General features: G+C 45.0%; 2 protein-coding genes across 3 annotated transcripts; one reads left to right on the top strand and one right to left on the bottom strand.

Moving 5' to 3' along the window:
• The first annotated feature begins 25,821 nt into the window (after positions 1–25,821).
• SLC5A4 (solute carrier family 5 member 4) lies at positions 25,822–64,134 on the top strand. Of its 2 annotated transcripts, none has more exons than XM_045534570.1 (15): positions 25,822–25,972; positions 27,264–27,335; positions 29,292–29,396; positions 31,467–31,526; positions 33,351–33,455; positions 40,627–40,732; positions 42,266–42,346; positions 45,737–45,957; positions 49,776–49,911; positions 51,521–51,628; positions 52,816–52,966; positions 56,217–56,385; positions 58,191–58,406; positions 61,195–61,297; positions 63,803–64,134. In XM_045534570.1, exons 1-15 carry the CDS (start codon positions 25,838–25,840, stop codon positions 64,015–64,017), a joined length of 1,983 nt encoding a protein of 660 aa, XP_045390526.1. In that variant the 5' UTR covers positions 25,822–25,837; the 3' UTR covers positions 64,018–64,134. The 2 variants fall into 2 exon arrangements, with proteins under 2 accessions (XP_045390526.1, XP_045390527.1); XM_045534571.1 differs by having other exon boundaries at positions 25,940–25,972; positions 61,195–61,285; positions 63,803–64,017.
• Positions 64,135–69,352: 5,218 nt separating this feature from the next.
• On the bottom strand, positions 69,353–121,975 carry SLC5A1 (solute carrier family 5 member 1). The gene is made up of 15 exons (XM_045534569.1): positions 121,708–121,975; positions 116,186–116,257; positions 98,838–98,942; positions 98,141–98,200; positions 96,465–96,569; positions 86,111–86,216; positions 84,954–85,034; positions 83,461–83,681; positions 83,085–83,220; positions 82,432–82,539; positions 78,483–78,633; positions 76,246–76,414; positions 74,271–74,486; positions 72,319–72,424; positions 69,353–70,906 (listed from the first exon to the last, which is right to left on the bottom strand). The coding sequence occupies exons 1-15, from the start codon at positions 121,831–121,833 to the stop codon at positions 70,689–70,691; spliced, it is 1,980 nt and encodes a 659-aa protein (XP_045390525.1). The 5' UTR covers positions 121,834–121,975; the 3' UTR covers positions 69,353–70,688.
• Positions 121,976–144,179: the final 22,204 nt, after the last annotated feature.

The raw sequence follows: 144,179 nt of genomic DNA, 5'->3' as shown, positions 1-144,179 counted from the left end.
TTAAAGCAACTAACTTGATAGAAGAATCAACACTATAAATTGAGAAATAAGACGAAACTCCATCACACATCGTAAATCTGTACACAAAGTAGAGTAAGGGAAGTGAAAATAAATAACTGGCCCGTTTGAAGAAAGGACAATCAGACGGTCAATGTCAGCACACCTGTCCAACAGGAATTCATGTTTCCCATATTGAAGGACTCTGGACCAATGAACAAAGGAAAGATCAGTAGGACTGCCGTGAAGTATCAACTTCTCAGCTGAGACTAACAGTTGAGATGTCAGGTGGATATACATCATCACATTACCATGGCGACAGGTCATCACAGAACTTCCAGAGTGAACAAAGGCCACCCAATGGGGTCCAACTTCTGCTATCTAACGAGTGTATTTTTACATGTACGAGGGTATCATTTAAGAGTATGTGGGGTTTTTTGTCAAAAACTCAATCTCAGACTTACACATTATTATCCCCTGTTTATGAAAACATGTGAGCAAAAGTGACCAGCCCTCCCCCAAATAAAGGTGATAGTGAAGATTTCAGGGGGAAGAAGGACAAAGCTAACATGTTAAAAATAGAAATAAGTTCCATTCTTGATTGAAAATACCATCCCCATCCATTGATAGCATTTCTGACTCACCAGACATTTCGCAATCTAGTAATTTAAAAATTGTGCCAGTAGATAAAAAAACAGATTTTAAAAATTCACTGTGCCTCTCTAAGACACATTAGTTGTCGAATGATATAAATCCTTCCCTTATCACCTGTGTATATTTCCTTTGCTCTGTGCAACTAAGACTATGTACTCGCAGTTAACAAGCTCTGTGAGCTCGTTGAGCAATTTCTTTGTCATTGTTTACGGCAAAGACTGGCTGACCACTGAGTAATTTTTTTAAAAAAGGATTGTCATACATTCACGCTTTGGTTGGTGGAAAATATATAATTAATAATTTTCTAAATGGAGAGTTTTGGATAACCTCAAGCTCTGGGACTGAACACGTGTTTGGGCTCATAAGTCAACCACCGGTCACACCCGTTCTTAGGATTTGGTCATGAATATTGGGTACAGGAAAGGAATGGAAAAGCCCCCAAACCAATGAACAAGTGAAATTATTAAGATAAAAATGAAACAGTTGCCTTGTTCCAAACAAAGGTGTTGCCTTCAACATAAGAGACTCTACAATACAAACCTCCATCACTGCCGGTTCTTTCCAAGTTTCTAGAACTAATAAATCAAATAAGACATTGATGAGGTGTAAAAACTGCATTAATATAGATGTTGCCTGATGTTCTCCAGGGATTATCCAGTTGAGGGGATGGTTCAGAGGGTGTGGGAAGGAACAGGTAGTGTTACATTGCTCTAAACGGAGGGCTTTTAATGGTCCCCAGCTGGATAGAAAAATGTGTGTATATGTGCGAGAGTTTGACATATACATATATATACATACATGCACACACATAACAAGGGTGTTTGTGTAGATAGATAGGTAAATAGATATTATGTATAAGAGAGAGATCTTGGAAGGCCAGATTGAGAGAGAAAATGAAAAAGAATTAGGGAACATATTAATAAATGAGGAACCATCTGATCAGAGTAACAGCATGTGAAAGGCAGAAACCAAGAGCAGTTCAGACTCCTATTCATAGACAACTGGTAGACTGAGCAAGGGACTTTCCTTCCTGCTGCCTCCTGAGTGTCCACAATAGATGAACAATAAATGAGTAAATGTAGCCAAAGCCCTTAGAAAGCTTCACGGCAGTGCCAGCGCTATGTAATTACTCATTTAATACATCTGGGAGGATGTGCAGACACTTTCACAGCTGTTACTTCCAGAGGCAGAACCCGGTAGGCTGCACAAGAGGGAAGGGGGAAAACCCAGATTTAATGCTCATGTTTTTGTACCCTTTGAATTTCCTGCAAGTGTGTTATTCTTGTGCTCTCGCTGTGAAATTCTCTTTAAAAGATGAATGCCCCTCAAAAATACAGTGGCTTCAAACAACCATTTTATCTTGCTTATGGTTCTCAGGGAGAGGGACTCAGACCATGTGCAGTGGAGATGGCTCTTTCCCGCTAGCTGACGTGTCTGGGAGCTGCAGAGACGCCTTGCTGGCCGGGGTTGCATCTACAGCAAGGGGTTGAACTCATCTGGAGGTGACGTCACTCACAGGTCTGCACTGGAATTTGGGTTTGGCTGGGGGACCTAGAGGTGGCCTCCCCATGTGGCCTGAGCTTCCTGGCAGCAGAGAAGTCCCAGGGCACTCAGAGCTCTGATTTGGTGGCCAACAGCTTCCTAGGTGAGAGACCTGAGAGAGTCAGGCAGACGTCCTTGGCCTTTTCAAACATAACCTTGAGAGACACACAGTGTCACTTTCTGCCTAGATTTAAATCCTGGCTTGGACATTTGCTAGCGAGCAATCTAACTTTCCTGTGACTCACTTTCCTCATCTGTAAGATGGGGATATAACAGCACCTACTTCCTGGGGCTTTTATGAAGACTAAGTTAGTTAATGGACCTGAGATACTTAAAACAAGACCTGGCAGTAGCGGGCACTCGCCGCAGGCTACTATTGGCATCAACCCTTTTGCACAGATGAGGACACTGAGGTTCAAAGGGTGACTGCCCTGATTAATTTCACGTAGCTCAGTCAGTGGTGGAGCCAGGCCAGTGGGGAGCCCTGGTCTGACAGAGTCTGAGTCACAACCCCCACGCTCCTGGGAGTTCCAGACTGTCCATCACACGGGGCTCTGCCTCTGGGACCAGAGTTCCTGTCTCAGGGTCAAATGAGGACTTGCTCTTTCAGTCCAGGCCACACACATGGATCACAGCCTGATTGCTGAGAAATCGCATCCAGGCCTCCAAAGCTATGCAAAGACTCTGCTCCAGCATTTATCACATCATGTGTCTTTTCTCGTCATCTTCTCAACTAATAAAACAGCTCACATATGTCACCGGTCTGCCGTGCCCGACCATCCTCATGTTGCCCCATTTAATCTGGACAATGACCCCACAAGGACATTGATTAGAACTATTCTATAAATCAAGAAACAGAAGCTCGGAGTACTGAAATCTTTTGTCATCCTGCATCTCTTGTGGGTCAGGAGTTGGGGGTCAGCTCACCTGTCTGGTCCTGGCTTGGGATGTGTGGTGAGGTTGCCGTCAGATGAAGGCTTGAATGATCCTCCACTCCCACCTCCAAGGCAGTTCACACACGTGGCTGACAAGCTGGTCCTGGCTGTTGACGGGAGTCCTCAGTGCCTCATCTGATGGGGTCTCTGGCTGAGTGTCCTCATGATGTGGCGGCTGGCTTCACCCAGACTGAGAGACTCAGGAGACCAAGGGACAAGCTGCAGTGCCTTTCATGATGTAGCCTTGAAACTCACACACTGTCACTTCCGCCATATTCTGTTGTCCACTCAGGTCAGTTCTTACTCATTTGGAAGGTGATCACATAGGACATGGATATTTGTAGGCATGGATCCCTGGGGGTCATCTGAGAGACAGGCTGCCATTTCTGAGGACACCTACTGTGTTCAGGGACCATGGTAGGCTCTGGCCACGAGCATCTCTCACGGAATCGCTGGAGCCCATCCTCACTGGTCTCCTTCTCTGAAAAACACCTTCCACCCAGAGCCCTCAGAGATCCCCAGCACAGCGCTGTGATTAGAAGCTTTTGTAATGATGGGAACGCTCATTACATGTGCTGTCCAGTAGGGGAGCCACGGGCAGCTACTGAACACTTGAAACATGGCACATCCCACTAAGGAACTGAATTTTTTATTTAGTTTTATTTAAATTAATTTAAATCAACCACATGGCTAGCAGCTACCATATTGGACAGTGCGGCTCTAGAGGAAAAAGCTGACCACATCTCTCCATAGTTTGCAACCCTCATGGGTCCCCTGTGGCTTCTGAATCAAGTCCAGACTCCTGACAATGACCTACAAGGCTCTGCATGGTCCGTGCCCTGCCCACTGCCCTGCCCGGCTGTCCGTCTGTCACACTGTTCACTTAGAATTTGCTGAGCCCAGAGCACCTCAGGGCCTTTGCACCAGCTCTTCGCTCTGCCTGGAACACAGTCTCCCACTTCTCACAACACTCACAACTCCCCAATCCCGGGTCCCCATTGGCCTTCTGTGAGGGGGCCTCCTCCATTCTGTTGGGAAACTTTGGGTCATGGTGTTGGGCTGTGACAGTGACACAAGGTCCACATCGGCTGCCCCACCCACCAGAGATGTTCCCCAGTGATTCCCAAGGGTAATGCACAAAGGTGGGCTCAGAGAGCTGAGGGACAGTGACCAACATAAAGAGGAAGGACCCTGCCATTCCCTCTGAGAATTCAGCCTTTTTTGTATTGAAGGAAACGATCTGAGGAGGCAGCATTTTTAGTGGAAAAAACACAGGGGTTTGAATTCAGACAGGCCTGAGGGGAGGTCCCATTTCTGCACCCCATCCACTCCTGACCTCAGTTTTCATATCAGTAAAATGGGGATAAGGGCACCTGTCTGGGCTGGGGAGGGGGTGTAACTGCGGGAGTTAGACCTTGGAACCCAGAAGGAGCTCTGCACCTGCAGCTTGTAGGACGGAGGAGGCGGGTTTTGTGGACCAGGCACTGGGGTTACAGCCCCACAGCTGCAGCCTCCTCCCACAGAAATGAAGTCCGAGTTTTAGGGCTGGAAGATCAAAGTCCAGCTACTCACGGCAGAGTTAAGGACATGGAGAGTCAGAGAGGACGAGAAGTTTGTGGGAAGTCACAGGGTGAGCAGGCAGCAACAGTGAGAATTCAAGTCCACAAATGTCCCCCTGGGAAAACTGCTCCTGAATCTGTAGATCCAGTGGAGGGGAGGGAGCCCCCCAAAGGTGCTCGCCTTTTTGGGTGGGGAGCTCTGCCATCTGCTCCCCAGACCTTGGGACTGGTCTGTCCTGGCCAGTGGAATCGGAGGCAAGGTGGCTCCTGGTGTCCCCTGGGGGGCGCACAGGAGCCAGTGGGCCTGGGGACCCTCAGGGACCCTCCTACAGGAGGCAGAAATGCTCCGGGAGGAGCAGGCAGTGCGGGACCTCCTCTGTGCTGGGACGAGACTGTCCCCTGTGTGACGGGCTGCCAAAGCTCCAGGCCAGGGCGGGGCGCCTGTGGCAGTCCTGGGAAGGCCCAGGGGGGACCTAGTTGCACGGAGAGGAGGGTGGCCCAGCGGGTCCCCTGGGGACAGGCTTACAGGGGTGTGGGTGCAGGGAGGCAGTGCAGACCCAACCAATCCGAGGGGGCAACAGATGCCCCCACAGCCCGTGTGCTGGCCCTGGGGTCTGAGCACAGGAAGGGAAGGGTTCTGCCCACGGGCGGCGGGGGTGGGGAGGGGTGAGATTAGGGTGACAGGGCTTCCCCTTTCTGGCTCTTTGGGAGATTCTAAAGACCCAGAAACCCAGAATATGCCCGTATTGTGGCCCCTCTCCATTGCAGTGTTCAGGGAGGCAGACTGAACCCCCCCAAACCCAAACTCGCTGTGGCCCCTGGACTGTCTACTGTCTCTTCATCCAGCAGACAGATCTGAGGCTGGGTGAAGACCCTCCCTCCCACCATGCTGTGCTCTGAGCTAGTGGCTTCAGCCCTCTGAGCCTCCGTCCCCTGGTGTGGAAAATGGAGGTGACAACGAGACTGCGTTCACAGTGTTTTCAGGATTCAGTGAGAAACCCAGTGGGCCCTCAGCAAAGGGGGCTGTTTCTGCTGAAGCTCATCTACCTCTACCCATCCCACCCGCTAAGCCCGGGGAGACCCCTGCCTGGTCTACCCGGAACCCAGCCCTGCTGGCTGTTTGGGGTTGAGCAGGGAGAAAGCCTAGGGCCTCTGCTGAAACCAGCAAGATACAGGCCTGTGACCTTGCACTAGCCACTGCCCTCTCTGGGCCTCAGTTTCCCCATCTGTGGAAGACAGGAGCTATCCTGCAACACCTCTGAGGGGTAACGATCACGGGCACACTCATGAAGCACTTGCTGTATGCTCCAAGCTTCACCCACTTTCCAGCGACCCCCGGGGCCACCGGCCTTAGCAACGGCACCATAGTACAGGAGGCCAGGCTCAGAGGGTGGAGTGACGTGTCCACAGTCGCACGGCCAGAAGCAGTGCTGGTAAGCTGGACTCCGGCTCTCCTCTCTGGGCAGCTTGGTCCCCTGGGAGCCCTGGGCTGACTTTGGGAGGGGCTTCCGCTGAGCCGGCCTTGACCCCAACCGGCCTCTCTTGCCTTCCTCCGAAGTCTTCGTCAAGAGGTTTTATGTCTCGGTAAGGCATGTCTTCCTCTGAAAACATGAACAAAGTATTCGTCCTCTAAAAGTTGGGCTGAAAAAGTGTGTGACATTATCAGATCTCCTGGGCCAAAGACAGGCAGGTGCTGGCTGAAGATTTGACAGCAGAATTTCGTCCCCTGAGATAGACTTCGTCAGTGCCACCAGCACAGTGACTGCACCAGGCCAAGAGGGTAGAAGGAGTTTTTGGTCTCACTTCCTCATGGGGCCGGAGCGCTGTGTAAGCATTAGTGCTACCGTGCCGCGTCACGCAATAGCAGTCAGCCTCGTCCTCTGCTGCAGCCCAGCGACATGCAGAATCCCTGCATTGCCCGAGGCGTCTTTGGATCCAGAGAAGCGGCTGGGGACCCCGGAGCCCTGGTGCTTATCTGAGTCTGAGTAGTAGCTCAGGAGTTCTGGGGAGGGCTCCCTGGCTTTCGTGGATGCCAGCGTATCCTGCTCAGGGTGCAGGTGAGTCTGGCCGATCCCCCCCGGGGCTGCAGGGAGGGAGGGCAGCTGGGTCAGCCCAGGCTGGGACAGGGACCCTGCAAACACAGACACTCACGAATGATGGCGCAGGGGCCAGAGTTAGGCTGCTTGAGGGTCTGAGCCAGGTGAACTAACTCAGCCTGGGGGACTGTTCGGGGTCTCAGAGGACGTGGCCTCACCGGTGCAGTGAGAGAGGAGCACGAGGAGGCGGGCGGGGTCCAGGCCCCGGTGGGCACTGCCCTGCTGTCACCCCAGGCTGAGCTCTGTCATGCAGGGCTGCTTTTATCTTCTTGACCGACAGAGGAGGGGCCTTTCCCACGAATTCAGCTCCTCTCCTGGCTGCCTTTGCACAACCCTGAGTACAAGCTACAGTTTGAGGGTTTTCATTATTGAAACCAATGAGGCTGGTGGGTGAGACTCAGAGTGGGCTCCGTGGGAGGGCCGGGGAGGAAGCCTCTGCTGGGACCTTCCACGGACCTCTGAGCAGGAGACTCTGCCCAGCCAGGGGAGGTCGCAGCTGCTGAGTCCCCATCAGCAAACACTGCACCAAAGCCCCAGCCCCGAGGAGCCCTGGGTGCCCCCTGCACAGACCCTGGGAGGACACACAGGGCTCCCTGCTGTCCACTGGTCGGTCAAATTTCCGAGTCTCTCTGGGGATCATGTCGGGGCATAGGTCTGGGAGCCTGGGGACCGTCAGCCTACAGCATCCGTGGGCCACATCCCTGCTCCGCTCCAAAGTAGGCTGTATTCATAAGCAGCCTTTGCCACTGAGGGAATTCAAAGACTGCTAGAAGATAAAGTGGAAAATGTGACAACCTCATCATGTGAGGAGGCTGCAGGGAGAGGAAGATGCAGAGGGCTCTGGGAGCAAAGGCCTGAGCAGCTCCGTCCACAGGGGCCAGGGAAGGAGGCGACTGTCACCTGGGTGTGACAGGAGAGCAGCTGTCCTTGCTGATGCACACCATGTTCCTAGAGGAAGAGGAATGTTCACGGCGGCTGCGTGTGCAATCACAGAGACATCAAAGCCCAGGCTGCTGAGGCGACAGCCAAGCTTACGGAGCCACTTCAGTGGTCGGATGGCATAGAGGTGGCTCTGTGGGGAGGGCAGTTGGTGCCAGAGAGTAGGAACTTGCTCTGTGATAGTGACAAGATTGGAATATACTCATGGCACTTTTCCTGAGGCACAGGTGACTTACAATCGACTGCACTTACTAAAGTGGTCAAGTTGGTAAGTTCTGACATATGTGCACCCCCGTGAAACCAATGCCACTATCAAGACAATAAACATCTCCATAACCCCCATGTTCCCTTGTTAGAAAATGGAATCCTGACAAGATAATAAAATCAGGCTCAGGAGTAATGCAATGTGAGGTGTAAGGGCTCTTTGTAACACAGTTTCTCCACTTGCCCCTGAAATGATCTGCAGGACGCTGGGGAAGGAATCCCAGCACGGAAGGACACTGGAGCTGTTGCCATGAACCATCATGTACAAGTCTAAGGTGCACAAGAGGACAAGGCAGTCCCCGGTGCCTTGGTCCAGGCCACTTCAGAGTGAAAGTACCCAGGGTGAGTTGTCTCATGGCTTTGGGGGTTGTGGCACGGTGGCTGTGCAGCTGCTGTCACTGCACAGCAGGCAATGGTCAGGCATGGCCTGGGGCCTGCTGGGCAGGTGGCAGAATGAAGCTACCAGGAATGTGCAGTCAGGAGACTGTGACCTCATCCCAGGGGCTTCCCATCAGGGGGCCAAAGAAAGAAGGAGAGACACAGAGAGAAGGGGGTCCCCAACCATGGCCCAGCACCTTGGAGTAATCGGGAGCAGGATTACTCAGACCACCAGGGGTCCTCACAGGATGCCCTGGGAGCCTCGGCCTGGCAGAGGGAGCAGGGTCTGGGGCAGGCACAGGCAGGCTTGGGGCACCAGATGCCCTCATCTTGACGCTTGCATTCGCCAAGCTGGAGTTCTCCCTGCAGCTGTCCTCCCCAAGGCGGCACCTGTGACCCATCCATGACTCCCAGCCATGCCTGGGCTCCCACCCAAGATGGAGGCCGCTGAGGATGGCTGGGTTTCACCATGAGACAGGACGGTGAGTGGGAAGGGGCAGCTCAGCTCTGGAGCAAACTCACCGGTCGCAGCACCCTCTGATGGACGCTGGACGCACACCCCCACCGCCCGTGCCACACACATACTCCTGCCAGGTGCTGACCCTCAGGGCCCCAGCCCAACCCCATGGACCCTCCCACCTCCTGTCCGACCCCAGTCACAGCCCACAGAGCTCTTTCCAGCCCCCTCCATCACTTCTCCTCTAGCTGGGAAGTTGCCAGGGACTTGCGGGCAGTTGGGTTCCTTAGAGCCCCTGGGAAAGGAGCAGTGTTTGGAAGGAAATGGAATGGTCCACCTGCCCTCGCCCGCGGGACCCAGGGCACTTTGAGAATGAGCCTTGGAGCCCTGGTATAGACGCTGGGAGACATCCCACGGCCAGGGGCGTATTTGTCAAAGCCACTGGACAATACTGTGAGAGGATGGCCTCCTTGCCTCCGGGCAACAGCAGCCGCTCGTGAGTTGTTATTAAAGACTGCGTGGACCCTCAGTCCTGCCACCCTGTCACCAGCCAAAGAGAAAGAATGAGCCTTTGCAGCGTGCCTGTTTAGCAGTTCTGGAGGCTGTCTATCCTAGCAGGATGATCTGTCCAGTTGTGGCTACCACAGCAAATTAAGACCTTTTCACCGATGGGAGCAGCTTATGGACGACAAAGGGCTGGATACGCGGCGGTCATGGAATCCACTGCCGCCTGGGACTGCAGCCCAGGAAGCTGAGCTGCACCTAACCCGGGGCAAAAGGTAAACATTTGTACAGACTCTCAATGTGCTTTTATGATTGTGCATACTCATGCTGTCATTTGCAAGGAGAAGGGACTCCTGACGGTGGGACATAAGGATATTAAGTATGCCGCTGAAATAATGGCCCAGATACCGGCTGTGGCTAAGTGCAAGCGGGTGGCCAGCGTGGCCAAAAGAAACCAGGCCACTGGTAGAGCTGCTAAGGAGGTCACTGGAAGTGATCTGTTCCTCGGGGCCTGGACACCCCAACTAGATTTATATCCCCTTTAAAACTAAAGGCTGGGGCTCTGACACTGGGGATGGCAGAGCTAAATGGAGACAGAATTCTCTTGGACTCGTTCTCCCGCCCAAAGCCTCCTCCTGGTTCAGCCTCTTGTGGAGTGCCTGTATGAGGGTGCACACTGAGAGTGTGATGTCTTGATGGGTTTGCTGGGACTTCATTTGGGAGGACCCCATTTGCGACAAACTGTTTATATGATCGGGGCAGTCCAAGGACAGAAAGGCGACCCACTGCACAGGGAGCCCAACATGCGGGGGCCCACTCATTTGATGATTGGCAGTTTCACTCAGATGCCTGAACTTGTATTAGTAGATACCTTTTCAGGCTGAGTAGAGGCTTATACTGCCCCAATGGAAGGACAGGACCTTCGCCGAGTTCCTGCTCATTGTACGCCAGTGCAGAGCAGGAACAAGCCTCAGAGGATGATGGGATGACAGGCATCAAGGGTCCAGCAAAAGAGGCCAAGCAGATAGAGAATGGATGCTGGTGACGGACACCACAGACAGGCAGGAGACAGCTCAACAGCTCCTCCTCCTACAGCGAGGACATCAGCAGGCACCACAACAGCACGGCCGAGCTGCAGAAAGCCGAGACCAAGAAGGTAGAGACCTGGCAGTCTCTGGACCGGTGGCCCCATTGTGGATAGGACCCAGGAACACACTCCACGGAGCCCTGGGAATTCTGCAAGAGTGATAAGGGACTCTCCTATTTGCATTGGAGGTAACCCAACAAATAAGCAAAGCCCTGCATCTAGAACGGAAATTGCGTGCATCTTGGAACTGGTGGAGGGAAGTAGGCTAGGGTGTACTGCTTGCTCCCCGCCCAGAGAAGGGGACGCTTAGAAGCAAGCTTAAGTTAAGCCCCTGATAAAATAGTTAATAGGAGACCCTTTCTAGCACCCTGAGGTAAATACGGTAATATAAGCCTGTGTAAAGAAAGCAGAGTAAAGCAATATGTCAAATGAGCGGGTCAGGTGCTAACCACTATGCATGAGTTTGCCTTTTTCAGGTCCCTGCCCTGGTTGGAAGCAGAGAAGCAAAAGGGACCTATGAAGTGCCTCTAACAATGTATACACCTCATTAAAATTGTCAGGAGTAAAAACCCTGGGCCCGTCGTTCCAGAGGAAAGAGGTGTTCCATGGAAGAAGAGGACCCAACCCCCAGCGGAGGAGCCAGCCTTTAGGTGATCTAAAGTATCTGTTTAAGGGAAAGGCAAAAATGAAAAAGTTGGTATTTTTGCGAACCTTCCTTTGATTATTTGTTCTGTCTACAGGATGGAGAGACCCCTCCTTAGTGAGGATTTCCCCAGGCTATCACGTCTTCTGTGGATCTGTCTTGCGACTGGGTTTGTCATCCTAACCCTTGTTATGATTTCTGAATTTGCAGAAGCTAGTCTCTCGGATCACCTATAGGGTGCAACTAATACCTCTACACTTAGAGGTCCCGTGATTCTCTTCTCACCCAGCCCTGTATTGGACATCGTGTGCAAGGTGACAGTCCGTTTCACCTTGTCAGTCCTCACGGTTGTAATTGTTGCGTATGTCCTTTTTTACCTGGTAATCTACACCTACCATCTAAAACTTTGCCCCAGTTCAGCAGGAAGTAGTTCGATGACTGTGTCACCCCTCCTCCCATAGATGAGGAAGGGTAAAATTGACAGTGGGGAATATGTAACTGAGAGAATGGCCTGAAAAAAGGGGCAAAAATGTTTTCTGCCTCTTTAGAACTTCCCCCACTCCTTCGGAGAATTAAAACCTGCATCCCTTCCTCAGGCGAGTGTTTGGGGTGGGGCAGGGGAGTATCCTTTGTTCTTTGTGCTACAGGAGATGGCTCAGCAGAACCGCCTGGGTGAGGTTGGGAGGTCCCGGAGGGCGGAGGTCTGGGCGGAGATTGTCTTTGCAGGAGATGGGACAGATCCGAATACCCTAAGCCCGAAAGCCCTCCCTTTAAAAGCTCTTTATTTCTCCTACGATTAGGATGATGGCATTTTAAGATAGGAGTCTCCATCCTCCTCATTTGCTGGCATATTAATAAACTCCTCTTTCCTTTTCCTCACCCACTTGTCCTCATTCCTCTGATGCAGCCTCAGGGACAAGTGCTGAGCTTTCAGTAGCAATGGCAGGATCACCGATGCTGGTCTCCTCTTCTGGAAAGCTGCATCAAAGAGAACCCAGGAACCAGATTGCTGGAAAAATGGTAAGAGTTTCTTACCAGCTGGGCTCCTGGTCTCTCTCTGTGCAATCTGGTTAAGCACATGTTAAAGATCACTGTTTGTCTCCTTTACAAGGTTTTGATTAATGGGAGAAAGAGGATTTGCAGAGACTCTGGTGTACTTCTGAGACTTTGTGGTATAATTTCATATTGTTTGATTCCTTTCCTCCCAGAAAGAGCCATCTCCTTTGTCTTAGTCTTTTTTTCTGTGTTGCTCATGAAGAGGGATATCAGATTGTAAGGCTGGTGGCGGGCACCCCTCCCCTCCCTAATGGAAAAAAGAAAAAGGCCCACGAGACCTGCCAAGAACAATGCCTGCTAGGCCCAGCTGAGTTAAAAGAATAACCACACCTGATGGTTACCATGACAAGGGTCTCCTGGAGTCCGTCACGGTTCCTGGAGTCCACCCATACCACCAGCCCCTCCTATTTCTCCACACCTGCCCTAAAACTGCAACAGAAAGTTCCTTGCTCTCCCCGCCATAAATCTTCCCACCAAAGAAACCCCCACCCCTAGCCCTAAAAAAACATATATAAACCCACTCAAACTTCTGGGTGACGTGACTTCTCAGGTCTCTCTCTCTCTCTCTCTCCCCCCGCCCCCCGGGACCTGGGAACCTCGCCCAGGTCCCTCTCTTGGGCCCTCTCTTGGGACTCGTTACCCCCACCCGGGAGCGCTCCAATAAAGCCTCTTTACTTATCCCTTTTAACTCTGTTTGTCTTTCTTTCTCTGGCGCCGCCCAATCCAGAAAACCTCACACAGATAAAGTTCCCTCTCGTCTTGCCTTACGTCCTTGAGAAGTCGTGACCATACGGGAGTGCTCTCTTGGTCTCCACCATTTGGTGGATGCAATTTTCAGGTTGCATCTGGTGGCCAGCATGAAAATGACTGGGAACCCAGGATTGTTTGTTTGTTTGTTTGTTTCAAACATGTTAAACTCTGGGGAACGTTTGTCACAAGAAGTTCCATTCACAAGGGGCTTTTGTCATCTCAACCTTTGTTGCCGTCTTAGCTTATTTCTGGGAGGGTGAAGGGAGTCTTTGGGATTGCTTCTTCTCTGAAAAGCTATTGGATTAAGTTGCTTTGGAACAAATACATCATTGGAAATGAATGGCAAAAAACAAATGGATCCTTTAAGTAAGAAAGACTCCTCAATTTAAAAAAAAATAGATTTTAGAGATCCTTATTCTAAACAGTTGCTTTATTGGTATTGATAGAAGAATTAAAAGAAAGACACATAATGAGGTCATGACCAGCCTTAAAAACTATCTTGACAAAGTTAAAGAGCAAAAATCTGACCTAAAACAAAGATGAAATCCTTTGTGTGCTGCCCCTATGGGAAGAGGTGCTGCTGTAGGAATAGTGACAAAGGCCGGTTCATCTTGTGGCCAAGTGGTTGAAATTCTATTCCTTTACCCCAACAACCTGAGTTCAATTCCCAGTCAGGGAGTGAGTCTCTTTTGGTTTGGTATCGTGTAACTTTTGAGTTTTTGAGGTACTCATTTATTATTGATCCTTTTTCTTTCCTTGGACAGCTTTAATTTCCTGTTTTTTTCTGCCCGTGGGAGGCACGCAAGGCTTTTGAGCTTTTGTGTGTAGACAGTCAGCTGAGACGCTAGACCCTGGAGACCACGTTACAGCCCAACCAGGTTCACTGCCCGCTGCTCAAGAGGAAGCCAATAAGCTGAGACAGCAGGGGTCACAGCAGAGAAAGGGTTTAAGAACACAGGTGCCGTTTGAGGAGGTGGGAGGAAGTTCTCAAATCCATCTCCCTGAAAATTTGGGAGAAAGGGTTTTTCAAGATAGTTTTGCAGGCAAAGGGCTAGGGAATTGGGTCAGCTAGTTGGCTGGGTTCAGAGTAGAACCATAGGGGTGCAGAATTTGTCTTTGCTGAGTCGGTTCTTGGGTGGGGGTCGCAAGAGCGGTTGAGTCAGTTTCTTGGATGGGCCAGTGGTCCGGGTGGGTCAGCTGTTCCACTGGAACGCAGGGCCTGGAAGAATGCGAACACTGGCCTTGGGTTTCACAAGGTGCTGTCATCAATGAGGAAAGAACCTTTATGACCATCAGCTGTGTGACTCCTGAGTAGCAATTATGGGAAAGCAAACTAGGGGACAGGGTCTGGTCATTATCGTTTACTTTTAGCTATGCCTGGGCCTTTGCAAAGTTTAGGCCCTTGCCACAATTCTCATCTTGCACCTCTTTATTAATCTGTAAAGGGCGGTTTCAGTGAGGGCAGGACAGAAATGTGGGCTGTACCCCGTCTGCAGCTAGCAAAACTTTCCCTTCTTAGTGCTATTTTTCTGGTGTTTCTGGATCCTGTGAAAACTGCTTTCCACCACTTGGCAAACACCTCCTATGTCCTTGGTGAAGTCACAACCTTGGTTAAGCTTAACTTAAAAGGTATCTTTGGTTAAAAAAATTCAAAAGCCAGAAATAGCAGCTGTTTGTCCCGGCTAAAATCTGCTCCCATTTACTTTTACTGGTCCCTGTTCCTGCCTCTTAACCATCTTTAGTACCATATTTTTTTTAAAAAAAAAAAACCTACAGGGGACAATTAGGGTGTGAGCTGGTGAATTTGGGTTTTGCTAGAAAAAAGAAAAAGTTTGTTTTACTTTTTCCAGACAGAAAAAGGGCCAGCACAGAAGTGAAAGAAGGAGAAAGTACTGGCCTAGAAAACCGGCTACTCAGACTTTTTGTTAGGGGTGTAAGGGGGTGAAGATTTACGGCTGTATCCCAGTTAGCAGGGCACAGCCATGAAACTGCGATGTATACACACATCCCCTCCTCCCCCCTCCCATCCACCCGACGCCCACCCAATAAATGTTATTCCTATATGTGCACTTAGGTGTTGATCAGTGAAACCAATTTTAAAACACATCTTACGTTAATGTGCTCATTTGTTACAGTGACTGAACCAACATTGATGTATTATTAACTACAGTCCAGAATTTGCATCTGGGTTGCACAGTGGATTTTGATGCGCTCATGCCATTCATTAATATTACAAAATAGTGTCGTCCCCCCAACGTCACGTGTGCTGCATCTGTTCACCCCTCCTCCCCTCTCACTAGAACCCCTGGCAACCAAAAAATCTCTGCTCTATCTCTAGAGTTTTTCTCTTCCAGAATTTTATATGGTTGGAATCATAGTGTGTGCAGCTATCTCAGAGTGATTTCTTTCACTTAGCAATATGCACATAAGGTTTTCTTCATATCTTTTTGTAGCTCAATAGCTCAATGATTCTTACAACTCATTAACAGGCCCCTGGATTGACGTCACAAAGTTTGTTGGCACATTTGCCTCTTGAGGAACATCTTGGCTGCTTCCAGTTCTGGTGAATAAAGCTACCGTGCATGAACATTCCTGCGCAGTTTGGTTATTGCATGTGTGTGTGGACATGATTTTTTAATTTACTTGGGTGAATACTTGGGATTATGGTCACTGGCTTGTATGGTAAGACTATGATCTCCTTTGTAAGAATATGGTAGAATTCAACAGTGAAACCGTCAGGACCTGGTGTGGGTTTTTTATTGTTGGTTTTTTTTTTTTGATAAGGTATTGATTATTCATTTAATTTCTGAAATAAATACAGATCTATTCAGATTATCTATTTCTCCTTACATGAGTTTTGGTAGTTTCTTCCTTTGAAGGAATTGATCAATTTCATCTAAGATACTGTATTTGTGGCCATAGATTTATTCAAAGTATTCCTTCATTATCTTTTTAATGTCTGTGTGATCAGTACTAATGACTCCTCTTTCTGCATCTTTTTTTTTTTATACTTCCTGTTTATTAATCACAATCTCCTCTGGGTGCCCCCTCCCCAGTCCCTCTTTCCCTCCGTTCATGATCCTCACCCTGAAGGTCCTGGGTCCTTGGGCCTTCACTGTCTGTAAGTCTCTCTCCAGCCTCCTCCCCTCTTTCTCGGCATCGCCCTGGTTGCTGCCCCGCAGGCTGCAGCTGGGACCCAAGCTGAGCATCCTGGAATATTCCAGGCAGGGGTCTGGGCTGGGGTCCGGGGAGGTGGACCCACCCTGCTGGAGGGGCCCCCAGTGAGTGTGGGTCTGCTCTGGGCCCCTTCCCCTGACAGGGCTGTTCCTGCACTGGGGGGCTCTGGATGTACATAGCTGTTCTCCTCCTTCAAGATGCCAAGAATTTCTTTAGTCCTGCATCCAGGAGAAGAGATGGAGGCTATAAAAGATGGAGCAGATCAGGAAAAGGAAATGTGAGTGTGGAGTAGGCAGCGTGAAGAGGGGAAGGAAAACAAGTGTACGTGTTTCCCATTGATTCCCGGACTTCCCTGTTGGCCCAGCAGGAAAACCTGCATGACTGAGGGGAGCACTGGTCTTGGGTGTAATTGCAAATATGCTTATCAAAGGATGCTAAAAATTCATGCAGGCAAGTGAAGGATGAAAACATCCTCCCAGGGAATAGATACCCGCTCTATAGAAGCCCCTAAGGATGCTCAGCTAAGCCCCCCATGGGCTGCTTTAATCTGGGGAGAGGCTGTGGGTGCTGTCAGGGCCAGAAAACAGGCCTCAGTACCCCGTGGACCTGCCCCTGGGAATGTCAGGGCCCAAGATCCCCTTCCTGGGCCTGAGGAGCTCGCTGGGTCCTGCACGCCCACCCCAGTGAGCCTCTCCTCCCTCTCTGCCTCCCCAGGGCCCCTGCACGCCTGTCTCTGTTGCTCATTCCCATGGCGATATCTGGGAAGGCCGTGATATGCAGATCTCACTCTGGCCCACAGGGGACCTGGACCTTGACAAGTTTGGGGAAGATTAAATCAGACAGGAGTCTCCTGTCCCCCATATTAGCTAATTTAGTGACAGGATCTGTCCCCAGGCCATCAGACACCTGCCCTTGCTCTCCGTCACGTTGGCTTTGCTGCCTTTCTCTATTGTCTCCTCTCAATAGTTATGTCCCCTCACAATCAGCCCATTGGGTGTGTTAAGTGCACACCACACGGCAGGGTCCCTCTTCCTAAGCCCAGCTTTGACTCAGGTGGCTCCCCTAGGCAGCTGGGGAACCGAAGTGTGACCTGGGGAAAGATTATTAACACTTTCCTGTGGTCTTCTGCCAATAAGATGTCAGTAGTTATATCTATTTTGAATGTATTTTCCAGGACCGTGGCTCAGGTATACAATAAGGAAAGGTCATGAAAGGTTAAAATACAGGATACATCAGAAAGTGATCTGTGGTCAAGGAAATCTACTGCCCTTCCCCAGAAGTGTGTTGAAATCCCCTTCTGGCCACACAACAGGGTACAGCCACAAATGTCATCCCCTGCCAGCACTCCATGGAAGGTGCCACGGAAATGAAGCCTTTAAGTAGGTTCCAGAGTGAGGATTGCAGTTTATACAGCAGGGACTGAGTTTTGGTGAGGAAGGAGGTGGGCAGGAAGGTGACACTCAGAGCTGGTGCAGCCACTGCCCCTTCTCAGCCAGGCCTGGGTTCAGGCTGCCCTGACAGTTGGCAGAACTGGAGTCAGAGGGACACTGGGAGCTTCGTGGCTTTATTCATTGGCCACCTAAGCACCAGCCCAACAGGCCAGTTTTTCAGTTAAATGGTCGTAACTGCTCATCTTCCCAGTTTGGCCAGTTGAAGGCACAGCTTGGGTTTTGTGCAACTGTCACGTGGGCAGTTGGTTCGGAATGTCCTGGGTTCTGCGTCAGTTGGGAGTGGAGGAGACACGAGTCAATCAGGGAGGTCACCTTATCACAGGGAAGTCTCACCACAAGGCAGCTTCCAGGGTCAAGTGCTGGGGAGATGGACGCAAAATTGGGTGCTCCTGGTCCCTCAGGAGGGCCGCATTTGGGGGAAAGCAGTGCATTTGGGGACAGGGATTGAAATGTCAAGCCAGGAGTTGAGACAAGATTTGGGCCATTCTCTTGGGCCAGGCACCTCTCCCAGGGCATCACCTGTCTCCCTGCAGCATCCCTGGGGGAAGGAGGATTTGGGAAAGGGACTGAGGAGGGTTCTAGATTCCATGTCCAGGGAGTGACCTGGTGGGCTCAGGAGTTCAGGGATCTCCAGGGAATCAGCTATACTCTCTGCCTTAGACTCATCAGTCATCAGTGTCGTGACTCTGAGAAAGTCACTTAACCTCTGTAAACATCAGTGCCCTGAACCAAAAATGGTAGTCACAGCCCCTACTCTGCCCACCCTACATCACATGAGATAGATTTTTTCCATGATCTATAAAGAGTCAGACCCTGCCCACGTGGAAGAGTGAGGCTCCGTCCTCCCCTGACCTGTCACCTTCCATGTTCCCTCTCTGGAGGTCACCAGTGCTACGTGTCTTGCTTATTCTTCGAGAAATATAAAAATTGAACACTTATGTAGGTAATGCTTATAGAGTACAAGTCGTTTTTCTCCAGGTTTTGTCTGTATTTACTGATTTTGAACCTTCTAACATCATAGTAATAAGCAAGCCCTATTCACATTTCCAGGTCCCAGAACAGGAGACTGAGGACAGACGGGTTAAGGGACATTCCCAGGGACACGTGGCCTTGATCTCAGGTCATCAGGCACCAGCACCCACACTCTCAGTCACTGTGTTTTGCTGACTTTCTACAATGTCTCATCTAAATAAAGTGATTATTCCCACACGATCAGTCTTACGGGATATTTTAAGTGGACACTCAAACAGCAAGATCTTCCTAAGCCCTACTTTGATTCAGGTAGCTTCTCTGAATGTATTTTCAGTACCTTGCTGCAGGAATGCAAAAAAAGAAAAGAAAAAGATAATAATGAATGGATTCAAACAAACTTGCACAGAAGGATTAATCCTCAGTGAAGAAAATGTGCTGCCTGTCCCCAGGAGTCAGTCAGCACCAGCAAAATGGGCAAAGGGCCAAAAAACAGGGTTGAGCCTCAACTCTGACCCCACACAACCCACTCTATTGACGTCACCGTGGGAATTCAATCCCTTAAGTTGATTCAAGAGTCAGCTTTTTGGCCAGGCGCGGTGGCTCACGCCTGTAATCCCAGCACTCTGGGAGGCCGAGGCGGGTGGATGGCTCAAGGTCAGGAGTTCGAGACCAGCCTGAGCAAGAGCGAGACCCAGTCTCTACTAAAAATAGAAAGAAATTATCTGGCCAACTGAAAATATATATAGAAAAAATTAGCCGGGCATGGTGGCGCATGCCTGTAGTTCCAGCTGCTCGGGAGGCTGAGGCAGGAGGATCACTTAAGCCCAGGAGTCTGAGGTTGCTGTGAGCTAGGCTGACGCCACGACACTCACTCTAGCCTGGGCGACAGAGCGAGACTCTGTCTCAAAAAAAAGAAAGAAAAAGCCCCAATCACACTGGCCTCCCATGCCCTCCTCCTCAAACTTTCCTTATCACCTCCTGCTTCCAACCGTATGCTGCTCTCTGTGCAGGAAACATTCCACCTACCCCCAGCAGCCATCCCCCAGGCTCCAGCCCACTCACTCTGTAGGCATTCTGCAGATGGGGGCTCAGTCAGCACCTCCTCCAGAAAGCCTCTGCGATCTCCCTGCTGATGACTATGCACAAAATGTTTCCTGGATCTCACATTAGGTGATTTTTTTTCTTGTGTGGCTATTTTATGTGTATCTTCCCAATAATAATTAATACCCATGGAGGCAGAGGATGTAAAATTCTCACTTTCCTGTGCACGCTGCACGTTCCTCCAGGTACGTGTTAAGCAGACAGGACCGAGGCTTTCAGAATACAGAGAACTGAGGACAATCGTGTACAGAGGAGGGTACAGAATCTGAGTCGATATGGCCTGCTCAATGCCCAGCTCTACCACCGAAGCCATGCCACCTGAGGCAGGATCAAGGTCTCTGAGTCAATGTCCTCATCTCTGAAAGAGGAGTGATGGTATTGGACCACCATCCTCAAAGGGGGATTTTTGAGGATAGATAGTGTTATTCATGTAAGCTACTTGGGACACGCCTGTCATGCTACTATAAAAGAAAGCAAAAATCTCAGTATCACCTCCCCCCAACTCCTGTGCAAAGGAGAAGGAGGCACCTGTGAAGGACTTGGCCCCACAGGTCATTCAGCAAGGAAATTCCTTGCTGGCCTCCCACAAGCAAGGACATGCAAATTGTACCTTTAGATCGTTGCATGCTACTCCAGCTCCCAGAACTAAAGTCTGTTCAATTCCACACTAATATTGAATTACAAATTAATCTTCCCAGATGTAGAACAGAGACAAGACAGGATCAAACATCCTTCCACCTACTCAAGGACATCTACATAATTGATGCTTCCTTCACTCCCTTTGTCCTCTTCCACCGTTCACCTTATCTTATGTAAAATGCAGATTTTCCTGAGTCTCACAAGAATGTAACCATTTGTCTCACTACCCACCCACCCCTCACTCTTTTTTTCCTTTCTGTATGCTCTGTTCCCCTTAAACAGTGAAATTTCCAAATTCCCCTTGAGAAAAACAGCTACAGATTTGTCTGTGGTTTGTATTTTTTGTGGGCATGTCCTCAACTTTGGCTTAATAAACCACCATTGATTGAGATTTTGGCTGCGGCCACTTATTTTGAGTTGTCACTGCCATTCATTAAATGTTTTTTGGTGGCCTGGACCCACATATCACTAAGTCATGTCTTCTGGGCAGACTATGACCACTCAGCAGGTGAGACCCCTGCACAGCTCCGAGGTGCTCCTTGGGGAAGGTCCCATCACAGCTGTCTTTCCCCATGGTCACAGTCAGGACCTCTTTCATGCGCATTATTCTCACAATTCTGCATGATGCGCCTGAAATTATTTCTTAAAATGCGGGTGCCTAAAGCTGGAGGTTTCTACTGAAGTCTAGGGCAGGTGGCATTAATAGCAGCTCTGTGGTGGCACTGCCCTCCTTCCCAGGGTGACTGTACCATCTCTCAGGTTTCTCCCAAAGACCTGATTCAGGCTCGTGTACCCAACGTGCAGCCAGAACAAACACTCTGACACCAGTGCTTGGAGACAGAGAAAGTTCTATTCAGTTTGGCCAAAGTGAGAAGACAGGAGAGACAATCTCTCAGATCTGGCTTGTCACAGGCATGAGGTGGAGAGGTTTCATGTGGTGACTAAGGAGGAGGGGGTCACCTGTGAGTAAGGAGGAGGGGGTCCCAGGTGACTGAAGGTGACGTCTGTGCTTCTTCAGTCTCAGGTAGCACGCTGAGCAGCCAGACTTCTAAGGATCGGCAGCTAATCTCTTCAAAGGCATTCATTCCTTCTGCCAAACAAACTCATAAAATTTTCTTGTGACTCTGGAGTTATCTCATACTGCTTGGCCAAAAAAAAAAAAAAAAAAAAAAACCAGTACCCCAGTACCCCAGCAGGTAATGATTACTGAGAGAACAAAGGGTTCTGGGCAGGAAGCAAGAGGTTAACATGTATAAACAACCAAAGGCCTAGTCCAATTTTACATTATTTCAGTCATTGAAAATGCCAGGTTACTAAAATCTCAACGGACCCAGCTGTACCCTCACCCAGGTTCCTGCACACGTCCCAAGCTCTAACTGACGTTTGTTCAGTTAGTCCAAACATAAATCTGCAGAGGGGCTGAGTTCCTTCTCCAAATGTAGGCCAAAAAGCATGACTAATCCTATACCCATTGAAGACATGGAATGAGTAATTAGAATGATTTCCCAAGGACTACAACTCACACCCATATCCGTAGAGATAAATTCTACTATATATGCAATGAACACGTAATTCCAAATAAACACAACATTATCTACTAAATATAAGAGTGTATGCACCACAACTAATTTCAGTGGCATGCAAAACCATGATAAAAAATGAGATAAGACATAAATATAAACAACATGTAAGTTTTATTGACCATACAGATTTTAAAAAATAGAAAACGGAATTCTGTGACATATAAATACTATGGGTTCTGACCAATAAGGTTTTCCCTCTAAAATGCAGTGATGGGTTAAGATTGGGAATTCAATAGATATTTCTTATGTATATATATTCAATAAATATAATTCATCTGTTTTAGAGATTAAAAGAGAAATCAAGATCATCCCAATAAATCAATAAATACAATTTAGAAAAGAATGAGATAACACTAGACATAAATTTATAAGACAACTACTCATAGCATCTTTAAACAACTTAGAGTAGACATTGTAGTTAATATTGCTTTAAGGGATAATTCTGCTTCTGGTCAAAAGCAAGACAAGAATATGCACAACACCAATTTATTTTTCATATCTATATTGAGATATGGTCATGCCATAAGATTAATCAATTGTAAATTGTGTAAAATTCAATAATTTTAGTAAACATAGAGACCATCATTACAATCCAGTTTAAAAACATTTCCATCACCCAACAACTTCCTTCATGGAATTTTACTTCTTTAACTGAATATAATGTTTTTGAACTTCATCCATATTGTACCATGTATCTGTGGGGTTTTTCTTCCTTTTTATTACTGAGTAGGACTCCATTGCAGGGATACACCATTTCATTTATCCACTCACCAGTTGACAAACACCTGTGTTGTTTCCATCTTTGTCTATGATGAATAATACTGCTGAGAACATTCATGTCTTTTTGAGAACATACATTTTCATTTCTTCTGGGCAAATTCCTAGGGGCAGAATTGTTAGGTCAAATGGCAATTTATGTTAACTTCTTAAAAAGCTGAAAAACTCTTTCCAAATTGGCTACACCACTTTACATTCCCACCAGATGAACACCACCAACTCTATACAACAGTGGTCTGCAAGTTACAGCCAGCGAGAAAAAAAAATATATATGAGGACTGGGAAGCAAGAAATAAGATTCTTGCAAGTCCCAAGCACAAAAGGATCTAAGAAATAATTGTTAGAATTAATAAAGGTTTGACAAGGTGGCTGAAATTAGAACATCATATAATAGTCAGTTACATGTTTTTTATCCCCAATAACCAGAAATTTTATTTGGAAAAATAACATTTTTAATAACAACAAAATGTTAAGAATTCTAAGAATAAACAAAACATTTTTCAAGCCACTCTTGACCATTTAGATGTCTGTGCAGGACATTATAGGCAAAAGGAGAGTCAGTTAATAAAGCATTTTAAGCAGGGGAGTGCCTAGACTCAGTCTGAGTTTGTTTTTGTTTGTTTGGTTTTGGTTTTTTGTTTTTCTTTTTTTTTTTTTTTTATTTCAGCTTATCATGGGGGTACAAAAGTTCAAGTTATATATATTGCCCATGTCCCGCCCATCCCCCTGAGTCAGAGCTTTAAGCGTGTCCATTCCCCAGACAGTGTGCCTGGCACTCACCATGTAGTTATACCTCCATCTCCTCCTCCCATCCCCCACCTCCCCGAGTCAGCACCTTGGCACAAGCTTTCACTCTGTCTCCCAGGGTGGAGTGCAGTGGCACAATCATAGCTCACTACAGCTTCGAACTCCCAGGATCAAGGGATTATCCTGCCTTAGCCTCCCTCGTAGGTAGGACTACAGGTGTGTGCCACTACACCAGCTAATTTTTTTATTTTTTTTTAGAGGCAGGGTCTTGCTATGTTGCCCCGGCTGGTCTGGAACTCCTGGCCTCAAATGATCCTCCCACCTGGTCCTCCCAAAGTGCTGGGATTACAAGTATGAGCCACCTTGCCCAGCCACCAATCTGAGTTTTCAAAAGATCTCTGGGCTTACCAGGTGTAACTTCATTGCAGGGACACAAACCCCATGTAAGGACGATCCTTAGATATATACGGAGATGTTGAAGTTGTGGCAGCTTCCCTCGGGTAATAGCAGGTGATGGATCCCATCTTGAGAAGACACAATCCTGGTGTGACCTGGAAATGCACAGAGGCAGAAGTTACTGCAGGTGAGGGCACTGGTGGTGCCCAGGGGCAGGGGAAGGACCCGGGCAGCTGTGTCCTGTGCAGGGTCTTCAGGGAGGAAAGGAGGTGGTGCTGGGAGGGCAGGAGAGAGAGTCCTTGGCCCTGTGGATTTGGGCTGGGGGCTTCGCCCTCATCCTCTTCCTCTTCCCCACTCATTTGCCCCCCAATGCAGGCTGCTTTTTTCTTAGTCTTCACAGCTGTCTTCAGGGTGGGAATCAGTCCTGGCCAAATCCCAAGGGTCAATGAGGGCGTTTGGTAAGCCCTGTCTCCACGTGGGGCAGCTTAAATTTTTTTTATAAATACATACATGCATATATAAAGATCATGCAGACATAAAAATCAGGATTGTTGTCATTTTGGTTTGTAACTCCACTTTTCATTTTCTACAGGATTTTAAAAGACAAATGCATTAAAAATAATTATAAATCTATGTGAGTGGGTACACAACAGACAAAGATGCAATTTGTGATATCAATCACATAAAGTGGGCATGCAGTGTTTGTTTTTCGGTTTCCTATATACTTCGTTTAAATTTTTAAGTGTGCAATATGGTGCTGTCAATTATGGGTGCAATGTTCTCCAGCAGATGGTAGAACTTATTCATTTTGCTTAACTGTAATTTTATGCCTGTTGATCAGCAACTCCCCATTTCCTCCTGCCCTCCGCTGCTGCTGGAAAACTGCCATTTCCTTCATTGATTCTGTGTATTTGACCGTTTTAGATACCTCATGTAAGTGGAATTATGCATTATTTGTCCTTCTGTGACTGGCTTATTTCACTTAGCATAATGTCCCCAAGATCCATCCATGTTGTCACATATTGCAGAATTTCCTGCTTTCTAAAGGAAAAATAATACTTCATTGTAGGTGTATACCACATTTGCTTTATCCACGCATCCACTGATTGACATTAGGTTGTTTCTGTATCGTAGCTACTGTGAATATTACTTATGAACATGGGAGTGCATACATCTCCTGGAGATGCTAATGTCAATTCTTTTGGATAAATATCCAGAAATGCAATTGCTATTAGATCATTTGGTGTTAATAGTTTTATTCTTAACTTTTTGAGGAAGCTCCATACTGCTCTACACAGCAGCTGCAACATTTTGCATTCTCAACAACAGCCTATAAGGGTTCCAGTTTCTCCACAGCCTTGCTAATTCTTGTAGTCCTTTGTTTGTTAATGGCCATCCTGCCAGGTATGAGGCGTATTTCATAGTGGCTGTGATTTGCATTTTCCCTGATGATTAGTGATGTTGAACCTTTTTTCATATACCTGTTGGCCATTTGTATGTCTTTTCTGGAGAAATGTCTGCTCAAGTCTTTAGCCCATATTTAATTATTAGGGGGGATTTTGCTAATGAGTAGTAGGAGTTTCTTATATATTTTTAGAAATTAACCCACTGCCTCTATTCAATGTAGTATTGGAAGTCCTAGCCAGAGTAATTAGGTAATAAATAGAAATAATTAAATGGCATCCTGATTGGAAAAGAAGAAGGAAAATTATCGAGAAATCGGCACTCTTGGGCATCGTGGTGGGAATGTAAAATGGAGCAGCTGCCGTGGAAAACAGTTCGACAGTTCGTGAAAAAGTTAAACACATGTCACCCTTCGTCTCGCCCTAATCCTCTCTCCACCCGGTCAAATCTCCTTAAAGACCCTGTCTTTGCAGTCAGCGAGCATCCCCCCCTCCACCTCCACTTCTTACCCCATTTCTGGCCCCTCACCCCTCATTCTCACACTCTACCTAGGCCAGCACTGTCCCCTGCAGGGCTGGGGTATCAGAGCTTCGGAGGGGAGGTTTAAAGGTCCTCTAGCAAAGGAGCTGGCTCTGATATCTCTCTCCACCTGCCTAAGGCTGATGATTAACCCAGAGCTTATATAAAGACGGGGTCATCTCCGGGATGGGGAAAGCGCCACCTGCAGCCATGGCCAGCACGCTACGCCCCAGCACCGTGGCTGGGACCCCAGAGCCACCTGCACTGTCACAGCGCCTCCAAAACGCTGCAGACATCTCTGTCATTGTCATCTATTTTGTGGCGGTGATGGCTGTCGGGCTGTGGGTATGTGGGAAACCAGTGGGCTTTCAGGGTGGGCACGAGATTAAGGGGGAGAAGGCGTATTAGGGAGGGAAAGGTGTGGTGTGACAAAGCTGAGACGAGATTAAGAGATTTCACTAATGTCACTCTCTTTCTATCAGAATCATTTTCTTGTGTGTGACATAAATAACGCTTCCACTGAGTTATTCTAACAACCCCGTTGTGTGAACAGGGCCAGGACTGGGACCTTCAGACTTAGCTCTGTTCGGTGTCCCCAGCATCCTGGCGTAATGAATAAAGACTTTATTTTTATTATCTCATTTCTTTTACTTTCTTTTGCCATTTGCTCACTATCTAACTTAGGAGGTAGGACATTTAATCTGTTCTTTAGTTCTAGGAATGCGTTCGAGGCTGCAAATTGTCTTCCAAGCACAGGTCTAGCTCCCTCTCGCATTGAGTCGATGAAAATAAGCAAAGCAGTTAGCACAGAAGTTGAGGAATGTGATTTCTCAAGTTCATTCTAACTTAGATTTTATGAAACTATGATTTTTAAACTCCTTTTTTAATTTCAAAATATTAAGGGGGTACACATGTCTTAGGTTACATGGATGACTTTTGTAATGCTTGGGTCCCAGCTAAAGGTGTGCCCATCACCCAAATAGTGTTCATAGTAACTGTTAGGTAGGTTTTTGCCGCTCCCCGCTGGTTGATTTCCACTCAGTTTACTTCCCTCTGTGCACAGGTGTGCTCACTGGTTAGTTTCAATTTAACAGGGAGTACATGTGGCGTGTGTTTTTCCGTTCTTGAGACACTTCACTTAGGAGAATGGTCTCCAGTTCCATCCAGATTGTTGCAAAAGGTATTAATTCATCTTTTTTATGGCCGAGTAGTACTCCATGGTATACATATACCACATTTTGTTAATCCACTCATGAATTGATGAGCAGTTGGGTTGATTCCACAGCTTTGCAATTGTGAATTGTGCTGCAATAAACATTGGAGTGCAGGTGTCTTTTTGGTGAAAAGTCTTTTTTTTTTTTTTTCCTTTCCTTTTGGTAAATACCCAATAGTGGGATTGCTAGATTGAATGGTAGGTCTACTTTTAGTTCTTTGAGGAATCTCCATACTGTTTTCCATAGAGGTTGTACTAATTTGCAGTCCCACAAGGATGCCGTATCACAGAATACAGGAAAACCTTTCTGTCTGTAGGAGGGCTGGGAAAGTCGGCACCAGTCAGCACCCTGGCCAGAGCATCGCGGCTGTCTTGGGTGCATCTGCTGTGGTTTGACCCTCACCTGTTTTCCCTTCTGCTCAGGCGATGCTGAAGAGCAACCGGAGCTCGGTGGGAGGCTTCTTCCTGGCTGGCAGAGATGTGACTTGGTGGCCGGTAAGTGGACCAAAGTTTTCTGGAGAAAAATTTCCTGGGTGTAGTATGTTTAAGAGTGAATATAGAAAACATTAGGGATGTGGTCGTTTCTGATGTACCTTGGTTACCACTTACTGGTGCATCTTTTTCTAAACCCCTGACCTCATGGCTCTGTGCTGTGATTCCAGTAAATGAATTACAGTGTGTCACTAGTTATGAGAGCAGGATTAGTCTGGCAATTAAGAACATCCTCAGTTGAACTCCATCTCCTGCTCCTCATCAAGAACTCTCTCCCTGGCTTCTCCCTAGCCCCACACATTCCTCCTTGGTTCCCAGCCCTGAGCTGAGCCTGCCTCTCTGATTTGGATTGTCCCCCGTCACCGCTCTCCTCCTTCAATGCCTGGCTCAAGTCCTTCCTCATTTGGGGAGTCTCTCAGCTCACTCCAGCCCACTCTGGGTGTCTAGTCCTTCTGCCCTATGCAATTAGCGGTAGTGGGTAGTGTTCCCTGTGATGGTGCTGGTGTTTATGTCCCTCTGACTCTTGCCTAGTGGGTGTTCTCCCTGCCGGGTTTAGATGTGTGGCCCCCTCAGCCAAAGTCTCACTACAGCAGAGGCAGCCTCTTCCTCTCTGAACCTGGAATGTGTCAGCAGTGGGTTGGATACACAGTGGGTGCTCAGTAAATGTTTCCTTCATAGATCTGCTGACTCATTTTCTAAATAATAGAAAGGGAAGAGGGGACTGTCTGGGATGATTGAAGCAGAACAACTGCAAGCTTGAAATGCAGTTTTATTTGGGGCACCCAATCAAACATTGCCCTCTTAGGACTGTTTTGTGAAACATTTAAGGCTCAACCAATCCCAAAGCCACAAACCACCTCAATCGCATCCTTTGTCCCCAAATATATGAATAGAAAAAGCTGGTTTTACAGAAAGGTCGAAGAAGTGGGAACAGGAGCAGCGCTGCAGGGTTCCACACCCCAGTTCTGTCCTGCCGGGACTGGTGTTCATCCACGCACACTCAAGAGGTCTCTCTTGACCTTTGAGTCATAAGAACAGCAGGCAGGCCCGGCGTGGTGGCTCACGCCTGTAATCCTAGCACTCTGGGAGGCCAAGGCAAGAGGATCACTTGAGGCCAGGAGTTCCAGACCAACCAGAGCAAGAGCAAGACCTTCTCTACAAAAAATAGAAAAATTAGCTGGGCACGGTGGCATGTGCCTGTAGTCCCAGCTACTCAGGAGGCTGAGGCAGGAGGATCGCTTGAGCCCAGAGTTGGAGGTTGCAGTGAACTATGATGACGCCACTGCACTCTAGCCCGGGCAACAGAGCAGGACTCTGTCTTCAGAAAAAAAAAAAAAAAAAGATCAGCAGGGAATGTGCTGGAAAGGGAGATGAATGAGGAGAGGGTCCTATGGCTGGAAGGACAGAGAGGAACTCTCTCTTACTCAGCCTCAGGGTCTTTGAAGCTGATTAAAAGGGCAAGAACTAATGGGGGGTCTGGCAGTACTTGGTTGAAGACAGGCTCAAATCAAAGCATTTAGGTAGATAGAACAATGTTTCCCTAAGGCAGAGGTCAACGAGCTTTTCTTTAAAAGACAAAGTTGTAATTATTTTAGGGATTATGGTCCATATGGTCTACTGCGACCACACAACCCTGCCATTGTAGGACAAAAGCTGCCGTAGTCAATATGTACACACTGAAATTTGATTCATGTAATTTCACAATTTCACATTTCACAAAATATTATTCTTATTTAGACTTTTAACCATTTTTTAATCCTTCAGAAATGTTAAAAAAAAAAATTCTTGGCTTATGGGCCTTACAAAAATTGGTGACGGGCCGGATTTAGCCCATGGGTGCTCGTTTGCTGACTCCTGTTCTAAAGAGTAGAGATTGAAACATCTCAACATCTATCTGTTTTCAAGAAGTTTGATTTGGATCTTTCAACTGTAATCCTGGTACACTCTCTTGCATGGCAGATGGGCGCCTCTCTCTTCGCCAGTAACATCGGCAGTGGCCACTTCGTGGGGCTGGCTGGGACAGGAGCATCTTCGGGAATCGCCACTGTGACATTTGAATGGCATGTAAGTGACATCGTAGGTTTTTCCCTTTCAATCAAACCATATCCTTTCAACTGAACCCATAGTCTTTAGTACGTTTTATGCTGCTTTACCTGAAGATCACAGACTGGGTATTTTACAAAGAACAGAGATTTATTTCTTATAGCTCTGGAGGCTGGGAAGTCCAAGGTTGAGGGGCCTGCATCTGGCAAGAGCCTTCTTGCTGTGTTCTCCCATGGGGGAGGGGGAAGGGGAATAGAGCACGAGAGAGAGACAGAGAGAGAGAAGAGGGTTGAACTCACCCTTTTATCAGCAACCCACTCCAGCATTAACTAACCCACTCCCTTGATAATGGCTTTAATCCGTTCATGAAGGCAGAGCCATCATGACCTTAACACCTCTTAAATGTCCCACCTCTCAACACTGAGGATTAAGCTACCAACCTGTGAACTTTGGGGGACACATTCAAACCCTAGCATCCATGTATTTTAATCAAACTTATATCCCAGGTTTTTCTGGGAGTCCCTGCCGGATGCACCCCCCCCTTCGGTTTGATTCCCAGTTTTCCTTCTCCTAGTCCCTTCCCATCTGAGCTTCGACACCTGTGTGGCCCCATTCTGCCTGGGCCATTCCAGCCACGTCATTACTCACCTCTAAGCGTTGTCCCAAGCAGATATTCTCCCCAGGAACACCATTTCTATATGCTTCAATCCCTACTTTTGTTAGATCTTCTTGACCATCTTAATTCTCACTTTTATCTCTCTTCCCTGAGCTATGACACGGTGTGTCCAGCCCTGAAGTGGATGCGAGAAATTTTAAAATGTTAAAGCAATGGTTCCTTCTCTGGGGGAGCTTCCGTTCCAGTGGGAGAGACAGACGCGCGTTCACCGCGGTGTAGAAAGCGCAGGCGGGCAGCACACACAGCACTGACGAAGCTCACTGGAGGGACATACACCGTAGGTGGCGTGTGGGCTCGGCACGTGTCAGGGAGCTCCCTGGTGCTGACGCCAGAGGAGGAGGAGAAATTGTCCAAGTGGGGCCTGACCACGGCAGTGACAGTGGAGTAAGGGGTGAATGATGGGGGAGACAGTAGGTAGAATCTACAGGAGTTTGCAATCGAGTTGAACAGGACATCGATACTTCTTGAGTTGGCTGAGTTTGTTGTGCTCTTTTACTTGCTCTAGTGCTTTCACGAGCCTGTGTGTGCATATCGGTCAGAGAAGGATGCTTGTGTGGAAGGAAGTTGGATCACAGTAAAAGGTTAAACAGATCATCCCTGGATGGGCTCAGAAAGTGACCTCGAGTCATCACGAATGCCTGTGCCCCTCCCTCCCTTGCTGAAGATTTTGCCCCTTCTTTTACTTTAGTAGCATCAGGGACTCCAGAATGGACCCAGCCTCCAGATATGTCCCATGGCCAGAGTTTAGTCCTGAAAGTGCCGTGCACACCGGAATGAAGCCAGCCTTCAGAGGCATGGACAGAATGACCTATGGCCCACGTGGGTGAGGTTACCCGGCTGCAGGGAACACAGCTACTGCTCTTTTAACCTGCGACCTTGGGCTTCCTTAATCTCTGTGAGGCTCGGGCGCCCCCCTGGTGAGGTAAGAATAACCGTGCTTATCTTATCTGCCTCCCCTGGTTGTCGTGAGAGCAGCACCAATAATATATGTGCAGACTCTGTAGGCATTGCATATTCGTGCTAGATTATGTTGTTATCATTATTATTAATGTATGTTCAAGATTTGGGGGGCGCTGGGGTATTCTTCCAGCACCAAATTTTTTTTTCATTGCTTTGTTACTAGGCTTAATATTCCTGCCACTCAAGAAAAATTCCTTTTCACAAAGATTGTATGATGTTCCGGTGGTCCAGCTGGGCTCAGATCTCTTATCTTCTGTCCGCTTTTCACCAGACATCTTTTGCCTCTGATCCACAGAAACAGAAGAAAGGAGCACACAGTTGTCTAGGGATTATAGGTGTTTGAGTGGGACAGTATCTAAGCAAAGTTTTTTTTTTTAGACTCAGAGGTCATAAAATGACAAGGTCCGCAAGCCAAGCCTCTTTAACGTCATGCTCATTTTTGTGTTCTCTTGCAGTCTTCAGTGCTGCTGGTGGTTCTCGGGTGGGTCTTTGTCCCCATCTACATCAGGGCAGGGGTGAGTATCCTCAGGTGTTCCAGGGCAATGTGTCAGCCCTTCATTTATTCACGCATTCTTTCTGTTCCATCTTGAAACCTGGGTGCCCGGCCTTCCCCTGGCCTATTGCTAGAAATATGCAGGAGACAAAGATCAAGTTCCTTGCCTAGAGGGGCTCCCAGTGTAGAATGTGGCTGTGGCCAGGCGAGGAATCAGTGGTGGCCCTGCACAGTGACCACGGTCATAGAGTCAGCCTGGTGCAGGATCACCGATGCCAGGCCACCCCTGTGCTTCACAAAAAGCTTCTCAGAGGTGACCTGACTTCAGCTTTGAGGGACAAGAGTCATCTCCATAGGTAGAAAAGTTGGATCACAGATGATTAGGGAAAACAACATAAGGAACCTGAAAAATCATGAAAGGACATGGAGTATTTGGGGGACAGGTAAAATTACAGTTAAAATCAAGAGTGTCCAGAGCCCCTCAATCTTGGCACTATCAACATCTTGGGCCAGAGAGTTCTTTGTTGTGGGGTGCTGGTCTGCGCGTCAGGGATGCTGGGCGGGACCCCTGGGCTCTACCCACTCGATACCAGGAGCACCAGCTATTTTCAGATGTCCCCTGTTGGGGGTTAAAATCTTAAAATCGCCATCTTTTAGAAACCACTGCCCTAATATCGCTTGTCCCCAGATGTCTGGGCTTGCATTTACATAAATCCACCAAGTGCTGCCACATTGCTCTTCAGCGTGGCTGCAGACAGCTGTCGACTTGCTGATCACTATCAGTGTGAGGGGTCTCACCCGTGGCATTTTCCTTCATTCTAATTTTTGCCATTTTGACAGTTGTCATTTCTTTGCTCAATTAGGGATAGGATGTACGACAGCCAGGGTGACGCCCCTCAACCCAGGTGTTGCCAACCAATGGGGGCACTGCCCTGCCTCTCTGAGCCTGGGTCATTCCTTCTCCTGCTGGTGCTTAGACCACAGGGGGCTATATCCCAAGGCAATCCTGCCTAGTGCCTTGCAGGCCCCCATATATTCACCCTTTGCTCACCCAGGGTCCCTTCTAGTTCCAGACTTGAACAAGCTCTGCTGAAAAATACTGTCTTTGGTACAAAGACACAGAACTCATGGGTGTGTTCTTAAATGTGGCTTACCGTCTTTCAGGGCTTCCTCCCAGTTTCTGGTCCACCAAGAGTTCCCCTTCTTGTTTTTGATAATATAATATAAATATTTATTCGCCCTCCTTTCGTACTGAGGAAGACTAAATCATGGCTTCATCTGCTATGGAGATCTCATATTTCGCTGATGATAACCACGGGTTTTTCTCTAAGTAAAGGTTTAATGCGATTCTCTTTCTTTCGATAAAGATAATTAAATAAATATATACCCAAATGTATATTATCAACTCGTTCAATTATCAATTTATTGTGTCATTATAATTGTGGTTCATTATTTATAATAGTATTTTCACCAGACTGCAACATTATTGGTGAAAACAATAAAAATTATTTGTAGAGTGTCTACTAGGTATTTGATGTTGTAGGTACTTTATCTGTACCTTCACATTAAACCCCCATTTTACAGATGAGAAAACAGAGATTTAGAGACACTGTCGTTTGCTAAAGGTCACACATCTAGGAAACACTGGAACTGGGAAGAGATCCCAAGGTCATCTGACTCCTACACCTGTGTTCATTCCAGCATTGCCACCCTCCCGGGGACCATGCCTTCCTCACCTCTGCATTCCAGGTGCCACTCACAGTGATTACCTGCTCATAGTAAATATTGAGCAATCTGAACGTGCGGGGCTCCGAAGGTGAATCCCTGTCAATGTCTGTCCCTGCAGGTGATGACCATGCCGGAATATCTCAAGAAGAGGTTTGGTGGGAAGCGACTCCAAATCTACCTTTCCAGCCTCTCCCTCTTCATCTGTGTGGCTTTGAGAATCTCAGTGAGTTCAGTGTCTCCTGGCATTTTAGCTTCAAGAAGTTGCCTGATGGGGCCAGAGTGCTAAGATGAGAGAGCTGGGTGTGTAGACCATCAACAGCCTTTAAGGGATTGAGCCACAGGGATATCTTAAACTCCCTGGGATCTCTTTAGCAAGTCTTAATGGGGGAAAAAGGAGCTTCAAGACCCTGAGTTCATAGAGTAGTAGGCTTTCAAGTCACAAGAGGCTGCAGAGTGTAAATCTACCCTCGCATCAAGGCTATGAAAACAGGGAGGTACGGAAAGAACAAAATGTCTCATTCAGGTCACACAGCTACTTAGTGGTGAAGAGGAGGGCTTCTCTGGTCTCCTACCTTTTCCACTGCACAATCCCCTTTTTATTCTTTCTCAGAGCCAACCCAGGCTTATATTTTCATTTTTAGTTTGATTATCTGTCACATGAACCACAAGTACTTTGTATTTTTTTTTTATTTTTTTATTGTATCAGAATATTACAGGGCTACAAATGCTTTGGGCACATAAATTGCCTTTGCACCACCCAAGTAAAAGCTACAAGCATGCCCATCCCCCAGACATTGTGTACCACACCCATTAGGTGTGAATTTACTCATCCCCTCCTCCCCCTCCCACCTGCCCAATCCCCAGTGAATGTTACTTCCGTATGTGCACATAAATGTTGATCAATTAATACCAATTTGATGGTGAGTACATGTGGTATTTGCCTTTTCATTCTTGTGATAATTCACCTAGAAGAATGGGCTCCAGCTCCATCCAGGGTAATACAAGAGGTATTAGTTCACCTTTTCATGGCTGAGTAGTACTCCATGGTGTACATATGCCACGTTATTAATCCACTCATGTACTGATCAGAACTTGGATTGTTTCCACATCTTTGCAATTGTGAATTGTGCTGCTATAAACATTCGAGTGCAAGTATCTTTTTTATTGAATGTCTTTTTTTCCTTTGGGTAAATACCCAGCAGTGGCATTGCTGGATCAAAATGGTAGCTCTACTTTTAGTTCTTTGAGGTATCTCCATACTACTTTCCTTAATATTATTATTCTGACTTTTCTTAAACTTAACCTATTTTGTCTAAGACCACCCCTGTCAAACAGATGTCACAAGTAAGTGTTAAAAAAAAAACTTAAAAGCTTTTAAAAAGTTACATTCTTTGGAGATAATCAGAGAGGAAACAAAGGAATTTGGAGATTCAGCAGCACTTGTAGAAAACGAGGATTGCAGCTTTTTGGAGTGGAGGGTTCCTGGTGGTGGGCTAGGGATGGGATGTTGGTGAGCTGGGTGGGGGCACAGGGAGGCCGGGAGTGTGACCGTGCAGGGTGTGTGGTCACCTGGAAAGATTTCCCAGCAGGACTCCATTCTCACGTGCAAGGTTACACTTTAAATGGTATTAATAATAGTTAATATTAGACATGACCTTTTGTGTACTTTTACACTCTGATAACAGATTCTGTCCTGGTTACTTATTAGACAGATCATTATAAAGAGTTAGGGCAGGACAGTTCTCATAGTCCTCTGCCCAGATTTGAAAAAGATCATCTTGCTTGCCGATATTCCACCTCTGATAACATATATAGAGAGAATCAGTTATAGTCACAATGACCCTTTATCCCTTAATACTTCAGTTTGTATTTCCTAAAAACATTGATATTCTTTTAGAAAACCACCTTGCAAATTTTAAAATCAGGAAGTTAACTTTGCTATGAACTATTATCTAATCTAGAGTTCTTCCTCAGGTATTGACCATGGTTCCAATACAATCCTTTGTAGCAAAAGAAAATCCTGGATCATCATAATTCCTCTTTATTATGAGAAATACTTTATAATCATTGCGAGTATAAATAATGCCACTGAATTGTACACTTAAAATGGTTTAAAATGGCAAATTTTATGTCATCTATGTTATACAACAATAAAAAGTCATTGATAATATGTAAGCTACTTACATATAATTTCCAAACCATCAACATACTGCCTTAATGGTACAATATAATGCCTTAATGGCACTATGTAATAGAAACAAAGGTCAAGGAATTCATAATAAGATAAAAGTGTGTTTTAATATGTAAATGATCAGATAGGACTATACAAGAAATCAAAATGCCGTGGTTCAATAATCGCCCCTCTATGTAGATCGGTATAAATGAGACGGCTATAAATGCAGATGAAGCAGATATGTGTGAGTGGACCCCCACAGGAAATGCTCTCTTTCTGAAACGGTGAACAGGTTTTTTTGTAAATATCCAATTTTTTTAAAGTACAATCTTCCCTCAATTTATATTTTAATTGTATTCCTGAAAAATGCCAGTGTGAATTAGGTTGCAGAAAGTACTTCGTATTTGTACAACTGAGTTGGGTTCTAGGCTCAGAAAATCAAGAACGGATTTTTCACCAACACAGCTGTCTGGTGGGATGATAAAATGGCAGGCCTTTTTTCAAATCTTAGAGAAAAAAAATAACACAACCATCTCCTTCCTGCTATACCCCTTCTCAGCCTCAAGATCTACAAAGAAACCTAGCCCTAAGTCTTCTATGATTCTTTTGGAATTGGCTTCTGTGTTTCTAACTAACATGCTTCATATGCTATTTCTTAATTTTTAAATTGTTTTGTATAGGTTCTAGAAGGATCTGATTCAAAGGAGGCAGACCCAAGTGGGACCAGCACAAGTCTGTGCTGAGAAAAGACCCGGGAAGCTGGGAAGCACACATTGAGGACCCAGGGGTCCAGGCAGAGCGGGGTGGACTTGATCTTGCACGTGGGGGTCCCTCTATTGGACCCCACACCTTCTCCCTGGGTGTCTCACCTGCCAGGCTCTACACTTCAATCAATAATCCTTTTATGTGTTTCTTATGATTTTACGCTGGCTCTCCCAGTGACCATTTTAAACTGTCCACAGTTTTTTTTAGCTCCTGGACCCCTGCTTCTTAGCAGAAAGCTTCACCTTCTACTTTCTCTAGAAAAGTTAATCCTGAATCATTCATTTCCCTTCACCCAAATAATCTACATTTGCTCCATCCTTTCCTTCTTCCCACCACTCTGAAGATGAGCCATCTTCCTTTTTGTCAAAGGCAAGCCCTTATCCTGTGCCTGCCCTGATCCTGTCTTCTCAATGTCTCAGGCCACAGGCTTTGTAACTACCTCCATCGACTCTTACCTTTTCTTTCTACAAACTGCCCCCCCCATCACCAACATGCTCAAGTGTCTTCCATCCTAACAGTAACCATTGCTTTACTCTGTGCACCCTGTACCTGTTATTCTATTTTTCATCATTACTTTTCTGCCAACAATTATGAAAGAGTAATCTACACAATCCATAGTGTAGACATATCTCATGTCCCATTCATTCACTCACTCACATTCCTCTGTATGGTCAGTCCAATAATTGATCCTCTGAAGATGAGATCTGGCTTCCAAGGCGTTCCTGGTTGGATTGCAGAGATGACATGTGTGGCTACAGTAACATTAGTCGGAAGTCAACATTGAAGAGCTAACTGATGCTTTGCAGACAAAATACTGGGGAGAATTCGGACAGGAACCGCCTCACATACACCCTAAATGGTCTACAGCCGGAGAAGTTCTTGGACACAGGCTCAGTCAGATGTAGAGCTGGGGTGGAGGGTGGGGCAATATAGGTGTGGAAACCACACAGACAAAGACCAAGAGTTAGAACCGAGCATGGCTTTTTGAAAAGAATTGGGTCAAAGTGTCATGTGTTGCAAGTGTTGCAAGGTTGCAAGTGTTGGTGTTGTTCTCCAGGGATTTTACCTGTAGATGCTTTCTCTGTTCACAAATATTTGAGACTCAGAATAAGGTAGAAAGCCAGGATCCCAGGCAGCAGTTCATACTTTACCCAGGCTTACCCCTGCATGACTGTATAGAGGGACGCTAAAGTGGATTTGCCCCAAATCCTTCATTTTATAGCTGCTCAGGCTGGAATCCAGTTAGCAGAAATCACTTGCCTGAGTTTACGTTGTGAATAAGTTTCAAAGCCAGCACAGAGCCCAGTTTTCCTGTCTATCAGTATAGAATTCTTTATTTTATGTATGTATGGTAGTATACACACCATAAAAGTGCCAAAACGTAAAGGAACATGTCCATCAATTATCAAAAAATGAACACCCACATAATTAAGAAGACCCTCATGGCTCCTACAAACATTTCTCCCTCAAAGATAGTTACCCCCAAAGATAACTATCACCTTAATTTCTAACACTTTAATTTAGTTTTGCCTCTTGAATTTTATATAAATGTAACCAAACAGTATACATTCTTCTGTTTCTTGTCTCTTTTTGATCATTATTGTATTTGTAAGATTCATCCATATTATTGATGCAGTTGCTCATTTTCATTGCTATAGAGTATTGACATTGTATAACTATACCAAATTTGTTTATTTGTCCCACTGTTAATGAACAAGTATATGGTTTCTTCCTTTTGGCTATTATGAATAACATATAGACATTTTGTCTATATGTCTCTTAGTATTCTTGAGCATGCATTTATGTACATTCAAGGAGTTTAATTGCTGGGCCATATGGTACACAGTCATGCACTGCATATGACGTGTCAGTCAATGACAGACCACATATACGAGGGTGGTCTGAAACATAACAGGGCTGAAAAATCTCTATCACCTAGCGACATCGTCCTAAGGAATTGACTAATGAGTAGGTGTTCAAACTGGAACAGGAACACATAGCTGAAGGAAAAGCAAGAGAAAAGGAAACTACAGGAAAAGAAATAACAAACCCCTGGGGAAAATTCACAGTGAAGGATTTAGCAAAAGCTTTTGCATACCTCAAGCTCCTTAAAAAGTGTGAAAACATGGATTCCCAATACCAAATGGCTTTTATTAATAGATGTGCATGGTACAGTATCTACTTATAAGCAAATCTATGTTTGAAAGAAAGAAAAGGAAAGAAAGGAGGAAGGAGGGAGGGAGGGGGAGAGAGAAGAAGAAAGAAAGAAAAGAAAGGAAACAAAGAAGAGAAAGAAAGAAAATGAGAGAGGGAAGGAAGGAAGGAAAGGAGGGAGGGAGGGAAGGAGGGAGGAAGAAACCAAGCAAACCTCTATGGATATATTTCTGAAAAGAATGACACCTCCTCAAAAAGAGCTTCAGACGGGTCCTTCAGGAGGTATTCCAGAACAAGGCACTGTTATCATAGGAGATAATAACTCCATCGTTTCTCTTTGGATGAACAGAAGTCCCTAATTTTGATGCTGTCAAATCTATCAATCTTTTCTCTAATGGTTGGTTCTTTTCATGGAAGAAATCTTTCCCTATCCCAAGGACAAGAGGAAATTCTACTATTGTAACTTCTCTTTTTTCTTTTCCCTTCTTTCCTCCTCTCCTCAACTCTTCTCTCTCCTCCCCTCCCCTCTCTTTCTCTTTCTCCTCCTCCTCATTGTTCTCTCTCTCTCTTTCTCTCTCTCCTTCTCTCTTTCCATCTCTCTCTCAGGTTTTTAACCAGCTGAAATTCTTACATATATCATTGCCCTTTAACCCCAAAGAATTCAATGTAAATTTCCACCTAGATTTAACATTCATTGATGATTCTACCTGATCCAATGATTTTTACCTGATCCAATCTTTACTATGGCAGTTGCAAAACCATGGTTTTCTGAATCAAGCACTCCCTTTATAATCCTATTCCTAGGAACAGGGGCAACTTCTTGCAAAACCACAATAGCACTATCAAGTTTGGTAAATGTAACACTGATGCAATAATTTTATCTAATCTACTATTTAAATGCCACTTTTGCCAATTGACCCAGCAATATCCTTTTTTGCATCTGTTCGTGTCCAGTACAGGATGCAGTCTAGTGTCAGGTATTACATTTAGTTATCATATGTCTTTAGACTCTTTTCATCTAGAACATTTCCACACCCTGTTTTTGTCTTTGATGACATTAACATTTTTGAAGAATAGCGCCCCACCCCACTCTCCTTAATATAACAATCTTCATTTTGGATTTGTCTGATATTTCCTCATGTCTGGGCTCAGATTATGCATTCTTGGGTGGAATACTACATCAGCAATATTGTATCCTAATGAAAAGTATCCTATCTAGAGGCACCTCAATGGTGATGTTAATTTTGATCCTCTGGTCAAGGTTTTGCCCAGTTTCTTCACTGTATATTTACTGTTTTATTTTCCGCCTGTAACAAATAAGCAGTCTGTGATGAGATACTCAGAATCATTTAAATATCCTGTCCCTCTTCAAAATGTCCCACTAGATTTAGCATTTGTAGATGTGCCTGATCCAGTCTTTACTATAATGGTTGCCAAATGACAATTTTCCAACTCTTGCACTCTCTCCACAGTTGCCAGTCAGCATTCAGCATGCTGCTAAGGGCAAAAGCCCTCCCTTCTTCTCTACCTATCTACCTATCTGTCATTGATGTGGACTCATAAATTCCTACTCATTATTGGTTTACAAACGATTATTATATGTCATTATTTTGATGCTCATATTATACCAGATTTGGCCAGTGGGAACTCCTCAAACTGGCTCCCGTGTAAAGAATGTGAAATGCTCTCATCCTCTTGTTGAGCAATTACTTAAATTCTGGCATAACAAAATGTTCTAGACTCATCTTGCACCAACCTTGTTCTGGGCTTGAAATCACTCATTTTTCTAGGAGCACCCTGGCTCCTTTAAGTGTAGAAGGGTACTAGGGACCCAAGTCTGGAGGCTAAGTGTGCTCATTGGATTGTCTTTGTTTCTTGGCTTTTTCAACAGAGAAAATTAGGAAATATATGCACATATACACACGTATAAATATACATATGTATATATACACATCCATACGTATACATATAGATACACACATCCATACATATACATTATGGTGCAGCTATACACCTACGTACACATATTTTAGAAATTATGAGTTCACGCTAGTACCTCCAATTACAGTCCATTTTTATGGGGTATTTTATTGCCTATAGGATATAGAAGAGAGAATGAAAATCATCGTTGAGGCTTTATGTAAGATATTGCCGTAGGGACATCCAAGTTGTGTCTTAAAGGACAAGTAGGAGTCTACCAGGAAAAGAAGGGGTGGGAGGAGAGGGGAGAGTGGACACTGGGGAAGAGAAACCAGCAGCCTGAAATCCATTATTTTTCCCACCTGGACTGTTCCCTTTTTAGGCAGACATATTTTCTGGAGCCATATTCATCCAGGTGGCCTTGGGATTGGACCTTTACCTGGCAATTTTCATCCTCTTGGCTGTTACTGCTCTTTATTCCATCACCGGTGAGTCTTTTGCATATTTTGCCCAATTGTTGCTGCCTTCTGCTCATCTTATCCCCACCTGCAGTTATCAACCTCAGTGTTAGCCTTGTCATTGCCGAGGGAAGGATCCATTTCATTCCCACTGTGAGAGTCAGGCACAACACAAGAAACACAACTAGAGCAAATAAAACAGAATCCTCCTTATCAGATATGAGCACCTTGATGGAGGAAAATAATGTGGTGGCTGGGATGGGGAATGGGTGATTTGGTTCAACTCTGTGTTTGGTGCCCAGATTGGCATTTAGAATTCAGCATATCATCTACATGGAAGGCTGGATGAAATAGCAGCTCAGACATGAGACTGGCAAATGCAAGGTAAAGTTCAAATGAAGACAAGGTGCCATGGAGTGGCCTTGGGCTATGAATGGTGCAGTCGGGGGAGGAGTACTGGAGCGGTGGGTTGGTGGTGGGGAGAAAGTGTGTGGCAATAGTCCAAGCAGGCTCTGATGAACTAAGTGTGTCCGTGCAGTGTCTCATGCACACTAACTTATGAAAATTAAACTATACCAGCTGAGTTGGGAAACATAAAGAATAATAGCTAGAAAAATCAAGACAGTTCTGGAACCATTTTCATACATCAAACAGTAAACCTAAAATAAATGACAGAGAGACTGACTCTAAAACTAAGAGTTGATTCAGAAACAGCAAGGGGGTGCAATCTAGGATAAGCATGCTATGGTGGACCATAGGCACATCCAAAGGGGTTGGGGCAAGAAGAAACTTTTAAAGACAAAGAGGGAGAGTCCACATAAGCTGTTTTGAAACAAAGATCATTGGTTACAGGGGCTTACTACAGTTAGTGGCACTTGTTCATTGGTGGTACTGGCTGTTGATAGGAGAAGGTCTACATGGAAGTGGCTTAACTGGAAAGTTCCAGTTGGAATAATTCTTTGTAACAGGCATAGGTGCATGACAGTCCTGTTTTCAACATCAGCCTTATTTCCTCAAGACACTCTCATAAAGGAAATATCTTGTCAACTGAGTGTCTAGTAAGTCTAGGATTGAAAGAGAAGTTGGGGGTTTCTTTGTACAATATTGCAGCAGAACACAAATCAATTACTAGACCTCATATTTAGTTAATGAAACAATGATATGTCCCAACACTAAAGTGGAAATAGTTTTGCTAGTTTTTTTAGAGCAGGGATATTGTTCTAAATGGGAGTGACTTGAGAGATTGTTAAGGAAACTTTAATAGTATTAAATTTTTGCCTTTTTGCTACCTAATATTCAAAAACTCACATAATGATGGAATTCTGCTATAATTCATAGAAACTTTGAATCAGGGAAAGGCAAGAGAAATAGGAGAACCAATGAAAGACACAAATACTAAGGAGATTATGATGCCAAAACAAATTTGTAGCTCAGCCCAGAGTTTTTCATGTTTTCTGTTGAGTCATTTCCAGCATTTGGGTGGAAGGGAACCCAAAGATGAAGGCAAACGCATGAGTACACATGGATAAAATGCCCTGGTTCTTTTTTTCCCTCTCTCAACAGGGGGCTTGGCCTCAGTGATTTACACAGACACCCTCCAGACCATCATCATGCTGATTGGGTCTTTTATTCTCATGGGTTTTGGTAAGTGAAGACAGCATGTGCAGGGCCCAAGGGTCGGAAATCATGGGACTTGTTCCTGTTCAATCTGTCTACTCTTTACTGCTGCCTCCCAGGTCTACATGGCCACACTATCCACACATTTCTATAATTCCCATCATTGAAATGTCTACCTGACTTCTTCCTTGCTATATTATTTCAGCATGAGGAAATGGGGGAACAACTTTACTTCATTCCTCAAGGCCACATATGGCCCTCCAGATCCCTTGACCGAATCCAAACTTCAAACCACTTTACTAAAAGGATTTGTTCTGTAACATTTGGTTTCAGTCAAAAGGCTGCACTCAAGGATCCAGAAGGCCACATGTGGCCCCAAGGCTGCAGGTTCCCCACCCCGATGAAAATGTCCAGAAGAATTTTCCCCAGGTTTTCTTCTAGTTGTTTTATAGTTTCAGGTTTTACATTCAAGTCCTCAAACCATCTGGCATTGATTTTTTTATATGGTGAGAAATAGGGGTCCAGTTTCATTTTTCTGCATATGGCAATTCAATTTTACCAGCACCATTCACTGAAAGGGGTGTCCTTTCCCCAGTGTATATATTCTTGTTGACTTCATCAAAGATCAGTGGGCCATAAGTATGTGGCTTCATTTCTGGGTTCTCTATTATGTTCCATTGATCTATGTGTCTATTTTTATGCCTGTGTCATGCTGTTTTGGTTACTATAGCCTTGTAGTACTATATAATTTGAAGTCAGGCAATGTGGTACCTCCAGTTTTGTTCTTTTTGCTCAAGATTGCTATGGCTATTCAGGCTCTTTTTTGGTTTCACGTGAACTTTATAATTGTTTTTTTCTAATTCTGTTAAAAAATGATGTTGTTATTTTGATAGAGATTGCATTGAACCTGTAAATTGCTTTAGGCAGTATGGTAATTTTAACAATATTAATTCTTGTTAATTAGGGGTATTTTTCCATTTGTTTGTGTCACCCAAAATTTCTTTCATCATTGTTTTGTAGTTTTCTTTGTAGAGCTCTTTCACTTCCTTGGTTAAATATATTCCTAAGTTGTTTTGGGTTTTGGGCGGGGGGGTTGTTTTTGTTTTTGCAACTATTTTAAATGGGATTTGTTTCTCAGCAAGACCATTATTGGTATAGGAATGCTACTGATTTCTGTACATTGATTTTGTATCCTGAAACTTTACTGAATTAATTTATCAAATCAAAGAGTTTCTGGTGGAGTCTTTAGAGTTTTCCAGATATAAGATCATATCTCCTCGTTAGGAGGAGAGGGTTGTGTGTGTCTGATTTCAGGCCCTGCTGCAGCTTACAGTGGCACCAGTGTTAGTGGGTCCTGGAGGGCCAATTCTTGGACCTGCAGGTGGCTTATGCAGAAGCTAATATTGGGAGAAGTGGTCCTGGTGTGTGGGCAGGTTATCAGGCCCCTGGGCAGCTGGTGTGATGTGATGGTGACAGCAGCAGCAGTGATGGAGCAACCCACTGAGACCCAAAGGGTCCCTGTTGGTGTTGCTGCTGGCTGTGATGGGTGGACAGGATACTCTCCAGTCCCACAGCAGCCTGCTGCAGGATGGTGAGTATTGTCCCAGGTATGCCTAGGAGAGCCTAGTTTCCCTGTGCCTCCTCAGCCAGGTAATGGCTTCAGCTGTGTCAACCCAAACTTGGCCCAAGGGCAGGGTGTAGCCCAGCATGAAACTCTCAAAATGGTGCCTTGAGCCCAGGACTAGAGAGGGTAGGGCCCCTTGCCGGCAAGCAGTGTGGGCAAGAAGCTGTGGGGAGTGCAATCCACTCACATCTCAGTCTCACAACCAGCCCACAGCACAGGGGTGGGGACCTTTCTAGAGTTGCATGGGAGTCCCCAGTCTCTGTTCTCCTTCCTCAGAACAGCACAGCAGCAGTAGCCATGTCTGTAGATCCCCAGTATCTGGGCACCCAGCGGCAGGTGCTCTAGGCATGGATGCTGTGGTATTGCACTTGGGTTCCCTTTCTGGAGCATCGTCTACGTCCAATCTCTAGGCAGCTGCCTATGTTGGGCCCAATGCCCACGGGAGTTGAGGGATTTGCCCATAGCCAAGACTGTAAGAGCCTGTTTCATAGTGTGAAGACCTGGGGGTTTCTCTCTTACTGCTTTCCCACATCCAGGAGCTTCTCCCAGCTCCCAGCCAGCATGCCTAAACCCTCTCCTCACATGCTTTTGGTACTTCCCCTTCTTCTGGTTATACCTAGCTTTCTCTCCGAAACAATCCATTCAAAATGTGAGTATCTCCTTCCTATTCTGGTTCCTCTTTGTAGAGGAGGCACATACTACATGTGTCTAGTCAGCCATCTACTTTCTGTTTATTTATCCAGACTGTCCACACTATTCTTGCTCATGGTTCATTAGTTTCTGGCCTCAGTGATGCATTCATTCCCTGGCATCAGTGTCTCCAAGCCTCACTTCTCCCACGCTCAGGTTGAGGAAAGGGGATTCTCTTATCTCTTAGGGTCCCCTGTGTATTTTCCTTACAAACCATGTTTATCTAATCAAAGCAATTTCCTTGTATTGTCTGTATCCACCACCAGGCTGAGTTCCTGCCTTGCACATTCATTTTTCACATGATCCCAGCACAATGTTTGGCATATAATAGGTCCTCAATTAAATAATGAAGAAGTAAATCAATGTCAACTCAACTCTACAACTGTAGGATACTCAGATGAATTTTGCACCGTTTAAATCCGTACTGTGACCACAGATGCCTGGGCTCATCTTTCTAAGATCAACTGTAATTTTTTCCTGCACCTGACCAACCTGTCCAGACCCATAGTGGGTTGAGTCTCACCATTTTTCCTCCTAACAGCTAACCTATTGCCTCCAATTTCTGCTCCTTCTCTTTCTCGTTTTTTGTTGAAACGTAGGCAGAATGGTGTTGCACCAGGAAACCAGATCGCAAGCGAGATCAGAATAGCCCAGCTCTGAGTCAGGGGGAGAGGCTGTTGCTTCCCGTTGCTTTCAGAGGAGTTGGGGCTGTCTGATGACTGATGGCCAATTCCACCGGGCTCGCTCTGTTATCCCACCTTCAGGTGTGTTTCTGCGCTGGATGGTTGTGAGATACCAATCCCAGTCTGTTGGGTTACGGTTTCATTTTTACCTTAAAGCAAGGCTTGAACCGCAAACTTTAAAGAGCACTATAAGAAGACAAGTTAGAGTTATTTGCTTTACGCACTTTGTGGGAGTCGTTCTGGTACCGTGCTCGATGCCAGTGGGGGTACCAGGAGGACACGTACGCTGGGAGAAGGTCACTGCGGGTTTCACCAGGCCGATGGGAGGTGCTTGGGCACCTCCACCACAAAGCAGTGAGCACGCACACCGGGCGTGTTCGATTTCAGTCGGACATTTCATCTTGTCTGGTGCCTTTTCAGCCTTTGCCGAAGTTGGAGGCTACGAGAGTTTTACAGAGAAGTACATGAACGCCATCCCGTCCGTAGTCGAAGGGGACAACCTAACCATCGACGCCACGTGCTACACTCCTCAGGGGGACTCCTTCCACCTTTTCCGAGATCCTGTCTCTGGGGACATTCCATGGCCAGGAATGATATTGGGAATATTCATTACGTCTCTGTGGTACTGGTGCACAGATCAGGTGAAGAGAGTGTGTGTGTGTGTGTGTGTCTGTGTGTGTGTGTGTGTGTGTGTCTGTGTGTGTGTGTGTGTGTGTCTGTGTGTGTGTGTGTCTGTGTGTGTGTGTGTGTTTGCGAGCGCACGCATTTATGTTGCTCTTTCTCGTCTCATAGAAAAGAATTCAGTTTCTATTTTGTACACACACATCAGTTAAAGAGTCAAACACTTCTGTGAGGCTTGTTATAAAAATAGCTGCCCGGTGCCCCACTTCTCTATCCTATTCGCTGTCCCTGGGAGGCAAACACTTTCAGCTCTTTCAGTGAAGTATTTGCTATTTATTTCTATTCTCTAAATCCCGGTGCTCGGTGTGTGGTCTGGGACCCATCACCAAGGGCATGGCCTTGGGGCTCACCAGGAATGAGCACCCTCAGACACTATGACCCTGTCCAGACCCACTGAACCACAGTTTGCTCATTAACTCGATCCCCAAGTGATTCCAATAAACGCTTGTGTTGCTCCTTCTTGGATTTCCAGTTTTAGGATTTCTCTGTTGGCTTCTCTTTCAACCTCCCCATTCTCAGTCCCACACAAGCACACCTCCCGTTCCCCTCATCCTCCCAGTAGCTCTACATCACAATTTTAGAGACTGGCGTTCAGTTCTACCATTTTTTGAGACTTCTTGAATATAATTCACAGCTGAGCCGCACTGACATCTTCTGACTGATTTTTCTTTAGCTTTTTATTTTCCATGGAATTTATCAGTCTTAATTTTTTTATTTTAAATTTTCTTGGTAATTATCCCTCGTGAAGCACCAAACCCTCTGCAGATTGCCAAAATCTCCTCTCAGTGTTTGCAAACACATCAAGTATTCCCAGTCTGGCCAGGTTCCCTCTAGGTTTGGTGCCCAACCTTATCCAAGGCCCCTTTCTCTTTGGAATTCCTTTTTGCCTAACTCGGGTTTTATCTCCTTTTGCCAGTATCCTGTGTCAGTTTCTTCTTAGATTATTCCTTATTTCAGGGCAATCAAAACCTCCATCCAGTAGCTTCCTGAGATGGGCCCCATAGGAGGTAAATTTATTGTGAATTTGCATATTTGAAAATGTCTTTGTTCTAACCTTTCCTTATTGATAGTCTGGTCATGTGCACACTTCTAGGTTGGAAAGAATTTTCCCGAAGACATAGATTCATTGTCCTCTGAATTCCACCATTACGGTTGAGAAGATGGAAGACATTCTTGATCCTTTGGCTGGCTGCCTTTTTCTCTCTAGAAGCTTGTCTTTCCTTTGTCCTCGGAATTCTGAAATTTCACCACCATGTGCCACTGTGTGGATGTTTTTGTCCCTTGCACTGAGCAACTGTGAGCCTGTTTAACCTGGTAATTGATGTCTTGGGTAATTTGGGCAGATCCTTTCCTTGATTTCTCCCATTTTGTTTTCCTGTTGGGACCTTCCACTTGGCGCTGGTCTTCCGCAGCTGTGCTCTGGTGTCCGTATCTTTTCTCCCCGTCGTCCGTCTCGTGGTCTTTTTTGCTCTGCTTTCTCGGAGACTTCCTCGACTTTATCCTGCAGCTTTTCTGCCTTTGTTTTTATAATTTCAAAGAGCTTATTTTTTTATTTCTGAATATTCCTTTTTTACAAGCATCTATGTTTCTTTTCATTTTTGTCTTTTAAAGATTTTTTTTTCTCTGAAGTGTCTCTGTCAATTTCAAAGGTATAATTTCACAATTTTTAGCCTGTCTTGAATCAATGGTCACAGTTTCACTTTTCTCTATGTAACGAATTGGTTTTCCCCAAAACATCTACCAAAGGATGCATCATTTCACCATTGATTTGTGGAACCATCTTTATTATTATATTTCATCCGTGGCCACCTGACTTGCCTCCTATAAGTGGCCACACGTTCACCTTAGATCTGATGACCGGCTCTGCTTGCTGCTGACAGGGCTCCCCTCCTCACCTGTCGTTGGTGCTGTACCTCCACCTGTCTGCTTCCAGCCCTCGGTCTACAAATGCTGTCTGCCCACCCCCCACTCTGAATGATACCACTGCCATCCCTAATGGATTGCTTCTCCAAAGAGGATTAAGCAGAAAAAGGCATCTCTATTTTCTGACATTCCTTGAGAAGAAAAATAGCAGGAAGTCATGGCATTATGGGTAGAAACCCTCCATTGCTGCAAAATTCTTAGTTTAGAGATCGCATAATTTAAGTAGGAATTACGATATTCTATGCATTCTTTTTCCAACCATGACATCATTTCCAAGCACTATCATATTTGATTTATCACCAGATGAAGTTTTTGGAATATTCTGAAGAATCTAGAAACCAATGTCTCGGTGATCTATTCTGATGGCTGCCTGAGCATGCCATTTCCATGGCAATTGGCTTGACTTCTCGAGGAGGCCATTGCCCCATAACTATAGGGACATACTGATGATGTCTACAATATTAAAGACATAACTGAAACACACAACTTGTGGTGGCATCAGTAGTGACAACTTTGCACCTAGCAGGGGACACTACTATTGTTGCATTACAGCCTGGGAGCTGTGAACATATTTTAATAGTAGCTAATGTGTATTGACTTCTATGTACCAAGGGTCTTACATACATTATACCAAATATTCAGAAAGCCTTGCATGGGCCGGGCACGGTGGCTCACGCCTGTAATCCTAGCACTCTGGGAGGCCGAGGCCGACAGATTGCTTGAGCTCAGGAGTTTGAGACCAGCCTGAGCAATAGCGAGACCCCATCTCTACTAAAAATAGAAAGAAATCATATGGACAGCTAAAAATATATATAGAAAAAATTAGCCAGCCATGGTGGCACATGCCTCTAGTCCCAGCTACTTGGGAGGCTGAGACAGGAGGATTGCTTGAGCCCAGGAGTTTGAGGTTACTGTGAGCTAGGCTGACGCCATGGCACTCTAGCCTGGGCAACAGAGTGAGACTCTGTCTCAAAAAAAAAAAAAAAAGAAAGCCTTGCAACAGATAACCATATTTTAGAGATGAGAAACCTGAGATTCACAGAGGTCAAATACTGTGTAAAATAAATAGGAATTCAAATCCTGTTCACACTCGAAAGCCCATTATTTTCCACCAATCATGACATCATTTCTTTTTATATATATATGTAAAATAGTTGTACCTATTTTGGGGGTACCTGAGATATTTTGATACATGTATACAATGAGTAATGATCAAATCAGGGCAATTGGGATACCCATCATCTCAAGCATTTATCTTTTCTTTGTGTTGAGAATATTACAATTCTTCTCTTCTAGCTATTTTGAAATATACAATAAGTTATTAACAATAATTTCCCTACTGTCCTATTGAATCCTAGAATGTATTCCTTCTACCCAACTGTAGTTTTGCACCCCTTACCCAACTTATCTTCAACCCCTCCCTCTTCTTCCCTTCCCAGCCTCTGGCAACCACCATTCTACTCTCTACCTCCATGAGATCCACTTTTTTAGGTCCCAGATATGAGTTAGAACATGTGATATTTGTCCTTCGGTGCCTGGCTTATTGCACTTAGCATAACGACCTCCAGTTTCATCCATGTGGCTGCAAATGACAGGATTTTATTCTTTTTTATGGCTGAATGGTTTTCCATTGTGTACACACACCATATTTTCTTTATCCCTGCATTCCCTGGGGGACACTTAGGTTGATTCCGTACTTTGGCTATTATGATAGTGCTGCAATAAACATGGAAGTGCAGAAATCTCTTGTATATGGATCAACATCATTTTGTGTTGTAACATTAAACCCTGAAAAGAAATGCTTTTTGAAATCATCCCCAGGTTGTTTCATGAGTACGTCGTGTTCTCCCGGCAGGTCATTGTGCAGCGCTGCCTCTGCGGCAGGGACATGTCTCACGTGAAGGCTGCCTGCATCGTGTGCGCTTACCTGAAGCTGCTGCCCATGTTCCTCATGATAATGCCGGGAATGATCAGCCGCATCCTGTACACAGGTGAGCCCCAAATCCACATGGCCTCTCTTTTTTATGCTTGAATTCTGAGAAGTATTTTTAAGATGCTGTAAAATCTTAACAAACTATAAAATAAATTCTGGATGGAAGTAAAAGCAGAATTCCAAGTGGAGGGAACAGCTTGCACAGAGGGTCAGAGGCAAGAAAATTTGGCATATTTGACATTCCGTTCCCTTATCTTTTTTATACTACATGCCTGTCTCATTGTAGACATTTGAGTCTGTGAGTCCTGTTTTCATGAGTGGCTTGGATTTAAGGAAGTCTACAGAATATGGCAGAAGGGCACTTGGAGGATGGAGTAGAACTGGGCTCATTTTGAGTTAGGTGAGCAGTAATGGCTGAATTTGGTGACATCTCTGACTAAGATGGTATTTGGAGATGCCCTGTCCCGTCTCGGTCCCTCTGAGACAGCTGGAGAACGGAATCGATTTTCACTGCTTTGGAACCAGGTTTGTTTGGGGCACATTAATTTCTAAGTCAGCTGAGAGTATCTGCTAGTGTTGAAATTTCTCCTTAAAAATAAAATTTCTGTCTTTATTATGAAAAGTAAAGGAAATATAACTGAATCTTACTTGGCTAATTAAAGACTCGTTTTTATTGAGGCAATCCATCAGATAACACTGAATGTACTTCATGTTTTCTCAACTGGGTATCAGTTTATTTCAGTGAAATCTGGTTAAAATGAGCACCAAGTGGGTGACATCACTTCTTATTGCAGCATCACAGTGTCATTTTTAACGGTAAAGAATGTATAGGTATCCAACAAATGAGGAATGGCCAAAGAAATCATTGCATACCTCCCTTTGTGGAAAATTGCACACAAGAGACCGAAGATGATCTCAAAATGTGGGGAAATGCTGAGGCTACCATGTCAGATGTAAAAAAGAAGGCTACACAATAATAGCTCAACAATCATGATAGTTATGCAACAAAAAGACATTTCTCTGGGGAAAAGGATTAAAAAGGAATTAAAAAGTGAAAAAAGTTAATGCACCAAAGTGTTATTATTCTGGGTGATTCTTTATCAGTTTTCCCTGTCTATTATCATAATATTGTTTAAGAAAAAAGAAAAACCATCAAGGTATCATGCAACCGCCACAGAGTTGAGTCATCGTCACACACAAGGTGGTCATGCAAATTGATTTTCACAAGTGACGCCTCTTCTGAGATGTAGGTGAACAAGCATAGGCTAAATGTGACTGAACGCAGGACCTAACTTCCTGTTGTTGTCATTGTTGTTGTTAATCTCTGGAGTGTGGTGCTCCTGGAAGAATTTCTTCTCTTGCCATTTTTCCGGAGGATGGATCACCTCCCCTGTTTGCTCTGATGTTCTTGCTGGGCCACATTCCAAGGGGGGAGCTTTGCCCCGTGGGTCAATGCAAGGAGAGCTACAGAGATGAGACCTTTATAGGTCGTGTTCTGGACAAAGAGGGACCAGATCCGTGGTATGGAGCTCAAAGCTGACTCTCCAATTTCCAGGCAGATGGTTTTCCTTCCCCCACCCATGATGGTACAACTTATCTCTTTGTCCACCAGTTGCGGGCTGTGCCTGTTTCAGCCTTGCTGAGCTCACCTCTGAATCCTTACTCAGATATGGTGGCCTGTATCGTGCCTTCTGAGTGCGTGAAGCAGTGCGGCATTGAAGTCGGCTGCAGTAACTATGCCTACCCAACGCTGGTGCTGGAACTGATGCCTGCAGGTAGGAAAACGTCCGTGCTGCAACAGCCGTGGAAGTCTGTCTATGGAAGGGCCTTGAGGAAGGGCGGTGACATAATCCCTGGTAATTCTCACTTCCCTTAATTCAGTTCTATTCATCAGGCATTTCCTGAGCACCTTCCACAGGCCGCTGGCCCTGCGTGAGGCCTGGAGATTTCATAGACAAATCCGATACAGTTTCCGTTAGAAGAATCCTTACTCCTTCACATTCAAGACTCTTCCAAGGGAATCAAGAACAATTTAAATGATCTCTTTATCAATCAAAGAGTTGCATAGCCATAAACTTATAAACTCAGAGGACTAGAGGTTAACTATCCTGCTTTCTTTCATTCAGTGATACCAAAATAATAGATCTCAATCTATTTAATTTATGAGCATTTATTGAGTGCCTACTATGTGCCAAGCACTGCTTTGGTGCTTAGAAAATATCCGTGAAGCACGTACAAAATCCCCTGGCCCTTAGAACTCACATTACAGTATCATGCGGTAGAAAACAAACCATACATATGAAATAAGTAAATTATTAGGAAGCCAGAAGGTGATCATTGCTGTGGTGAACAGGAATAGAGCCAGGTACAGAGCTCGGGACTGACCAGGTAATCTTGTACCTGAGTCCCATCAAATGTTGGCTAATACTTCCATGACTTTTGTCCACCCAACACACGAGAGCATTTTCAGGAGGAGGGGAGCATGACACCACATACAACTCATCCACACTCTGTCCTAGGAGGTTTAGGGCCATCAGTAATTGGCAGAGAGAAATGGAGGTTGAAGCTCTCATGATGATTCAAAACCCTTAGCTCTGACCCACCTAAGCCTCTTTTAGCAAAAACCCCTACTAAGCTTCTTCCCCTTCAGCTCTCTAAATCTTCGGAAAGCCAAGAGTTCCTCTCCAAAGAAAGATGGTATGACACTATTTCCTTCTAAAATAAGGTTCCAACAGATGATCTCTAAGTTTATGTGTAGGACTAAAATTCTATACCGGATTATTCTCAGATCACCAAGAAATATGCAGGAAACTCCACATGCTGGTGTATGTTGATAAGTACATCACCTAATCAGCGTTCAAGCTGACACTTTTATCTTTGAATGGCTCTCTGGTTGAGCGAGGCCCTCATAGATCATTGTGTCGAGCCACTAACCAGTGCCTGTACCCTCTCCTGCCTCCAGGGCTGCGAGGCCTGATGCTGTCGGTCATGCTGGCCTCCCTCATGAGCTCCCTGACCTCCATCTTCAACAGCGCCAGCACCCTCTTCACCATAGACATCTACACCAAGGTGCGGAAGGGAGCATCGGAGAAAGAGCTTCTGATAGCAGGACGGTGAGGGAACCCTGGTTTCTCCCTAGAATTCCCCTACAGAAGTGCAGACGTAGACGTGAGCTAGAGCTCCCTTGTCTTTGGCTCTGGTGAAAGTAAACATAGAATCCTAGAGTGGAGGAGGGAACACTAGAGGACGTTTATTTCAACTTATGCCTTTCCAGATGCAAAAATTGGAGCTATACCTTTAAGTGAAATAATTTCTCCTTCAGACTTTCAAATGCCTCTGATTATCTCTTGTTTCTTTCCCTCCTCGTGCTGCTCTCCACCCACATCTTCACGTAACTCCATCAGTGCTTTAATGGGGTATAAAATTCCACCCCGCTCTGATAGCTAATGCACTGTCTCCAGCAGTTTCCTGGCAAAGCACCTGGAGGCGATAGATTAAGACATCCAAACACAGAGTTTATCAATTGCATTCATGAAGGATTGGACCACATTAGAAAGGGACAAACTCATGGGAGGGACTGATTCCAAGACACTGCTGGGAGAGTTCAGTCCACCCAGGGGTTCCTGAGCAGCCTGGGGGCCTTGAAGACAGTGAAGTGGAGGGAAACTAGCAGAAAGAATGGAGAAATAGTCTCCTTTCTTCCCTTCATAGTTTTCAAGTAGAAAACTGTATTGTCAACTGTATTGTCATAGCGTTGTCATAGCGTTGACATATTGTCAACTGTATTGTCAAACTGTATTGTCATAGCGTTTTGTAAAATGTTTTAAAAATTCAAGGAACACACATACGGAAAACATGTAAAGCATAAATGTATGGCTCAGTGATATATCACAAAATGAGCACCCACGTAACTACCAGTCCAGTCAAGAACTGGAAATTCCCAGCACCCAGAAGCCCCCCCTTGGACCCTGAAACCCCAAAGCTGACCACTGTGACCCCAAATGCTATAGTTTATTCTTTCCCAGTTTCAGGCTATTATAAATAGAACAACTCAGTATGTATTGCTTGATAATGGCTTCTTTTGCTCGTGTTATGTTTGTGACATTCAGCCATGTTGCTATATAAAGCTGTAGTTTATTTTTTTCAATATGGCATTCCATCGTAGTACTATATTAGAATTCATCTACTCCACTGTTCATGGCTTGAGCACTTTTGTCTATGTCCCTTGATGCACGTGGATACGTATTTCGGTCAAGTAGATTGCTACAAGTGTGCATATCTTTCACTCTCAGTCTTTTGAAATTTAGTGGTTCTGATTAGAAAGGAATGTGGGAAGAGACCTTAAAAGAAAAGAAATTGATTATGACTCTTGCGAAAATGATCAAATTGATGGCGATAATACTTCCAAGTGTGGTTGAAGTGGTAAGGTAATGTTTGTATCATTTCTCCTTTCATACTTTCCAATTTTTTTGTAATGCATTAATATGTATGTGTATTTTCTATAATGAAAATGTGTTGTTACATGCTTGTGGTTTAGCACTTGAAGTTTATTGGAGCCTCGCCAGTAGGTGGACTGGAAGCTGGAGCCCTGCTGTTCTGACCTTCACCTCAATTCTCCCCCTTCCCCACTCACTGAGCGGGCGCGCTGGCCGCAGTGGATCCAGGGTGGGGACACTCTCAGTACAGTACACAAATACAGTGTCCGCAAAGACCAATCTTGGAGGGGCACTGCCAGCTTTTCAGTGAAGTTGGTGTCAAGAAAAACCAACCACCCATTAAAAAGATTGCGTTTTGCTGGTGATAGTAATAATAGCTTTAGCAAATAAAACGCGTGGGGAGAGAACCCAAAGCCCTCACTTGGCCCGGATCTTGACTCTGGACAAATGCTGCAGGAGGAGGGAAACAGTAAGACATGCATGTATCTGTGGCAGAGAAAGTGCTAACGGGTACTCAGGGGACCCAAGATGCAGTTGTCCCACTAATGAATGATAAATTACTGACTTTTTCTTTTCCCCTCTCTCGTATCAAATGCCTACTATCTCCCAAAACACACATACAGAAAAAAAAAAAACCACATACATTGTTTATATTCCTGCTTCATGGAATTTATGCCTTTATGGGGAAGATAGTCCATAACCCCGCTGCTCAGGGAGTCCCCCTGAGGAGGTGGCATTTGAGCAGAGCCCTCAGGAGTGTGGAGTGGGTCCCATGGCTCTCCGGGGAGGGAGCAGTGAGTGCTGCCTTCCTCCCGTGGTCACATGTGTGGTGTGTTTGAGGACAATGAGGAGTGAGGTTGGCCCGTGAGGAGCAAGTGGGAGAGTGACAAGAACCGAGGTCAAGAAGGTGGCCCGCGGCAAAGTCATGCAGGGACATTTAAGCCAGAACAAGACTCTGGAGTTTATTCTGCATGTGACAGAGAACAACAGAAGCTGCGTGAGCTGGGGAGGGACAGGCTTTGCTTTCCAATGATGATAAAAATGACAATAGTGGGTATAATTTATTGAGTTCTTATTATGGTTAAGGCATCATGCTAAGACTTTTCATGGTTTATCATATTTAGTTGTTGCAACAATGCAGATATTTTGTAAAGTTTAAGTGAGACATTTGTGCTTCAGTCTCCTGCCCAAATACTTGTTCCTCCCTCCACCCCACCACAGCTTCTTTGTTTCATGCGAGCAAGAGAGATGGTGACCTTTTTTCACAATCTAGTAAATTGTGTCTGTTTATTTTATTCAATGAATATTACACAACAAACACAGAGAGCACTGGGCTCCAGAAAGGCAAATAAGTCCTGCTCCCTGGACCTTGGGAGCTTCTACCAGGCTTTTATGACTTACCAATATTTTAACCAATTCTTTCTACCTGCCAGAGTATTCAAGTAATAAAATGCACACATTAGCATTTCTTGCCAATTCACTGCACATTCTGGGATAGAGTCTGTGTTATTTCTAACCTACGCAAACTGGCTTAGTTCCCTGCAAGCTAGGAAAAAGGTAAAAATGGAAGTCTGCTTTCTTTATCATTCAAAGAATTACTGGTTAATAGAAATAGCGTGGTGCTGATTTCCGATTGATATACATCACATTAGAGAATCATTAATCAACTGGTGGCACCTGAACTGTTTTTAGATATTTCATCTGGGAGATGAAGCTATTAGGACTAATCATAGACCAGCAATTGCTTTATCGGCACTTTGGTAACAGAAAATGATTAAGCGTGGTGTGGGTTCTTGTAAGGTCAAGGAGTTTGGCTGTCTTTGGAAAACCAAGAAATGGCAACAAGAATGAATCCAAGAGCTAAAGCCCAATGGAAGTGCCTGTGATGCTTTTGCTTAACACGTAAATCATTTGGTTTTCTTACCAGGATATTTTTTCTCATAATGACTGCTGTCAGCATCCTGTGGGTTCCACTCGTACAGGTATTTCGAAATGGACAACTGATCCATTACACAGAATCAATTTCTAGCTACCTCGGGCCTCCAATTGCTGCCGTCTTCCTGCTGGCCATCTTCTGTAAAAGAGTCAACGAGCAGGTAAGTGAACACTGGGAAACACCTTTCCCTGCTGGGGTGAGAAAATTTTTTTTCCATTGAGGTATCAAAATGTATTTTTGTGCTCTATTTTACAAATCACGGCCCATGTCAATTTCAGTTGAGGTCAGTCACAATTCTTGATCCTTCCTAAAGTACAAAAATAATAGTGTATGTTCATAGTAGAGTGTTTATATTTCTTACAAAATACTCTGTATGTATACGGCACAGTGCTGAAGAACACAGGTTTGGGAGACGGATTGCCAGAGCCTAGTCATGGCTATACCACCTAACAGTGTTGTGACCTTCAGCAAATCACTCTATTCTCTGTGAAATGAAGATGATGATAGCGCCTACCCTATGGGATTGCTGTGAGGATTAAATGAGATACAATATGTGAACTATGGCTGGGTGCAGTGATTCCTACCTGTAATCCCAGCACTTTGGCAGGTCAAGGCAGGAGGATCGCTTGAGGCCAGGAGTTCATGACCAGCCTGGGCACAGTGAGACCCTGTCTCTGTGAAAAATTAAAAAAAAAAAAACAATAAAAATTAACCAGGTATAGTGGTGTGTCCCAGGAGGCTGAGGCAGAAGGATCCCTTGAGCCCTGAGTTTGAGGTTGCAGTGAGCTATGATCATACCTCTGCACTCCAGCCTAGGTGGCAGAGTAAGACCTTGTCTCAAAAATATTTTTTTAGTATGTGAAATGCTTGGAAGAAAATCTACCACACTAGTAAGAGTTCAAAATACGTTTACTGCTATTATACATAATTGACTGATTATAGTGGACCATGTACATTGAATCCCTTAATTGTTCCTAGGTACTAGCCTTATTATTACAATTTTGAAATAAGGATCATGGGCAGAGAGGTTAATACCTATGTGCTTTTCATGTGTTACTTAATATCAGTAAGTGGGGTCCTGGGATTCGGACTTGGGTCTTCATCCATCCAAAGCTCATACTCTTAACCTGCATGAAATACTGTTTTCCTAAAGCATAACATCTTGCTCAGGGGCACAGGGGCATATCTGTCCACCCCCATCAATGTCTCAGAGAAAAGAAACATTTTCAGTTGTCAAGAGCTTAATAGAACTCTCAAAACCGGCAGAGCGCAGTGGCTCACGCACAGGCACTCTGGGAGGCCGAGGTGGGAGGATTGCTCAAGTTAAGGAGTTCGAGACGAGCCTGAGCAAGAGTGAGACCCCGTCTCTACTAAAAAATAGAAAGAAATTATATAGACAACTAAAAATATGTATATAGAAAAATTAGCTGGGCATGGTGGCGCATGCCTGTAGTCCCAGCTACTCGGGAGACTGAGGCAGGAGGATTGCTTGAGCCCAGGAGTTTGAGGTTGCTGTGAGCTAGGCTGATGCCACGGCACTCTAGCCTGGGCAATAGAGCGAGACTCTGTCTCAGAAAAAAAAAAAAAAAGAACTCTCAAAACAACCTAATATCTGCTCTGAAAATTGTGTAACATAATTCATAGTTCTGTTTACTCTACAAAATCAACCATAAGTTTTTAAATCCATCTATAAAATAAAAGTCAAGGCAAACTTCAACTTGGGTCAATGTAGGCAGTAGTGCCCTGGGATTGGAGGACCAAGAGTGCAATGGCATTTCAAGACCATGGAGAACAACATGCCACTCAGACACACATTAGCAACTTTCTCTTTTGGTAACTTTGTGCTCAAGGTTAACCATTTGTTGGTTCTTTATTGAGAAAGCAGGCAAGATGATAATTATGACTCACTTGAATGAGCTTCTCATCTTTTCTAGACACTCTGATTTTGTTTTTGTTTCTGTGCAGGGAGCATTCTGGGGTCTCATCGTTGGACTTGTGATGGGCCTTATTCGTATGATTGCAGAGTTTGCCTACGGAACAGGGAGTTGCTTGGCTGCCAGTGACTGTCCCATGATTTTCTGTGGTGTGCACTACCTGTACTTTGCCATCATTCTCTTCTTTGGGACCATACTGGCCGTCCTGGGAATTTCCCTCTTAACAAAACCCATTCCTGACATACACGTGAGTAGATGAGTGATAGATATATGCTCATTTTAAAATAAGGGTTCTTGGCCTTCTAAAGCTGCTGCTACTGTAGGAGTCCCAGGCAATGTCTTCATTGCACCTCTAGAGCTGCAATAAGCCGAGGAGAGTATCATCCAGTCATTCAAATAAACAAAAATTTGCACCTAGCATATGCAAAGCACCAGTGAATTAATAAGTAAGGAATTGGAGAGATGTTCACTATAAGGTACATAAAATATCTCTTCCCCACTAACAATAAGGTTTTTGAATAAAGCACTCTTTGCACAATGTAAAAAAAAAAAAAAAAAGTAAGGGATTGGGAAATGGGCATCTTACTTTAAAAGCTTCGCAATGCAGCTGGGGCATAAATCTGCACCATTGTTACAGGACACCAGGAAGAGAATAATTAGTGCTGCCTAGGAGACTGGGACAGACTTCGCAGAAGAGCTGTCACCTAGGCTGTGCCTGCTTGGGGCCAGTGGGATTTCATACACAGCATGAACACTGACACAGAGACAAAAAAAAAAAAATTAAAAAGCACACGGTACCAGGGCAAAGGAAAATAAAAAACAGAATAATTAGATGCATTTTTTGCCTTTCAAATTGGAAAAAAATGTTTAATATGAATAATGTCTAGTGTTGGTGATGATGTAAGGAAATGCCCACCGTCCAGAACTGCTGGCGAGTATATACATTTTATAACTTGTAGGAGGGCAATTGGGCGGTATTGGTCAATTTTTAAATTCTTATACCTTATGAGTCCACACTCCCACTTTGAGGAGCTTATTATATAGAAATGTTTATAGGCTAGGAAAAATATATGTATAAGGATTTTCTCAGCAAAAAATTTCCAAACAGGAAAAAAATGGGGACAGTCCAAGTTTCCATCACAAAGGAAATGAGTACACAATAACAGTGCGTTGAATATCATGCACTATTTAAAAACATGAGGGCGCTCTATTATTTTCTTTGAAAAATGTCCATAATATAGTTAAGTGGAAAAAAAAAGTGCAGAATAACGTAGTATCATGTAATAGCACTTTCTGGAATAAAATACATGTAAGCCTATGCAAGTTCGTCTAAGCGTAGAAAAAAATCTTAAAACATACATATCCAAAATTTTCAACAAGAGGCATCTCTGGGGGTGGAGGATAATATAAGGGCCCAGCAAATATTAAGCACTTTTAAAATATAAATAATGCTTATATATTAATATTGTTTGAATTTGTTACTAGCATGTGTAATTTTTATGTTCTTTTGCATGTATCACTTATAAACTTTGTAGCAATACCTATTCACATATTTCCTTGAAATATGAGTGGCCAGTAGATTATGTGTGGCTAGGAAACCTGAAGCTCAGGGTGGTTTAAATTACTTTACCAAAGACAGGTCACCAGAGTTCATAACTAAATATTTACACTGAATATTGAGAGTCGAATGAAAGAACACTGGGCAGCATATCATAGTTTTCAAAGAAATAAATTCAAATGTTAAACTCATTTTTGCCAATCAAAATGACCATAATTTATTATTAATTTTTAGAAAAAGATTTTATCTGAAGGACCAGTGAGACCATTTCTCTAATTTATGTTTATGTTTGTTTCTTAACATACTGTGAGTTTGGAACTTTCAAAATGGACTGATAGGATTAATAGTTATTTCAGAGTAAGTTGTGGAAAGCATTGCGGACCTAGTCCAGCAGGGCAGAAATGAGGTTTTGCAGGACAATAGCTTTTCAGCAAGACCAGAAAGTATTAATACTTGGTCCAAGTTAAACACGAATTATTCAAGAAGTCCCAAGAAGAGAGTTTTAGCAAAGAAAGTGGATCTAATATAAGAAATTCTATGAATAATAGCTTATGAAGCTATGATTAGGATTCTCAGTGGTGAGATAAAAGCATGTTTGCTATGTCAAGCACAAATAAGAAAGCCAATTATAAATTCTAGCAAATCTGCACCAGAAATTTATCATGAAACAAATTCAAATGAGGCATGACTTTGAGAATATGGTGGATTATAAATTTAAAAACGCATTGATACTTGAAACAATTTCTTTAGAATGACCCAGAGCTGGTATTCACTCGTTGTATCCAATCACATGTTTGGATCGATGGCCAAAAACAAATTAAAAATAAGATACCTTACAGCATACATGCTATTTATTTTCAACTTTTTTAATCCACATAGAGACTAAGCATGGAAATCTTAATTATATTTACAGAAAACAGTTAAAATTCTATAAAATTGACAGTTTAAAATAATGGTATCACTGACAGCAGTTTGGAGATGGATTACGAAGGGGATATGTAAGGGTATTCACTGCAATTGGAACTCAAGAATAATATACAGATACCATGAAAACATGATGTATCCAGAAACAGAGCTTAAGATATTTTAAAAGTTATAAAAGTAACCACCAGACAAACTGAAAGAAATAATGAGGTAGCTAATAACAGTTGGATGATAAGGAAAATGAGTGAAGCAGGGGTACAATGTAGGTTACCTAAATCTTTCCAACTTTTCTGAAATTATATAATCAATCCAGAAATAGGAGTTTTCAGCAAATTATTCAGAGTTCTGAGTAACTACCAGAAGAATTAAAAGCAGAGATAATTTAAAACGGGGAGTGTGTTTTGGTGAGTGAGTGGGGTAGGACACCTTTTCCCAGTGATCTGTGCTCTCCTGTGAAGTTTGATTTCTTTTTAAGTATGATAATAAAAGCTACCCTTATAATGTTGCAAACATTTGCCCATTGCTGATGTACCTGTGTATGGTCTCCGGTCAGCTGTATCGCCTGTGCTGGGCTCTTCGGGACAGTACAGAAGAGCGAATCGATTTAGACGCAGACGAGAAACAGCAGGAAGAAATCGATGATGGTGTTGAAGAAGGTAATATCTGGTTTACATTTGGTTTTCATGTAGGAACTCTGTGTGCATGGCTTGGTTTAGCGGTTTTCTTTTATTGCCACTAAATTCTGCATCTAACAAAACTGTTAGATTTATGGCAAACTGAAATTTTAAGATCTTACCTTTCCGACCACCAACAGAACCCGTGAAATCCATCGAATCATCTGCCTGTCCATCCATAGTTACTGAGATGTCAGTCGATTGCTGTTCCTAGTTACATATTAGGTGTTTGATCTTGATTAACTGTGATCCAACATCCAGCCTCACCTTCTCTCCAATCTTATTGCTCGCTGTTCTCTCCAATACACCCTCCCTTCCAGGGAGGTGGGCTTTTTTTCACTTCCTTACACACTGCAAGCTCCATAGAATATTTATACCTTCTTTCCAAGAGAAAAATATTGCCTGTCCTTTAAAACTAAGTTCTAATCTCACTTCCTTTATGAAAATTTCTCCAGCATCTATCCCCAGGGCTCTTTGTTTGCCTAATATTTTTAAACCATTGACAAGGTTCAGCACTTCATGATATGTTGTTTTGAACTGTACACTAATTGCTTTGTTTATGTTGGTTTTGGTTTTTCAAATTGAAGGAAGAGGCAATGCTTTCTACTCCTTTTGATTTTTTTATATCAGTACTCCTGAGTACAACTGGCCTATAATTTTCTTTTTTTGTACTTAATCTTTGGTTTTCATATTAAGATCATAGTGTTATAAAATAAATCACAACTGAGCCCGTTTTTCCATCTTATGGAAATATTTCAATAAGACTGAAATGGTATCTCCACTGAATTTTTGTATTTCGCCAGTAATAACACCATTAGGGTTGTGAGGTGGGGGTGGCATTTCTTAACTAATTATCGAATTTACATAATGGCTATAGAACTATTTGAAGTTTCCATTTCTTCATTAATCAGTTTTTTAACTAACCTTTTTTTTTTTTTTTTTTTGAAACAGAGTCTCACTTTGTTGCCTGGGCTAGAGTGAATGCCGTGGCATCAGCCTAGCTCACAGCAACCTCAAACTCCTGGGCTCAAGCCATCATACTGCCTCAGCCTCCCGAGTAGCTGGGACTACAGGCATGCGCCACCATGCCTGGCTAATTTTTTTCTATATGTATTTTAGTTGGCCAGATAATTTCTTTCTATTTTTTAGTAGAGACGGGGTCTCGCTCTTGCTCAGGCTGGTCTCGAACTCCTGAGCTCAGAAGATCCACCCACCTCGGCCTCCCAGAGTGCTAGGATTACAGGCGTGAGCCACCGTACCCGGCCTAATCAGTTTTTTAAATTATATATTTCTAGGATTTTGTCCATTTAGTACACATTTTAAATATATTGTCACAAAGTTATTCATACCACTTATCTACTTATCCATCTTGACTGCCTCTACAGTTATATTTTCCTTTAAATTCCTAATATAATTTTTTGTGATTTCTCTTTTTTCTTGATAAATCTCACTAAGACTTATCTAGTTTACTTTTCTCAAAGAACCAACTTTTGGCTTTATTACTTTCTATTTTTATTTGTATTTCCTTCCATTTTCATTATTTGGGTTTATCTGTTGTGGTTTTTTTCTTTTTTTCTCTAACATAAGCTGGGTATTGCTTCATTGATTTCCAGTAAATCTGGAAATTTGATTTTCTTCTTTTCTAATGTCAATAACTAAGGCCATATACATTTCCCTCAACATAATATTTTTGTTGTATCTCACAGATTTTAATTTATATGATTTTCATTATCATTTATTTCTAAGTATAGTCTCCAGTATGATTTTTCATTTGAGTTAGAAGTATTCTTTAACTCTTCCAATGCTGCAAAAAAGCCTTATACATAAATCTTTTTGTATTTTTGCCAGTAAACCTTTGGGATAGATTTTGAGACTTGTGATTGTTGGGTCAGAGGATTAATGCCTGTGCAATTTTGCTATGTACTACCAAATACCCTTCCATAGGAGCTGAATCATGCTTTCCTACCAACAAGGTATGAGACTACCTGTTTCCACGCAGACTCACTCACATAGTATATTGTGAAACTTTTGAGTTTTTGCCACTGATAGATGAGAAATGGTGTCTCAGTAGAGTTTTAGTTTAAACTTCTCTTTTTGAGTAAGCCTGCAAGTCATTTGTCTTTTTTCTTTGAACTGTTTATTCATCTCTCTCATGTTTACATGGGGCTGTTGAAGGTCTATTCTCTACAGTTATTTATATATATTTAATATAGTTACATATTAAAGATGAAATCCTTTCTGATACAATATACAAGAGTTTCCCCCATTGGGTCACTTATTTTTACTCTGTTTATGGAATTTTATGCCATGCAAAAGTTTTCTACTTTTATATATTCAAATTTATCTACGTTTTCTCAGGAATATTTTCTACAATTTGTCTAACACTTCCAAGTGGTGTATTCATTCTTTCCAGTAATCGGACTTACATTGACAAGGATTTCTAGTTTCCATCTTTTGTGGTCATTTGTTTATCCTTCTGCATTTCAGATTATCCTGAGAAATCTCGTGGATGTCTCAGGAAGGCTTGGGACTTGTTCTGCGGTTTGCAGAAGACAGGACCCAACCTGACCAAGGAGGAAGAGGAAGCCCTGAGGGACAAGCTGACTGACACGTCGGAGAGGCCCCTGTGGAAGACGATAGTGGATATCAACGCCATCCTCCTCCTGGCCATAGTGGTCTTTGTTTATGCCTATTTTGCCTGAACTCCGTCTGAACCACTAGAATAATTGGTAATTGTTAATAATTAACCGAGGAATAATATCATTGATTTTCATTTTACGGTTTGTTGTGCTGCCAAAGGGGAATGAACAGTTGGTGATATTATCTAATGAGATGACTACAGATGCGAATTTTTGCTTTTGCTGTTCCTTTGTGTCAGTAAAGAAAGAGAAAGAGCCAATAATTTATAAAACCAGTCAAGTGGCCCATGTGTATGTAAACTAAACCACAGAGTTCTCAATTCTTTTTTTCTCAGTTTTATTTAGATGTAATTAACAAATAAAAATTGTATATATTTAAGGTGTACGATGTGATGACTTGATATACACATCCATGGTGAAACAATTACCATAATCAAGTTAATTAATACATCTACCACCCCACATGGTTAATGTACGTGTGTGTGTGTGTGTGTGTGTGTGTGTGTGTGTGTGTGTGTTTGTGGTGAGAACGATTAAGATCTGCTCTCTTGGCCGTGCGCAGTGGCTCACACCTGTAATCCTAGCACTCTGGGAGGCCAAGGCAGGAGGATCGCTCAAGGTCAGGAGTTCGAGACCAGCCTGAGCAACAGCGAGACCCCGTCTCTACTAAAAATAGAAAGAAATTATTTGAACAACTAAAAATATATATAGAAAAAATTAGCCAGGTATGGTGGCACATGCCTGTAGTCCCAGCTACTCGGGAGGCTGAGGCAGGAGGATCGCTTGAGCCCAGGAGTTTGAGGTTGCTGTGAGCTAGGCTGATGCCACGGCACTCTAGCCTGGGCAACAGAGCGAGAATCTGTCTAAAAAAGAAAAAATGAAAACACAGAACAGGATCTAACTCCATTTCAGATGGGATCAGTTTGTTAGGGTTGCCGTAACAAAGTACCACAGACTTCATCATCAGAAATTTATTTTCTCGCAATTCTGGAGGCTAGAAGTCCAAGATCAAGGTGTCTTCTGAGACATCTCTCCTTGGCTTGTAGGTGGCCATCTCTTCCTGGGTCTTCACAAGGTCTCTCTTCTGTCTGTCTGTCCTCTTCTTATAAGGACACCAGACATATTGGAGGAGGGCCCACCCTAATAACCTCATTTTAATTCAATCACCTCTTTAAAGACCCTATTCTCCCAATACAGTTCCATTCTGGGGTACTGAGGGTTAGTACTTCAACAAATGAATTTTGAGGAGATATAATTAAGCCACAACACAGATAGAATTAAGTACTCATCTTGTGGATTTCCAAGCCAGGGGCTCCTGTGGCAAAGGTAATCTGAAGTAGACGCTACCGAGCAAAAGGAAATAGAATTACAAGTGGAACATATAGAGCCTGTGAGTGGGGCAAGGCAGGCTGGGGCGGGGCCTTGGGTGGGGTCTATCGCAGGGTTTTTCAGCAATGGGAAAGTGCCTGTTGCGCCCAGGGCTCAGGCACCTGGACTCCTGTACTACAGCTCATCAGAACACACAAGCAAAGCCCCAGCATTCTGTCTTGCGTTTTTGCCAGTCTGAAATATCTGGTGTTTAGTTTGATGCTTTGGTCTTTGACTGTGATCTAGGAGCACAGGTTCATTCAAGGACCATTTTCCCTTGTGCTCAGGGTGAAGGAGAACCAGAAAACATCATTCTCCATGTCCTGGTAGTCTTGGAAGAGCCTTCATAGAAAAGTTGAAGTTGCTTTACAGAGAAGAGAGATTCCTATCAATGTTTGGTCAGGAGAAGGTATCCACCTAGACCAAAACTAGAACAGGCTCTAGACACAGGCCCACCTGAGCAAAGTGATCAACTTCCCTGAACCTTAATCTTTCATCTGAAAACAGAGACAGGAATGCCTGGCTCACATATTCAAATGTTGTAAGTTGGTAGCATTTATTAATATAACTTTGGTTGATATAAATAAGTAGGTGCTCAATAGATGTTGGCCTCCTCACTTGTCCACACCCAACCCTCATTCCAGGGTCTTCAGAATTGAGGGAGAGACACTGTGTCATTGTTGGAAGGCTGCCCTGGGAAATTCTGTGGCAGCAAGGAAGGACTGTCAACCCCTAGACCATGACCACCAGGGTCCTCACCATGGGTCAGTCTCTGAATCTCCCCAAACCTCAGTTTCCTCCGAGTGTAATGCTGTCGTGAAGATTAGGTGAGGTCATTTGATATTGCTTAAAGGGCCTGGACCATAGACAATGTCCAGTAAACTTTAGTGCTTTCTCCCCTCACCCCTGCCTGCAAAAAATTCCACCTGTGAGACTGACTTTGAGGACCAGTATATATATATATATATATATATATATATGAGAGAGACAGAGAGTATAACAAGTACCAAATGTAAAATAAAATAGAAGTCAAGTTGGTAAAGCGCCAGGCCTTGCCACAGAAAGACAAATACTACATGATCTCACTTATATGTAGAATCTATTAATAAAAAGTTGAACTCATGGAGGCAGAGAGTAGAATGGTAATTGGAGGGCAAGGGGAGGGAGGGATTAGGGAGATGCTGGTCAAAGGCTACAAAATTTCAGTTAGAGAGGTGGAATAAGTTTAGGAGACCTATTGTACAATATGGTGGTTATAGTTAATACCAATATATCAAATTCTTGAAAATGGCTGAGAGTAGATTGTAAGTGTTCCTACCATCAAAAAATAAGTATGTGAGGTAATGGATATGTTAATTAGTTCGATTTAGTCATTCCACAACGTATACATATATTGAAACACCATGTTGCACACCACAATTTTTTTCAATTCAAAAAAAATGTTTTAAATGTTTCAAGTGTCAGGCCTTGGGCATCTAGAGGGGAGGTCAGAATTAAGCAAATGGGCCCTAAAAATCCATGGGGTTGGATTTTTCAGTCCCCTGGCATTACAATGTGCCTCAGTCATACCTACACACCTTTGGTTTAAGACTTTTGCCCTTGAGATATCACTAAAAATCTCAAAGGAGAGCCGGGGGGAAAGATTTCTCCAGTTCTGCCACCCTTGGTGATCAAACAAAACCCTTTGGAAGTTAACTCTAAATAGCGGTTTTCAAAGCGTGGTCTCCAGACCAGTAGCATCGGAATCATCTGGGAACTTGTTAGAAACGCACATTTGCAGGCCCCATTCCAGACCTACCGAATCAGAAACTCTGGGGTTCCGTCCCAGCAATCTGTGTATGAACAAGCTCTCCAGGGGATTCTGATCTCAGCTATAGTTTGAGAATCACAACTCCAGCAAGCCCTTTGTCTGATTCTGAAATGCATGTGTGTGTGCCACCAGCATTCGTGTGTAAAAAAGGCCCCTTTGGCCAGGCGCGGTGGCTCATGCGTAATGTAATTACACTCATGCTAGTGTAATCCTAGCACTCTGGGAGGCTGAGGTGGGCGGATTGTTTGAGCTCAGGAGTTCGAGACCAGCCTGAGCAAGAGCGAGATCCCGTCTCTACTAAAAATAGAAATTATATGGACAGCTAAAAATATATATAGAAAAATTAGCCGGGCATGGTGGCACATGCCTGTAGTCCCAGCTACTCGGGAGGCTGAGGCAGGAGGATCGCTTGAGCCCAGGAGTTTGAGGTTGCTGTGAGCTAGGCTGACACCACGGCACTCTTGTCTGGCAACAGAGTGAGACTCTGACTCAGAAAAAATAAAAATAAATTTTAAAAAAAGAAGGCCTCTTTATCAGATGGGCATTGGCTACCAGCTTTCCCAGCATGGGATGAAGTGCATCACGTTGCCTGTTCCTTCACTGAGTGGCTCTTAGATCAACAAAAGCTGGCTGGGTTAGGAATGCAATGCGAAGCTCTGGGATGGAATGACACTCACCTGAAGCCCTCAAAGCCAATCAAACGACAGTGGCCCCACTGAAGCATGACCTAGGAGTGCAGGTTCATCCACACCTCCCTGGTCCCGTCCCCATCAACCTTCCAAGACAATGGCATCTCACTCGGACAACTTCATTTGCCGAAATACAATTTGGAAGTTAGGTGAGATTTTCTCAGAGCAGGAGGGGAAGGAATTTTAAGAAACCCCTCTCTTCTAACCAAGCACACTTAGGTTTTTCTCCCAAGGTTTGCTTTTGTGAAGCAGGACAAGAAAACACAAGCTGTGGTGCCTCTTTTAGGAGATGATGGTTTCGGCACTAGGAAGGAGTGTGTTCCAGTGAGTTCCAAAAGTAGAAATTTCTCTGAGTGAATGTCAAAGCCTGACTCAGCTACACAGAAGCCAGCAATGCTCCCAGGTAGGTCAGAGGGGCGGGAGCAACAGCACTCTGAAGGAAAGGAGGCCTGTCTTTTCCGTTTTGAGAGATTCCTTTTAAAATAGTCATCCATACTTAAATAAACTTTTCTCTTTTCTTTCTTTTTTTTTTTGCCTGCTAGGGCATGATTTTTCAGTTCTATAAACTGAGCATTAACAAGCAGTGGCTCTGCCCCGTGTATAACACCATCTTCAACATAAGGAAAAGAATAGTTCTTCCCTGCACCTCTGAGATTATTCTAGTACAATCTATCATTTACTGGCCCCAAGTAGCTCAGTCTGCTCTAACGGGACATTATGCAGGTACAGTTGCTCACTGCATGTTTGAAATCATCTCCAAACTTAATTACTTTTTTTTTAATTGTTAGATTGCTAGATTCTATTCTCAACTACCCTGGCCTCCTGCTTCCTAATCCAGATTTTGTGTTGACTAAAGCTCACCGCAGATATGTTTAGTATTTGTCTAGAATCTCTAGGGAACACAGAATCAGGAGGTTAAGGGATTTTGATGTTTTCATTTTTATCAAAGTAATGCATTTTAATTTATGGGACTACAGTGCAGTTTCATGTAGAGTCCGTATAGCATTTTCCTCGTGTATGTCTCCCGTCCGCTTTTCCAAGTGTCCTTGTCACAACCTCAGGAGGTAGGTAGATGCTGTAAGCACCAACGTCCCCATTTTTCAAAAAACAAACAAACAAACAAACAAAACAAAATACAGAGTTGAGACAAAATAATTTACCACAATATACACAGTAAGTTATTGCCAAGGCTAGAAACTGAATGAATCCAGGACAATCTAGAAGCTTCACATTGTCTGCTCCACCCACCAGCTTTTGGACTTCTCTCTCTAGCCTCTCAAAGCTCAAACCACACCACACACTCCACACGGAGCTGGATCCTCTGAGCGATGCCAGCCGATGCCAGCCGTGTGCAATGCTCCGCCTCTCCCCCTCCTCTGCCCAGCTGCAGGGGAGGGAGAGGCATTTCAGAAGTGCTCTCTGGGTTTCCTTCCCTCCCCAGGGACAAGCCATCCTTTCACCTGCCGAACCATTTTTATACCCAGGAACCATCCTCAGCTCTTTTCAAAGCTACCCTGAAACGAGTCAGTACTAACCTTGTGATTTTTTTTAATCACTCCAATGGGATTATATTACAATATAACAGAGATTTCACAGATGACATTAAAAAGAATTACTTAAAGTTAAATTAAATGAAAGGAATTGCCCCCCCCCCCCGGGAAACTGGTTCAATAAGAAATACAGACCTCTCAGCTAGACGTGGTGGGCACTACCACCTGGGACACAAACCACCCACCGTAACCCTCATCCGTCAATGATCACCGATCAAGACACCAAAAGAAAGGAAGAGCTGTGGTCATGTGAATTCACAGGGTGGATGATCTCAGGCTAATTATTTCCATGTTGCGGGAGGGTGCGGCTGCTTTGAGATGAGAGATGCCCCCAGCCGGAGCCCTGTCTCTCCCAGGTGACACAGCGTCAGCTGCTAAGCCCACGTGTCAACTTCAGCACCGTGGGGCACAGTGGCCTCTGGCAAATGCCTTCCAATTCATTATAGTCACCAGGGGGCGTACTTTGTGCAGCCACAAGAAAAGGTTAACCAAGAGCCAGGCTTAGGTAAAAATAAAGCAAGTATTTCTAAATACATGCCCATAGCATTCATTCAGTCAGCAAACATGACAGAGTGGCTACGACACTCCAGGCACAGTGAATGTCAAAATGAGCGAAATCCCAAACAGGTGGAACTCACAATGGACATGTTTAAGAAGATCAGAAAATGCCCTAGACTCAAGAGTATCTACTGCCCCCACTGGCCTGAGGCTGGTGCCCGGGTCCCTCCGGGGCAAGTCCTGCCTTCTTCATGTCTCCACTTCCAAAAGCAAAAACACCCAGGACAAGGACCCCATCAAGCTCCCATCCTCAGCTTCAATGCATTCATCAGTTTATCGGATCGATTTTTCTTGTGCCAGGAAAAATTTGAAAGGAATATGATGAGAGCAAAAAAATTAAAAATTAAAAATTAAAAAATATATACAGAGGAATTCAGATAGGGAAAAGTGGCAGGAACCAGGGGGACCAAAACTTTTAAAATAATATTCAAGGACTACAAATAATGTTGACACGCTGAATCTACCTGAGATAGACTTGTCTTGGACATCCCTGGACTTCTGTTTCCTAGTCTGCCTTTTACTGAATATCACGTCCTTAGCTCTAGTATGTACAGATGATTGTATCACACTGGCTTTGAATACACAAGTGGACAGCAAACTAATGATTTTCCGCCAGCTACCCTAGAATTACACATGTACACATTCATCCAACTGGGTGAAATTTACAGCTGGCTGGTTTCCCTTCAGCGCCACAGAATGAGATCAAAGGGAGGAGCATTAAGATTCCAGCCACGGCGCCTGTGTGACACAAGGCAGGACTCAGGCAAAATACGCGTGGCAAAAGATGGCCACCGCCAGCAGGATGATGCCGTTGACGTTCGTCAATGTCCTCCACAAAGGCTTCTCAGAGGTGTCTGTCAGCTTCATCTTCAGGGCTGCCTCCTCTTCCTCGGTCAACTTGGGTCCGGTCTGCTGGTCCAGCCCACAAAACAGGTCGTAGGCCCGCCTGAAGCATCCTTTTTTCTTCTCAGGAACTTCTGTGTCAGGGGAAAGGGCATAAAAGGATTATGATTGGATATAGGCCATCATGATGGTGATAATCGAAGCCAATTCCTATAGTGGAGCACTGTCTCATTCAATGTTTCCAACCCTACTATGAGGTGTGGAATACTTTTACATGAGGAACCTGAATTTTAGAAAAAGGAAATCCCATTCCCAGAGTAGTAAAAAGAAAAGTCAAGATTCAATCCCAGATCTTCCTGATGCCAAATCTCACAATCTATCATGGCACTACCCTGCCTCCTTTTTCTGAGTTAAAATTGGATGGGATCTTCCCACCCACCGGTCTTAGGTCTGCCCTCTAGTGAAAAAATAATCTCCTCTTCCACATTAAAACCTCTCGACGCTCAAAACACTCCTCATCCACGTCCCTTTAAAATCTACGTTATGCTCACTCAACACGGGTACGTATTTGAAGGTAGGAGAATAGGGAGCGTATTCACGCCTGCCTGCTCTAGGGAAGCCAGAAGGGGCTGCCTGTTTTTAGCACCACGGTCAGCTGCCCGTGGCTCTGGGCTCCCTCCAGCACTTGCGGAGTCACAGGTTTCGGAACAGAAAGGTCCCTGCACATGGAGAGCAGACTGTATCAGAGCTGGGACCACAGGCAAAGCCTCTCCCCGAGCCTTAACTTACATGTCTGTAAATTGACACGATAAGACCAAGAGATCTTGAAGGCCCTTTCCAGAGCTGGGATTCTATGATGCTCCCGATGCCCGATGCAGAACTTGTTCTGCTGCATCCGTGCGCTCCTTCAAATCAGAGCGATGTGGCCTCTAGCACCAGGTAAAGTGCATGTGACCTTGAGCTCCCACAGTGCTGCACGCCACACAGCTCCACAACCAAACCCCATGTGTGCACCTCGCCCACGTAGGGAGGAAAAGTTGCAACACTGAGGTTGAAGAAAGCATTAACTTTAAGGATAAATCTCTGGGCACTGACTAAGCACTATCTTTTCAGGCTTCCAGAGAAATCTGATTTTTGAAGCCAGTAAGACATAACAGCCCAAGGGCCTCTATCCTATCCCTGTGATGTCACTAGAACTGACCATAGCTTTGGTGCCATCTGCTCTCACCTCACAGGCTATGTCAGAAGAGCTCTGACTCTTCTCTTGTTGTTGGCCATGCCCTAAATCAAGGCAAGGTGGCAAATTCCTCACCCACACCCAGGGATGGAGGAGCTAAAATAATTCTGCACCTCCCTCCTTCCCCCGGCCAGGCCTCAAAGTGAACGTCCTAAAACCCATTTATTCATCCCACCCACCCCTCCACTTCTCGCTCCCCCATAGGGGACAGATCTGAGCTTTGATGAAGGCATTTAGCGAAGGCTTCAGTAAAGTTGTCTTGCTGCTAACTTTTTATGGTTTGGGTATTAGTTTCGAATCTTCAATCACCTATTTCAATGGCATCCTTCGGGGCTTCTTGGAAGTCCTCCTCTCCTGCATCCAAGTCAATTCGCTCCTCTTTGCTGTTGCGCAGGCTCCAACACAGTCGGTGGAGCTGTAGAGAAGGCAGAACGGGTGAACAGAAAGATCCAAATAGCATCTTCAGACAAGAAATTAGGGAACGGAGAGATACGCATCAAGAAAGGAAAACGAATGTGGCCTCTCAGTACCAACAACAATATAGATAACAGTTCCCAACCACAGCACCATCTCTAAAAGTGTTGGGAACTTAGATGTGACTTGTACAGATGTATACGCCAGCCCTTATGATATATGTATATTCAGGGGCTGAGAGACTGGCTCCAACATAGAAATGCTTGTTGAATGAATAAACTCTTCTTTTTTTACATGTGATAAATGAATGTTTCTTTTAGCACTGGTACTAGGAAACAAGACTAGACAGCCATTTGTCTAGACCAGCAGTGGAAGTTCAGAATTTTGTACTATGTCATATCATGAGGATAAGAATCTATAGAAGTGTGGGATAGTGGACATGAGAGACTAACAAGGCAGGGAGTTGGTGGGCAAGGGATGAAAAATTACCTATGGGGACAATGTACACTGCTTGGGTGATGGGTACACCAGAAACCCATACTCCACCACTATACAATATATATTAATACATGGAACAGAATTCAACTTGTACCCCCTAAATCTATTAAAATTTTTAGAAGTAGAGTGTAAAAAATGGAGTAAAAACATACCTAATTCTCTTTTAAAAAAATCTATAGAACTATGAACCATGGGGTAGGGTTGGAGGCACAGTTTCTATTGACATAGTCTACAGCATGAACCAGAAACTGACAAACTCTGAAAACCAGTGTAACATGTTCATCCTAACCATGCCCTTAGGTGGCTACCTTGCTTTCTCTACTGCAAGAGGAAGCACAGAGCCACGTGTTTTTGGGGCTGTGATACTTTCAAAGACTAAAAACATGGAGAGGCCATTGATACATCACAGAGAAAGCTTGTGACAGATCCAGCCAATAGATGTGACGGTAGTTCTACTGCTATGAAAGCAGTCTTTGTTAGACATTAAGGTTTGTCACAGCTCTTGAAAATTTGGCAATGAGGTTGAAGGTCTCTTAGGGATTTCATAGGCCCTTAGATTTGTGCATGCATGAATAAAGTGTTATCTTTCCTTATGGATAAATCTGACATTAGCTTAACTTTCTAGCTCTGTTCCCTTGGAAACCTGAAAAAAAGTGGAATGTCATCCATGTTAGGTCACCAGACTATGTTGCTTATGGTAGAAATGGCCCATAATTGGTCATCTTTATCTGGATTGAGAGAACTAGTAATGAACCCTAAACCGATGGCGGTATCTAGAGCTAAAGAAGAGTAATTGTAATTTTTTTGAGTCTTGAATCAACTGGACTTTGATATTGTTAGAAAAGTCTTGAGTTCTACAGGCAACTGTTTGGTGGCTTAACAGAAAAAAAGATCAAGAGGTAAACCAGACTTCATGTTTCCCTGAGTGCAGAGATTTTTATAACAAGGCACATCCCTTGCTGGGATTCCTGCAAGTATTGACCATGGGACTGTTACAAGAAATATTAATATCAGTTCCTGTTTGGGAACATGGGCTTCTAAGCCAAGGTACCCCTGTGCCCGCTCATGTAATCTCATTCCCTTGCACCTGAGCTGTCACTTGGGAGCAAGAGCCAGAGACCAACCCCTGGACTGAGGTGTGGACTGCTTTGAGGACTCCCACTGAAGACATGCTTGATACTGCCCTGGTGGCACACCATGTCCCGTATCCTTCTACATGAAACCAGTGGCAACTGTGGACTATTTTAATAGTGTGGGTGTGAGATGTTTAATTGAGCTGAGGCCAACCAAGAGTGTTGTGGCATGAATATGAAACAAGGGCACAGCAGGTCTCCTACGTGGGTACTCACATGCACATCTGGAATGGGCTTGGTCAGGAGGGAGATGACCACGATGGTGATGAGGGTGATGACAAAGAGGATGATGGCAAAGTACAAGTAGTGCACCCCACAGATAATCGTGGGACAGTTACTAGGCTCCATGCAGCTCCCGGTTCCATAGGCAAACTCAGTAATCATACGGGAAATCCCGATCAGAAATCCTAAGATCAGTCCCCAAAAGGCTCCCTGTGGAAAGAAAACCCTGGGTTAGCTAGTGCTGAACACGCGAAACAGCTGGGCATTCTACCCTTCTTGGCGAGGACAGAGGCAAAGAAATAGAGGTGACAGAAATGGTAGCTCCAGGTCATCAGAACCCAGAACACTGGACTTCAGAATATGGCCAGGGTGTTACGTGAGGCCTTCGGGTGTCTATCTGTCACATTTCAGCAACATGATTTCACCAGGAGCATAAAACAAGGATTCATAATATCATGGGGTAAAGTGTCTAATAACTGATATAGGATGTCAACCCAAAGCCTGACTTCCAAAAATTCTCTTTAACTTGAAAAATAATTTGGCCTCTCCACCTGCAGCTACTGTTACCACCAACCTCTAAGATCAGGAAGAGGACAAGGATGCCCACTTTCACTGCTTTTATTCAACATAGTACTGGAAGTCTGAGCCAGAAAATTTAGGCAAGAGAAAGAAATAAAGGGCATCCAAATTGGAAAAGAAGTCACATTGTCCTTGGTTGCAGATGACATATTATACTCAGAAAAACCTGAAGACTCCACACCAAAGACGCCATTCTTAACCAAACTTTGACCTGCCTTTCCAGCTGTGTCTTCCATTATTCACATTCACTCCCTCTCAAGTCAGGTGAGATTCCTTACAAATCCTTCACCTTCACCCTTATCCTTTTACTTCTGCCTAAAAGTTCTGGGCATGGCTGCCCTCTCTGCCTTGAATGCTCTCTCTTCCCTCTCAAACTTCAAATCCTTCCAGCCCCTCCTCCTCCGAGAAGCCTTCCTTGACAGTTGCAGCTCATGTCGATATATCCTTTCTTGAATCCCTTCCTTTTTATATTATATGTCATAATTTATCCCTCAGTTGTTAATGTACCTTACATTGTTTTATGTATAAAATTCTAGAGCACTAGGGCTTGTCTTCACTGGGCCCTGAAAACTGCTGGCTGAAAGGCCAAGTTCATGGCAGAGCACTGGAGGTGTCTTGTGCTAGGACTTCCTCTGGAGCTGCTCACTCAGCACACTTCCCAGGGGGAAGGCAGAAAGAAGGCAGTCAAGCTGGGAGTGGTGGCTCGTGCCTGTAATCCTAGCACTCTGGGAGGCTGAGGCAGGAGGATGCGTTGAGGTCAGGGATTCAAGACCAGCCTGAGCAAGAGCAAGACCCCGTCTCTACTAAAAATAGAAAAAATTAGCCGGGCATGGTGGCGCATGCCTGTAGTCCCAGCTACTCAGGAGGCTGAGGCAGAAGAATCGCTTTAGCCTAGGAGTGTGAGGTTGCTGTGAGCTAGGCTGATGCCACAGCACTCTAGCCCAGGTGACAGGGTGAGACTCTGTCAAGAAAGAAAGGAAAGAAAGAAAAGAAAGAAAGAAAGAAGAAAGAAAAGAAAGAAAGAAAGAGAGAAAGAGAGAAAGAGAGAGAGAGAAACAGAGAGAGAGAGAGAGAGAGAAAGCAAGAAAGCAAGCAGGCAGTCAGGTCAAAATCACCAAGATTGGACAGAAAATGTACATTAGTTGGGAACCTGTAGCAAGGAGAACAGAGGAGTCAGAGAGAATGTGGACCCTGTACCAATTCCCAAGGAGTTTGTTCCAACGGAGCGCCCCATGGTCCCTGGGGGCTTCCCCTACAACCCCCTCGGCAGCACATCCACTTCTGTTCAAGGTCTCTGGGAAACAGGATCTTTCCCACCCAGAAAATACAAACCCACGAGGGGATTTCTGTGGCACAGTGGCTTTTCTGGACATGTCAGAATGATACCTACTGGCTCATTGACTCTCTTCCAGAAAATACCAAGCAGGAAGACAGCCGCGATGGGTGGTCCCAAGTAACTGGTGATGGACTGGATATAATCGAAGAGCTGCCCGCTTTGTGCCGATTGCACGATGGGCACCCAGGCGATGCTGATGCCAATCAGCACCAGGATGAACAGCCTGAAATCAAAGCCCCCACAACAGAGGGTCAATCAACAACTCTACATGAATAAATACCTATCACCGTGTATCTCATATATTATGCAAATATGACCACAGCAAGGAAAAAGAATCATCACATTTATTCTTGAGGCTTTTTTCTTCTGAATTCTGCCTACAGGAAAGTCATCTGTGCCTATGAGTAAGTGAAACTCACTTGACTTTCAATAGTTACCTAGGACCAGGCACCCAGGCATAAAAAAATCCCACTTTGAGAGGCAATAGATTATAGGAACAAGGTATGAATTTTGGAGCCAGAAAGTCCTGGATTCAAATCCTTATTGTCTCTGTGCGACACAGGACGCATGTCTTAACCTCTCTGAGTCTCAAGTTCTCCATCTGTAAACTGAGAATGTGACCAACCTTGCACGGTTGGAACAGGGATTAGTGGTCGTGAAGCACCTTGCAAATAGTAGACACTGTAGGAATAGTGAAAACTATTATCATTTTCTTCTTCCTCTCCTTCTTCATAATGAAGTTAAAAACACTAGCCAAGAAGAGCTTACAAAGGAACAGTCTAGGTAGGAAGGGACACGACCAGCTTTTGCGAGCTCTTTACCACGTGAGTTTCACTGTGAGTTCTGAAAAGATTGGGGATTCCCTTACGAGTGCTTAGCACTTGTGCTCATGATTTAATTAGAAAGAAGACTGCGAGTCCCTTACCTCAGTTTCCTGATTTTAAGGCAAAAGGGTCACCAACTGACCTCCCCAAAGCAGTCTTTTCACTCACATATTTCTCCCCCCGGAATGCCCTTCCCACTGCCCCCCATTTACCCAAATCCTGCCCACCACTTTGGACTCAGTTCAGGTTCTCCCTCCCCCAGAAGCCTTCCTCAGCCACACACGGCACGCCCCTGATTGCTCTTGCAGGCCCATGGCAGAGTCTGGAATGGTTTCGCATCACTGTGAGCTTATCCAGGGCAGGGACAAGCCCTAGGGCCACAGCCATGGGATGCACAAAAATCTGAACCCCCCACATCATCTCAGGGCCATGGGATCCAGACACAAGCAAAGCAAGAAAATGGTTTTCTTTCCCAGTTTGCATTCAAGCCACGTAAATAACAGGAAAAGTTAGTGCATTTCTAAGGAAAAACCAGCCCACGTAATAGTGTGGCTTCCTACGGTGCAGAGAAATAGATTCTGACCTGGTCAGATCTCCCCTGGGTGCGAGGTGTCTTGTCCCCTGAACACGGCCTGCCATTTTTCCTTTCCTTCCTTCTCCCTAATCTCGCTGACTAGAGTGATGAGGTAGCAACCCATACTCTTCCTGCACTCACTGGGAACTTTACCCTCAGCTGACATCCCAGGGACTTGTTCCCTCTGCCCTGAGCAGGTTGACCTGTCACAGCCCCATGGACAGACACACCAGAGCTCCTGTTAATGCTCTATCTGGAGTATGTGCTTGCTCCATGGGTGAGCATGATAATGAGCACATTCAGCCCAGTTTTTTGTATATTGTTGTGTCTGTCAGCCCATTTGACAACAGTAAATGAACACATAGCTTGATATTTTAACCTTTATAGAGCAGATTCACAAGCACAATCCCATTTGATCTTCACAATGATCCTGCAAAATGTTGTATCATGTGGTTGAGGCATCGAAGGCATTTGGGTCTCAAAGACGTCCAGAGTGCAATCTTTGGGGGCTGCAGTGTTGGGGGCTGGGAAGGACAGTGTGGGGCAGAATAAAGAGCCCTGGACAAGGACTCAGCTCGCTGCAGATTCCAGTCCTGCTTCTGCGCTGTCCAGGCTGCTTGGGTTTAAGCAGGATGGGCCTCAGTTTGCTCACTGATAGTCTGAGGGTTTGGTTAGATGATCTCTTACATCCCTTCTAACTCCAGAGGGGCATTGTTCAGTGATCTCCAATTTCAAGTTAAATGCCTCTGAAGGGCAAATATAACCAGCCACAGAGGTTACTCCCATTTCCCCTGGGCATTTGCCAGTCTTCCCCAGCTCAACGGGGAGCACAGGTGGAACCTCTTTGATCATTCATGTGTCCGTGGTACATGGCAGGGGGAAGCCGCATTTACCTTCCTGCGATCATGAGCTCTTTCTCCGATGCTCCCTTCCGCACCTTGGTGTAGATGTCCATGGTGAAGAGGGTGCTGGCACTGTTGAAGATGGAGGTCAGGGAGCTCATGAGAGAGGCCAGCATGACCGACAGCATCAGGCCTCGCAGCCCTGGAAGAGAAGGAGGTTCTGAGTGGCACGTACAGCACCCTCAGCTCTGTTGTGCCTGGAAAATATGAGGACTCAAGGTTTGTTTGCCTTCGGAAACCATGCCATGTTCTCCAGTTTATCTCCCCAGAAAAACTGGAAGCTTAAAGAAGTGGACTATGGCTTTAAATTATATTATAAGCCCACAGCAGCCAACACGGAGCTAAAAACACAGTATTTATGAAGTGAATATTTTGCAAGTAGATGATGATGATAATGATGATGATGGTGGTGGTGGTGGTGGTGGGTGTGTGTGTGTGTGTATATGTTTCCATCAGAGGAGACTTTCATAAGTTCTCTCACCCAAAAGATTCGTGATATAGCAAAAGAGATTTAAACTAGGATTCAGACTATGAGATTTTTCAACAAAGTGAAAAGACAGCCAAAGAATGGGAGAAAATATGTGTAAATGATTTATCTGATAAGGGTCTAGTACACAGAACAAATTAAAAAACTCTTACGACTCATTTTAAAAAAAACTAAATAACCTGATTTAAAATGGCAGAACAGACGCTTCTCCAGAGATATACAAGTGGCCAATAATGACATGAGAAGATGCTCGACATCAGGGAAATTCAAATCAAAGCCACAATGACATACTACTTCACACCCACTAGGATGGCTACACTAAAAAAATAAAATACGGATAATAACAGCTGAAATCTGCCTCTCTGGAGCTTCACACGCAGTCCTCATGCTGCCCAACCCAACAGGTCCTGCTCTTCATCCACTTTACCGTCTTTCATATTTTCAAAGACAGCTCATGCTCCTTTGAACTCTCTCTTCTCTAAGCTAAATACCCTCTATTTCTTTCAATATTCCTATGAAATTGCGTTTGGGGGACCCAAATATACAGAACTTGACTTATTTCTCTGTTAAACTTCAGTTTGTTAGATTTGAGTCAACATTCACAACTCTGGAGGTCTTTTTTGGAACACGAGTCTGTCATTTCTCTAGGTTTTGTATCTGTAAAGAACGGTATAGTCTCAGGGGCCAGTCACCTTTCAATGCGAATGATAAAGGCTGTCTCTTCCAGTTATTATGTCATTGATTGGGAAGATTTTTTTTTAAATGGTTCCTCTTGAGTTTGTATGATGTAGCTCACAGACTATTGGAGCTATAGAAGGAAGTATAAAGATCATCTAGTCAAACTCTCTCTCGGTGTTTCAGTTGATAGAACAAAAGTCTGTTGCAAGGAGTGAGTAGGTCAGGCTTCCAGCCCTAGCTCTGCCATTTGCTCTGGGTTACTTCACCCTGAAATGGGTAAACTGGAATAGAATTCTCCCTTCTGTTCTATACTCTTTTCAAACCCTCATTCATTTATTCACTCAACAAATATTTATTGAACATAATTTTACAGAAGTCCAGGCAAGAAATAATGGTATATCAGACTAGGGCAACAGCAGTATAAATAGAGGTAGATGAATATAAGAGATATTTAGGAAACAAAAGAGACACATTTTGATGTGGGTTGGTGCAGGAACATTTGCTGGCTGAGTAGAGGAGGCTGAATCTCCAAATAGGACACAAAGGAAGAAATGAAGAGGATGGAGGGAAAAAGGGACAAACGGGAGAATATATATAGTGTTATGGAATCCAAGGGAATGGAGTAAGTCAAGAAGGGTGGGTGATCAATAATGCTAAATGCTACTTGAGAGGTCACATATAGTGAGGAATGAAAAATATCTGCTTGGTCCAGCACAGGGAGGTCATTAAGGAATTCAGCATTTATGGAAGCCAGACTGTAGCCAAAAGGGAGGGAATGGCCACAGCATTTGTAAGCAGAGAATTGTGCTGTTCTACATGCCACACGCCTTCCTGCTGTGCATAGTGTTCAGAGCCACGGTCCTCCCTTGGGTTGGGGAGGTCTGCCAGTCTAAAGAAATAACACAAACACCCCCACAGAGGCCATTGCCATCCAAGCCAGAACTCCAGAAGAGCCGTTGTGACCTTTGCTAATTGCAACCTTAATTAATAAGCAGCCTGGTTCAGTGGAATAGTTAACTGTTACTCCCATTTTTATAGAATTTGAATGCAAATGGTTTGCCCAATATCATGCATGAAATCTGTGGTTTAAAAAAACAAAAGACCCCTCCCAAATTCCTCAATTCCAGCCTTGAGCAGAGTTAAGCAAACCAGATGGCAGACACCAAGTTGCTGCATGACCTTGAACAAAGCACTTCTGCTCTGAGGCCTCAGTTTCCCTAACTGTAAAAATGAAGGAGTTTGGATGGTTTCTACATTTCTTTACAGTAATAAAATTTTATAAGTTTATTCTAAGTCTTCCTGGCTAATAACTTTGAGTCTCCTGAGATCCCCTAACCTAACAAGATTTGCACCCCTTGAGTCAGAATTAGGAGATTTTGTTTCAACGTGAAACAAGAAGAACATGGTCAACCCCAAATCTCTCACTATTCCGGATGGATTCGAACTCCTGGGCTCAAGCGATCCTCATGCATCAGCCTCCAGAATAGCTGGGACTACAAGCATGCACCACCATGCCTGGCTAGGTACCATATTCTTTGTAGTGAGAACTCCCCTTGAATCCCATCTATGTACCGTCTCAAACTTCCTCATTCTAGAGCTAAAATCTTGCCTTTTTCTCCATGTATTTCCTTGGAACAGCCTAGAAGTCACTTCGTTTTCCAAATAAAACTCCCTTGGACCTAGGATGCTTAGTTCAAGACCTCATGTTAATATCTGTTGGAGAGCTTTTTTAAAATATATTTTCAACTGGCAAACAAAAATTGTATATATCTGTCATGTACAACATGATGTTTTGAAATATGTCTCCATTGTGGAGTAGCTAAATTGAGCTAATTAACAAATGCATTGCCTCACATGCTTATCATTTTTTGTGCTGAGAGCACTTACAATCTACTCCCTTAGCAATTTTCAAGTCTATAGTACATTGTTATTAACTGTAGTCACCATGTTGTACAATAGATCTCTTGAATTTATTCCTCCTATCTAGCTGAAATTTTGTATCTCTTGACCAAGATCTCCCCAAACCATCCACCACTCCAGCCCCTAGTAACTACCATTCTAGTCTCTGCTTCTATGAGTTCTATGACATTTTTAGATCCTACATGTAAGAGACAACATGCAGTATTTGTCTGAGTCTAGATCATTTCACTTAACATGTTTTCCAGGTTTATTCACATTGTCACAAATGACAGGATTTCCCTCTTTTGGAGGCTGAATAGAATTCCATGGTGTATATACTATATGCTACATTTTCTTTATCCATCCATCCATTCACAGGCACTTAGGCTGACTCCGTATCTTGGCTGTTGTGAATAGTGCTGCGATGAACATCTCTCTCTTCGACACATTGATTCCCTTCCCTTTGGATAGACACCCGGTAGTGGGATTTCTGGATCATATGGTAGCTCTGGTTTTAATTTTTTGAGGAACTTCCATACTGTTTTCCACAATGGCTGCATTAATTTATGTTCCCTCTGTTGAAAAGCTTTGAAAGACCTAGATGAGCATGGAAAAGTCATGTTTTTCCCAACAAGATCACCTCCTTTCCAAGCCCGACTGACAGGCAAGTGGCAGAACTCACAGAGCCTAACTAAGCCACATGTCTCCTTGCCACTGAGGGAGGCGTGTTCAGAAACTGAGGACACTTGCAATGAAGTTTTCTCTACTGGCCTCCCCACCGCCCCCAGGCTCAGAAATGGCTTTGCCCCAGGAGGCCCACAGACATCTAGGTGGCGCCCAAACCCCCCCCCCCAGCCTCCCAAGAAAGACTCTCACCATTAGGCATGAGCTCCACCACCAACGTTGGGTAGGCAATGTTGGTGCAGCCAACTCTGGTGCCGCAGTATTTCTCGCATTCCGAGGGGAGGACACAGGCAATTTTTTCTGGGGAGAGACGAAGAGCCATGTCGGCAAGCAGACATTAGGGAAATAGTTCCACAATTCACCTTCTGAAAACAAGGCTTCAGATAGGACACTGCTGCCCAGTGCCCTGAAATGGTTCCCCAAAGAGCGTAGCTCTCCACTGAGACCTCCCACACCTGCCCCTGCCCTGTTGGGCCCGTTATACCCCCAAGCTCAGAGAAGGGGGGAAAGACAGTTGCTGGGCAGGGGAGGAAAGGAAACAAAGAAATGTTCAGGGTGAAAAAGGGAGGGGACACAAGATTCAGCAACAGTCAAGCAAAAATTAGTAGGAAGAAGTGACCTGGAGGCATGTCATGACTTTGGAAGATTTGGGGGGAAAAGGGCAAAACAATTGCCAGTGTAAGAAACCAGGGAAGATAACTCTAAAATTTCTGTGCCTTCAGTTTGCTCACTGTCTCTTAAAGGGAGCAGTAAGCCTCGGGAAGCAAGGCAAGAATACAGAACTTCAGAAGTAACCAAAGCCAGAGAAAGGGAGAGTGGCCTGTGAGTCCAGCAGAAGCCACTACCTGTGTACAGGATGCGGCTGATCATCCCCGGCATCACCAGGAGGAACATGGGCAGCAGCTTCAGGTACCCACACATGGTGCAGCCGGCCTTCACGTGAGACATGTTCTTGGCAGAGAGGCAGCGCTGCACAATGACCTGCCAGGAAAAGCCCAGTGAGGGAGGGGTGCAGGCCAGACACCCCGTGACATCCTCCTGCTACCCCAGCTTCTCCATCCTGGGTCCTTGGCCTGGCACTCCTGTGTCCCTAGGGCTCAGCAACCTACAGACCATGTGAGCCTTCCCTTCCCTTTCCTAACCCCACAAGCCACAGAGAGTCGGGAGTTCCTGTCGTGCCCTGAGAAGACCCTGCCCACCCTGCACATCTGGCTTGGGTACCTGATCCGTGCACCAGTACCACAGGCCCAGGATGGCCAGCCCAAAGATGAGCCCAGGCCACGGGATGTCTCCATCGATGGGATCTCGGAAGATGTGGAAGGAATCGGCCCTCGGGGTGTAGCATTCTTCACTGGCGGTGACGTTGCCATCAGAAATCACGGTCGGAATGGCTTGCATGTATTTTTCCATGAAGGCGTCATACCCTCCCACTTCGTGAAAAGCTGGAAAACATTGGTACAAAAACAAACATTCGGAAACTCTCAACACTTTATATTAATAGAAGTTTCTTTCTGTGGATGCCTGAGAAACGGACAGGGCGCAATCAACAAACAGAGCCCTCCCTGTGTGGTCTCGGGCAAGTCACTTTCCCATTCTGGGCCTCAGCTGTCTCATCTGTACAATGGGATTGTTAACCCCTCGGGGGCTGATGTGAGGACCCAAAGCAGTAACTTGTAAAAGTGCTTTAACCATAAACTTCTTTACAAAAGGGAAGGTATTTTACTTCTTAAAAGAAAGACCTTGGTTTTGCACCATTTGCAAAGACTGTTTTTTCCCCTCACCCCTTACAGTCAACCACGGCCTTTGGAACCCCAGACCCAGACCTAGAGAGGCACACACCGTGACACACACAGTGGCCTTCGGGACCCTGGACACAGACCTACCAACCCTGATCCCAGCAGTGTGGTGAGACGGACAGAAAATGGGTGAGAAATCTGGAACTCTGCCACCTCCCCACTGTGTGTCCTTGAGTAAGTCACTCCAGTCCCTGCCTTGCTGACCCCCGGGGCCTTCTGGGAAAAACCAGATGAAAGTTCTTGGGAAACAGAAGAGTACAGAGCAGAAAAGAGTCTTTGCAGGACCCGCAGAGAGCCCTGTGCAGCCCAAAACAGAAATGTACCTTATATCCTCCCACAACAAGTACCCCTAGATCTAGGGTTTCTGATCCAGGATTTCACAGACAAGCAAAATTTCAAAAAGTTGGGAGGGTCAACGTTGAGTAGCCAAGTTTTTAATTTTGTCAGATAAGGGCATTAAAAGGAAAATTACCACCTACCGTCAACAATTCATAAAAGAGAGGACATTTAACATCAAAATGTAGACAGGACATAATCTAAGATTGAAGATGCAACATTTGAATAGATTTAGCTTGATGGATATATTTTTTTTGTCCAGTTTCTCTGCAGACAGAGCACCATGTTATCACAGGGCCACACTGGGGACCACTGGCCCAGACTGTCAAGAGAGGGTGTCAGGGAATCCAGGTGTTCTCCGGGCCAGCCCCAACTGGAGTCCTCCAGCGGTGAGGAAGCTGCCCCTGCACACCCCAGTGACGGCCAGTCTAGGCTGGACCACTCCCCTTGGGAGAGCAGAGGGCACCCAAGCTCACCGCCCAGATTGGTGGCAGGTGGAGAGGCCATCCTTGCTTTTCTCCTCCTGGGGCACAGGCCCTCTACCTCTGCACCCACCTTCTCAGCCGCCCTGGCCCCACTTACCAAACCCAGTCAGAATAAGAGATCCCACCAGCATGATCGCTGTCTGCAAGGTGTCCGTGTAAATCACAGCCGCAAGGCCCCCTAAGTAGGCAAGCAGACAACACATCGGACCTCACGTGGAAAGCCACCTGCCTGCCTGCTTCCTTTCCCACCTCCGCCCTCTCCCTCTTGCACACCTCCTGAGAACCCCCTCAGTCACCCACGTGCTTTTTCTTCCTTCCCTCACTTGCCCTGTTCAAGTATTCCCACACCTCTGCTTTTTAGAGAAGTGCTTGCAAGACCCTTAGGAAAGGAGAATGTTTCTCCCTACTTGAAGGGGAAGAGCCTGATGTGACTCTTTTATGCCAGGACACAGCTCAAACGAGACGGCTCCTCTGTGATTAGAGGAAGCATCTTCCACAAACGAGGGCAGGGAGGAGCAAAGAGCTGACCATAGAGGTGTCTGGGGACACTACCAAATTGGCACATCTCAAAGAGCTACTTCTATGTCCACTCTCTCTTTTCTCAGACCTCTAAGTAATTTCCTGTCCCCAGAGCTATGCGGCTCCAGTTGAGCAGCAGATCCTGTCCCCCAGCCCAAGCTAGGCAGAGTAACACCTCTGCAAAGGAGCCCCCAATTGTTATTCACGCACCAGCTTCTTTGGTCGCCTTTTGAGTCTTCCTCTAAAACCTCTTCATATGTGTCACTTCCTCTCTCCCTCCCTATAGTGGTTCCCAGTCCCTGACTCCTCAAATCCAAGGCCTCTGTCTGGCCCGTGTACTTGACCTCATTTGAACCATCAAGCCCTATGGCCCAACTCCACCCGAGCACACTGCCTGCGCCCCATGCAGTGTCCATCCTGCCTCCATTGCCCTGCTCTCACTTAATTCCCGCACCTGGCTCTCCCCTGATCCTCCCGACTTAGCTAAGTCATCTCCACAGCCTGCAGGGCCAACCTCTGCTGAGCTCCTGTAAGAAGTTGCCCTGACTGTTCCAGCCAATGCTGGAGTTTTCTGAGACCACTCGCATACCTTGTAGGGCCTGTGAGTGTGGGCCAAGCAAATATGGCATGCTCTGGGCGTGTCTCTCCTCTTCCAGAGCCTCCTACTTCCTTTTCTCCTCCAAGCACCTAACCCTGAGCTGAGCCTGGGCTGCTGGATAATATGAAGGAACTCACCTGTGATTGTATAAAGGCCAGTGATCACTAATAAGAGAAAGATGGCCAGGTATAGATTCAGGCCCATGGCCAGATTGATGAATATGGCGCCAGAGAAGATGTCAGCCTGGAAGGAGAAGAGAGGCAGAGTTAGGAGTGAAAGAGGCCAGCTGGCCACAGGGTCCATGGTCTCTCTACTCCTGAGTTTCCAAGCAAGCTTTATTCAAGATGATAATAGGTCTTCCATGATAACAAGAATTGCATGGTCCAAAAGGTCTGTGAAATGCTGGACTGAGAAAAGTTGAGGTAGTTTCTTTGCAATGCAACTTCTCTGAGCCTTTAATATACACCATGTACTGTGAACGGACTACAGAACTCTTTTTGCCAAGGAACAACTATTAACACCTTGAGGTTCCTCCCAACCCACCCGTAGACTGGTGCTATAAGCTATCGTGCATCACTTACACCTAGTGTACACAGGTTTGCCAGATCTACTCCCAAAAGCAAGTCTGAGTGCTGGAGACTCCATGAGTGGCAAACCCCACCTCCACCCTGGAGTGGAGAGAAACTTCAGCAAGATCATAATTTTATCTCCCAGCCGGGATGGAGGCCATCTTGACTCACACACAACCAGAACATCACCAAGCACCTCTTAAGTGGCAGGCTTGGTACCAGATTATCTCATGTCATTTTCAGGAGAACTGTTCCCTCTTCACTCCTGAATTCACCAGTTATGTTTTTTGACACAGTTTTCCCACTGCCCCTCTTTCTCCTCCTCCCTGTCTCATTGAGCCATCCAGTAATGAACTTTCTACCTGGCTGGATGGATGGTGCAGTTACTAACACATACCAGCAGAGGGCGCCAGAGTCACTCAAAATAAACTGTCATGTCGTCTCCCAAATATTAAATATTGATACTACCAGAAAGGGCAGTATTAAGGGATGATCATGGTGAATCTTTTGTTTACAAATCTCCAGGTGCAGAAGAAGCTAGATTTCCCGTATATGGAATGCACAAGCTGTTTTATTGCACAAAACCTAATACAGTTCGGGGCATGCAAAGAGCCCTGGGGAATGGGCCAACGGGATTGGCCTGGGATCTCTGGCATCTCCTCTGTAATCTCATCTCGCCCTCCCCACCCCATTGCAGCTCCTGGGGGCACTCCAGTGGCTAAGGTCCCCCACCACACCTTCCTGTCCCTCCCAACAGAACCTCCTAGTCTCTCCCTCCATTACCAGAGAGATTGTCTAATATCAGCTCCATGCTTATGTGCCAATGCATGAGCCATGGGGAGTAACTCAGCCCCCTCCCCTAACATGGGCCTTCTGAGGACCCCGGGCTTTAGCTTTAGAATCCCCTGCAGATTCTCTAGCCCCAGGGGACCTAAGGGCCAAGAGGTGAGAAGAGAGAGATGGTGGCTTAGAAAGAGGCATCCCCGCTGCCCCTGAGGCTATGGTCAGAGGACCTGGGTTTGAGTCCCACTATTGCCACTCGAGGCCTGAGTGCCTTGGACAAAACATTTCACCTCTCCACTTCTCAGTGTCCTTACCTTTAAACAGGAAGTCCTGACTCCAGGGGCTTGTGAATTTCAGTGGCTGGAAGCAGGAAAGTCCTGCAGCCAGGAAAGCCTCCCCCTCCCAGGCCCTGGACTGGTTCCATCCTGCCCTCTGCAGCGGCCCAAGAAGAGGAAAGAGCCTCCGCTATACATTCATCCCACTAAAGGTAAAACAGCCCCTGCACACTGGGCCCCTTGAAAGAGTAATGAATATTCATAATACCGGTCACCCTCTTCCCATGCCTCTAGATAATCACATAAAGTTACCTAAATTAAACAGGCCCCATGTGTTGATTACAGTGGAATTCTGCTAAATGCACACACTTTTGATTTGGTGGATAAGCTAATAGGCACAAATGAGCTATAAAAAGATTCCAAGGCTGCTACTGCCTTAAAAATGCCCTGCGTTGGTTTATTTTCCAGAGTAGTTAATTTTTAATGCTTTATGACATTAAAGCACCATGGTAAACTGTGATATCCTCATCAATATTTCGCTGACTGTCATTAGTCACAAGTAACACGCAACTCCTGCAATAATGCTAGCAATGAAATCTGTAAAGACTTCGGAGAAGTGTTGAGCTCTTAGCAATTTTTTTATGATGTTCTTTTTCCCTCTACCAGCACAGATAAAGAATTCTAAGAAAACCTCCCTAGTGAATTGAAGAAACCTAGGACACAGTCTTCTTCCCATGAGTCAGTTCCTGACTTCAGAGATGAATTCTGTCCTTGGAACCCCAAAAGCCAGCAGGAGTGCCTGCTTAGCTAAGCTCAGGCAGGTGACTCCAGCTCAGCAAACCCACTTTAGCCCGCGTGCTCTGACATCATCTCTGGTTCTCCCAAGCTGCCCAAACTTTTTCCTGCTTCACTAGGGGGTTTTGCCTTCATATCTAGGGATGTTTACCGTTTACCAAGGGCTTTCATATGATGCATCATTTTGATCTCCAAAACAACATTGAAAAGGAAAGGAAAGGACCTCTTTTCTGGAATATTTTCTGCATAGAACAAGGTCATTTTTAACCAAAAATAATATTTTTAATTTTTTCATTTACTTTTTAAAGAAGAATTATTTAAAATAATTATAAAAATGAAAACTGGACAAACGTTTGCAGTTTGATGCCACATGTGGGGAGAAAGATAATAAAATGGTGTGAATATTCTGATTGCAATTCTATAAAAGAATACACACAATAAGGACAAAGCCAAAATATGAAAATATTTGTATTAGAGTTACAGGATTATGGGGGCTTCCCCCACACACCAAGTTTTTTTTTTTAATGCCATTGTTATATGTTTTTTACAGTTTCAAAGGTGGGGGGAGCAGAAATCTTAAAACACAATATATTCTTTATGGATATAAGGGTATACATATATATGTAGTAAAAATATAAAAGCACAGACTAGAAGAATACACACCAAGCTCAAGACAGCATTTACCTTTTAGGAAGGAGGGAACTAGGATCAGGAGGGGGTACGGGTACAGGTGAGCCTTCACTTATATCTGTTATGCTTTATTTCTTTCAAAAAATAATAAATTGATCTATAAAATTTGAGCAGTGGATATAAAGGTATTTGCTGTATTATCCTTTGGGCTTTTCTGTATGTTTGAAGGATTTCATTAAATTTTTCATTTATAAAATTAAGGGACTAAAGAGGAAAGTGTCCCCTCTATTATAAAGCCTATGAGGCCATTTGTTTCACAGCTCATCCCACAGCTCCTTCCCTAAACTAGTGTTAACTCTTGGAAAAGGAGGAGAGAGAAGAGAGAGGGAGAGAAAAATGGAAAGAGAGAGAGAGTGGAGGGGGGGAGAGAGCATGAGAGAAAGAGTAAGAAGGAGGAGAAGGAAGAGGAGGAAGAGGAAAAGGAAAGAAGGAGAGAGGGAGGAAGGGAAGGAAACTTCTCCAGTGCTACTATGCAAAACCAACTTGAAGAGAAATAGAAAATTATGGTCCTCCAGATCAGCAATTGGCAAACTTTTTTTGTAAAGGGGCAGGTAGTAAATATGTTAGGCTTTGCATTTATCATCTTGGTCAAACTCTGCAATTAAAACATGAAAGCGGCCAGGCGCGGTGGCTCACGCCTGTAATCCTAGCACTCTGGGAGGCCGAGGCGGGTGGATTAATTGAGCTCAGGAGTTCAAGACCAGCCTGAGCAAGAGCGAGACCCCGTCTCTACTAAAAATTGAAAGAAATTATATGGACAACTAAAAATATATACAGAAAAAATTAGCCAGGCATGGTGGCACATGACTGTAGTCCCAGCTACTTGGGAGGCTGAGGCAGGAGGATCGCTTGAGCCCAGGAGTTGGAGGTTGCTGTGAGCTAGGCTGACGCCACGGCACTCTAGCCTAGGTGACAGAGTGGGACTCTGTCTCAAAAAAAAAAAACATGAAAGCAACCACAGACAACATAAACAAACGGCTTTGGCTGTGTTCCAATAAAACTTTATTTACAAAAACAGCTAATGGGTTGGATTTAGCCCAGGGACTTTGTTCTCACCGCTTTGAAAGTCTGGCTAAACAATGTCCATGGGACTCATGGGGGGGAAATGAAAATACAGACCCCATTTGGAAAACCTCTGGGAGTAACGGAGTCTCTGATCGTGATGTTTTGAGATGCTGTGATTTTATGCGTGGGTGTGTTTGCTGCCCATGCTGGTCCTACCCAAGGTGTGTCCGAGCACTCGGTGAATCCTGCCTAGCAATGAGGTTCCAGATGGAGAAGCCCCATTACTCAAATTTCTCGTCCCATTTGTGAAAGTAATGCCCTTCGAACCTTAAGAAACGCCAGAGCTCTTATTTTCACCCAAGGATCCAATATGGACAGTGGAGTTGCTGTAAAAGTTTATTGCCATCGTGATCTGTGATAATAGCCCCAGGAAATACGAACGGGGACAAGGACATTGAGCCATCACGTGTCATTCAGAAAATCTGAGGCTTTATCTCAAGCGATTGCACACATTTGAATAAGACACACGACACCAGGAAATTTTACAGAACAGAATACCTCTTGGAGCTTGATAAGGCAGGGTGCCCAAGGGAGCCAATAAATCCAGGAGCTCGTGGAGAAACAATAAATTCTGGGTCTCTGAGCGCAAAAGGGTGTGACCACAAGGTGGTAGCCATAACCAACGCTCCGTGGCACTACTGTCCAATGGCCAGGGCCACATCCGAGCCCTGCACCTGCCCCCATGCCCTGTGCTTGCCTTCTCCCATCAAATACACACCCCCGGATCCCTACATCCTCCCCAAGCCTTCATGGCAGGTTCCTGGCTGTTCCCTGTCTGGACATGGGTCTCATAAGCCATCCTTCCTCTCTTCTCACCATTGCAACCATGCCTTCACACACACACACACACACACACACACACACACATGGACACGACAAAACTGATTAGTCTTGGTTTGTGTGCAGGGTAAATCCCTTTGTTAACTAACAGTTCTTTTGTCCATGAGCCCGGCACTCCCGTGTATCTCAATGTGAACTCCTAGCAGGTATAGTTCACATCACTGTAATTCTTTTAAAAATTTCATGCTCTATGACCCACAGTGAACCCGAAGCCAGACAGATTGACAAAGACAAAGCCATGCCTGTCTGCATCCCTGCCCACCTTCCCTCTGCCTAGATGTCCCTCCTTCAGATCCCTCGGGCACACAAGGTGCTGCAGCTAATGTCCTCTCCTGACAGTCCTCTCAAATCCTACTCTAAGCAACTCATTTATATTGTGAGGTTCATTTAAACTGCCACTCTTAGTTTCTCACAGAATCTTGAATTTTAACCTACCCGGTACTGGAGGAATGAAAGACTTAGAAGGCAGAAGGGACATAATGTCAGAAGGTTTGGATTCAGTGTCAAAAAGCTTGCTTCTCATCACCCTTCTGGCTCCTGTTGAACCCCACAAAGTTCCTTTCCCTCTCTGGACCCCAGTTTCCCCAGCTGTAAAATGAAAGCCTAGGACATAAGACTAGAGGATCTATCTCATTCTGTCAATCTACGCCTTCACCCTATCCAAGCACGGTGCAGAGCTGTGGGGAGAACACAGACTTTGGGACTAGAGAGACCCAGATTCCAATCCTGGCTTTGCCATCCGCTAGCTGTGTGATATGGGGAAAATTACCTAACTTCTCTGAGACTCAGTTTTCTCTTCCATGAAGTGGAAAATAAAATAAAAGTCCCTACCCATGCAGTACTGGCATGAGAACTGGAGAGGGTGTACGTAAAGCCCCTGCTGGAGACTTAATGAAGAGACAGGCACTACGTAAAGAGCAGCTGTCATCCTTCTTGTGCGTTCGCCAGGGGCTCACTGGCCTCCGTCAGCAGGTGGAGCAAGTGTGACATTGGCCAGGGCCTTCAGTATGGAGCCCCAAAAACCACACAGAGAGGGAGCAGCCTACAACCACGTACGGTTCAAAAGCAAAATTTAGAAAAACGTGACGGTTGAGGGATGTGCCCCGTCAGTATCTGAGCTGAAGGAGGCTGTCCCTCGGCTCCCTAGGGGCTCCCAAGTACAAGGAGGTTTAATCAGTAACCTGAAAAATAGGTGGGGTGACAGGGAAGGCAGGGAGAGAGGTTGGGCACTTAGTTTATTTATATGACCACCCCTACACCAGCTCCAAGGGCAAAGAGTGCCCTTTCCATGGCAACCACAGTCAACAGACTTTCACCAGCTTGAACTGTGGACTTGGAAAATGCTTGCCTTGGAGAAGGGGAAGAAGCCCTTCTCTACATGCACATTAGACAGGTATCACCTCACGAGCTGAACCAAGGAGCGACTCCCTCCCCAACCTTCCCCTCCTTGCAAGGTGACCTGCCCAGCCTCCTGCTTGCATTCCTTTTTGTCTTCTTAGACTGATGCCCTGCCCTCCCTCAGGAAACCAAGGCCTCATGCCTCAGCCCTCCCAGCATTTCCCAGTCCAGGCTCTGCACACCAGTCTAGCAAAATAAGATGGAAAAGCTGGGGCTTTTCATTTGTAACTAAAAACTAACCCTGAAGGAGAAGAGGAGAAAGTGAAGGAGACAGAATTGTGACATTAGTAGAAAAGGCCCAAAGGCACCTATCAAGGGCAGGAGCAGTGCGAGTCAGGAATCTGCACAAACAGGAAGCACTATTGCTGAGTGTTAGTCCCAACTCCAAGGCAAAACCTCATCATTCTTATCAATAATAGCATGTTTTCATTGAGTTGTATAAAAACTTATATGCTAGACCATTCAATGGGAAAACAATAGTCTCTTTAATAAATAGTGCTGGGAGAACTGGATATCCACATGCAAAAGAATGAAATATTTAGAGCCCTACCTCATGCCATACACAAAAATTAACTCAAAATGGATCAAAGCCCTAAATGTAAGAGCGAAAACTACAAAACTCTAAAGAGAAAACATAGGGGGTACATTTTCATAACCTTGGATTTGGCAATAGAGTCTGACAAATGATATCAAAACCATGAGCAACAAAAGATAAAATAGATAAATTGGACTTCACCAAGATTTAAAACCTTTATGCATCAAAGGACACTACCAAGAAAGTGAAAAGACCGCCTACAGAGTGGAAGAAAATATTCGCAAGACATACCTGATAAGGGTCTAGCATCCAGAATATATAAAGAACTTTTACAACTGAACAACAAAAAGACAAATAACCCAATCAAAAAAAAAAAAAAAAAAAGGTTTGTTCATGTAGGCCAGGACAGGAAGGTAATAAGAGGGAAAAATAATTGTGATAGTTTGAAGACCTGCACATGTATGAATATATTTCCTTTAAAGAAAGAACAACCAAATGCAATGTGTAGACTTCATTTGGATCCTGATTCAACAAACTGTAAGGAAACATTTTTGAGATAATCATGAAAATTTGCGTATGGACCAGGTATTAAATTACCTAAATTAAGAAATTACCATAAATTTTGTTAGATTTGATAATAGCACAATGGTTTGGTTTTTTTTAAGTCAAAGCTGCATTCTGAAGAATTTAAGGTGAAGTGACATGATATCTGGGATTTGATTTAAAATACTGCTGAGAAAAAGTGGAAGAGGATAGATGAACCAAAAAGGGCAAAATGTCGGTAATTGTTAAAGCCAAGCGACCAGTATTAGGTCCATAAGTGCTTGTTATACTATTCTATCTTTGCTTACGCACGTTTGAAATTTTCCGTAGTAAGAAAACTACAAGTGTTATTTAATATTGCTATTGTCTCAGCTTTAAGTCATCAAGAAAATAACAGCACTAACAACTGCGTTTTCGGCACCCTACCTAGCTAGAGTAGAAGGCTGGATTCAGATCCAACCCAACTCAGATCTCAGCCAGGGAAGATCTTTTGTAAAATGCTGAGATCAGTCCAATCTCACCTTTGACACTGGATAAGGGAGGACAAGAAAAGGGAGGAAAACTGACTATAGCCAATGAGATAACCCTTTTGATAGAACAATGAGCCCATTGTAACTGCTGGTAAGGGGGAACGCTGGAGCCACTCCCTTTGTGATCTCAGAAAATGCCACTTCTCTCTCTGCCCTACGTAACCCAGAGAGCTTCTCACAGAGAGTGTTGAGGACTCTCAGTTAGTCATGTTCATTACAGTATATCTTACATCCCAATAACACTCTATGTTAATAATAAACAAATTCACTTGATCCTCACTAACACCCCGTGAGCTAGGCAAGGCAGGAATCACGGAGAAGCTAAGCTCCAGAAAGTCTATGCCATTTGTCCCAGGCCTCCTGCTAATGAGCAGTGGAACAGACCACGTGCCCAGCCTCCTCTAATTATTTGCCTAGGAAGTTTTCTTACCAAGGCTTATTTTCTTCCTCTTATTCCTTATTATTCATATATTCTTTTCTTTTTTTTTTTCACTGTCACTTTAACTTTTATTAGATGGACAGTCACCTTGGGGACCTAAAAAAAAAAAAAACGCCAACCAAAACCTATTAAGCAAACTTTTCTCTTCCCACCATCTTTTGGGCTGTCAGGCGCATATCACAGAACTTCAGTGGCTTCCTGGGGGTTTTGCTTTGTTTTGTTTTTGCCGTCAAGAATTGACTTGAATGCTTTCAAGGAAGAAAAAGTGAAGAAAGAAGGAATATAAGACCTGCTCCAGTAGGTCAGTCAAGAGGTCCGTCCAGCTTTCAAAGGCACCCCAGTGGCCAACCAATCCTTGAAAAATCTCTGGGGCCTACAGCTCCAAGTTGGCTAAATGGAAGGGGAACGGCCACAGTGGTTGGGTTCAGAGAGAGTAAAAATTCCCCAGAGGGTTAGCAAGGAGCCAATTCCAAGCAAATACAGGAGCCTCCTGCATGGAAAAGGATAATGAACTATGAATCGGAGGCCTGGGTTCTACTCCTGATTCAGGGTCCTGAGAAGTACTTTCCATCTCAGAGTTTTCATTTCTCTGTCCTTAAGACAGAATCTCAGAGGTCCCTTCCAGAGCTGGCACTGACTGCCCATGTTTAAGTGCATGATAAATGTCACAGAGAGTCAGATTTTAACCCTCGCAAGCCACAAAGGCCCCTGGCTGCCTTTAAGGTTGGGTTCATCCTATGTATGGCTAACTCTCCCTTTTTTATAACTGACAAATAAAAAATGCATATAGTTATCATGTACAGCATGAAATTTTTAACACATTAACTGCCCTGTGAGTTGTATTTAAGTCACACTAGTTTTGAGCCCGGGGCCCCATGAAGCGTATATAACTCACACATCCCTTCACCTTGGGAGCTGCAAGAACTATTTTTCAAGTTCCATATAACTCACACACAGAAAACAATAAAAAATAACAAATTTTTCATTAAATTAGAAAGGATCGTTTTGTTTTCAAAGTTTTTATTCTATTTTTGTAATAAAAAACCATGGCCCCAAGGAAAACTTTTTTTTCTAGTGTGGCAGTCAATGTGTTAAATATGTATACATTGTGGGGTGGCTCGATCAAGCTAATTAACACATGCATTACCTCACATACTTATTTTGTGATGAAAACGCTTAAAATCTTTTTCAGTGATTTTCAAAATATTATTATTAACTATTGTTACTAACATTGTTATTAACTGTAGTCACCATGATGCACAATGGATCCTTTGAACTTATTCCTCCTATCTCCCTGAAATTTTGTATCCTTCTACCAACGTCTCCCCAACTCCCCACCTGCCCCCAGGCCCCGGTAACCACCATTCCACTCTCTGCTTCTATGAGTTCAACATTTTTAGATTCCCCATGCAAATGAGATCATGCAGTATTGGTCTTTCTGTGCCTGGCTTACATCACTTAACATAACGTTCTCCAGGTTTATCTATGCTGTCACAAATGACAGAATTTCCTTCATTTTTTAAGGCTGAATGGCATTCCACTGAGTCTATACACCACATTTTCTCTCTGCCTTCATCCACTGATGAACACTTGCATTGATGCCATGTCCTGGCTATTGTGAATAGGGCTGCAATGAACAGGGCGTTGCTTAGCTCTCCTCGACATACCGATTTCCATTCCTTTGGATAATTTCAATTCCTTTGGATATATGCCCAGAAGTGGGACTGCTGGATCATATGGAAGTTCCAGATCTAACTCTTTTTAAAATCTTCTATTAAGAACAGCTTTCCCTGAACCTTCTTAAACCTGCTTATGCTTTCAACCTGCACCACCATGGAGAACAAGGAGTTTCATTAAATTCCATTGGCTCCTTAATGTGTGAAATAGGACTTTACCTCAAAGAGCAAGAAGATTTAAAAGACCAGGTTAATAGAAACTTACAGAACCGCCTCTTGGTGACCAGCTGGGGAGTGAGAGTGGGCAGCCTCTGGCACAGCCAGGGCCCAGCCCCCGGGGGCCGCAGACTCACCGAGATCTTGGTAAAAATGTAGAGCAGCAGGGACAGAATGGAAAGGTAGATCTGGATCCGCTTGCCTCCAAACCGCTTCCGCAGGTACTGTGGCATCGTCACCACCTGCATGGGAGGTGAGGGAGGTCACCAGCCAGCCAGAGTGATCAGAGAGCCCAGGGCAGGCAGAGCAGGGGGACCCACACTGGAGTCAGAGCCAAAGAGGTGTGGTCAAGGATTCCGAGCCCTCGTTGGCCAGAGAAGTCTGCGAGGTGACCAGAGGGCCCTTGACCTCCAGGCGCTTCCTCATTTCCATCCCGCGTGCCCTCCCACCGTAGGGGTAGTCAGCTGTTATCTCAGCACACAGAAGGGGCCCAACAAACACCAGTTGTTGAATGAACACACGACTGGGCATAACTAAGGAGGCAGATCCTTGCCCTGGAGGAGGAGGGGAGATAGACATATATATATACAATTAACCCTCCTTATCTGTGGGTTCCACACTCACAGACTGAAAACATTCGGAGAAAACAATTTAGAATAACAATACCACAATTTAAAAAATACCCATTTAAAAAGAATATAGTATAAAAACTATTTGCGTAGCAATTACGTAGTATTAGGTATTATAAGTAATTGAGAGATGCTTTAAAGTATATGGGAGGATGTGCCTAGGTTACATGCAAATACTACAACATTTTATGTAAGGGACTTGAGCATCCGTGGATTTTGGTATCCTTGAGGGATCCTGGGACCAATCCCCATGGATGCTGAGGGATGACTCTCTCTATATTTATATATATATTCCTATACAGAGGACCTACTGCAAACAAGACATCCTAACAGTGGCATCTTCCCAGTGCATCCGACAAGTTGGCCAGGATGGATATGCCTTCACCACGCTCTGCACACGGGCAGAGCCAAGGACTGTGGCTGCAGGCCTGCCCAGCTGGTCGCCCAGTTCCACTCTGCAAGTTCCAACCACACTTTCTATCTTCCTCCCTCAACCCTGAGCCTGTTGTCTCCTGGGACCAGACATGTGTCACCAGCCATCTGTGAGCCTCTAGAAGATGCAGAGTCTGCCCTGTGTTTTTTTCCCTCATTGCTTCTAGCTCCTGATGTATAGACACACATGGAGTGGGTGTCCCTTAGATCTCATAGGACAGATGATACTAAAACTGCCCTGTGTACAGTTTCAGAGAGGCACAGTCAGGAGACCGAGCATGCATTGAATAGTTGAATAGTAGCTGCGTGCTTAGCAAGCAAGAGCTGCTGATGTGTGTAAATGAAGGGGAAATACAGGTCTTCTATTTCTCAAGCTGCTTCCTTTCTAGGGGCAGAGGCTACAGAAAGTTAGTTCCATATAAGAGCAAATGCATGGCAGTGCAGCATTAAGTACACACCCAGGGTGAGGGGACGTGAGGCTTCAGAGGAGTCTGAACAGAGTGAAGCTGCTTGGGGAGCTTCCTAGAGGATAGTCATGCACGAGCCTGGACTGAAAACATCCACCAGACCCAGGCCCAGTGGATCTGTTTAATGTCCCTACAGGCAGCCAGGAACTTTATAACCCGGGAGCAAAAGCCAACCCACAGGTTTTCTCTGCCATTTATCCCATAAAGTCTCTTCTGCCCTCCAGGAGGACCAAACTCACAGGTATATTTGCCCTCAGGAAACGGAATAACAGAGCAGATACTCACCCCAGCTTTAATGTAGATGGGGACAAACAACCAGCCCAGCGCAACCACCAAAAACAGGGCCTGAAACCAAAACCCAAAACGAGAGGTGGATTTAAACTGGGAGGAACCTTAGCCCATCTCTGGCCCCTGAAGGGTCCCTCAGCTGCGGCAGAAAAATCACTCAGCATTTTCTCTCTTTGGCTCTGGGGACACGAGCTAGGGAGCCCTTAGAGGCTGGGGAAGGCCTTTGCTGCCCGAACGGCCTATGGAAACAGCGGTTGGCAGCGGTGGAAGGGGAGTCCAGGAGCCTGCCATCCAACCCCACAGCCTGCGCCCCAGCCAGAAAGCCAAGTTCACCTTTGCCTCTTCCCTGCTTTACAAGGAGTAAAATACTATTTGAAGAGCCACAATAATGATGATGGAAATCTGGTGGTAATCCTCTAACATGGCTGGAAGGGTACTGGGGCTTTGGCTTTTTACCATCAAGAGGAAAGAGAAGAAATACTTATTCGTATCCTATCAGTGGTTTTCTCATGCTACTCTGGAGGAAGGGAAGCGGGACTCTTGGGACCCTGAAGCCATGCCCCTCCTCTGTCTGCACCCTGGGGTGGCCCTGCAAGCTTTCCTAACACCTGGAGCTCCTCAGAGCATGTATGAAACTGGCTGACTGCTAAGGGTCCTGCCCGCTCCAGGACACGGTGGCTCTGGTCAGACTCACATTCCATTCAAAGGCCCCCATGGCGATGCCCGAAGCTGCTCCGGTCCCGGCCAACCCCACAAAGTGGCCACTGCCGATGTTACTGGCAAAGAGAGAGGCTCCGATCTGGAAACACAAAGATAAAGTCGGGTGAGGACAATGTGCTCGAGCAGGACACTCTGGGTGGGCCACAGAGAGAAGAGGCATCCTCCAAGAGAAGGACAAGACAGCGCAGGGGGGTGCTGGGGTCCGTGAGCACCTCTGGTTCAGATGGGACCTGGGAAAACAGTGGAGATGAAAAGGAGAGGGCTGGAGGAGGAGCCGTGGGTGGTACCCCCAAATCAGATCATCTGCGAGACTTTTGGGAGCCCAATGCCCAGTAGCGAAGACGACATGGGAAATCCCACAGCCTGTGGGGCCTGTGATAAAAGTCTGCCTTTGGTCCCCACATCCTCCATCTGGAGGCGCAGGGTCTTGCCCACTACAACTTCCCAGTAAATACTGACAATTTCCTTGAAAAGAATTATTTAAAAGGAAGCCTCAGGACCTCAGTCACCCTGTCAAATAAGGAGGGCTGTGGAGCCAGTGATTTCCAAGTGATTCCTAGCTGTCAAATTATGTGATTCCATGGATACCCAAGTCATTAGAGATGATACTACTACTAAGAATAATTCTCTAAATCCACATAGCATTTTTATTTTTCTATTCTACAAAGGTCCTAGAGGCTGCACAGACACATGCACAAAACAAGGAATTTTTCAAGGATACACGTATGTCTAAAAACACAGAAGACAGATTGAAAGGACACATATTAAATACCCAAGACTGGAAGACTGGAAGGGGACCGGATCAGAGGGAGAACATTCCAACACAGCAAAGACTTCCTGCTCACGCCTGTCATCCTGGCACTCTGGGAGGGCAGGAGGCGGGAGGATCGCTTGAGGCCAGGAGTTCAAGACCAGCCTGAGCAAGAGCAACATCCCATCTCTACAAAAAAATGGAAAAATTAGCCATGCGTGGTAGCATGTGCCTGTAGTCCCAGCTACTTGGGAAGCTGAGGCAGGAGGATGGCTTGAGCCCAGGAATTTGAGGTTACAGTGAGCTATGACGATGCCACTGCACTCCAGCCTGGGTGACAGAGTGAGACCCCATCTCAAAAGAAAAAAAAAAAACTTCCCCGAGTGGGAAAGGCACGTGTGACTATATCTGGGTGAACAAGGACGGGGGCTTAGACTAGGATGGTAGCAGTTAAAGCAAAGACAAGTGTAGAGATTGGAAGAATGTTTTAGAAACAAAGTTGATGGGTTCGATGTAGCAAATGAGGGACAGCGTAATCAAGGGTAGACTCCTAGATTTAGGACTCGAGTCCCTGGGTGGATGCCACTCATTGAGAAGGGGAACCCAGGGGGAAGCATGTTGTTTAGAGACATCCACCTCTTTCTGCTGAAAGCTTGGCGGGGTAACAGTCCACTTTTAATCAAAATGTTCCTTCTGCAAGTGACCTACCTGTCCTGAGCCATTATCTTTTCATTTATCACCTCTCGCTTGATCAATTATTAAGCCTAATGCTGTACTGTTAAGGACATAATTACCAGAAATGATTAACTACATTAGATTAATCATAAATTCAATAAGTCCTCTCCAATGCCCATCCCTCAAAGGGGGACATCGTACCTAAAGCCATCTCGGGCTGTCTGGGGGTTCCTCCCCCTCACCATCTGAGAAGGGGTTGGAATGGGGCCAGGAGAGCTTGGGGTACCAGAATGTCCTGGGCTCAGGTTTGGTTCGTTTCTCTCAGGGCCACCTGGGCCTCATTCTGGATTCACTCTCTGTACTCCACGACCTGCACTGAATCATTTACCAACACTCTGACTCTGCCTTCACAGGGTCATGGGCATCTAGCACTTTCTATATCACCCTTGTGCTGCCTGTCACTATCTCGCAACAGGACTATGCAACAGGCTTCTAGAGGATCCCAGTCTCTCCCTCCTGTCAGTTACACACACACACACACACACACACACACACACAGCCAATCACCTCCCCAAAGCACAACTCTGATCAAATCACTGCTGAATTCAGAGACCCTCCCAGACACCCTAAAGGGCCTGCGAAGCCATCTCCCTGACAGCTCCAGGCTTAAAGATACAGTTGTAGGAATTCAGCAAGGTTTCAAGGTGAAGTTCCCTCCAGCGCAAAGGCAGCATGCATGAGCTTAAAAACTCAAGTTTGACAAAGGACTTTCTAATCATTTTCTGCCAGTGGGATTGAGTATGCAAGAAAATAATGCCATGCACCTAACTGCAAAAAAGTAAAAAGTCAATGTAAAAACTCAGTTAATCTAGGAACAAGCAATGTTGGTAACAAAGACTGAGCTTCCTCTGAGCAAATCAGGGTAACTCTCAGCTTGGTTAATAAGGAACTAGATTTGCTAAGGATGGTCTCTTGATACAATCAATTTCTTCCCGATCGTTCCTTTTTTTTTTTTTTTTTTTCGAGACAGGTCTAACTCTGTTGCCCCGGCTAGAGTGCAGTGGCATCATTATAGCTCACTGCAACCTCAAACTCCTCGGCTCAAGCAATCCTTCTGCCTCAGCCTCCCGAATAGCTGAGACTACTGGTGCCCCACCACCACGCCCAGCTAATCTCTTTCTATTTTTAGTAGAGACAGGGTCTTGTCCTTGCTCAGGCTGGTCTCGAACTCCTGACCTCAAGCGATCCTCCCGCCTCAGCCTCCCAAAGCGCTAGGATTACAGGCGTGAGCCACGGCATCCAGTCCCTTCCCTTCTTTACATTATCCATCGGCTTCAGAACTAAATCATTTTTACTTAGGAACAAAGTAATTTTTTTTTTACTTCGGTTATTTGTTTCAACTGTCTTATTTTTTACTGGCTGTGTAACTAAAGTGTAATATTGAGGTCTGAATATGAAATGTATAAATTAGGGGCAAATCCAAAATGATAAAAAATACAGATACTTAAACTGTTGCATTAAAAAAAAAAAAAAAAAAAACTCAAGTTCGAATGCTTTCTTGGCCTCTTACTCCCTGGGTGGTCAGACCACCTGTGAGCCTCCACCTCCCCCCATACACGGCTGCGGAGGAGCCAGATGAGATTGTGGATCAGTAAGGAATGGCACTCAGCCGACCCTCAAGCAATGTCCCTTCCCTCCCACCTCCTGCCAAGAGGACAATTACTTCGCCTTCAAAGACAATCCACAAGAGCTACAACGGACGCTGTTACAGACTAAACTGTGTCCTCCCCGGAAAATTCGTATGTTGGATTCCCCAGACCCCAATGTGAGTGTGCTTGGAGATGGGGCCTTAAGGGACACAACAAGGTTAAATGAGGTCATCAGGATGCGGCTCCAATCCGATCGAATGGCTGTCTTTATGAGAAGAGACACCAGAGAGCTCCCTCTTTCTCTCTCTGTCCCCTGATGCACACAGAGAAGAGGCCATGCAAGGACACCTCGAGAAGGCAGCGCCTACAAGCCAGGAAGAGAGGCCTCACCAGACACCAACCCTGACAGCACTTTGATCTTGGACTTCTAACTTCTAGAACAGCGAGAAAGTTCATTTCTGATGTGTAAGACACCCATTCTGTGGTATTTTGTCACTGCAGCCTGAGTAGACTAAGCCAGGCACCATCACTTTGTCACCTATGCTCCTCTGCCAGGTTCTCACGCTGCCCTCCGCTCCCTGGAGCTCATCAACAACGCTTACACAGCCTGAGCAAGAGCAAGACCCCATCTCTACAAAAGATAGAAAAATTAGCCAGGTATAGTCCCAGCTACTCGGGAGGCCGAGGCAGGAGGATCGCTTGAGCCCAGGAGTTTAAGGCTGCAGTGAGCTATGATGATACCACTGCGCTCCAGCCTGGGAGACAGAGTGAGACCCTGTTTCAAAAAAAAAAAAAAAACACCCACAACACTTTCGGCACACTGATTTCCCAAACACTCTCTCTGTCCACTCCTCACCCACACTCATGCTCATTTGGGAATCACGCCCCATCTAGGGAGTGACCCAGTGACATGAGTCATCATGTCCTTCTCTGTAATTTCCTCCCACACTCCTTCTGAATTCAGGATGTTAGACTTTATCTAACATTGTGCCAGCTTGACCTTGCTTTTCACTAACTTCTTTCCAAGCCCTCCTCATGCCCTGCTGGTGCTCAAAAGTATTTAGATAGTTTCCCTGTCAATGTGCAAGATGAGCCGGGTCTGACCAAACCCAGCAGGTCTGAGAGTGGAATGTGACATCACAGAAGACAAAAATACTATGTTTTTGACTTTAGGGAATTCATGGTCGCATCTTACTGCCTATCCTAGAAGGTTGGCAGGAGGGGAGATAGAGAAATTACAGAACCATAGAATCTTCCAGAGTGGGTCGGGTCCATAGATGTCACAGCTTGAGTCCCCTCTGCAATACCTCCCAAGCGATGGTCAGCTTCAGAATGCAGACCTCTGGTGACAGAGAACTCCTCACCTTACAGGAGAGCTGAAACCGTGGCAGAAAAACTCTGATTGTTAAAAAGTCATTCTTTACCTTGAGCTGAAATCTACCTGTCAGTCCCACTTCCACCCTGATTCCGGAACAACACAAAGCCAGCCCTTCCAGTATCTGAGGACAGGGGTGGTACCCCCACCCTTAAATATTCTCCAGGCTAAGCCTCCTCTTCTCATGTGTCTGCTCCTCACTGACCCTGGACTTGAATCTCACCATCCTTATTGCTCTCTGCTGCCCTCAGCCCCACGTCTGTCCCCAAGTAGGCCCCCAACCAGCAGAGGCTATTCTGGACACGAGCTGTACAGAGTGAAGCAGGCTCCCTTCTTGACCTCCTGTCTGGTTTCAACACCATCTACCCTCATATCCTCTTTTAAACCTGACACTCAGCCATAGATGCTTGACAGTAGAGGGGACTGGGCCAGTTCCTCTAATTCCCTTCACTGTTTGAGAATTTGCTTCTACACTGTTTGGAACATTTAACAAGAGAGGATTTCCTCCCATTTGTAATTTAGATTCCTGATAGGACCAATCTGGTTTACCTTAACAAGACAGTGGCTCTACCACTTAAACTTTCTTTAACTTCAATCTCTCCAGGGTTTGGCAAAAATCTGATGTTTTCCCATGAGACTACCTAAACCACAAAGGAAAACATCCGGCAAATCAGGTCTCCCTGCAAACTTTTGTTTTTAAGAGACGAGGTCTCTGACTATCATCCTCCTCTGATCCCTTCCTCCAGGTGTTGTCTGTTCACTCTCCTGGTGCATGCCAGGTCCTGTGTTGGCAACTGCTTCTGAACAAGTGTGATGCCTCAAATATCTTCTAGCCCTCAAAGAGCATTTCTGCTTCTACTTAGCACAAGACCTTCCTTGTGCATGGCAAGGGTTCAGTAGAGGTCTGCTGAAGTGATATCGAACCCTTGAATGCTTCTCTTAGGGAAACCGCAGGAGCCATGGTGACCAAATGCCTCAGAGTCGCATTTGATCCCATTGGATGCTTGGAGTGGGGACTCTTCACAGGGCCATGCCAAGGACCATCTCCCCGGAGGAAGAGGCAATAAACCTGGCCCGCCAGCCCTACACAGGGCCCGTAAGGACAGCGGGGCCAGCAGGGCATACTAGAGACTATGAAGTGTCTCTCTTAGATGTCAACCTGGCAACCTATAAGCTTAGCGTTCATAAGAACGAGGCCACAAGGAAGATTTGACCTTGTGGGTTAGTCCATCAAATAGACATTTTTTTTTTGTTTTAAATACTTCGTGTGGGCGAGTAAATAGGCTCTCCCATATATTTCTGGTAGAAATGTAAATTGATACAATCTTTCTAGCAAGCAAGTCTGTCGATACATATCAAAATCATTTAAAAGTTCATCTCCATCCACTTTATAGCCCTATTTTGGAGACTCTATTTTAAGCAAATTATCAGAGATGCAAACAAAGACTTAGACATAAGGATTTCATTAGTATGTTCATTGCCACGTTATTTACAGTCAACTTGGAAACAACCTAAGTGCCCCACAATAGGAAAACAATTGCATAAGTTAAGGTTGATCCTTATGATAGAATAGTATGCAGCCATTAAAATTATAGCTTTGAAGAATTTGTTATGACTTAAGGATGCTCATGATAAAATGTAAAACAAAAAGAACCTTACAAACCTATATATAGCAAATGATCTCTAAAATGTTCAAATATATGCATAGGTGTGTGTGTATTCATAAATAAATCCAAATTTAACAGTGGTTATCTTTGGAAGAGAAAACAATGAGTACTTTTTTTTTACTTTTTAACACTTTTCTTATTTTTTCACAATGAGTTTGTATAATTTTATAATCAGAACACAATTCTTTAAAACCTTTAAGAATAAAGGACAACAGGCCAGGTGCAGTGGCTCAAGCCTGTAATCCTAGCACTCTGGGAGACTGAGGCAGGAGGATCACTCGAGGTCAGGAGTTCGAGACCAGCCTCAGCAAGAGCGAGACCCTGTCTCTACTAAAAAATAGAAAGAAATTAGCTGGACAACTAAAAATATATAGAAAAAATTAGCCGAGCATGGTGGCACATGCCTGTAGTCCCAGCTACTCGGAAGGCTGAGGCAGGAGGATCACTTGAGCCCAGGAGTTTGAAGTTGCTGTAAGCTAGGCTGATGCCACAGCACTCTAGCCCGGGCAACAGAGTGAGACTCTGTCTCAAAAAAAGGAAAAAAAAATAGAATAAAGGACAACAATTCCAGAGCTGTCTCAGATTCACTGGCAGAGCCTGAGGACTGAGAACAAGGCAGGCAGGTACATTATCTGTTTGTTTGGGGTGATGTAGAAAAAGACATAAAAACATCACTGAATGCTAACTGCAATTATGATTTGTGTGACAAGAAATAGAAAATTGACATCTTAACCCAGTTCATAGGATGTTAAAGCTGAAATTACCTTGGAAATGATTACATTTCCTTGTTATTTTCAAATGAAAACAAAATTATAGCCCAGAGGAAGAAAGTTTCCATATTAATTTCATCTTTACTACCACACCCTAAGGAAAATAAAATAGCAAGTGCACACTCGGGACCACTAGCCCAGGAGTCAAGCATTGCCCAAGGAAATGGACAGCGAGCTTCAGGATCAGAGGCAGCCAATGATTTTGGAAAAAAGTACCCTGTATCAATAATCATGTTTGAAAACACAATCAAATGGCATGAACATCTCTTTCTTCCCCTCCCTCTGAGCACCCTGGGAGCCTTCCAACCTGGTTCTGATCTTGGCTCTGCCATAACAAACCCTGTGATCTTGAGCCAGTCGCTTTACTGCGTTGAGCCTCAGTTTCCTCCACAATAAACCGAGGATAGGAATCCCATTTAGCCTCCCCCACAAAGGCATTCTCAGGCTTAAGTAAGGTTACAAATGAGAGAAACACTTAAGAAACTTTTGCATCTTATTCTGAAGAAGTATTGATAATGCTCTCACACGGCCCGTGTGTTTGCAGAGTGCCCTGAATCTCATGAAAGTGACAGAGTGGTGGTTTCTCTTTGAGGGGGCAAGATCGTCATTGCTCAAATGGAAAATGCACTCAGCTAATTTCAGGAAATTTCTCCCTTTGTTAATAAACTGTAGACCACCCAGAATGTCCAGAACTCTGGAGATGGCCTCCTGCTCCCTGCCCCTGTCCTCCTCTTTAAGGGACATCAGGAGATCCCAGGGTCTCCTCTCCATCCCCTCTCTGGGCCGTGCTAGACACGCCTCCATTGGGACAGCTTCTGACCATGGTCCTCACACTTTAGCACACATCAGGATTCAAGACACACAGTTAAATCTGCATTCCAGATAAATAACGAATACATTTGTTGTGTTAAGTATGTCCCAAATATTGCATGGGCTACCCTGACACCATGGGCATGGTGATGCACACCTGTAGCCCCAGCTACTCAGGAGGCTGAGGTGAGAGGATGGCTTAAGCCCAGGAGTTGGAGGTTGCAGTGAGCTATGATGATGCCACTGCACTCTAGCCCAGGCAACAGAGCAAGACTCTGTCTCAAAAAAATAAAATAAAATAAAATGAAAGGGAGAGAGGAATGCTAACTTTTACAGTACCTCCTTTGGACGAAGTGTTGGACCATGTACTCCATTCACTTTATCTTATTTAATGCCCACAACAGTCTCTCGAGGTTGGTATTACTCTCAGTTTCATTTACAGATGAGGAGATTAAAGATCAGAAGAGAGAAGAGACTTGCCCAAGGTGGAGAGAAGGGACAGCCAAAGGTGACTGAAGTCCTGGGAGCACAGGGAGAGGCCACGGCACCACACTGGCCTCCTCCTTCCTGCCCAGACATTCTCTTCTGAACTTCCCCGAAGTGAGGGGCACATTGGAGTGAGACCCTCCCAGCCACCTCACTGTAAACTCGGGAACAGCCTGTGCCCGTCTGTAGCGTGTTTTATTTCAGATTTCTCCCTCCCCTCTCAGGCACTGGGCTTTCGATGAGCATCTCCCTCAGTGAGCTCTCTTTTCGCAGGGGAAAGTTACGAAAGGTTTAACCTTTGACCCTTGCCATCTCCCAAGAATCACACTTCCTGGACTGAGACAGAAAATAAGGTGGGGCTCATATATTCCGAATATTTTATTTCTGAGACTCTGGTAAATATTTAGACACTGGCTTTGCTCCAGAGTTGTCATAATCTCTGTTTGCTCTGTCAGCTCATAACCCCACGGACAATGGTCGTCTTTCACTCATTATCTTCCTGAACGACTCTCCTCGCCCGCAGAACCAAAGGGGCAGGAAACTAGGACACCACTACCAATGCTGACATTCTCCCACCGGCTTTTGGTGCAACAGGCAGATGAAGTCTTTGGTTGGCATTTAGAGGTCAAGAAGACTGGTGACCCCCCAATCCAGATGGGCCCGACAACTCAGGGTCCCTCACCAGAAGGGCCTGATCTAAATGCACTGTCTCTCTCCCGTAATGATTCCTTTTCAGTTCCTCAGATACCCCAAGTTCCTTCCTACCCCAGGGCCTTTGACCATTCTGTTCCTTCTGCTTGGATTGCTCATGCCCCATCAGTCTTCACGCGGCTGGCTCCCTCTGATCCTTTAGGGCTCAGCCTAAATGCCCAGTCCTCAGGGAGGCCCTCCCTGACCTCCTATGTAGGTTAAGAAGGACCCTGTTCCTTCCCACTCGCCCACCCCCACCTTGGCGCAAATAGATTTCCTATCAAACACTTAACCACTATTCATAACTTTACACATTCCACGTAAGAACGTGAGTGACACACACACATACACCCGGGCATATACCGGTGCCTAACACAGAATCTGACACATAGTAGGTCATCAACAAACACATAGTCGTGGAATGAAAGAATAATAATGCATAAGTGGACAAATACATACATGGATGAATGATTGAATTCACGGTTTGTGGAGGAGGATCTGGAGATGAGATACAATAACAATAGCCAGCCCTTGGTTAGTACTAACCATCTACTGCCCTGGGAGATTTACGTGTATTATTAACTCATTTAATCCCAGAGACATTTCTAACAGGAATAACCCAAAGACTTTATTTTAGCTGATAGTTTTGGCATTCTTCTAACTCTTCTGAATTCAGCCAGCGAGAAATACTGATGACAATTTACTTTTTTGTTTTCTCGGTCTATGGCAATGCTAATCTGTTAGACAAGCTGGGAAGGCAGCCAGTGGGAAAGGAGAAGCCAGGAGCACAGGTACTAGCTAGACGAATAGAAACTTGGCTACACATCAGTCCACCGATGTCTAGAAACATAAAGACTACATGGGGCAGTGAGCGGCCGTGCATTAATCAGAGAAGCTCCTCAGAGGAGAGACTAAGCCATGAAGAATGGGAGGTAAGTGGATCCACCAAAAAGAGAGAGAGAGAAGGAAGAGGGGAGGTGAACAGAGGGAAGGAAGAGAAGAAGAAAGAGGAGGAGAAGACAGTGAAGGAAGAAGACAAGGAGAAAGAGGAAAGAGTAACAGGAAAAACCAGGCACCGTGGCTTACGCCTATAATCCTAGTACTCTGGAAGGCCGAGTGAGGCAGGAGGATCACTTGAGCTCAGGAGTTCAAGACCAGCCTCAGCAAGAGCAAGACCCCGTCTCTACTAAAAATAGAAAAATTATCCGGGCGTGGTAGCATGAACCTGTAGTCCCAGCTACTTGGGAGGCTGAGGCAGGAGGATCACTTGAGCCCAGGAGTTGGAGGTTGCAGTGAGCTACGATGACACCACTGCACTCTGGCCCAGGCAACAATAGCAAAGCTGTCTCACACACACATAACAAAGTAACAGAAAGAGGAGAAGGAATAGAAGAGGGGGAACAAACGTTTGTTCAGGAGTAATGCAGGATCTGCCATGATAATCAAAAAAGCCGCCACCCAAGAGGAAACCTATACCTATGGGAACTGCCAAGTTTTGCAAAACCTTGACTCAAACTGAGAAAAAAAAAAAAAAAAAACAAATGGCCTGAGATAGCGACGAGCCATGGCCACACCAAACTCTACCGAGGAGTCCAACATGAGCTGAAATGAGGGGTTGTAATTAGGACTTTCTTTTCCAGTTTTACTACCATGAGCCTAAAAAATAACAACAACAAAATGTTTCCCTCTGTGCATGGGAATGGGAGTTAGAGGCAGGCTTTGACTTAGACTCAGCCCCCTCCTAACTTCCTGAATTGTTACCACTGTCTACACTCCGTGGCCCCTGCACCAGAGGGCAGAATGTAAATTTAGGTGTCTCACGTGATCCCATGGAGGGAGACACATGAGGGTCTGGCGACCCGTCCTTCTCCTCCCTGGCTTTTCTTTAATTCAACCCATATTTGGTAAGTGCCTACTTCCAGTGTAAGGCCTTGGACTAGGTGTTGTGAGGAATAATTAAAACAAAAAAAGATTAAGAAAAACACAGGCTCTGTCCTCTTCACGGGACACTAGGATACGTAAGGACAGAGACAGCTACATGCAGGGAGAAAGCAACCAGAGCAGGAAGAGAGAGCAGGACTTGGACTTGGGGGTCAGAGGAGGCAGGAATCACTTCCCCGGAGCTTACGAAGAGCCACGTCCTTGTCTTCTCACCTCTCCCGGAGGGTCCTCCCTCGGTGCATCTCTGCCTCTCCCTCGTCCACTTGCCCGGTTCCCTTTCTTCCTCTCTGATCCGTGAGCTCCCACCTGTGTCTTCAGCCTAGGAGGTTTTCCCCTCTGGCCCCTCCAGTGGCATCACAACTGTCTGAACTTTGATCTGATCATTAGGTTTTAGAGACTTAAAGAAAAAAATCAGATATATTTTACTCTAGAGGGTTTTAGAAGTTTGAGAAGCCGCCCTCATTCTTCAAAGAAAATTTCTATCGGGGTCTCTGGTCGGCCCAAATGAAAGAATTTCTTGGTTTTCAGATTAACCTTTAGATCATACCTACTGGCCTCATAAATTTCCATGTCAAAGGACAAGGAGAAAGAGACCTGAATCACCAGAAGATCAGAGGGAGCCCTAGCTGTCCTTATCTTGTGTAAACTTGGGCAGCCCATGGGGTTAATCATCATCCTCCCTGGACGACATCACTGAGGATACAATCAGATAAGCGATCTGATATAAGTCCTCCAAATGGTCCCAGCTGAAAAGAAGCACCAGAGCTAAGCCTGAGAGTTTACCGTTTGCCAGGCACTGTTCCAAGACTGTGTGTGTCCTCAAAACAACACATCTGGCCCTCGGCCTGTTTTTGTAAATAAAGTTTTATTGGAACACAGCCACAGCCACTCATGTATGTATTTTCCGTGGATGGTTTCATGCTACCCCAACTTAGTGGAGAAGTTATGATAAGAGTTCACATAGTGACAAAGCAGAAAAAATATTTACTATCTGACCCTTTACAGAAAAAGTTTGTCAACCCTTGCCCTAAAGCACTGTGACGTCCGCTTTCTGATGAGTCTCTAATAAGGATAGGAAGGAAACTCTAGCTGTTGAGAGACGCACAGCCATTCCATCTCCATGGCGCTCACTGGTGATGGAGTGACTAGCATGCCCACAGTCATTTCCTGTGCTTGTTCCCTCCACTGTGATGTAAAAACTTAGAATTTTGGTCCTGGAAGAGCCTTTGAGATTCCCGATCTGACTGTCTCACATTACAGAGGAGACTCTCGGAGACTCAGGGACTAATGAATTGCCCAATGTCACAAAGCTGGGACCAAGCCCAATCCTTTGGCTCCCTGTGCGGTTCCCACTCCCTGCCCTCTGGAATGCTTACTTCTGAGTCAAAGGGGGTTGTCGAAGGGTTGGCCCGTGCCTGTCGTACCCTGCGGCTCCCACGGAGTTGGTTCTGCCAACGGCGTTGGTAGGTGTGATCAAACTCTCCTCCAAAACAAGGGTCCTCCACTGGGCTGTGAACCTGGGGCCCCAATTTGCAGAGCAATTTCTGCTGCCACTAGCCAAAGAGTGGGGAATTCCCCTTCAAAGCTTAGCACCTGAACTTCACGGCCTTCCTACCCTCACATCACCCACATCCCCAAGAATTCATCACAACACAGCGCACAGGCAGCTGTCAGTTAAAGGTGCCAAACCATGGTGCCTCATAAAAAGGGAATCCTGGGCCACCAACCAGCCCACAATTACACAAGCCGCAGCTTCACGGTTTCACGTTCCTCAGTTGAGTCGCCTTGGCTTGCCTCAAGCATGACTCAGGCTTCTGGGGGCCACCCCGCCTGGCTCCCTCTGTAAGCTAATTCCTCTTGCAATTTCAGACGGAGAGTCCTCGTTCCTTCCCTCTGAGTGTCCCTCACTTCTGTCTTCAAAGCGAGGCACAAACTATTTCTCTCTCTCTGGGCCTCGCTAACTTTTCCAGAATGAAATCTTTTTCCAGAGCTCCTGGATCTTCGCCTGTTACAGCTCATAACCACTCCTTGCAAAGCCCTCTGAGCCCCTGAATGCCCTGAACCAGGCCCTCCTCTGCCCAACCACTTCTCAGACTTTATGAGCTGTGATTTTCTCCTGTTTGTCTTGTGGGTGACAACCCAAGCCCTCCCTACCTCAAATATATCAACCCAGGGTCAACACAAGTGCTCCTTTCCTAAAATCCCCTAGGACTCTCTTCCCGAAGCCTCTTTGCTGCCCACTCCTCCTATGGCACAAAGCAACTGGGCAGACAGAAGGGGCAAAGGGCTGCCTTGGAGGGTTTCTGCTGCAGCCTGCAGGCCAGGAGAGATGTCAGCACTGGACAGCCTCTGGCCCCCGTGATGCACTCTTTGGGCCAGCACATTTGAGAACTGATATTCTGGTTATGGACTTATGGACCAATGACAGGCTTGAATCAACTTTGTATCTTATTTCAAACAGAAATTTAGAAGTCTAGTTTTGATGCGGTTTCAAATACTTTTTTTAATTTTGGAGAGAAAGGACTTAGATTTTCTCGAATTTTCTCTCATGCCATGGTTTTCCTTTAATTCCTTCTCTCAGGTGTGTATGGCTATGATGTTTTAAAACCATTTTAAATCTTAGAATGGAAATCATCACGCTAAGCATTCATGTAAATTAGCAGTTTTTAAACTTTGTAAGTGAGCAGAAGCTTGTTCTCAAACAAAATCCTAGAAGACTCCCCTTATATAAAATAAATAAAAGTTGGATTGCCAGGGACAAGGGAGCAGAATGCAGGGCAGCCCCGAAAGCATTTCTGCAGAGCTTAAAGGTTGCAGTAAAAACAGTTTAAAAACCATTACTTTAGAATATAACCATACTTTATTGAACATAAGGCACCAACTATCATAAGACATACCATGGAGCACGAAGAAAGAAAAACACTGCCACTTCACCTATGGCATGCTACTGATTGAATATAAGACACAACTCTATTTCAGAGATGTTAAAATGTGGCCAATGTGTAGCTGGAATCGATGGTTTACATAAATGTACATATAAATCATGTTCATTTACTCACACGGTCAACGTAAGGAATCAGCAGCAGTAGCTAGGGAAATGCTAGCTTCTGTTCACTGAGCACTACTAAGTACTGTGCACCAGACAGATGCCACCCGAGGGTTGCGTTTGGCATTCCAGACCCTCCCTCCATTTCTTAACACTCCAATTTATTGACCACTCGCCAGGCGCAGTGCTGAGTGCTGTACATGCATTACCTCCTGAGATTCTGATACATGAGCAGGTTTAGAAGCCATTAACGTAATCTCATAAAACCTTGATTGGACACTATGGTTGGAGGAAGAAGAGCTGAATGTCAGCCTCATCAAGGAAGCAGTGACTTCTGCACAAAAGAAAAAATGTTGCCATGTTTCTCTGCTGGTTAGAAAATCCGATACTGAGACATGCCTGCATAAGGAAAACAACACCGACAGAAAGCCCCACATAAATCACTGAACCCTACTTGCTTTGGGTGAGGCTAATCCCTTTCATCAACCAAGCTGGGGCACTGTCAGGAAGAAAGGCATCATCTCTGGTTAAGATATGATGTGTTCCCGGCCGGATGCGGTGGCTCATGCCTGTAATCCTAGCACTTTGGGAGGCTGAGGTTGGAGGATTGCTTGAGGTTAGGAGTTTGAGACCAGCCTGAGCAAGAGCGAGATTCTATCTCTACTAAAAATAGAAAAATTAGCCAGGCATAGTGGTTCATGCCTGTAGTGCCATCTACTCAGGAGGCTGAGGCAGGAGGATTGCTTGAGCCCAGGAGTTTGAGGTTGCAGTGAGCTATGATGATCCCACTGCACTCTAGCTCGGGCAACAGAGTGAGGCCCTGTCTCAAAAAAAAAAAAAAAAAATGACGTGTTCCCAGGCCTAGCCCAAAATGCATACCTCCTAGAGGTGGTTCTGCCGCATGCCTTCCCTACTCATTGGCTTCTCCAAGACCCAGAAATTAGAAGCCGAGGTCTTACGCCCAATATATCGGCCCTAAAAACTTTCATCTTGATGATAGTCAGCAGAAAGAAAAAGAGCTGTCTAAAAACGGAATGGTTTGTCTTAGACATAGTGAATTTCCCATCACATGGGGTGGGGAGGAGGAAGTGGGGCTGGGCGCCAGCTGAGACTGACGTTATCAGGCACTGAAGCATTAGATGGGGTAAGCGTCCATTGTTTTCAAAATAATTAAATAAACTTCAAAGTCCCGTTTAGTGCTGTCATTCAGCAAATCTCAAGTCCACTAAGATCTCATGCCAACCTATAGAAATCTACAGAGTGGCACTGTCCAGTGGAACAAGGACGTGTTCTAGGTCTGCACTATCCAACACAGTCGCCACTATCCACATATGGCTACTGTGCACTTGGGACACGACTATGTGACTGAGGAAAGGAACTTTTAATTTTACCTAATTTTAATTTTGGTTTAAACAGTCAGTGTGACTAGTGGCTACCATATTGCACAGCACAGCTCTAGGGAGACTCACCCAGCCTTGTCTTGAACTTTGGATCAGAGCTGCCTCTTTAACACCAGCTTTTGGGAAGGCACAAAAGTCCAAAGCATTAGAAGACAAAAAGCCCTCACACAAAACTGAAAGGAGACATCTGAATGTATGTGCCTCTACCCATCAAGGTGTCAGGAGAGACCACCACGAGGGACCCACAACAGAAGTTGGCATCTGCGCCCAGTATTCTCGGCCTCCTTAAGAATAAAGTAGAAATGACTTCCTGGTCTCACTTATATGTGGAATCTAAAAAAGGCGAAATAATAGAAGCAGAGAGTAGAATGGTGGTTGCCAGGGAAGATGTTGCTTAAAGGGTACAAAGTTTCAGTTAGGTGGAATAAGTTCTGGAGATCTGTTATACAGCATGGTGACCACACTTAATAATAATGTATCGTATACTTGAAAATTGCTAAGAGATTAGATCTTAAATATTCTCACCACAAAAAAAAAATAAGTGAAGTATGTGAGGTGATGGATAAGTTAATTAATTTAATTATTTCACAATGTATACCTATCTCATGTGTATGTTGCATACTGGAAATATATATAAGTTTTAGTTGTCAAAAAATTTTTAAATTTTTTTTTTAAATAGAAATGACTTCAGGGACAACCCAAGCAATTGTGATGATGCCAACTATTAAAATCCATCCCCAAACAGCTGATCAAAGGCCCACTGCAAGCTGTGGCATGATTTCCTGGTAAGTTCTCTCTGTGCTGTACGGATCATGATAGTGACAGTCTTTACTTTCTTGTTTCTCTTCCTGCAACCAACTCCCAGCTGTCACTCCCTTCTCATTGTATGTAATCTGCATTACTCTCCTCTTTCTCCAGCCAACCTTACTCATATCTGAAGACCAAGGAATTGCACGATTTGGCCAGTTTGTTCAACCAGTGTTCTCACTCACTCTCCCTTGAGTGGGAACCCTGGATCAAAGTGGTCATTGAGCTGAACTGATGAACCAGCCAGGGCCCTGGGCTGAGAGGATGGAGAGCACCTCCTGGTTTCTCCTCCACCCACGCACATACATGATGTCCTTCGACTGGGACAGTCCCACCCATGTACAAGCATCAGGGAAAATGCCTCTTTTTTTTTTTTTTTTTTTTTTTTTTGAGACAGAGTCTTGCTCTGTTGCCCAGGCTAGAGTGAGTGCCGTGGCGTAAGCCTAGCTCACAGCAACCTCAAACTCCTGGGCTCAAGTGATCCTCCTGCCTCAGCCTCCCGAGTAGCTGGGACTACAGGTGCATGCCATGACACCTGGCTAATTTTTCTACTTTTAGTAGAGACGGGGTCTTGCTCTTGCTCGGGCTGGTCTCAAACTCCTGAGCTCACATGATCCACCTGCCTCAGCCTCCCACGGGAAAACGCCTCTTAAATATACAAAATACAAAATACACCAAGAGATGAGGAAATCTCATCCAGAGGAAAACTGTCATTGGAAGAGTAGGGGGCTCCTCCCCTATCCATTCAGCATTTATTGAGGGCCTCCCATATGTCAGGCACTGTGTTAGGCTCTGTAGGAAGGACAGATAAAAATCTCTCTTCTATGGTACTTACAGTAGGAAAAAGTAGCAAAAGAGCTACTATTTATTGAGTATCCACCCGATAAGAGGTCACCACTATTCATAGCACTCCTGGAAGGCAAATATTATCACCCTTATTTCATAGATACAGAAATGGAAGCTCAGATTGGCTCGAGCTTACCTCAGTCTGTGTGCTGTTTTTGTTTCTCCACTCTGCCCACCTTGTGCAGTCTTTTCTTCTATTTATTCCTTCAAGGAATCCAAGCATTATTTATGTAAAGGCTCTTCCCTGACCCTAAGAGATTAAGGGTGCCCAAGAGACCCGGTGAGCATAAGACTCATTGTCAAGGATCTAGGTGGAAAGGAAGAATTGCCACCACCCAAAGCCAAGGAGAAAATGGGTTCCGAAAGAGAATATCGTAGTTAATCAAATAGTATTTCAGAGAAAACTTACCGGCCACCACACCATACTTCGGCCTGCCAGGAAGAAGCCTCCGACAGTCCCACGATTAGTAGAAAACATAGCCTGGGGAGGAAAGGATCAAAAATGTAATAGAAAACTACAAGAGTGGTCTTGCCAGCCTAAAGGGCATTCTTCCCCTTGCATGACACCTTCTTCTACCCACTCCACTTTCTGAAATACTTTCACATTCCATCTTCCCCCGGAGCCTCAATATACTGAGATGAAGGAGGCAGGGACCTGCATTTGACAAACGAGGAAAATGAGGCCCAGAAGCCTTAAACAGCTTGCCCTGGGCTAGCTCTGTAATTAGCTTACAGGGCGGCTGTCAGCAAGTCACTCCACCTGGATCTGTTTGCTTATCTGTTAAACAGGGGGAAATGGAATTTTTTAAGCCTTTTTTACAAGCATACGGAGGTGTCTAATAAAATATCATACTTTTAAAAGGTACATATGGTACATGAATTATATCTCAATAAAGCTGTTACCAAAAAAAAAAAAGTGCTCCAAGAATGCAAAGGGATTGTACTAAATATTACATAAAAAACCAGACATTCCAACTCTGTTCAAATCTTTTCTCTCTGAGGATGTAGGTAGGAGCTTGCTGGAATCATTACTTTTCAATATATGGTGACTACTGCGGGAAGTACAGAGGAAGGAGGGATTCCTTCGGACTGGGGTGTCAGGAAAGGCTTTACAGAGGGGGTAGCATTTCAGCAAATCTGGAAGAAAGAGTGGGGTTTTATTAGTCAGAGAAAAAAGGGAGGGACATTTCACAGTGCAGGAATAGCAAATCCGTGATCGGGAGAAGGAACCTCGCCCAGTGTGGGGAAGGAGGGAATGGCAAACAGTGGTTTCTGGTGAACCTGGCTGAGGTGTGTGAATTGGACAATGGTGAGAAGTGGGGCAGAACTCAGGCTCTCAAATGCCAGGCTAAAAAACATAGGTGTTATTCCACAGGCAATAGGGAGCCACTGAAGGTTCCTGAGAAGAAAAATGACACATATATTCACTTCATGACCACCAGCCCCTCTCACCGCTCCCTTGGAATGTTGCCTCTCAGCCTTTTGTTTATTCCTGGTCCAGCTCAGGCTCAGGCCCAGTCCTCCAGCACAAAATAGGGACAGTGCCTCTGCCCCTGGCCCCTGGCCCTCTTAGTCCTTTAGGAAGCAGGGCCACTCGTGCATCAATCAACACAAATTTGTTGAGCGCCCCCGTGTGCTGGGCAGCCCAGGAGAGCACAGCTCAGGTCTTTCTGGAATCCCAGCAGGGTCCTCCCTCCCATGGGACATCCTCTGGAAGACTCTGTAGTGGTTTTCCTGGAACAGCAAGGAGACCAACAGACCTACGCAGCAGAGAAGGTCGCTAGGGCTGAAATAGAAATAAATCGCAAGAACTCAGGTTCTGCCAGTTGGCCAGGGAAAGGCCAATCTGAAGGTCATTCTGAAGTTGAAGAAGGTTGATATCCACCCCAAGCATGGCTGGAGGGACAGGAAAAGTGGGTTTGGAGCCCAGACACAAACATTTCCCAGGTGGTCTCAGGAATGAAGAGCTTAGAGGAATGTGAGGGGAGGGACTAGAGTGAGGAGCTGGAATAATTCAGGAAAGATGTTGGAAATAGACAAAGGGTGAAGAGAGATGTGTCCACGCTAGGACTTTTCCTCTCTAGAATGTTTGTCTCTTCATCTCCCCAAGCCCAGACTTTACCCACCCATCCTTTAAGGCCAGTCAAACTCCACCTTCCCCACGAACCCCCACCTAACACTCCCCCCATAGAAACCTCCTCCTTCCCTACGCCTTCCTCCTCCTCCCCAAAAAATAAACTCTCCCTCCTCTGAACACCTAGAAGACTCCATCTATGCCTTGCTCACACCCTTACAAATTTTTTTACTTTGTGTTCCCTTATTACAAATTTTTAATTCCCATAATGCTTAGGATCATGCTTTGTGCCCAGAAAGACATTGTCCTGCAAGAAAGAAATGCTCAAAGGAAAACTCCAAGGTTCCACTTTGTAAACCATGGCATTAAATTTGCCTGTCCACCCTACAACTAGAAAAGAATGAATTTACAAGTGGTAGCAGCACGGGGAAAAATAAACACAATTCCTGACCCACAATGTTTTGGGTTTGGGTTTGGGTTTGTGGGGTCCCCCCCAGTAGAATAGAAATATCACTGAGTCCAAGCAAAGACCTTCAGACCTCTGTTTGGATGAGGAACAGCTTAAGAAATGGGACATTGGGCCTGAAGAAGAGAAGATTCAAGTGTGGCCTATTGTCTTCTGATGTGCAAAGTAGGACAGGCCCACTAAGCGTGGCTTGCACAGGGCACGACCAGACTAACAGGGAGAAGCTCCAGGATGGCAGGTCTGAGCCAGCTACCAGGAAGAACTTCCCTTCCACCAGAGCTGTCCAGAGATGGAAACGGTGCCACCTGAGAGAGTCTCTGCTGGAACTATTCAAGTGAAGACTGTTGCCAACTTGTCAAGAAGATTTTGTCAAATGATCTAAAGAAGAGACTTTGGCATAGGATGAAAAGGGTGGAAGTCAATAAGCTTTAGGCTCTCGATTCATGAAAATGTGTGAGGAAAGAAGGCATTCAGCACCACCAGGACACTGTCACAGCAGTGCAGTGGTTAAGGACCATGGAGAGAGTATTCCCAGGGAGGATAATATCTCAGGGAGGAGGAGAGCGAGAATAGTGGAAAGAGCATTGGCTTTGGCATCATATGACTTAGGTTCTAGTCCTAGCTCTGGTACCAACTCATCTGAATGACTTCAGGTCACCCTCTCCGACCCTCATCTGTAACACGGAAAGTTTGGGCTCCCCCAAGGGCCATTCCAACTCAGGCAATAAATGACTTTTATCAGTTCAAATGAGTGCATAAGACAGGGGTCAGTAGACATTTTCTGTAAAGAAAAAGAGCCTGATGGTAAATACTTTAGGCTTCATGGGCTACATAAGGTCTCTGCTGCAAACTCCTTGAATTTTGCTTTGTTCTCTTTTGTTTCCACAACCCTTTCAAAGTGGAAAAAACCATTCTTAGTTTGTGGGCCATATAAAAATAGGCTATGAGTCAGATTTGGCCCGTGGGCCCTAGTTTAACAAACCCTGACTTGAGGGGGGTGCAGGATAGCTTTAATGAAATCTTCCAGCAGGAATATGGCCAGACATCCGGCTTAAAAGGATATACACTCCCCCAATGAACAAGCTGGGGGGTAGTGAAAGAAAAATGAAAATAAACACTGGAGAAGTAACAACCCAGAGTCCAAATGTGATTAGATGAAGCAGAGTTGGAGGAGGGTAAAACAGAACCAAAATAATGTTGGAAGAGACGGAGATGGGGACACAGGGACATTGGCTGGGATGGGTGGAGGTCTTTTCTAAGTTAAGGAAGCACAATGGACCTGGATTGTTCTATCTCTGCAGCCCAGAGATCACGCGGGGGTCAGAATGTCCACCCCTGCATTAGGCCACTCTTGACCCTTCAATAGTAAAAAGGGGAGAACAAACTGGACGACATCCAGCACGTTAAACAAGCCAGGTCCAGAGGCACTGACTAATGGGCGAAGAGTAAACGTAGACAAATACTATCAGGCTCATTAAGTAGCATTTAACAAGACAAATGATACTGATTCACAGATACTTAAAAAGTGTAAACACCATTAAAAAAAAAAAGTATAAACACCAACAGGACTGGCAAGGCTAACACGAGATTGGTTCAGGGAACTGAGATTATCAGCGACTGTGCAGGAAACAGGCAGTACGGTATGGCCAGCAGGTGATGGCCTCACTCCTTGGCTCCAGCCCTTACATGCTGGGGTGGGGTGGGAGGAGGAAGGCAGGCACTGTGGCACAGTGCCTGGCACCTTCGAAAATCCAGGATTCAAGAGACCTGAGTTCCAGGAACGATTCTGTCTGTTGCAATCTTAGGCAAATTACAGCCACGTGAGGCTTCAGTTGCCACTTCTGTAAAATGGGGATTAGCACCCGCCCTCCCTGTCTTGTGGCTTTTGTGAAGACACACTGCCCATTTTTGCCCATTTTTACTTAAAAGAACAAAAGTCGTTCAGGGCCTGGATCATAACCTGGAGGGCAAATGACAATAGTATTAAAAAAAAAAAAAAATCCTAGAGTTGTAGATCCTCACAACCACCCTGGGGAGAACAGATAAGATTGTAGCTATTTTATACTTAGTAAAATGAGGTTGACATGGCTCAGACAACATCACACGGAGCAAACCATGTGAAAGCCAGTACTAAACTTGAATATCCTGGCTCCTGGTTGGACATCCCACTATGTCTAGGAAGCTGAGAGTATTGAGCAAAAGTCAGCCACACTGACCCCATGTGACACTTAAAGAGGCTTTCTGCTACATCTGGTTTCTACAATTCCTTTATAAAAAAAAAATCAACATTTCTCTTACTTTTAAAAAAAAAAAGCTCTGTGTCCATAGAAGGGTTAATACCCATCCTCCTCTCCTCTAAGTCAAAAGAGTTCAACACAACCACCTGCTGGCACAGCAATCTCCTGGTTCTGTCATCGGATCCCCTGCTCCATGACAATGCCTGAGAGTAGCTGGAATATCTGTACACTTTCAAAACACCTCCTCCTGGGATCCCTCTAGCCCGGAGTTCCAGGCTGCAGACAGCTAGGATGGTAGCACTGCACTACATACAGCCTGGACCAAGGGAAAAACACAAAAACAAAAACCCTCCTCCTCTAGTTGTTGGGTGTGCCAGAGTCTGTCATAAGTGAAATTTCCAAGTTTCAGGCTGCGGAGAACAAGTTTCTCTGGTTTGGTGTGTCCCCAGAGTCCCAAAGGAGAGAGACACACTTCCCTCTCCCCAGTGCCAGGTCACCCCACGTCTTCCTCCTCCTCCTCCTCCTCCTCCTCCTTCTCCTCCTCCTCCACCCATCTTCCCCATCTCTAATTTGCTCCAGCCCCTGGGACGTGCAGGCTCAAGGGCTCGGGGTTAGCCTTTCCCAGGACGGGGACAGCAGTGAGCACCTACCCCATGGATTGTCCCACGGAACCTGGGGCTGACAGAGGCTATGGCTTTCCTGCGCTGCACGATTTCTCTTTTCCGAAACTGGATGACTAACAGGTAGGACACTAGGCACCTCCTTGGGGCTCATCTCCCCAGCCCTGGGGCCCTTCCTGCGACTCCAGGCTACCCCTTGCCCGCCTCCCTCCCACACTCTCCGCCACGCCCTCCAGTCCCCTACCTTCCTCCTCTGCTCTCAGGCCCCGCATCCTCCTCAGCCCGTGCTGGCAGGCTCCCCTGGGCTCCCTTCTCTCTTCCGCTCATCCCTGCTTGCCCCCCTCGCCTCTCACTGTGCCCCCAACTCTCTCAAGCACTTCCAAGTCTTTCCCTCTCCTCCTGCCCGCAGGCTCCAAAGCCTCCCCGGCCCCTGCAGCACAGAGAGGCTGTGCCGTCGCTCCTCTGTGGCCCAGCTCTTCCCTCCCGGTGGCCCTGGCCCCCTCAGCCCGCGTCCCAGTACCCCCCCCCACATACCCACAGCCCGACGGCCATCACCACCACGAAGTAGATGACGATGACAGAGATGTCGGCCGCATTGCGGATGCGCTCGTAGGACTCGGGCGCGGCGGTGGTCGCGGGGCTAGAGGTGCTGCTGTCCATGGCGGCGGCGACGCGTCCCTCCTGCACGCCCGGGCCACTCGTTCCTTATACGGCCTCCTGGCTAATGGTCAGCCCGGTAGGGGACCCGCGACGCTGGGGCCTCGGGGCAGTGGCGCGGGGGCTCGTGCGCCGCGCTGCACCGTCGGGGAGCAGCTCCGGGCGTGCAGCGCTGAATGAGGAGCTCGCAGCACTGCCGGCGTCGGAGGAGCGCTGTCGCCAGGTAAGGGCTGTCCTGGGAGCGGGGAGGGGCAGGCCAGGGGGTGGTGCCCGCCTGGCACAAAGGCCCGCTGTGGCCGGGCCACCACGCCTACCTGCCATGGGGCCACCGGGCAGAGTGGGAGTGGCTCCATCGAAGGAACAGTCCACCTGGGGCCAGGAGCCTAAAGGCTGCAGATCACCTGCCACCTGCCCTTGGAGCAGTCCCAGGCCCTTTGTGGACTTGGCTTCACCATGTGCAAAATAGGTGCAGCAATTCTCTGAAGAATCAGCCAAGTTCTTGGTCTCTGCATAGAACATTCTTGAAGGGACAGAAAGTTGCTGGGTGTCGCTGGAAACAAAATGCAGCACAATGCTAATCTCCTGGCCACACGGATGGCTACCCACTCACCCACATCCTGACTCCCTTCCGACGCCAGGAGCACTGTGGCCATCCCAGGCTGGCCCCGGAGGCCACATGGCAGCCAAAAGTGGCTGCTCTGGAAGAGGGAAGCCCCGCTCTGATGAGGAGGTGCAGGGAGGGGGAAGAACCCCACAGACCCTACCAGGACTCTGTTCTGCCACAGGCCCTCCTTGCCCACTGCTAGAAAACCATCCACTGCCCAGATCTGAACAGCCTGAGAATTTGCACTTTACTGCCTCAGAGAGCTGCTTCCCCTCCTCCCTCATGGGCACCTGTTCCCCCACTGGGGCTGCTGTCAGAGAATCGTTACTTGGACGGCATCCCCCAGGAACGTTAACTGCATAAGGCTACATCCAGGGTCTACCCTAACGTCTGCCCAGAGGGAGCAGGAGCTCCTCTTCCGGGGGACCTGGAAGCAGAGGCTCTCTGTCGTGGATGCCTCCCAAGACTTAGAGCTCTGCTGTCAGTTGCAGCTTGGAGCAACTGACCTTTTGTCCGTGTTCATTCATACCTGCAAGCAGCAAAGCTTTTTCACTTGGCTCTGTGCCAGGCAGAGTCCCTGCCTTTGGGGAACTTCTGGTCTAGTCTGGATGGGAGCCCACTCACAACAAAAATTCAGCCCTGAACCCGTGACTGCAGGCAGCAAGCCCATGCCGAGTTCCAAAAGTACAAGGCATAGAAAATGAAGTTTGTGGAAATGAAAAAACCCAAAAAGTGAGCAGAAGAGAGGACTAGAAGTGCTAAAGGACTTCAAAGGAGGGACAGGGCCACCCTTTGATTGTGTTAGGGAAGCAGAACATAAATGGGCAAAGAGAAAAAAAGATGGTGGCCAGGGAGAGGCCAGAAAATTCATTCATTCATTCATTCTTGCCGCAAAAGGGCAGCTTCTATGTACCAGGTTGCATGTGTTCATCCTGCGTGTACAGCTATGTACAAGACTCAGGTGGCTCTTGCCCTCACAGGGCTTCCTGCCCAGTGGCAGATACAGGTCAACATCAAAGATGAGACAACTACCTTTAAAATCGCCATTGTGATAGGTGCTTTGAAGGGGAAGTAGTAGTGCTCCAAATGTCTAGCAAGAAATCTGACCTGGAGATGGGAGGAGGTGAGAGGAAGGTCTGGGAAAGCTCTGGGTTGAGCAGAGCCCTGAAAAGGAGGAATGGGCCAGGTGAGGTGCAAGTGAGGGACGTTCCAGGAAAGCACAAGCATGGGGGCAGGGGTTTACAATATTTAGGGAGGGACCAGCCGGGGCTACAAATAAAAATAAATGAAAAGCATGTCATTCATAAGATATCCCCCACCGTGGTTGTCCCCAGGCTGCCTGAGGTCCTTTTGCTATCTCTCTTCTTCATGGGTCTCTTCAATATTCCCTGAATGGGTGCTTTCAGGAGAACACATCGTGACGCACCCCATGGCTGGCCAGAGCTGTTAGGTCACTGCTCACTGGTAAGATCCTGTTGGCCTCTTTCTTGGTGCCAACCAAAACCAGGATCTGGTCACAAAAAGGGACCTTGTTATCAGAACCCCAGAGAAAGGAGAAAGCTGGCCAGACACCCAGCCATGGGTAAGATGAGGCTGATGAGGAAGGTGGGCCTGAAAGAAAGAAGCAGCACCCCCCACCCCCACTGCACCTTCCCGAGTCTACACAGGTTTATAATCAGTTGTCAGATTAGGGTCCTAAGTTTAAAAAGCCAGATGCCCACAGAGTCACAGCCATACCTGACTGTCAGAAGAAGTATTCAAACAACTCTGTGGTCACTAATCTAATGTCTACAAATGGCAGGGAAGATCCAGCATTTGGAGGGTGACGAATCGTCACCAAGTGATGCCCTGTCTCCTTGGCCTCCTTCCACACTCCCCCTCTACCCAGGTCCCACCGGAGTCCCGCCTCTCCTGCCAGCCCAGGAGCTCCCCCACCATGGGCCCCAAATGTGCACTGCCCACCTCTCACTGACTAAACTGTTTTTCTTGGCAAGGGACCCCATGGTGGAATGGCCAGCTCCTAAACTCTTGTCACACAATGAAATCAACAGCCTAGAGTTTGGGGAAGTGGGGGCTGAAGAGGGGACCCTTGTGGCTAGCTTGAATCTCAGCTCAGCCACCAATAAGCAGCAGACCATGGACAGCTCACTTGACATCTCTGACCCTCCCTTTGAACATCTCTGATACGAGTAGACAGCAATGACGCTCTCAAATGACAGGTGTGAAGGGGCCACATTGACAGTGAGACACCAGCAAAGGCGAAGGACCAAGAGGGCTGCTGTAGTTTTCTCTCCTTTTCCTTTTCCTCACTGCAAGTCCAGGTGTGGAAAGTCCAGGAAAGCAGGCCACCGGTCAGCATACGGTCATGCCTAGTGACAGGGATGCATTTTGAGAAATGCATCATCAGGCAATTTCATCAAGTGGTACAACTTCAGCCTTCACAATGACCTAGTGCTATCCCCATTTTATGGATGACAACACTGAGACTCAAAAGGGTTAAGTAACTTGCCCTAGTTCCCTGGTAAACGGCCAAGCTGCCAGTCAACCCCATGTACCAAAGCCTGCATTTTAACCACTAGTGCAGAGAGGAGGAAGAGGAGGGGACAGAGCAAGGAGAAGTGAAGCATTAGTCCAGATTCCCAGGCTACTCCCAGGCAGCCTCCCGCTGTGCCTGCCCCCACCTCACCCCCAGTTTGGCACTTGGCCCTGGCTGCCTGAAGGTGCGAGGCGTTTCAATGAGTCATTAATTATAACACGTGCAGACAACAGTCAGCAGTGTTCCAGGCACCATCTTCTGCCAAACACCTTGGTTTCCTGGAAACTCAGAGTCCAGGAGGAGAGCAGATGAAGTAAGAGAGTTAACCATCACTCGGGACCTGCAGATGTCGGCACTGACAGCCTCAGCTCAGTGTGACCATCCCCCTGCCATGGGTCCTGACTCCCTCCCTGAAATGAGGCAGAGAAGCAGCTCCTTGCAGAAGGTGGCCAAGAGGCCTGTAGGCACTGCTGAGACCCCCATACCCCCCACACTGCCAAGAGGCCACCCATCCATCAACCTGCCACTGAGTCTGGGATTCCAGGAACACAAAAACCAGGTGCAAAAGTCCTGGGGTGAGTCCACTTATATGAATGAGGTAGTTCCAGTCGTCAAAATAATACAGACAGAAAGTAGAACAGTGGTTGCCAGGCTGAGGGGATGGGAAGATGGGGAGTTATTGTTTAATAGGTACAGAGTTTCAGTTGTGCAAGATGAAAAGAGTTGTGGAGGTAGATGATGGTGATAGTTTCACAACATTGGAATATATTCAATACCACTGAACCACACACTTAAAAGCGGTTAGGATATTAAGCAAATGTGGTATATGTATACTATGGAGTACTACTCAGCCATTAAAAATGGTGAACTAATACCTCTTGTATTAACCTGGATGAAACTGGAAACCATTCTTCTAAGCAAAGCATCACAAGAATGGAAAAACAAACACCACATGTACTCAGCATTTAATTGGAACTAATTGATCAACACTTATGTGCACATAAGGAAATAACATTCATCGGAAATCCAGCAGGTGGGAGGGGGAGGAGGGGATGGGTAAATTCACACCTAACGGGTACGATGCACACTATCTGGGTGATGGCCATACTTATAACTTTGATTCAAACAGTACTAAAGCCATTTATGGAACCAAAACATTTATACCCCTGTACTATTCTGAAATAAAAAATATACACGTAAAAAATGGTTAAGATAGTAAATTCAACGCTATATATATATGTATATATATTATACCACACTAAAAAATAATACATTTTAATGATATGTTAATATGTTACAAATAACATGATTAAGAAAATAAAAAATCCTTGGGCAACTGAAAGACCCATGAAGGTAGGCGTGGGGATGAGAAGTTATTTGAAAAATACTGGTTAAGTATTTGTCTAAGCACCAGGGGTACAAAGTGAACAAGAAGAACATAGTCCCTGCCTTTCAGGAGCTTAAAACTCAAGCATGTGCTTGCTCAACGGGCATGGGGTGGGGTGGGGAGGGTCCCTTTCTGGGTGAAGAAGTGTTTCAGAACCAGACAGAGATGGCGGCTGCACAACATTGTGAAGGTGCTAAATGCCACTGAGTCATTATTTCATGTTATGTGAATTTCACTCATTTCTGTAAATAAATAAATACATGCACAAGGCATTGGGCCTGGAGACAAAAAAAAAAATTAAATTCCCCACCCAGATAATTTCTCCCCAACCTGTTGACCCACCTTAAAAGTTTCATGGGGGCCAGACATGGTGGCTCATGCCAGTAATCCTAGCTCTTTGGGAGGTTGATTTGGGAGAATTGCTTGAGGCCAGGAGTTCAAGACCAGCCTGAGCAAGAGTGAGACCCTGTCTCTACAAAAAATAGAAAAATTAGCTCATCGTGGTGGTGCATGCCTGTAGTCCCAGCTACTCAGGAGGCTGAGGCAGGAGGATCACTTGAGCCCAGGAGTTTGAGGTTGCAGTGAGCTATGATGAGGCCACTGAATTCCAGCCTGGGCAACAGAACAAGACCCTGTTTCAAAACAGACAAACGAATACACAAACAAAAAGTTTCATGGGTTTCGTTCATTTGTTCAACGTGTCATTTGAAGAGAATGAAAAGGTGAAGAACTTATTTCACCATCAAGAAAATACTCTGTCTCCCATCTAATGACCCTGATAATTCTACATTGAGAAACTCATTCATTCATTCATTCAGAATATCCATTCTATGCTAGGCACTGGGATTACAAATTTAAATAAGACACAACCTCTGCCTCGAGCCCTCCCAGTCCATCAAGGGAAGTTGACATGTGACATGCACATACTGTTTCCTGTGCAAGGACTCATCTCCCCCTACTCTTCTCTGGGCTAACTCTCACAATCCTTTAATCTCAGCTTCTATTTCTTTCAGGGGGCTTCCTGACCTGCACCCCACCCCTGTGCTAAATGCTGTCTCCGAGAGCCGTGTTCTCATCCTTCCTACACTTGCCTCAGTTTTCAATTCACATTTACTCATATAGCTATACTTTTAATATCTGTACCGCCCACTAAATTATAAGCTTCAGGAGAGTAATGCCAGGGTCTGTTGGCCATCCCTGTGCCTAGGACTGGACCTGGCATATAGCAGATGCTCAATAAATATTAGCTGGGTGAATACATAAATTAAAATAATGAGCATAAACCATTACAATGTGATAAATGCTCCGATACTGAGGCAGGGTGAGGCAGAACATGTCTAACTTTGTCTTGCTAAGGGAGATAGAAAGAGGATATCTGCATTGAGTCTTAAGAGATAAGTAGGCAGCACAGCTGGAGAAAGATACAGAGATGTGGGAGCACACGGTATGCACACTCAGGGAACTGGAAGTGCTTGTGGTCTGTATGGCTGGGCAGAAGAGCAGAAGATAAGCCCAGAGACGGGGGCAGGAACCGGACCACAGGGGATGTTGGGTAGCATGCTACGCATGTTGGAATTCATCCCATAGAACACTGGAGAGCCAGTAAAGCACAAGTTCTAACCTTAGACTTATGAATCCCTCAGAGGTGGGTTTTAGAAATCCATTAACTTCCTAAGACTATATGGACAATTGTGGTCAGACTCACGTTCTTTTGCAGAGAGGGTCATGGCTTTGATCAGATTCACAGAAAGATCAATGATCCCAGTATAGATGAAGAACCACCACCTTCCTTAACCACCCAGTTAAAACAATTCCACCCAGACCCAGATCGTGACTTTTATAGTACTCATAACAAAATATAAAATTCTTGGTTTTTTCTTTTTATTCACTGCTCTATCTCTAGCACATGTAACCTGGAACCTACAGAAGTTCAATAAATATGTGGTGACTAAATAAATCTTATCATAGGTATTTCTTTTCATGGTGGCAAGATACACATAACATAAAATTTACCATCACAACTAGTTTAAGTATAAGCTTCAGTAGCATGAAATACATTTGTATTGTTGTGCTACCATCACCATCATCCATCCACAGAACTCCCTTCATCTCACAAAACTGAAACCCTGTACCTATTTAAAAATAACTATTAGAACCTATTAAAAACTCTAAGTCCTCATCCTCTCACCTCAACCTGCCCCAGCTGTCCCTGGTTACCACCATTCTACTTTCTGTCTCTATAAATTTGACTACTCTAGGTACCTCATATAAATGGAATCACATAATATTTGTTCCTTTGTAACTGGCTTATTTCACTTAGCACAATGTCCTCAAGGTTCATCCACATTGTAGCATGTATCAGAATTTCCTTTATTTTTTTCAAGGCTGAATATTATTCATTGTATGTATATACCACATCTTCTTTATCCATTCATTCATTGATAGACAATTGGGTTGCTTCCACCTTTTGGCTATTGTGAGTAATGCTGCTATGAACATGGGTGTGAGGGATTTTTAATCCTTTTTGACATAAAGAGTAATCATGGAATGAGTGGGTGAATGAATGGGTGCATGGATAGGTGATGGACAGATGGATGGATGGATGGATGGATGGATGATGGACAGACGGATGGATGGATAACAGATAGATGGATAAATAAATGAAAGTGCTCTTAACTGAGAGTTAGGGTAGCTGTTCCCTGTCCTGGCTGGACACTTTCCACCTGTATGACACACTAGGCATCAGACATACTGTGAGGTAACAGTGATCCCGTTGTAACAATGGCAGTAGTATTGAGGTAAAGGGAGTTTCAAAATACTTATAAAGATGAGTAACTCTGTGCTAGTTCATGATCACAGCTGGTATGTGCCAGTAAAATGATTGTGTGCTAGAACTAAAGGTGTTTCTGACTAAGGAGAACGGGGTTTCCCGGAGTGATAACCCTGGGAAAGAAGGGAGTGACTCAGGTTGGATAAAACCATCTTCAGTAACAAATATAGAATGACCAAAACATTAGTCAAGACAGCAATGTCAAAACAGGGTCAATGAAAAGTCAGGAACTTGAGCCACAGAAGATGCTGGTGGTGAATGGGTCCAAATGCCAAAAAAGCTTGTATAAACGAAGAGTGCAGAGAGAGGAGATTGTGAAGATATTGAGATCTGGCCTGAACTGGCCCACAGGATTTGCTCAACCATAGTCACACCATCCATGGCAACCATAAGAACCAACCCCAAGAGAAAAGGAAAAAATATATAGTGAGCTCACACAAAAGGAAACACAAATGGCACACAAACATATTCAAAGATACCAAATCTCTCTCTAATAAGATAAATGCCAATTAAATACGATCTACAGTGAGATACCATTTTTTACTTATCAGACTGGAAAATACTGTAGACAAATTGGTGATACATTGTGTTGTGAGAGGAAACATGTACTCTCACACATCAGTGGTGGAAGCACCAACTGGTACCACCTCAAATAGTAATTTGAACACATCTATCAAAAATTACATCAAGAGAATGAGAAGATGAGCCACAAACTGGGAGAAAATATTTGCAAAAGATATATCTTATAAAAGATTGCTACCCAAAATATACAAAGAACTCTCAAAACTCAACAATAAGAAAGTTAACAACCCGATTTAAAAATGAGCAAAAGACCTGAACAGACACCTCACCAAAGAAAATATATAGATGGCAAGTATGCATATGAAAAGAAGCTCAATATCATGTCATTAGGGAATTGCAAATTAAAACAACAATAAGATGCCACTACACATCTATTAAAATGACCAAAATCCAAAAAATTAGCCACACCCAATGCTGGCAAGCATGTAGAGCAACAGGAACTCTCATTCACTGCTGGTGAGGATGCGAAATGGTACAGTCACATTGAATGAAAGCGTAGCAGTTTCCTACAAAGCTAAACACAGTCTTACCACGCAATTCAGCAATCGTGCTCCTTGGTACATAGCCAAATGAGTTAAAAACTTACGTCGGCACAAAAAACTTGCACATAGATGTTTACAGCAGCTTTATTCATCATTGCTAAAACTTAGCAGCAACCAACAAGTCCTTCAGTAGATGAACAGGTAAATATACTGTGGTACATCCATTCAATGGAATGTTATTCAGCACTATCAAGCCATGGAAAAACATAAAGGAAACTTAAATGCATATTACTGAGTGAAAAAAAAAGCCAATCTGAAAAGGCTACATACCATATGATTTCAACTATATGACATTCTGGAAAATACAAAACTATGGAGACAGTAAAAAGATTAGTGGTTTCCAAGGGTTAAAGGGGAGGAAGGGATGAATATATAGAACACAGAAGATTTTTAGGGAAGTAAAACTACATTCTGTATGATACTATAATGGTGGGTACATATCATCCTACATTTGTCAAAACGCACAGAACGTACAACACCAAGAGTGAATGAACCCTAATGTAAACTGTGGACTTTGGGCAATCATGAAATGTCAATGTAGGTTTATAGACTGTAGTAAATGTACCTCTGTGGTGTGGGATATTGACAGTGGGGGCAGCCGGGCATGGGGAGCAGAGGAATATATGGGAACTCTCTTTACTTTCCACTCAATTTTGCTCTGAACCTAAAACTGCTCTAAAAAAAAAGCCCATTTAAAAAAAAAATTATATACTCATATATTCTTTGACTCAACTATTTTGCTTCTAAGAATTTATGCTACAGATAGGCTCACATAAGAACAAAATGACCTATTTTCAAAGTTATTTATTGCAGCTCTGCTCATAATTGAAAAAGATTAGAAACAACATAAATGCCCGTCCATAAAGCACTGGTTAAATATATTATGGTATATCCATTTAATGGAATAATACTCTGTAGCTACTTAAAAAAAGCAAGCTCTTATGTATTGACATAGATTGATCTCAAGGATATTTTATCAGGTTCAAAAAGCAAAGTGTGCAAAACAACGTATATATAGTATGTGAACATTAGTGTAAAATATCAGGAGGTGGGGGAAGAATATAGGTACATATTTGTTTATAAGTATATTTCTAAAAATCTCTTAGATACACAAGAAAGTGACAAAACTGATTGCCTTCAGGGAGAAAATTTGGATAACGGGGGGTGCTTTCTCTATATATATGTTTATGTACCTTATGAACCATGTGATGTGTTATTTACTAGATCAACAGATGGTAGGAAGAATTGATGGCAGGAGAGGTAAAGAGGAAGACAAAGGAGAATGAACACTACCCCAGGATCACTGAATATCCAAGCAGTAAAGGACCTCATTGATCTTCTAATTCAACTTCATAATACAGTCACTGACTCAACAAATACTAGGGCTGTCTGGAAAGTATCCAACCATGTAATATGTTCTCATTAGATTAACAATGGCTGGATACTTTCCGGACGGCCCTTATATATCTTGAGCGTTCCCTGTATGCCTAGCACTTCCAGGTGCTATAGATCACAAGATGCAAAGATATAGAGGTAAACAATCTCATGGAGAAGACCTTGCAGTTTATCAGTAAGAAACTGAGGCCCAGAGAAAGGACAGGCCTTGGCCAAGATCACCCAGAGAGTCAGTGGGAGAGCCAGGGCTGAAACCCCCAGGTTTGAGGCTCCTGTTTGGTTTTATTACCTACCCTGGGCTTAAAATATGGCAAAGGAAATGGACTTGATCACCCAAGCCAATGTTTATCAGCATACTGATAACTGAACCACAAAACTAGCTTCCCAGAAAGGACTTTCCTCTCCTACAAGTCCTTTCTAATAGTCACAGTCAACGATGGCCAGTGGAATGATCTCTCATTACTATTTAACACTATCTTCATCCTCTACCCACAGAAACTATTATTTAGGGGTCATTATAAATAAGTATGGTTAACACACACACACACACACACACACACACACACACACACACACACACACATACCCCTTTCCAATGATGGTTCATCTGTCCCTGCTGAGACTCCAAAAATGGTTAGACAAAGCAATAAACCAAAGACTCAACTAAAGAATGATCTTCCGTCTGAGCAAGAGGAAAAAAAATCTAATCCACTATTAAGTGTCCCTGATCCCTGGGATTTTTCTAAGGGTGTTAGGCAAACTCCTCAATAGGGTTTTTCCAAATTTGGGAAATCTTACCCAGAAGTGAGAAAAGAAAAGAGGAGCATCATTCTTATTACCTTGAATGACAAAGGCACAATAATCAACAGCCTGGGCCTCAGCCTAATGTTTCAAGTTTTAACTTTGCTTTAAGTATTTTATAACACACATGAAAATGGAACCATGTACACACAAACGCATATACAAATGCCCCACAAATATAGACCCACATAGACATATACACAAATATCAAGCCCAGAGCACAGAATAAAATTCTGAGACGAAGAATCATTACTTCTAAATTGGCTACACTTAGAGAGAAAGAACCACTGTGATGAATCAAAATGTGAAAGCCTAAAATCTCTGTCTTTAGAGTGATTCTATTATATTGCAGGAGGGCCTGGCTTCAGTTCCAGCTTCAGTGTGGCTCTGATGGGTAGGTATAACAAGGAATTGATCCTTGCTGAGACATCAATCGCTGATGAGAGAGAGATGGTTCAGGGTTGTGCTTAAAAAGAGTAAAGAAGCCAAACTGATGTTTTTTGATATGAGCTTAGGCCATGAGTCTAACCACAGGCCTCATTTTTAATGGACGGCCAACGCAAGGCTCATTTTCTCTGCTCTTCAGCCAGCAGTCATCTTAGATCCCAGTTTAATCTCTTGTTTTGACTCATCCTGAGTCACTTGTCACTTGCTTCCCACTTCCACTCCTTGAAAAAGCACCTGGGCTGGGAGAGTTTCCCTCAGTACAAAGTATGCTCCAAAGTCATTGCTCCATGTGAAAGGGCTGTGGGCAGTTTGGGGCAAAGGCCTCTTTAAACCATAAATGTTATTAATAGTGTGATTATCCCCACATAGCCCTGATACGTGACAGCTGCTTGTGCTTCCTGAGCACAGGAGCTGCTTGTGTGTGGCCTTGAGGGCCATTTCCTTTAAAGCCTGAATCAGGTGTGTGTCAAGTTTTGGATTTCCACAACCTCCCAGAATAACGGCCTCTTCACATTTAAAAGGGTTAAGAGCCTTCAATCAAACCCCCTTATTCTACAGTGAGGAAATTGAGACCCAAAGAGTTACAGTGACTTGTCCAAGGTCATGACCTTGTCTCTGAGCTCCTAATCCAGGGCTCTGCCGTCTCCAGAAACATTGTTCAAAATGAACTTTTACAATTTCTCATAAAGCTTAACCTACATCGACCCTGTGACCTAACAATTCCACTCTGAAGTATTTAATTGAGAGAAATGAACACCTATATCCACAAAAAGACAAGTACACAGATGTTCCCGGCAGCTTTATTCATAGTAGCCAGAAACTAGAGACAACCCAAATGTCCATTTAGAGGCAAATGCATACACAACTTATGATGTATCTATTCAATGGAATGCTACTCATCAACAAAAAGGAACAAACTACTGGTGCACAGAACATGAATGAATCTCATGAACATTGAATTGAGAAAAGAGAGTAAACATAAAAGAACACACACTGTATTATTCCATTTATATGCAGGTCAACAACAGGCAAAATAATTAGTCTGTGGTGATAGAAAATAGAAATTTCATTTTCCACCTATGATATTGTCAGATGTCTAGAAGATTAATAATATCCCATGTTGGCAAGGGGAAGAGAAAACGGGCACTGTTAGTAGGAGGATACATTTTTATGGTAATTTAGGAATTACTATCAAATTTTTAAATATGTACTCTCTGACCCAGCAATTCCAACTTCTAGGTGTCTATCCTGTAGAAATATTCACATGGATGAGCAAAAATATTCAGCATGCATTATTCATTAGAGTGGAAAAAACTAGAATAATTGAAATGTCCACTATAGGAGATCAGTTTGAATACAGAATTCTAAAGAGCATTTTTCACATAACAATATATGGAGGAAAACTTTCTTGTATGTTGATAACGGCCTCTTGTTTTTCCAACAGCCACTAGTATTCCATAGTTTGTATGTGCAGTAACTGATTGAACCATTCACCTATGGATGCCCATTCAGGCTGTCTCCAGGTGTTCTTTATTTAACAAGAGAGACAACTCTCTAGATAAAGGGGTGAAAATACACATGAATTAAATTTCAGTGAACTCAGCCAAACCAAACTGAAACACAGACAGTACCAGATTGGCAAACATTAAAAATAATTCTACAAATCACACAAAAAGATGCTAGCATCACTATTAGGGAAATGTGAATCATAACTACACTTGCATACCTTTTTGCACCCACTAGGATGGCTATAATTTTTTTTAGAAAAGTCAGAAAATAACATGGTGAGCACATGGAGAAATTAGAACCCTTACATGCTGCTGGTGAAATTGTAAAATGGTACAGCCACTCTGGAAAATAGTGTGGCAGTTCCTCAAAAAATGAAAAATAGAATTACCATATGATCCAGTAATTCTACCTCTGAGTATGTACCCAAAAGAATCGAAAGCAGGGATTCAAATAGATATTTGTATACACGTATTCATAGCAGCATTAGTCACAGTAACCAAGAAGTAGGAATAATCCAAACGTCCATTGACAGATGAATGGATAAACAAAATGTGGTATATACACATGACAGAATATTATTCACACTTAAAAAGAAAGGAAATTCTGATGCATAATACAACACAGATGAACCTTAAGAAAGGCCAAGCAAAATAAGCCAGATACAAATGGACAAACATTGTATGATTCCACTTATATGGGGTACCTAGAATAGGCAAACTTACAGGGACAGAAAGTAGAGTGGTAGTTAGCAGGGACAGTGGGGAGGGGAGAATGGGGAGTTATTGTCTAATTGGAATGATGGGAAAGTTCTAGAGATGGATTGTGGTGATGGTTGCACAACAATGTGAATATACTTAATGCCACTGAGTTTGAAAATGGTTAAAATGATAATTTTTATGTTACATATATTCTACCACAATAAAAAAAGGAAAAATTTCCGAGTTTCAAGTCAAGACTAAGTGAAAAAAAAGACAAAGAAAAATTTCATCCAAAAAATAATAATAATTCTAAATCCCACCGTAGCGAGAATATGGGTGAACCCACAGTTTCACACACTGCTGAAGGGATGTCATTTGAGACAGTTATTCTGCAAGGCAGTTTACTAGCACATATCAAAGTCTTCAAAATAATCAAGCCCTTTGACTAATAGGTCCTGGGCTAGAAATTTAGCCCGAGAAAATAATCAGACAAATGTTAGAGGGACATTCATCTCTATAATAATAATAGCTCTAACTGACCAAAATGTCCAAAAGGGGAGGATTTATTAAATAAACATAAATATATCAATATGCTAGAATAATTTATGGTCTTTAAAAAGGCTGCTGTAGATCTACAAAATGTTATGCATAGTACAATTCAATTTTATAAATCTGTGATGTTTATTTACAAAACATGTAATTATTAACATAGGCAATATATGACTATATTACATTTAACATATTTTTTAAAAGTCTGACAGAATATATACACCGAATGTTTTTGTTTTGTTTGTTTGTTTGTTTTTTTGAGACAGAGTTTTGCTCTGTTGCCCAGGCTAGAGTGCTGTGGCATCAGCCCAGCTCACAGCAACCTCAAACTCCTGGGCTTAAGCGATCCTACTGCCTCAGCCTCCCGAGTAGCTGGGACTACAGGCATGCACCACCATGCCCGGCTAATTTTTTCTATATATATTTTTAGTTGGCCAGATAATTTCTTTCTATTTTTGGTAGAGACAGGGTCTCACTCTTGCTCAGGCTGGTCTCGAACTCCTGACCTCGAGCGATCCACCCGCCTCGGCCTCCCAGAGTGCTAGGATTACAGGCGTGAGCCACCGCGCCTGGCCTATACACCAAATGTTAACAGTGGAAATTTGTAGAATATGGGCTTAAAAATGAGACATTTCTTCTTTTGGCCTGTCTACATTGCCTTGCCTTCTTTTAAAAAAAAAAAATAAAGTCACGTATTAGGAAAAAAAACAAATGAATATGTGCATGTTCTCATACAGCTGGATGTCAAAGAGGCCGTCTGTGGAATGGGAGGTGACTCACCTGGAAAATTTTGCTTTGGTTTTTTATTCCTCCTTTTTTTCTTTTCTTTTTCCTTCTCCTTTTTTTTTTTTTTTTTTTTTTTTGCAATCAACAAGAGGGTAAGCTGATATTTTGGCTTATGAGTCCAAGGTTGCAATTTTTATAATTCATTATATACAGAGAGGTATACACAAGTGTACACCTCCATAGTGCAGGTGTAGGTGAAAGATGATCCCAGCAGGTGATTTTCTATTCTGAGTTTAACATATTTATTAGTATCTTTGAAGAACCAAGAAACCTTTTACAGAGGAGGCAACATAAAAATGCCTATTTAATGTATAAAGCCTTTCTGACATGACAGAGGGGACTCGCACAAGCAAAAGCAGGGGAACCTGAACGGTCCGGTTTGGATGTATATTTACTATTAATATTAATATATCTATTCATATAATTTAATAAATAGTTAGTGAACACCTTCTATGTGCTACACATACTCCTCTGGGCATTAGAGGTACAGCAGTGAAGAAAACACAGTCCCTATTCCCATCTACTTGTGGAATATGGCTTAGAAAAAAAAAAAACCAAGCAAAAGAAGTACATAATATGTCAGGCAACGATTAAGTGCTAAGAAGGAAAATAAAGCAAAGTAAGGAGATAAAGGGGGCCAGGAGGGGAAAGCTGACCAAGGAGGGCCTTTGCTAATAGTGTCAAAGGAACGAGGGACTGAGCTACGTGGCTGTCTGGGGGAAAGGCCTCTCAGATAGAGAGAACAGCAAGTGCAAAGGCCCCCGACGGGGAAGCATGAAGAAAATGAGAATGAAGTTTGGACAGACGGACCCAGGACTGTGTTGCCAAAGGCCTCGGACGCCACTTAATGCAGCAGCAGGGAGTCTTGCAGGAGTTTGACATAAAGGCAAGAACACTGGTGTAGAAATCGAGATTTCTGGATTTAGGTTCTGAGTCTGCTTTGTGTCCTTGGGCAAGTCACTTCAAGTCCCTGAGACTCAGTTTCCCTGTGGGTCCAATTAAGCAATAATCTTTACTCATCCATCTTCAGGTAAGGCTCAAAGGAAGGCCGAGGATGTGCAGTTGTTTAGAACACGTATAGGTCTTTTTAAGGGGGAAAGGAGTACGACTGTTAGGGCCATAGAAGGGCTGGGAGAACAAGAGGCGCTCGCTGTTTGGAAGGAAGTGCTCTAAAAGGAAAGTCTTAAACAGGAAATTGGTTGTCCTGAAAGTGGGAAAAAAGAGGTGGCTTGGATACCCTGAAAATCACTTTGGAGCCCCCTTCCAAGGCCAGGCTGCAGAAACCAGAGAGTATGAGAAGGAATGTCTTTGGAAGCCCCCTACAAAAAGTGTCCACATGACCTGGAGGTGGCTTGACACTCCAGATTTCTTACACTTTGTGTATATGTGGGTGTTGGTGTGTTAAGGGATGGTCACAGCCAGGGCAAATCCAAAGTGGTGGGGGAAGGAAAGCAAGCCTACAGGACAGGATAGGGGGTCCGGGGAAGAGGGTGAAGTTCAGGGCCTTGCAGCAAACCTTCTCTCTCTTAGACCAAAGCAGTGATTCTCTGGGAAGCCATTAGGAGAAGAAAAGAGCTGTCATTGATCTATTGCTTGCTAGCATTTCTTGAGCGCTGCAGTGAGTCCCTTACAAACATTATCTCCTTTAGTCCTCACATCACCCCGATGACACAGGTGCTATTATATTATCCCCAGTTTCCTCAGATAAGGAAACTGAGAGTTGAGATTAAAATAACTTGTCCAAGGTCACACAGCTATGGAAGGACAGAACCGGACTGTGAACCCCTTGCTCATAACCCCACATTAAAGATATGTGCCCAGAGGGAGTGTCCTGGGGGGGGGGAAAAAACCTCTAAGAAGGAACTCAAAACCCTGGCTTCCAGTCCTTGCCCCACACTTGATTCACTGTGTCACCCTAGCAAGTCCCTTCCCCTCTCTGAAACTGTCTGCTTCTCAGCAACCCACCTCCACCAACATCTTCCTAATTCCTCGGCCCACTGCTCTCCTTCATCCTTTCGGGGGGATCTGCATCATGCTACTGGCCCGTCTGCCCACATTTCCAGCTGTGCCAGACTCGGGTTCTGGCTGGAGCCCCAAGTCCTGGTGGAGGAAATGAGGGAGCTCTGCTGTGCTCAGGCCCCTGGGATCTTTCTCTGCGACCTTTAGCAAGGCCCATAACTCGAGCCTTATCGCATACTGAGTTGGCACTTTGAGAGGTCAAGGGACCACATACTCCCCTCTCCGAAGGAACACAACTTAGGCAATAAAGTCATGTCAACATACCCTCCACTGCAAAAAAAAAAAATGGTAAAGGAAGCAGAGTATCTAACACTGTTATCGCAGCTCCCTGATGATGCACGTGCCAGGGCAATCCCAGCTCCTCAGCTACCTGACCCGGGAGCCCAGAGCTTTGGCGTCTTGGCAAAGTCAGCTCACCACCCTAAGGCCTGCGCTTCCAAATCTGCTTACCTCGGTCGCAACTCACTCGGCTTCTTTCGAAGACCAGGAAATTAAATAATGGCTCCAATGTAAACCCAGGAAAAGCCACTAGACATGACACAACTGACCCCTACCTTTCACAGATGGGACACTGAGGCCCAGTGAGACCACGTGACTCTGCTGGAACCATAACTCGGGCCTCTGCTCCCACGCTGCTGTTTTGATTCTTGCCCCCATTTCATCCCTTAGGCAGTTTCTGGACCCCAGGGAGGCTTCTTTGAAATGCCTCTTCTAGTGCTTTCTTCCTTCCTCGCTACCCCCGGCAGCATCCCAGACCAGGCCACAGTCATCTTCCCCCGGGTTATTGCAACAGACTCCTGCGGTCTCCCTCCTCCGGGTCTCCCCTTTCTCCAACCCATCCTGTGCAGTGCGCCGTGTCACTCTCTGACCCAAAACTGTCAGGGGCTCTACCAAAGAAAACCCAAAGGCCCCAGCCTGACATTCAGGCCCCCAGCACCCGGCGCCAACCTGTTTCTGGCTTCCCGTGTCCCCCTCTGCCTCCTCTCCTCACACATCCTAAGCCCAGCCCCACTGGACTGGCTGCTGTTCCCAGTATGTCCCTTCTCCTCCGCATCTCATCAGCGCTGTTCCCTCCAACGAGTCTGCAGGACCACCCTGCCCATCGCCCCATCTGCCTCCTCCACCCCATGAAACCCCCTCCCCCTCCACTCCCAGTGGAAGCAATTGCTCCCTCCTCTGGACCCCCGAAGCACTTTCTCGGTGACCCTATTATGGGTGGATCTACATTAGGCCTTAGTATTTATGTACCTGTTTTCTCACCTAGTAGGATACAAACCTTCTCAAAAGCAGGATACAAAATCAACTTCTGTGTGCCTCCCACAAGGCCCAGCATGGTACCTTTTGCTCACTGAGTCATTCTTTCTTTCATTAATACTTTATCAAACGGAGTTTTGGAGTCCAAAAGACCTAAGGACAAGTCCAAGCTCTGTCACTTGCTAGTGGTATGACCCTGAGCAAATCATTTAACCACTGTGAGCCTCAGTTTCTCCTCTGCAAAAGGGGGATAACAACACCTATTTCTTTTTTTTTTTTTTGAGACAGAGTCTCGCTCTGTTGCCCGGGCTAGAGTGAGTGCCGTGGCGTCAGCCTAGCTCACAGCAACCTCAAACTCCTGGACTCAAGCAATCCTCCTGCCTCAGCCTCCCGAGTAGCTGGGACTACAGGCATGTGCCACCATGCCCGGCTAATTTTTTCTATATATATTTTTAGCTGTCCATATAATTTCTTTCTATTTTTAGTAGAGACGGGGGTCTCGCTCTTGCTCAGGCTGGTCACAAACTCCTGAGCTCCAACAATCCGCCCGCCTCGGCCTCCCAGAGTGCTAGGATTACAGGCGTGAGCCACCGTGCCTGGCCAACACCTATTTCACAAATTTATTGTGATTAATGAGAAAACATATACTATATGCTTAGCACATTGCCTGGCACATAGTAAATCTTCAATTAATAAGCCAATACTACTATTAATAATAATCATAAATATAGCTCCTACTATGTGCCTGGAATGGTGAAGAATGCTTAGGATACAGAAGTAAATAAAACAAGGCTCGTACCTTTGAGGACTCAGAGACTAGTAGGGAGACAGACAACAAGGAAACAGCTGACCTCCATATGTATACAGGGCGACAAGTACTGGGTGCTAAGTACTATAACACAGATATCCTCACGGTGCTCCAGAGCTTCCAGAAAGCGCACTGAATGGGGCTGTGCCCCGGGAGACTGGAGGTCACAGAGGGCTCCCCAGAAGAGTGGTGTGGGCAGCATTTGCAAAGACCAGTGATGACGATCCAGGGGAAAAGAGCAAACTGGGACAGGCAAACAGAAGGCACAGGGCAAGATTAGGAGCACAGAGGCAAGTTGGAGCAACACTGCACCCTGCAAACAGCTGGTGCTCAGTATTTGCCAAATGAGAGGCAACCCGGATGGGAGAGCAGAGCCCTTGGATTTTCTGCCATCGTCATGGCATGTGGCCTTGAGTAAGCCTCACCCCTGTCCTGGGCTCAGGGTCCTCAGATGATTCATTAGGTCTGCCCCAGTTCCATGATTCCGAAATATGGAAGTAACATCAGGTCTTTGGATTGTGCTCCTTCCTTCCTCCAGCTCAGGCAGGCGGAGGCATGCCTGAATTCAGAATTCGGCATACAGAGGCCGGCACCACCCTCTTCATACCAGTCTCTGAAGCAAGAAACACTAATCACTTCACAAGTATTGTCACACCCTCTCCCTGGGAACTCTAGAGACTCCTTTTCCTTTTCAAAGCTGGGATAGGGAGGCCAGAGACTCTAAGGAGCTACCGGGCCTCAGGTTCTATCCAAAGAGCACCTGGCATAGAACAGGAGCAATCATTGAATTTGGGGTAAAAATAAGCAATTTCAGTGAGTATAAATTTTTTTCAGTGAATATAAATGTGATTGCTCTGATGAAAAACAAATAAATTACATTTAGAAACAATCATTTTGGGCCAGCCATGGTGGCTCACACCTGTAGTCCTAGCACTCTGGGAATCCAAGGCAGGAGGATCACTTGAACTCAGGAGTTCAAGACCAGCCTGAGCAAGAGTGAGACCCCCATCTCTACAAAAAATAAGAAAGTTAGCTGGGTGTGGTGGCATGCACCTGTAGTCTCAGCTACTCAGGAGGCTGAGGCAGGAGGATCACTTGAGCCCAGGAGTTTGAGGTTGCAGTGAATTATGATGACGCCAGTGCATTCTAGCCTGGGGAGACAGAGCAAGACTCTGGCCAAAAAAAACCCTATATAAGGGAAAATAAAACAAACAAAAAGCAAGTGTGAGTAACATATCTGTATATTCAACAAAATTGTGGACAAGATGATAGGGAGGTGGATTTATGCATCATTGGACCCAGAAACCCAAAATGTCAAGATTCCTTGTTTTAACTTTATAATCTCATCTCTGCTTTTACTATGTTGACTTCTTTCAAACTGAGTGTCCCCATATGGTGTGAAGCATGAATACCATTGAAAAGTATTTTTAAGCCATGCAGCATCCAAGATAACCCCACTAACAATTTTCCTTCTAGGTTTTATGTATGTTATTATGTGTACATATAACACCTCCCCCAACACACAAACACACACACACACACACACACAAGCATACATAATAATTTGGGGACCAAACTGTGCGCATATAATTTTATAGCCTGCTTTGGTTATCTAGCAGTTTTTATGAAGATTTTCCTTGTAATTAAATTTTATTTGAAAATGAAAAAAAAAAGAAAAGCACACATTTATTCTCTTAAAGTTCAGACTCCAAGGTCAGAAGTCTGAAACCAGTTTCACTGGGCCAAAATCAAGGTGTCAGCAGGGCTATATTCCCTCCAGAGACTCTAGAAGAAAATCTATTTATTTGCCGTTTTCAGCTTTTAGACCTGTATTCATTGTGTTTCTTGCAGTTCATGATCCCTTTTTCCACCTTTAAAGCAAACAGCTTTGAAGCATCTTGCTTCAGTGGTCACTTGCTTGCTACTTCTGTGTTAAAGAAGTAGAAAAAGAAACTCTTGGCTATCATCTAATCTTGTGGGTTTGTGATTTAAATAAACTCTTCATGGCCCCACTATGCATTTCAAACAGAACACATGTGGATAGGAGCCTCAGAACCTGGCACACATTCTGCTTCCTCACTCCTGCAAAGGGCCCTGCTACAAGGATCATAAAGAATCAGGGAAACATGGCCAAAAAACAAATGAAAAAATGCTCAACATCTCTAATCATCAGGGAAAGGCAAATCAAAACCACAATGAGATATCACTTATCTCCAGTGAGAATGGCCTTTATCGAAAGTCCCAAAACAATAAATGTTGGCATGGATGCGGAGAGATAGGACCACTCATACACTGCTGGTGGGACTGCAAACTAGTACAACCTCTGTGGAAAGCAATATGAAGATAGCTCAAAGAGATACAAGTAGGTCTACCATTTGATCAAAATATACTCTGGGGCCAAGAATCCCTATTCAATAAATGGTGCTGGGAAAACTGGATAGCCACATGTAGAAGACTGAAACAGGACCCACAGATTTCACCTCTCACAAAAATCAAATCACGGTGGATAACAGATTTAAACCTTAAATGGGAAACGATTAGAATTCTAGAAGAAAATGTAGGAAAGACTCTTACAGACATTGGTCTAGTCTAGACAAAGAATTTATGAAGAAGACTCCTAAGGCAATCAGAGCAACAACAAAAATAAACTAATGGGACCTGATTAAATTAAAAAGCTTCTGCATAGCCAAAGAAACAGTCACGAAAATAAACAGACAGCCTACAGAATGGGAAAAAATTTTCGCATACTACACATCAGATAAAGGACTGATAACAAGAATCTATTTAGAACTCAGGAAAATCAGCAAGAAAAAAATCAAACAACCCTATCAAAAAGTGGGCAAATGACATGAATAGAAATTTTTCAAAAGAAGATATAAGAATGGCTAACAAACATATGAAAAAATGTTCAACATCCCTAATCATCAGGGAAATGCAAATCAAAAGCACAATGAGATATCACTTAACTCCGGTGAGAATGGCCTTTATCAAAAAGTCCCAAAACAACACATGTTGGCGTGGATGCGGAGAGACAGGAACACTCATACACTGCTGGTGGGACTGCAAACTAGTGCAATCCCTGTGGAAAGCATTATGGAGATACCTTAAACACATTCAAGTAGACCTACCATTCGATCCAGCAATCCCATTATTGGGCATCTACCCAAAGGAACAAAAGTCATTCTATAACAAAGACACCTGTACCCGAATGTTTATAGCAGCACAATTCACAATTGCAAAGATGTAGAAACAACCCAAATGCCCATCAATCCACAAATGGATTAGTAAACTGTGGTATATGTATACCACGGAATATTACTCAGCTATAAGAAATAACGGTGATACGACATCTCTTTGGTTCTCCTGGAGAGAATTGGAACTCATTATATTAAGTGAAGTATCCAAAGAATGGAAAAACAAGCATCACATGTACTCACCAGAAAATTGGTTTCCCTGATCATCACCTAAATGCACATCGGGGAAGGATACCAATTGGATATCAGACTGAGACGGGGGGCGGGGGAGGGGATGGTGTATGCCTACATGATGAGTGCGTTGCGCACCGTCTGGGGAATGGTCATGCTTGAAGGTGCTGACTCGGG

The sequence above is a fragment of the Lemur catta genome, chromosome 21 (assembly GCF_020740605.2).
Source record: "Lemur catta isolate mLemCat1 chromosome 21, mLemCat1.pri, whole genome shotgun sequence".
Lineage (NCBI taxonomy): Eukaryota > Metazoa > Chordata > Mammalia > Primates > Lemuridae > Lemur > Lemur catta.
Note: the sequence above shows the minus strand (reverse complement) of the source record. Positions and strands in the feature narration are given on the sequence as shown.

Coding starts and splice junctions, on each gene's coding strand:
- SLC5A4 (XM_045534570.1), top strand. CDS start 25,838: ATGGCCAGCACGCTACGCCCCAGCACCGTGGCTGGGACCCCAGAGCCA. Junction 42,347..45,736: donor TTTTATTCTCATGGGTTTTG/GTAAGTGAAGAC, acceptor GTGCCTTTTCAG/CCTTTGCCGAAGTTGGAGGC. Junction 52,967..56,216: donor GAGCTTCTGATAGCAGGACG/GTGAGGGAACCC, acceptor TTTTCTTACCAG/GATATTTTTTCTCATAATGA.
- SLC5A1 (XM_045534569.1), bottom strand. CDS start 121,833: ATGGACAGCAGCACCTCTAGCCCCGCGACCACCGCCGCGCCCGAGTCC. Junction 83,221..83,460: donor GGTACTGGTGCACGGATCAG/GTACCCAAGCCA, acceptor TTTTCCTGGCAG/GTCATTGTGCAGCGCTGCCT. Junction 72,425..74,270: donor AGCCCATTCCAGATGTGCAT/GTGAGTACCCAC, acceptor CCTTCTCTACAG/CTCCACCGACTGTGTTGGAG.